General features: G+C 43.3%; 1 protein-coding gene across 6 annotated transcripts; it reads right to left on the minus strand.

The window, feature by feature from the left end:
- Positions 1 to 41192: 41192 nt before the first annotated feature.
- Positions 41193 to 112477, minus strand: pdgfra (platelet-derived growth factor receptor, alpha polypeptide). Of its 6 annotated transcripts, XM_070869993.1 has the most exons (25): positions 111417 to 111694; positions 105322 to 105414; positions 102230 to 102315; positions 92754 to 92829; positions 89717 to 90025; positions 80787 to 81053; positions 76962 to 77092; positions 72626 to 72800; positions 71465 to 71654; positions 68828 to 68943; positions 66600 to 66726; positions 66150 to 66346; positions 64683 to 64777; positions 63151 to 63283; positions 62083 to 62187; positions 61275 to 61385; positions 60883 to 61036; positions 59344 to 59510; positions 51818 to 51936; positions 51560 to 51682; positions 51095 to 51206; positions 47447 to 47546; positions 47219 to 47324; positions 46146 to 46384; positions 41193 to 44174 (listed from the first exon to the last, which is right to left on the minus strand). In XM_070869993.1, exons 4-25 carry the CDS (start codon positions 92812 to 92814, stop codon positions 44027 to 44029), a joined length of 3285 nt encoding a protein of 1094 aa, XP_070726094.1. In that variant the 5' UTR covers positions 92815 to 92829; positions 102230 to 102315; positions 105322 to 105414; positions 111417 to 111694; the 3' UTR covers positions 41193 to 44026. The 6 variants fall into 6 exon arrangements, with proteins under 6 accessions (XP_070726094.1, XP_070726105.1, XP_070726098.1 ...); XM_070870004.1 differs by lacking the exon at positions 105322 to 105414; XM_070869997.1 differs by lacking the exon at positions 102230 to 102315.
- Between the last annotated feature and the right edge of the window lie 31702 nt (positions 112478 to 144179).

The raw sequence follows: 144179 nt of genomic DNA on the forward strand, positions 1-144179 counted from the left end.
CATAGGAACTGATCCAGAGTCGATAGACTGTTGGAAAATGATCACCAATGCATTCAACTATTTCTAGGGCCACTTCCTTAAGTACTCTGGGATGCAGACTATCAGGCCCCGGGATTTATCGGCCTTTAATCCCATCAATTTCCCTAACACAATTTCCCGCCTAATAAGGATTTCCTTCAGTTCCTCCTTCTCACTAGACCCTCAGTCCCCTAGTATTTCCAGAAGGTTATTTGTGTCTTCCTTCTTGAAGACAGAACCAAAGTATTTGTTTAACTGGTTTGCCATTTCTTTGTTCCCCATTATAAATTCACCTGAATCTGATTGTTTGTTTTCACTAATCTTTTTCTCTTCACATATCTATAGAAGCTTTTGCAGTTAGTTTTTATGTTCCCAGCAAGCTTCCTCTCATACTCTATTTTCCTCCTCTTAATTAAACCCTTTGTCCTCCTCTGTTGTATTACAAAATTCTCAGAGTCCTCAGGTTTGTTGCATTTTGTCGCCAATTTATATGCCTCTTCCTTGGATTTAATACTACCCTTAATTTCCCTTGTTAGCCACGGTTGAGCCACCTTCCCCAAGCAGACTCTGATGCATCAGGGAGGGGGAGAGTTACCTGGACACTGTTCCAGCAGAGTTTCACACCCTTCGGTTAAATAATTCAAATTTGTTCCGTGGTCAGGGACAGCAGGGTGTGACTATTAGTGAGGAAGGTATGGGGACTCAGGAGATAGTGATGGAGGAGCCTCAGCCCTTGCTCGTGTCCAACAGGTACAAGGTTCTTACTCCGTGTGTGGGAGGATGAACAAACTGACCACAGCACCATTCAAGTGGGGGGAGTAAAAAGAAATGTGCTAGTGGTAAGGGACAGTACAGTTAGGGGGATAGATACTGTTCTCTGCAGCCGAGAGCGTGATTCCCGAAGGTTGTGTTGCCTGCCCAGTGCCAGGGTTAAGGACATCTCCTCTGGTTTGGAGAGGAACTTGGAGTGGGAGGGGAAAGATCCAGTTGTCGTGATCCACATAAGTATCAACAACATAGGTACTACAAAGAAAGAGGTTCTGCTGAGGAGTATGAGCAGCTAAGGGCTAAATTAAAAAGCAGAACCACAAAGGTAATAATCTCTGGATTACTACCTGAGCCATGAGCAAATTTGCATAGCCTAAATAAGATCAGAGAGATGAATGCGTGGCTTAAAGATTGGTGTGGGAGAAATGGTTTTCCATTCATGGAGCACTGGCACCAGTACTGGGATAAGAGTTCCATCGGAACGGGCTTCACTTGAACCAGGCTGGGACCAGTCTCCTGGCAAATCGAATAACTAGGGCTGTAGATAAGGCTTTAAACAAAAGAGTGAGGGGGAGGGATCAGGTGAACGGAAATTTAAAAAGTCAAAGTGAAAGGAGAAGGCAATAGTGCAGGGTAGCGATAGGGGAAATGATAACCAGAGTGGGACAAGAAGGGACAGAGCGTATAAACATAAGAGTGCATCAGAAAGTAGGGTCAAAGTAGGGAAAATTGGTAAAAAGACAAAATAAGAAGCTCTTCATCTGAATGCATGCAGCATTCGTAACAAGATAGACGAGTTGACGGCATAAAATAGAAATAAATGGGCATGATCTGATAGCCATTGCAGGGAACTGGTTGCAAGGTGACCAAGGCTGGGAACTGAACATTCAGGGGTATCTGCCATTTCGGAAGGATAGGCAGAAACTAGCATCTGTGATTGGGAAAATGTTGGAGTCCATTATTAAAGAAGCAGTAGCAGGACATTTGGAAAAGCAAAATTCAGTCAGGCAGAATCAGCATGGATTATAAGAACATAAGAACATAAGAAATATGAAGGGGACGTCATGTTTGACAAATTTGCTGGAGTTCTTTGAGGATGTAACAAACAGGGTGGATTAAGGGGAACCAGTGGATGTGATGTATTTGGACTTCCAGAAAGCACTTGACAAGGTGCCACATAAAAGGTTACTGCACAAGATAAAAGTTCACAGAATTGGAGGTAATAGATTAGCATGGATAGAGGATTGGCTAACTAACAGAGAACAGAGAGTCGGGATCAATGGTTCATTCTCGGATGGCAACCAGTACCTAGTGGGGTGCCGCAGGGATCAGAGCTGGGATCCCAACTATTTACAATCTATATTAACGACTTGGAAGAAGGGAATGAGTGTAACGTAGCCAAGTTTGCTGATGATACAAAGATGGGAGGAAAAGCAATCTGTGTGGAGGAAACAAAAAATCTTCAAAAGGACATAGACAGGCGAAGTGAGTGGGCAAACATTTGGCAGATGGAGTATAATGTCGGAAAGTGTGAGGTCATGCACTTTGGCAGAAAAAAATCAAAGAGTAAGTTATTATTTAAATGGAGAAAGATTGCAAAGTGCCGCAGTACAGTGGGACCTGGGGGTACTTGTGCATGAAACACAAAAGGATTGATCAGGAAGGCCTATGGTATCTTGTCCTTTATTGCAAAGGGGATGGAGTATAAAAGCAGGGGAGTCTTGCTGCAGCTATATAAGGTATTGGTGAGGCCACACCTGGAATACTGCATGCAGTTTTGGTTTCCATATTTACAAAGTATATACTTGCTTTGGAGGCAGTTCAGAGAAGGTTCACTAGGTTGATTCCGGGGATGAGGGGGTTGACTTATGAGGAAAGGTTGAGTAGGTTGGGCCTATACTCATTGTAATTCAGAAGAATTAGAGGTGATCTTATCGAAACGTATAAGATTATGAGGGGGCTTGACAAGGTGGATGCAGAGAGGATGTTTCCACTGATGGGGGAGACTAGAACTAGAGGACATGATCTTAGAATAAGGTGCCGCCCATTTAAAACAGAGATGAGGAGGAATTTCTTCTCTCTGAGGGTTGTAAATCTGTGGAATTCGCTGCCTCAGAGAGCTGTGGAAGCTGGGACATTGAATAAATTTAAGACAGAGATAAACAGTTTCTTAAATGATAAGGGGTTATGGGGAGCAGGCAGGGAAGTTGAGCTGAGTCCATGATCAGATCAGCCATGATCTTATTGAATGGCGGAGCAGGCTCGAGAGGCCATATGGCCTACTCCAGCTCCTATTTCTTATGTTCTTGAAGGAAAAGGAGGTGGGGAAGCTCTGTTAATAAAGGATGAGATCAGTGAAGTAGTGAGAAATGATCTTGGCTCAGAAGATCAAGATGTAGAATCAGTTTGGGTGGAGAAAAGAAGTAATAGGTGAAAGACGTCACTGGTGGAAGTAGTCTACAGGCCCACTAACAGTAGCCACACTATAGGACAGAGTATAAATCAAGAAATAATGGGGACTTGTAATAAAGGTATGGCAATAATCATGGGAGATTTTAATCTTCATATTAATTGGACAAATGAAATTGGAAAAGGTAGCCTTGAAGAAGAGTTCAGAGAGTGTATTCGTGATGGTTTCTTATAAATATGCATTGTGGAACCAACCAGGGAGCAGACTATTTTAGATCTGGTAATGTGTAATGAGTTGGGATTAATTAATGATCTCAAAGTAAAGGATCCTCTTAGGAATCGTAATCATAGCATGGTAGAATTTCAAATTCAGTTTGAGAGTGAGAAAGCTCAGTCCCAACCTAGTGTCCTGAACTTAAATAAAGGCAATTACAAAGGCATGAAGGCAGAGTTGGCTAAAGTGGACTGGGAAAAAAGATTAAAGGATAAGATGGTAAATAAGCAGTGGCAAACATTTAAGGAGATATTTCATAACTCTCAGCAAAGATATATTCCAGTGAGAAAGAAAGGCTCTGAGAAGGATGAACCATCCATGCCTAACTAAGGAAGTAAAGGATAGTATCAAATTGAAATCAAAGGCATACAATGTTGCAAAGATTAGTGGAAGGCCAGAGGATTGGGAAATTTTTAGAAACCAGCAAAGGACGACTAAAAAAATAATAGAGAGAGAAGATAGTTTATGAGAGTAAACTAGCAAGAAATATAAAAACAGACAGTAAGAGCTTCTACAAGTATATAAAAAGAGATTAGCTAAGGTAAACGTTGGTCCCTTAGAGAATGAGACTGGGGAATTAATAATGGAAACAGGGAAATGGCAAAGACTTTGAACAAATATTTTGTATTGGTCTTCACGGTAGAATACACTAAATGCATCGCAATAATTGATAACCAAGAGGCTATTGGGAGGGGGGAACGTAAAACAATCACTATCACTAGAAAAAAAGTACAAGGCAAACTACTGGGACTAAAGGTGGACACGTCCGCTGGACCTGATGGCCTGCATCCTATGGTTTTAAAAAAAGTCGCTGGAGAGATAGTGGATGCATTGGTTGTAATTTACCAAAATTCCCTGGATTCTGGAAAGATCCCAGCAGATTGGAAAACTGAAACGCCCCTATTTAGGAAAGGAGGGAGACCGAAAGCAGAAAACTATAGGCCAGTTAGCCTAACATCTGTCATTGGGAAAATGCTGGAGTCTATTATTAAGGAAGTAGTAGCAGGACATTTAAAAAATCATAATACAGTCAAGCAGATTAAGCATGGTTTTATGAAAGGGAAATCATGTTTGACAAATTTGCTAGAGTTCTTTGATAATGTAACGAGCAAAATGGATAAAGGAGAACCAGTAGATGTTGTGTATTTGGATTTCTAGAAGGCATTTGATAAGGTGTCACATAAAAGGTTACTGCACAAGATAAGAGCTCACAGGGTTGGGGTAATATATTAGCATGGATAGAGGATTGGCTAACTAACGGAAAACAGAGTCGGGATAAATGGGTCAATTTCAGGTTGGCAAAGGGATCAATGCTGGGGCCTCAACTATTTATAATTTATATTTCTATTGAGGCCAATTCACTAAATATATTCAAAAAGGAGTTAGATGAGGTCCTTACTGCTAGGGGGATCAAGGGGTATGGCGAGAAAGCAGGAATGGGGTACTGAAGTTGAATGTTCAGCCATGAACTCATTGAATGGCGGTGCAGGCTAGAAGGGCCGAATGGCCTACTCCTGCACCTATTTTCTATGTTTCTATGTTTCTATGTTTCTATGTTTCTATATTAATGATTTGGATTGATATGTCCTTACTATACAATACAAATGCACACGAGGCCCATGCTTGAGAGAAGGTCACTCTGTGACCAGCAACTTTTATTTCAGCACTGAAGTGATGAAGATGGGTGGAGCTTCCCCTTTTATACCTGAAAGACCAGGTTAGGAGTGTCTCCCACAAGTTCACCACCTAGTGGTCAATGTTCTCATGGTGTACAACTAGTCAGTTTATACATGGTTTACAATGACAGTTAATTACATGACATCACCTCCCCCCCAAAGACTCATTGGGATCACAGGTTAAGTCTCCCTGGTGGTTTATGCTCCCTTGTAGAGCGCCTGAGTTGGGGCTCCGGTTGTTGGGCGCTGGCCTGAGTGTCTGCTGTTTGCGGTGCCTCAGGCCTGTCCGAACTGCCCACAGTGACTGGGCTCTCCTCCACTTGGTTCTGGTGTTCGGCCATCTGTGGAGGAGCGAACTCTACATCGTGTTCTTCCTCCGCTTCTTCTATGGAGTTGCTGAACCTCCTTTTTGTTTGATCCACGTGTTTGCGGCAGATTTGTCCACTGGTAAGTTTAACTACCAGAATCCTATTCCCCTCTTTGGCAATCACAGTGCCTGTGAGCCATTTAGGCCCTGCAGCGTAGTTGAGAACAAAGACAGGGTCATTGACATCAATACATCGCGCCCTCGCATTCCCGTCGTGGTAGTCACATTGTGACTGGCACCCGCTCTCAACAATTTCTTTCATGGTGGGGTATATAAGGGATAACCTGGTTTTGAGTGTCCTTTTCATTAGCAGCTCTGCGGGTGGGACCCCTGTGAGCGAGTGTGGTCGGGATCTATTGGCCAACAGGAGGCGTGATAAGCAGCTTTGTAGGGAACCCCCTTGGATTCTGAGCATCCCCTGTTTGATTATCTGCACTGCTCGTTCCGCCTGGCCGTTTGAGGTCGGCTTGAACGGTGCCATTCTGACATGGTTGATGCCATTTCCTGCCATGAAGTCCTGGAATTCAATGCTTGTAAAGCATGGGCCATTGTCACTGACCAAGACGTCAGGTAGGCCATGGGCGGCGAACATTGCCCATAGACTTTCTACCGTGGCCGAGGATGTGCTTGAATTGAGAATGTCACACTCGATCCATTTGGAATAGGCGTCTACTACAAAAACAATTTTCCCATGAATGGACCTGCATAGTCCACATGGATGCATGACCATGGTTTGGCGGGCCAGGACCAGGGGCTAAGGGGGGCTTCCCTGGGCGCATTGCATAGCTGGGCGCACGTGTTGCACCTGCAAACACAAAGTTCCAGGTCTGCATCTATCCCTGGCCACCAAACGTGTGACCTGGCAATTGCCTTCATCATGACAATGTCCGGGTGCCCATTGTGGAGTTCTCTGATGAACATCTCTCTGCCCATCTGGGGCATGACTATTCGGTTTCCCCATAGTAGGCAATCGGCCTGAATCGAGAGTTCAGCCTTGCTCCTGTGAAATGGTTTGAATTCCTCAGGGAATGCCCCGTATGTGGCTGTCCAGTCCCCATTAAGGACACATTTCTTGACTAAAGACAGTAGCGGGTCTCTATTTGTCCAGACTTTGATCTGACGGGCTGTCACGGGTGAGCCTTCGCTTTCGAAAGCTTCCACAGCCATGACCATCTCAGCAGCATGCTCGTTTGCCCCCTCGGTGGTGGCTAGTGGGAGCCTGCTGAGTGCAAAGGGGAAGTTTTCAGTGCCTGGTCTGTGCCGAATTGTATAGTCATTGGCGGCTAACGTGAGTGCCCACCTCTGTATGCGGGCCGATGCATTCGCATTTATGGCCTTGTTGTCGGCCAAAAGGGATGTTAGGGGTTTGTGATCTGTCTCCAGCTCAAATTTCCTACGGTACTGGTGCATTTATTTTACAGCATATACACATGCAAGCATTTCCTTTTCTACCATCCCGTAGCCCCTTTCTGCCCGGGACAGACTTCTGGAGCATAAGCTACCAGCTGTAACTGACCCTTGGCATTAACATGCTGCAACACACACCCGGCCCCATAGGACGATGCATCGCACGTTAAAACAAGTTTCTTACATGGGTTATATAGCGTTAACAGATTGTTGGAGCATAACAAATTTCGTGCTCTATCAAAAGCCCTTTCCTGGCTGTTCCCCCAGACCCATTCACGACCTTTGCATAGGAGCACGTGTAGCGGATCTAACAGTGTGCTCAATTTGGGAAGAAAGTTACCAAAATAGTTCAGGAGCCCGAGGAACGAATGCAGCTCCGTCGTGTTACAGGGTCTGGGTGCTCTCTGGATCACTTCTGTTTTGGATGAAGGGACCAAGTGTAATGTAGCCAAATTTGCAGATGATACAAAGATATGTGGAAAAGCAAGTTGTGAGAAGGATGCAAAGAATCTGCAAAGGGATATAGATAGGTTAAGTGAGTGGGCAAAAATTTGGCAGATGGAGTATAATGTGGGGAAATGTGAGTTTATCCACTTTGGTAGGAATAATAAAAAAGCAAATTATTATTATAGAGGGATCTGGGGGTCGTTGTACATGAAACACAAAAAGTTAGTATGCAGGTACAGCAAGTAATTAGGAAGGCAAATGGAATATTGGCCTTTATTGTAAGGGGGATGGAGTAAAAAAGTAGGGAAGTCCTGCTCCAACTGAACAGGGCATTGGTGAGTCCACACCTGGAGTACTGCGTACAGTTTTGGTCTCCTTATTTAAGGAGGGATATACTTGCATTGGAGTTAGTTCAGAGAAGGTTCACGCGTTGAGATGAAGGGGTTGTCTTATGAAGAAAGATTTAGCAGATTGGGCTTATACTCAGTGGAGTTTAGAAGAATGAGGTGTGATCTTATTGAAACATATAAGATTCTGAGGGGGCTTAACAGGGTAGATTCAGAGAGGATGTTTCCCCTCGTGGGGGAACCTAGAACTAGGGGGCGTAGTTTCAGAATTATGGGTCGTCCATTCAAAACTGAAATGAGGAGGAATTTCTTCTCTCAGAGGGTCGTGAATCTTTGGAATTCTCGACACCAGAGAGCTGTGGAGGCTAGGTCATTGAATATATTTAAGTTGGAGATAGACAGATTTTTGAATGATAGGGGAGTCAAGGGTTATGGGGAGCGGGCAGGGAAGCGGAGTTGAGGCCAAGATCAGATCAGCCATCATCTTATTGAATGGTGGAGCAGGATCAAGGGGCCAGATGGCCTACTCATGCTCCTATTTCTTATGTTCTTATGTTCTAATCCTGGGTGACAGCCAGCGACAAGTGCAATGGCTGAGTGGCAGTGGTAAGCTCAAGAATGCTGTCATCCTGAGAAAGGACAACAGGTTTCAGCTCCACCGACCCACTGCCACTCCCCCGGGGCAGCACCTCAGCATCCCCACCAATCTGCTATAGAACAGATTGCTGGGCTGCTGCGACACCGTGAGATCCCCAGTCAACTATGGTGGACCCAGCGGCGATGGCAGCAGTCAGAGCTTGCATGGCATGCAGCTGAGACTGAATGAGAACAGTCTGAGATTTGAGATTTGATGCCAGCAAACATTGACTCCATTACAGCACTAAGACATTGCGTTGCTTCCACCAGAGCTGTAATGGATGCTGCCACATTGCACATGAAACATGTCATGAGGTCTGGATCTGCACGGTTTCGCTGGGAATCCACCATCATCTGCACACTGGCAATTATGGGCTCCATGATGTGCACAGAGCTCTGCATAATGTGGGAGGCGGACTCCTCCATGCTGCTTACCACTGTCGACAGGCTCTCGGTCACCCTTGCCATTGCACCTATCATGTCGGAGTGCATGGCCGTCACCCTTTGTGTGAACACCTCACTATCGAGGTCCTCATCTGAGTCATGTGCAGGAGAAGTCGTGTGCGAACTCACCCTCCCCTACCGAGCTTCCCTTTCCCCTTGACTGTGCTGCAGCCCGCTAGGCCCCAGTGCATCACCCAGTGCAGACCCCTCTACTAACCGAACCTCTAAGGACCATGTAGTGCCTGTATCTGAGTTGGTGCCTGTGGGTGAGAGAAGTAATGATGCAGTGCTTAGCTCCTCCTCCTCCTCCCCCTCCTCATCTTCACCCCCCTCTTCTCTCTCGTGACTCAGTTAGGGGTACTCAGGAACAGGCTTACCATCTGCTGCATAGTTATCTGAAAGCATAAATGGTGCAAGATCAGGAGGGCAGGAATGGAGGAAGGAAGGCAGACAGTATGAGTAGTTGGAAAGTGATAAGGCCTCTTAGTTTAATGGGGAAGTGAGATGAGAAGAGGGGATAAAGATACCATGGTTGCCCCAGCAGACTCGACCTCTCCGCTGACTACGGCGCCCACCACCTGTGGGCATCACTCACTCCTCCAGGTCAGTCAGCTGGCTCATTTCAGCTTCCACCCCTCCACTCCGTTGCTGCTCCCTCGTATTATGTGCCATCGAGGCCTGCAAAAGAAAGGAACCTGTGTGAGTCCAGTTATGTATGTGGAAGATATGCCTGCCATGGTTGAATAGCTGTGAATGTAGGCAAGGTGTGAAATGAGGCTGTGATTGTGAGTAGGTACAGATGCTTGGTGGTTTCCTGTTGTATTAAGTGCTGGTTTGCAGAGTGTGCACAGACAGAGGCTCAGAGGCTGGTATGTAAGAGTTGTGCAAACATGTACTCACCTTGACCACCTAACTGAGGTCATTGAATTTCTTCCAGCACTTTGTTGGGCTTCTGCCGACCTCGGTGCTCACCGACACCTCTGTGGCCACCTCTGCCCACATGGCCCTAAACACCTGCAGCGGATGGAGGGAGCAGTGCATCACTCCTTCTCTCTACTGTCCCCACCAATGTCTCCAATGCCAGGTCATTGAACCGAGTGGCCCTTCTAAGAGGATTTGGAGCAGCCATCTCAGAACTTCCTTCCTGCTCTCAGTGAAGTCCAGCAATGATGAAAATTACCAGGTGCTGCCTGAAGCGACATCCCCTTTAAGAACTGGAATGTGCAGGAGGCTGATGATTGCTGAATGAAAGTCACCTGAAATTGGGTACAGCTCTGTTACTAGCACTGCAGCATCGCCCAACTGAGGCCATTAGCGCCTCAGATACCACCTCTCTTCATTTCTGAAGCGAAAAATGCCCAATTTTCCACAATTTTGCAGCCCACCTCGCTGGGCGCTATCCTTCCAAAAAGTTAAAAATTAACACCGCAAACAGGGCGCTGCTGAATTTCGCCCCCACAGTTTGTCGATTTAGCAATATGCTTTGAAACTGGGCCACGCTCTATAAACATTTTAATAAGCCAGTATTCCAGTATTTAATGGATACTGTATGGCTTAATGTCATTATTAAAGCTGTACTTTGTGTCCTGTAAATCACCAATAGTGCTATATGAACTTTATGATGTGATGGTACACTTTTTAAAAAAAATTTTCCTAATATAGTTTCCTTCTTTGAATCCCACCAGTACATGCCTATTCAATCATATCCATTTATTTGCAATGTGCTTAATTACAATTCCCACTTTAATCTAACCTTTTTCCCCTGTACTTCCAATTGTGAAAAGTTTATTTTATTGTAATTTGGGCTTAGATGCAAATGTGGCACAAAGAAAACCCACTTTAATGAGACTTGCCACCTTTGAACCTGAGGCTTTCCCTTCTCAATCTGATTGCATTCAGTGGTCAACGTGCCGAAGAACTGATTTGACCAATCTGTTTGTTCGTGTTGTGTGGGTGAAGGAGGAGTTTCCAAATGGCTAAACAGTAAGTAGCACGGTGACTTGTCATTGCAGGAGCAAATGCATATTTTGAACAGTTTGAAGGAACTGAGGATTCAAAAGCTAGTCGCAGAGAAGAGTGGATGTCTTGAAGAACTGGAAGAGAAATGAGAACCGGGATAGGAAACGCAAGTGTGATAGCAAGTTGGCCAATGCTGCTTTGATGGTTTAATCACAAAAGAGTTCAGAAAATTCCACTTGACGACTGCTTGTTGAAAACTGAAGCTAATGAATTTGCTAAAGATCACAGCGTGGAAAGCTTTGAAACATCAAATGGATTCCTGTGCTGCTTGAAAGTGAGACACAATGAGCGCTGAAGAGATGATGGGGAAATGGGTACAGCTGTACTGGGGCCTCGAGCTCAGGGGAGGGTAACATTTATGAATTAAACTAATCAGTGAGAATAAAATATACAGTAAGAAAAACAGAAGAACAAAAAGAAGTTTCCGAATGGAGTCTCTTGTCACAGCTCTGACTGCTTTGTTAGACTCCCTCAATCTGTTCTCATCCAGAGAAGGGGCAATGTGGAGACGCAGCCACATGACGGTGGCATTGGCTCCATGGGAGAGGCTCATCCTTTCCTCTCTCAGGATGACAGGATACCTGCTCTCCTCCCAGCCTCTGACCCAGTGCCCTTGTTGGTTCCACAGTCAGCCTGAACAGCATGAATCAACACTGCAAGAAGCAATTCCTGCATACGGTGGTTTCTGTATTAGATTCCACCGAGGAAGCTGTCTCTTCACAGGTTGTGCATAATTCCAGGCTGTTCACTTATCCAGTAGAGTTTGGAATGCAGAGACTCCTAGCTGCAGCAGTAACTGCTTTAGAAACTGTGGTTTGGTTTCTAGCGAGAAAAGCAATAACCCAGTCCAAGTTGATGAAGAGATTCCCAATGGTTGAGTGAGGTAGAATTCAATCTTCTTGCTTCGATGACGTGCATGGAGAGATGACTGGTGCTGAATCATTTCTTCTCTGAAATATTTGGCAACAGAGGCTGCAGAGGTTTTTAATGAAGATGTGCTCGAGCTCAAAATTCCCAAACGTAGAGGTAGATGCTGCACTGTGCATTGTGTTGATTCATCAAGTCAAAAGATAGTGAAACACTTGATGAATATTATGCACTGGAAAGGAAAGTGCCGAGGTTAATACCTTCTGATCTCCACTACAAAAAAAATCACAGAACTCTTTACAGCATAAAAAAATTCCTGAGACATGAGCATTTTTCTTGATTTTTAAAATGCATTCACTTTTTTAAGATGTTTTCATTTTTAAGATGTTATACTGTATTCGCCCTTGTTGTAAGATGTTGTACAATATTTAGCCAAATAAAGGTTGTTATGCACCAAATCAGTGGTCATTTTCGTTGCTTCTCGCTCAATAGAGTTTCCGTTTACTCACAGTTTGCGAGGTTGCCCCGACCTAAATAAAGCCGAAGCCTGAGAGAGAGCAGGAGTGTTGGAGAAGGAGGTGGTCCAGGCCTGTGCATCCAGGTGAGTTGAAGGGTCAGCTGGACAGAACAGCTGAAAATCAACTGAGTGGAGAAAAATTAACAAAAAAGAGAATAGCAAATTAATAAACTGTTAAAAAAAACTCAGTGCTTATGTGTGAATGAAGGAAACCAAGATGGCTGACAGAGTTCCTTTTCAGAATTTAAAAATTGCTTTACAGCACCAATATGTGGCCAGAATTCAGAACTACACGCGGGCTCAAAGCAGTCATCGACTTTCTTAAACAAAAGCAAAATATTGCGGACGCTGGAAATCGGAAATAAAAACAGAATGCTGCAAATACTCAGCGGGTCAGGCAGCATCTGTGAAGAGAGAAACAGTTAATGTTTCAGGTCAATAACCTTTCATCAAATCTGGAGATGTAACAGGGTTAAAGTAAGTACAGAGGCAGGAACAGATGGGGGGAGAGGAAAAAAGAAGAAAAAGGAAGGTCTGTGATAGAGTGGAAGGCAGGAGAGATTAAATGACAAAGGAATGATGGTGCAAGGAAAAAGGAGATGGTACTAGGACAAGAAAAGAATGGCAGCTTGGAAAGCAACATTAAATGCAGACATCCATGTTCGTCATCCACCCTATGGCCTCTGGTGATAAGGAGCGAATAGAAAGTATTTTACCCAGGAAGCACCTTAATGAGAAATGTTTCACAAAATGCTCCGTGGTTTGGATAGCCTCTCCACAGTCTTACATCAAGCTATCCTCCATTTAGGTAGCAGGTAGTTGCAATGCCCATATGAAGTTCTGATGCAGTTCACAGTGATTCATCTGTTACGTGGCATGGTGAAGCCGGATGGTTAATCCGCGGGATCCATGATCAGGTCCTGATTCTTCACCCCGTTGGTTTCCCACATCCTCCGCCACTTCTCTTTAAGTGAGAGTTTCGAGGTTTGGAGAATTTCAGCCGCTAACCCGAGTGGGTTCCTGGACTTAAGGTGGCATCTCTGGAGCTTCTAGAGATTAGCATTAATAGACAGATCTGAGTTTGTAGGGCCCGGTAGTATTCTCTAATTATTGCTACTTCTCTTCTGAGAGATGGTGACAAGATTTGTGCGAGGACAGGGAGTCAGTGTTGGTTTCAGCAATCCTGTGATGATTCTTAAGATGGCATTCTGTTGAACATCAACAAGATTTGTTTGTGCAGTTCCTGCCCGGGCTGATGTGCAATATGCAGACACTGAGAAAACAAGGGCCATGGTTGCTGTCTGCATGGTGTAAGCATCTGCTCCACAGCTGGTCCCAGATAATTCGTGGATTAAATTGATCCTAGTCTTTATCTTGGCTGCAGTTTTTGTCAGATGTTGGCAGTATGTGAGACTACACATCCAAAATCCAAAACCACACTGAAGTAATTTGAAAAGTCCTCATGCCTGAAGGAAACACTTCTTTGTATGGTGGATGCTCAAATGAATTGCAGAGACAAGCGTCACATGAACACTGGAAAATCCTATCAGGTGCCATGGCTAAAAGTGATACCTAGGACTTTTCAATGGAAATGTGAGAAATGGATATATATATGTGAAGTCTTGCATGTATATGCAGTTCCTGTTAGCATTACAGTTACTTCATGTAATTCTTTCCTGCTATTTCAATCACTCTCAATTTATCACAACTGCCTGTCCCACCTAAACTATACAGGGCTGCATTTTTGGGGCAGGTCTTTTAAGGATGAATTTAGGACAGGACGAAACTTCCATTTGCCCAATGAATATGATGACCCTATGTTAGATCTCTTAATTTCTAATGAAATACGAACACCGGTTGTAGTTTTAATGTAACTTTATTCTGGCAGCAGCAACAAGCTTCTGGCTTTAAGCCAGGCCTTTGTCCTTCTGAGACCACATGGTCAAAATGGCTGTACTTATACCTGGTTCAATTTACAGAAAAGAACTCGCCTTCTTTGACCTTATTGGCTCATTTGATAGTTTTTTAACCTTTAATTGGCTTGCTACCCAAAAGTCCTAAAAAGTCAAGTTGATTGATGACTTAATGTAACATGCTGAGTTTCACGTAGCAGCTTTGACTTGGGGTCTGTGAATTTTCACAGCCTGTCTGAATGCAGCCTGTTTGAATTCTCTATCAAACCCCCTTTGATTCTTTCACAAACTGAATCATAAAACATCAGGTATCACTGGTTAAACATGCTACAAAATAATTTCATACATGTTAATAGAGTTTCCTTCCAAAATTTGTTGATGTGTTTCGCCACATGTCCGGACTAGTAGCTTCCACACAAATTTACACCAACCCGAGTTCCATCGTGGCCACAATGGAAGTCTGGTTTTAGTAGGTTAATTAACCTTATTCCAATTTAATCCAAATCAATATCTTAATTCAACCAGTAAACAACCTTCCCTTAAGCATAACATACCCCTGTGCCTCGTACAGATGATCTGCTGGGACCTGCAAGGTGTCTCACATGCGGGACAGCAGCTACAGCCGCCTGGTTGCAACAACATTTAATCAACAAAAACAAACAATATAAAAGTAAAACAATTACAACAAATAGAATTAAACCTTCCACCAATGAAGTTCTATTGAACCTAGCCATTCAGTGGCTCCGCTCCACAAAGTGAATGATGGGGGTTGCTTTAGTTTTTCTACCTCCTTTTGGATATGCTCCACTAAGTGGGTAATTTCTTCGGAGCTATCTAGGATATATGTGCAACACTCAGTTCCGAGTAGGGCGCAAGTACCTCCCTTTTCAGCCAGGATGTAATCAAGGGCCAGTCTATTCTGTAGGGCTACTGTGCGGATTGCTACCATTTCTGCATTGATTTTAACTAGGGCCTCTGAGGTATCATTGGCTACCTGTTCCACAACGGATGCCATGTTAATGGATTCTCTTGCCAGTCTGGCGGTCCCATACCCGGGGATCAGAATGGCAAAGAACCTCTCTGTTTCTGTGATAGCTCTCTTAGGACGGTGTAAATGTTCCGACAGTGACTTTATATGATACATATAAGGCACAATGTAGGCTAAATAGCAGGATCCCGTCCAATTCTGGGGCAGCCAAGGGTAGACCTTGTGGCCACACACCCAATAGGTGCCATTATAGGCAATGAATGTTAGCTGTTTCTTTGTCAGCAACACTCCAGGGCCTGTCCAGGCTTTTCCATCTGTTTTATTCAGAATCCCCGTTACGTTAAAAATTCCCACATCGGCCCAGTTTGGACGGTTCCGTGGCTTGATTATATTATAATTCCGGGAGCAGTTACTATACCCCATATTTTGGCCTCCTTTGATGTTTCTAATCAGACAGACCGATTCCCCCGGTCTTCCTATTTCCGTTGTATTAGTGATAACAAAAAATGGAGGCCGTTTGGAATTATTGTACCATGGTTGGTATCCCCCTTCAAAGGTAGTCAGATTGTAACCTGCTGACTTCCATTTACGTGCCCAGTTTTCCGTATCCTGAAATGCCTTGCCTGTTTTGTTTTGATTAATTATCCACTCAGCCATTTCCGAGATATTCAAGGGAACTGGCCTCAAGGGAATCCCTCCCTTTAAGTGAATAGGAATATGCGTACACACACCCAACAACTAGAAATATTACCTTGTTTGGCATAAATGTATGACATATATAAAAAGGTATTTACATGTAATTCCCTTGGTACTCTACTATTTCCCTTTGGTGCAGAGGGTCGGCTAGTAAGAAGTAGCCTATGCCTAGAATACCTACAGTCAGTAATATAGTAAATTTATACATTTTGGCAAAAAGTAATTGTCCTTATTAGATTTCAGCTTCAGTTATGGGTGCTCGTTTGGTGTGAAGCGTGGATCCAGGCTTTCTTTCCTTGGACTTTAACAGCTGCCTGGGTGGTCAATAACACTTGATAAAGTCTCTCCCACTTGGCACCCAAAGGTTCTTTATGCAACTTTTTCACATACACCCAGACTCCCGGGATGATGTCATGTCCTCCTTTGGGTGGATTACCCCAAGCTGCCGATACCTGTCGGGAAACAGAACTAATAGCATTGGTTAGGTTCTGACAGTATGATAACAAAGTGTCACTCATTAAGTGAACATCAGCTTTCCTTAAATCAATAGTTCCTGGCAGCGACATGGGTCTTCCTGTTATAATTTCAAATGGGCTTAGACCTGTAGTTCTGTTCGGGGTTGCCCGAATGCTACATAGCACTATTGGTAGTGCCTGGAGCCATGGTGTTCCTTAGTGAGGGTGATGGCTTCTTAAGAGGCACGTTTCCCCTTTAAAATATCATTCAATGGCTGAGCAAGCTGTGTGAAGGAGTCAATCCAATTTCTGTTAAAGTTACACAATCCCAAAAAAGACCTTAGTTCCTGAATAGTGGTGGGTTTTTTAGCAGCCCGAATGGCTGCAGTTCTATCCTGGGTAAGTTCTCTCTTACCTTGTGAAATCTTTTGTCTCAGGCATACAACCTCTTTTTGGGATATTTGTGCTTTGTCGATGCTGGCTTTATGTCCTTTCAGCCAAAGGTGGTCCAGCAAAGCTCGTAAATCTTGTTCATGCTGTTCTTCCGTGTTTGACGCTAGCAGGATATCGTCTACATATTGGATGACTGTGGATGACAGGGGAGGTAATTCTCGCAAATGGCTTTGTAAAACCATGTGAAATACCATCGAGCTATTGTGGAAACCCTGTGGTAACCAGGTCCAAGTATACTGTTGTCCTTGGACCGTGAAAGCAAACCACTGTCGAACCTCCGGTGTCAGAGGCACCGACCAAAATCCGTTGGCCATATCTATATCCGAGAAATATTTATGTTCAGGTTCGAGGGCATTAAAAATGGTGGAGGGATCTGCGAGCAAAGGAGCTTTATGATCAATACACTGGTTAGCTTTCCTATAATCGACAGTCAAACGGCAAGTCTCATTAGATTTCTGTACCGGCCACACGGGTCTATTGGAGGAGCTATGCGTTTTAATAAGCACCCCTTGTTTCTCCAATTGCTGAATAACCGGTAAGATTCCTGCGATGGCAGTTGGACTGATGGGATACTGTTTAGTGCATGGAGGCTTGGTCCCGGTAAATGACGCAGGCTCCATCTGGAGTAGGCCACAATCGTTCTTATCTTTAGCCCATATCGGGTGTTCCTTCAATTCTTCTTTCTTCAAAGTTCTAATTGACCATGTCACCCGACCATCTTCAAAATGCAACAATGAACCTATTTGGATTAGAACGTCCATTCCCAAAAGGGGTTGATCTACTGGGCCTATTCAGACCGACATGGTTAGTTCATGTGGACCCAGCCCTATAAGTACCGGTGTTGTCCTTTTAATTTCCATTTTATGGCCCCCAACTCCATAGGCTGAATGTGCCCTACCATCCAATGGCAAAAAGTCTCCATATTGTAGGGGTAAGCATGTTAATTCCGCCCCTGTGTCTAAAAGACAGTCCACATCCTTATCGCCCACCCTCACAGTTATATATAGCCCATCTCCCCTTTGTTGTATTAGTGCGAGGAGGTGGACCAGGGTGGGCTCTTAATCGTTTTTGCTATCCCAAGTAACTCCTTCTGTTGTTGTATTGTCAGTCGCTTAAATGCTTCTATGAGGTCGTTATCTTGTGACAAGCCTGGTTTGTTGGCTGAATTGTATCCCTGGCTGCGTCCTCTTCCCCAGCCACGACCTTTCTGTTTTGCCCTGCACGTCTTGGCCCAGTGACCTTCTTTCCCACAATAATGACATTTTCCGGGTAATTTTCCTAATAACTGTTTATCGGAATCCTGAGATTTCCATCCCACAGCCTGTACAGCTCGGACTTTAGCTCCCATATCCCGATCTAATTGGTTACATCGATCCACCAATGCTGCAAAGGTAGTTCCTCTACCTTCCCAGTCCGGTAACACTACCTTAAGCATTTTGGACAGTTCTGGCTTTAGACCTGCCACGAAAGCTGCTTTCAGGGGTCCAAACACTTGTTTATCCATTTCCTCATTTGTATTATTCATACCCGAAAGTTCTAGCCACGTGCATCTAAACCACTAGTCATACTCCAGGACCTCCTCTGTTCCTTTCTGTTGGCAGGCTGCAAGTTTTCCCCAGTCTGTCTTAGCTGGACTGAAGGCTTGCAGCCAGTGTTTAATCGCCTCCCACCCTGCGTTTAATTCTTGCTCATCCTGCCCCAAAGCTTCTTCTACCTTGTCGTGCAATTTTCTTCCCTGTGTTTTTGGCACCATTATGGTCAAAATTTGCACTCCGTCCCAGGGGTGAAGTTGATATATATTTCTTAAGCGGTCCAATTGGTCCTACGTTTTCACTCCCCTTTTCTTTGGATTGGGCAATTCCTTGGACCATTTATCAATTTTCTCTGGGTCTGCCGGATCATGAAATAAGTATACACCCTTTTCCTCGTTTTTTTGGTTCTGCCCTCATCCGCATTCTCTTCTGATTTGACTACAACTCGTCTTTTTTTAAACGGGGCAAAGCACACCCCTAATTCATCATCCTCTGACCCTGTATCGTCGGAGGATTCAGAATCCGTATCTATTCCTCGGTCGTGTCCTTGGGTTTGCGCTTTTAATTTATCCAAACATGGGTACCCTGGGAATTGACCGATACATTTTCCTTTTCCTATTACTGTCTCTTGACCTAATGATTTTTTCCATTCTTTAATTTCACCTTTAAGATCTTTAACTTCCGCTTCCGACTTTTCAAGTTCAAGTTTTTTCTGTCAGAGCTGTGCACACACAGCTTGCAATTGGTCTTTTGTACTGGTCAGTTCTCGATCATGTTGGGAATGCATTATAATTTCATTCCGCTTTCGGATCTTTCCCATAACGGCTAGGGACCATCTAGTTCGCTCTGTATTTTTCATACGGGTCGTTTTTCCCCAGACCCTTTTAATCTCGTCCAAGGACCATTGTCCTTTGGAGGTTCCGTACTTTTGTTCGATCTTAATACAGATTTTAGATAAGTCGCATTGTTGCTCTATGTATTCTTTCAACTGTTGGAGGATTTCATCTATTGAAACCTCAGGTGGTGCCTGCCCACCTTTAACAGTTGTAGGCAATTCTTTGCTCTTATCTCCTGCTGCCATAATACTGATTTCTTTACTGGGGTCTCGAGTTGTAGGCTTTCCAGCTGATCAGTGGGTCGGTGATTAATTAACTAACACGCCGCCGAAGTTAGACGTCTATGGGGCCTCGAGCCGACTACCAACGGAGGATTCGCAAATTCGGAATCGCGAGGAGAAGGAGAGGCGAATTTAGACGTTTGACTGAGGACTTTTATAAAGAGGAGTCCTTACCTCAGTATGTAAGTCCGATGTCCAAAATTCAGTTTCTTTCTTCAGTGATCCTGTTCGTGACGCCAAAATTGTTAGATCTCTTAATTTCCAATGAAATACGAACTCCGGTTGTAGTTTTAATGTAACTTTATTCTGGCAGCAGCAACAAGCTTCTGATTTTAAGCCAGGCCTTTGTCCTTCTGAGACCACATGGTCAAAATGGTTGTACTTATACCTGGTTCAATTTACAGAAAAGAACTCGCCTTCTTTGACCTTGTTGGCTCATTTGATACTCTTTTAACCTTTAATTGGCTCGCTACCAAAAGTCCTAAAATGTCAAGTTGATTGATGACTTAATGCAACATGCTGAGTTTCACGTAGCAGCTTTGACTTGGGGTCTGTGAATTTTCACAGCCTGTCTGAATGCAGCCTGTTTGAATTCTCTATCAATCTAACCTCATCCCAAATTGGATGGTCAGAGGTATGCTCACTGGGCAAGTGAGCTATTGGTGCTCGCGAAGCTCCTAATAATAAAAAATACCACATCTTTTAACAGGACCATTTTTATAATGCAACAATTGCTCTGCAATCATTTTGCAGTAGAGAAACTGTGGTTTTTAAATACACTAAAATTCTTTAGCAAACTGGATGCCAGGATCACCCAGGCATGCCCTCCACCCAGAGTTGCTAAGTGAACAAATGTGGGAGTTATACTGTATATGTAATTTCCTCATTAACATGTGTTTGCCCCCAAATGCTGAGGAAACATTGGCAAATCGAAAAAAACTAAGGGACCTAACAAACCCAGGTGCTGCCCCAAATTCAGACCCCACCTGCCCAGAATACTGCATTTTTATACCAATGGTTATGAGGAAATTTGGGTCTACCTATCTATATACACTTACCTTTTGAGGCATGTGGTACTGTGCGTACTGGTGGATGCCTATTTGGCCTCTTGATTTTTCCAGTTCACTCTAGTGCCTAGTACTCATTAACACCCTGAGTCTCCACTGGACGGCTGATGACCCCACCCAACCAGCAAGCCCTGGTTCTGCTAATAATGCAGGTTCTTCAGGCAGCATTGGTCCCAAATTTGTCTTTCACATCATTCAAACCGCTATGGGTTAAACATGAGGTGGGACATAACAAGCCAACAGCCAACATTTGCATTGTGCACAAACACCTCTATTAGATTTCAATAACATGGATTTGCATGGCTGGTTAATGACTTCAAACCTCAGGATATTTCTGTGCAAATCTGGCATTTTTCCACCACAATTTAGATTTTTAGAATCATGGGGTAAACTTAGTAAATTCTTAAATAAAGTGTAATTAAAGACAATGGATAACTGCATTACATAGTAGATTAACTCTTGGCAAAAGCAAAATACTGCAGATGCCGCAAATCTGAAATAATACAAAAACTGCTGGAAATATTCAGAAAGTCAGGCAGCTTCTGTGAAGAGAGAAACAAAATTAACGTTTCCGATTGATGATCTTCAATCAGAACTGGTTAACTCTTGGACCTGATCGAAATCTAGTTCATTCTGATAGGATGAAAGTCAAGAATCGCAGCTTCATCTTACACTTATATAATACCTTTCACAGAATAAGTTATCCGAAGGGTGGAAGGAGTGAAGACACCAAACAGAAAGTTGGTTATAAATTAAGGGCAATAACGCACGCCATGGTGAAAGAGATTTGTGTTGAAGTGATTTTTGATGGTAAGAAGAGAGGTAAGAAAAGCAAAGTGGTTCAGGATAAGAAGATGGCTGAAGGTTCTACACTGCCCGGGGAGCAGAGGGAAGGGGGGTCGCTCAGTAGTCCAGAGTTGGAAAAGTATTCCCTTCCCTGCAATTCCAAGAGAGATCGCCCCCTCTCACCCCACCACCCAGCTCACTCCCAATTCAGCAAGGCACTCTACTCCCTTCAACATTTTCCAGTTCGCAGATACACTCTCTCTTCTTGTGGCTCCTCTTACTGCCGGTTGCACTTCTATCACCTGCATGCAGGAATTTCTGATTCATCCCGAGATCAGGAATTCCCACACCACTCTCAGAATAAAGCAACAGAGCCAGACCAACAATGAGTAAAGCTTCAAGGAAAAATGCAGCAATAATTTCCCAGCTAGATCCCTCATGACAGCGAGTTCACCAATTTATCTTCTCGGGGATGGTAAATTTCCAGATTTACATTCAATGTGTACACCAGGCTGCGACGCAACTGTACAGACCGGAGGGTGCCAGGCTCCATCACTGATCTATACTCAGATAGCTGATCTGAGCAGGGGCAGCAGTAGACAGCTACAATTAACCTCATTACCTCTGGGTGAGGGAAGGGGAAATCACTCATGTTTCCTGCTCCTGATCTCTGTGTCTGTGTGCGTGCATGTGCATGTGTGTTTGTGGACACTGGCTAAGGGCAGAATTGGCTTGCTTTTGATGCTTTTGTGCTTGAGTAGTCTGCTGACATTCACTGTCTATACTTATACCTGAAGAATGACCAGTTGGTCTAGCTACCCGAGGATGGCTGGAACCCATAATCCATAACCTAAAGGCCTTCAGTAACCTCGGGAGAGGTTTGACGAAACAATAAATAGGAGGGTTGCAGATAAGTAAGTTGATTTGCCCAAAATACTGTTGCTTTTAAATAAATCAGTAGCATTAAGAACGTTTTCTAAACTATATGTAAACATACCCAAAACTTACAAACCGAAATTGAATTTGAGTTTGAGTAAACAGATATACAGTAATCAGGAACTCAACCCCAGACCATATCTTTGCCTGAGACGTGACTACTTTTCAATCCTGAGAAAATACAACAATAACATTTTATATAAATATGTTTCTATGTTTGTAAGAATTAATTTTATTTTTTACAAATCAGTTATAAAAAGCAGGGTAAAATGTCCCCAAAACGAAGCATAAATGAACAGAATACATGCTGGTACAACTTTGACGAGTTAGAGGTCATTTATATTAACGACTTGGAAGAAGGGACTGAGTGTAACGTAGCCAAGTTTGCTGACGATACAAAGATGGGAGGAAAAGCAATGCGTGAGCAGGACACAAAAAATCTGCAAAAGGACATAGACAGGCTAAGTGAGTGAGCAAAAATTTGGCAGATAGAGTATAATGTTGGAAAGTGTGAGGTTATGCACTTTGACAGAAAAAATCAAAGAGCAAGTTATTATTTAAATGGAGAAAGATTGCAAAATGTCGCAGTACAGCAGGACCTGGGGGTACTTGTGCATGAAACACAAAAGCTTAGTATGCAGGTACAGCAAGTGATCAGGAAGGCCAATGGTATCTTGGCCTTTATTGCAAAGGGAATGGAGTATAAAAGCAGAGAAGTTTTGCTACAGCTATATAAGGTATTAGTGAGGCTACACCTGAAATACTGCATGCAATTTTGGTTTCCATATTTACGAAAGGATATACTTGCTTTGGAGGCAGTTCAGAGAAGGTTCATTAGGTTGATTCCAGGGATGAGGGGGTTGACTTATGAGCAAAGATTGAGTAGGTTGGGTCTCTACTCATTAGAATTCAGAAGAATGAGAGGTGATCTTCTCGAAACATATAAGATTATGAGGGGACTTGACAAGGTGGATGCAGAGAGGATGTTTCCACTGATGGGAGAGACTCGAACTAGAGGGCATGATCTTAGACTAAGGGGCCGCCCATTTAAAACAGAGATGAGGAGAAATTTCTTCTCTCAGAGAGTTGTAAATCTGTGGAATTTGCTGCCTCAGAGAGCTGTGGAAGCTGGGACATTGAATAAATTTAAGACAGAAATAGACAGTTTCTTAAACAATAAGGAGATAAGGGGTTATGGGGATTGGGCGGGAAGTCCATGATCAGATCAGCCATGATCTTATTGAATGGTGGAGTAGGCTCGAGGGGCCATATGGCCTATTCCTGTTACTATTTCTTATGTTCTTATGTTCTTATGTTAATTTGATGGAAGTCCATCTTTTCACCATCGTGGGCTGTATTTCTCTTGCTGGAATTTTATTCAAAATGATTTGTTGCCATCTGCTTCCTCGCCTCTAGGTGGCACTGTTGTACCATGAAAATATCCTGCCTCCAAAAACACAATAAACTCAAAGTAATTATCGAACTATTTGGTGTAACCCAACCACCCACATATTTTAAACCAAACTTTTCCATACTCTCCTTACTGAGATTCAGCACTCTGTTGCCTGTTCGAAGTTTTAGCAGCACCACAAAATCCACAGCTCAAATTTTAGATGGGTTTAAACACATTTAAACTTAATTATGTTGGAATAGAATCTAGAGCAAAATTATATTTTCTTTTTAGCCCATGTTTTCTCACAGCTTTGGAACTGCAGCAGTTCAAGAAGGCATCTCACCACCACCTTCTCAAGGGCAACTAGGGTTGAGCAATATATGGTGGTCTTGTCAGTGATGACAATATCCCGAGAATGAGTTTTTAAAAACTTATGCGGCATATGATCTTTGACAATAAATATTGCCAAAAACTATCTAAATGACTGTTCCAACAAAATTCAATGTAGCATCCTTTTACTCTCAGATCGTGTGATTCTCTACCCAACCGTGATCTTTTAAAAGATTGACACTTTTGAACATTTGTCACAGAGTCTTAAATATTTCACTCAGTCAGTAGCATTGGTACAACATGCTGTGTTAGCAGTTCTCATTCTGCTTGTTAGCCATTGATGAAGATGTGGCAAGCCCTCAGAATTAGCTATTTTTACAGAACGGAATACAGCAGCTCACTGTTGGTCCTCCTCAGCAGGACAGTGTACCAGCACTTCAACTCTACAACTGCTCATGAATAATGGAACTTGTTTTAAAGGAGTCAGTCACAATTCCAATTAACGTGTTTTGTTCTCAGTGGGCCCTCGCAAGGCATCAGTTAAAGTTGCAACAGTATTTTATAAGCCAACATTACCACCCCTAATTTGGCATTAATAGGTAATGTGATTACATAAGAAATAGGAGCAGGAGTAGACCATACGGCCCCACGAGCCTGCTCCGCCATTTAATACCATCATGGCTGATCCGATCATGGACTCAGGTCCACTTCCCATAACCCCTTATTCCCTTATCGGTTAAGAAACTGTCTATCTCTAGCTTAAATTTATTCAATGACCCAGCTTCCACAGCTCTCTGAGGCAGCGAATTCCACAGATTCACAACCCTCTGAGAGAAGAAATTCCTCCTCATAGTTTTAAATGGGCGGCCCCTTAGTCTAAGATTATGCCCTCTAGTTCTAGTCTCTCTTTTCAGTGGAAACGTCTTCTCTGCATCCACCTTGTCAAGCCACCTCAAAATCTTATACCTTTTGATAAGATCACCTCTCATTCTTCTGAATTCCAATGATTAGAGGCCCAACTACTCAACCTTTCCTCATGGATGAATGTTCCTGATGTTGGGGAAGTCCAGAACCAGTCTAAGGATAAGGGGTAAGCCATTTAGGACCGAGAGGAGGAGAAACTTCTTCATTCAGAGAGTTATGAACCTGTGGAATTCTCTACCGCAGAGAGTTGTTGATGCCAGTTCGTTAGATATATTCAAGAGGGAGTTAGATATGGCCCTTATGGCTAAAGGGATCAAGGGGTATGAGGAGAAAGCAGGAAAAGGGTACTGAGGTGAATGATCAACCATGATCTTATTGAATGGTGGTGCAGGCTCGAAGAGCCGAATGGCCTACTCCTGCACCTATTTTCTATCTTTCTATGTTTCTATAAGTCAATCCCTTCACCTCCGGAATTAACCTAGTGAACCTTTTCTGAACTGCCTCCAAAGCAAGTATATCCTATCTTAAATATGGAAACCAAAATTGTACAGAATTCTAGCTGTGGCCTCACCAATACCCTGTATAACTGTAGCAGGACTTCCGTGCTTTTATACTCCATCCCCTTTGCAATAAAGGCCAAGATTCCATTGGCCTACCTGATCACTTGCTGCATCTGCATACTATCCTTTTGTGTTTCATGCACCAGGACCCCCAGGTCCCCCTGTACTGCAGCACTTCGCAATTTTTCTCCATTTAAATAATAACTTGCTCTTTGATTTTTTTCTGCCAAAATGCATGAGCTCACACTTTCCAACATTATACTCCATCTGCCAAAATTGTGCCCACTAACTAAGTAGATTTTTTGTGTCCTCCTCACACATTGCTTTTCCTCCCATCTTGTATCGTCAGCAAACTTGGCTATGTTACACTCGATCCCTTCATCCAAGTCGTTAATATAGATTGTAAATAGTTGGGGTCCCAGCACTGATCCCTGCAGCACCCCACTAGTTACTGATTGCCAACATGAAAATGATCCATTTATCCCGACTCTCTGTTTTCTGTTAGTTAGTCAATCCTCTATCCATGCTAATATATTACCTCCAACCCCATGAACTTTTATCTTGTGCAGTAACCTTTTATGTGGCACCTTGTCAAATGTCTTCTAGAAGTTCAAATACACCACATCCACTGGTTCCCCTTTATCCCTGTTCATTACATCCTCAAAGAATTCCAGCAAATTTGACAAACATGATTTCCGCTTCATAAATCCATGCTGACTCTGCCTGACCGAATTTTGCTTTTCCAAATGTCCTGCTACTGTTTCTTTAATAATGGACTCCAACATTTTCCCAACCACAGATATTAGGCTAACTGGTCTATAGTTTCCTGCTTTTTGTCTGCCTCCTTTTTTTAAACAGGGGCGTCACATTTGCACTTTTCCAATCAGCTGGGACCTCCCCAGAATACAGGGAATTTAGTAAATTCCACATCCACTATCCCTGCTACTATTTCTCTTAAAACCACAGGATGCAAGCCATCAGGTCCAAGGGATTTGTCCACATTTTGGCCCATTTTCTTACTACCACCTCCTTAGTGATTGTGATTGTGTTAAGTTCCTCCACCCCTATAGCACCTTGACTATCCATTGTTGGAATATTTTGAGTGTCTACACATGATAGGTGGATGAATTAACTGCGCAGACAGCTGTTAACGGATATGATGTAATTGGGATTACAGAGACAAGGCTCCAGGGTGACCACGGCTGGGAACTCAACATCCAGGGGTATTCAATATTCAGGAAGGATGGACAGAAATGAAAAGGAGATGAGGTAGCGTTGCTAGTTAATGACGAGATTAACGCAATAGTAAGGAAGGACATTAGCTTGGATGATGTGGAATCTGTATGGGTAGAGCTGCGGAATACCAAAGGGCAGAAAATGTTAGTGGGAGTTGTGTACAGACCACCACACAGTAGTAGTGAGGTTGGGGATGGCATAAAACAGGAAATTAGGAATAGAAACATAGAAACATAGGAAATAGGTGCCGGAGTAGGCCATTCGGCCCTTCGAGCCTGCACCATCATTCAATAAGATCATGGCTGATCATTCACCTCAGTACCGCTTTCCTGCTTTCTCTCCATACCCCTTGATCCCTTTAGCCATAAGGGCCATATCTAACTCCCTCTTGAATATATCTAACGAACTGGCATCAACAACTCTCTGCGGTAGAGAATTCCACAAGTTAACAACTCTCTGAGTGAAGAAGTTTCTCCTCATCACAGTCCTAAATAGCTTACCCCTTATCCTTAAATTGTGACCCCGGGTTCCGGAATTCCCCAACATCGGGAACATTCTTCCTGCATCTAACCTGTCCAGTCCCATCAGAATTTTATATGTTTCTATGAGATCCCCTCTCATTCTTCTAAACTCCAGTGAATACAGGCCCAGTCGATCCAGTCTCTGCTCATATATCAGTCCTGCCATCCCGGGAATCAGTCTGGTAAACCTTCGCAGTACTCCCACAATAGCAAGAACGTCCTTCCTCAGATTAGGAGACCAAAACTGAACACAATATTCCAAGTGAGGCCTCACCAAGGCCCTGTACAACTGCAGTAAGACCTCCCTGCTCCTATACTCAAATCCTCTTGCTATGAAGGCCAACATGCCATTTACCATCTTCACCGCCTGCTGTACCTGCATGCCAACGTTCAATGACTGATGTACCATGACACCCAGGTCTCATTGCACCTCCCCTTTTCCTAATCTGCTGCCATTCAGATAATATACTGCCTTCCTGTTTTTGCCATCAAAGTGGATAACCTCACATTTGTCCACATTATACTGCATCTGCCATGCATTTGCCCACTCACCTAACCTGTCCAAGTCACCCTGCAGCCTTTTAGCATCCTCCTCACAGCTCACACCGCCACCCATCTTAGTGTCTTCTGCAAACTTGGAGATATTACACTCAATTCCTTCATCTAAATAATTGATGTATATTGTAAATAGCTGGGGTCCCAACACTAAGCCCTGTGGCACCCCACTAGTCACTGCCTGCCATTCTGAAAAGGACCCGTTTATCCCGACTATCTGCTTCCTTGCTGCCAACCGGTTCTCTATCCATGTCAATGCATTACCCCCAATACCATGTGCTTTAATTTTGCACACCAATCTCTTCTGTAGGACCTTGTCAAAAGCCTTTTGAAAGTCCAAATACACCACATCCACTGGTTCTCCCTTGTCCACTCTACTAGTTACATCCTCAAAAAATTCTAGAAGATTTGTCAAGCATGATTTCCCTTTCACAAATCCATGCTGACTTGGACCGATCCTGTCACTGCTTTCCAAATGCGCTGCTATTTCATCTTTAATAATTGATTCCAACATTTTCCCCACTACTGATGTCAGGCTAAGTGGTGTTACATTAGCTACCCTCCAGTCCATAGGAACTGATCCAGAATCGATAGACTGTTGGAAAATGATCACCAATGCATCCACTATTTCTAGGGCCATTTCTTAAATACTCTGGGATGCAGACTATCAGGCCCTGGGGATTTATCGGTCTTCAATCCCATCAATTTCCCTAACACAATTTCCTGACTAATAAGGATTCCCTTCAGTTCCTCCTTCTCACTAGTCCGCTAGTATTTCCGGAAGGTTATTTGTGTCTTCTTTCGTGAAGACGGAACCAAAGTATTTGTTTAATTGGTTTGCCATTTCTTTGTTCCTCATTATAAATTCACCTGATTCTGACTGTAAGGGTCCTAGGTTTGTCTTCACTAATCTTTTTTACTTCACATATCTATAGAAGCTTTTGCAGTCAGTTTTTATGTTCCCAGCAAGCTTCCTCTCATACTCTATTTTCCCCCTCAGAATTAAACCCTTTGAATTCTAAATTTCTCCCAGTTCACAGGTTTGCTGCTTTTTCTGGCCAATTTATGTGCCTCTTCCTTGGATTTAACACTACTCCTAATTTCCCTTGTTAGCCACAGTTGAGTCACCTTCTCCGTTTTATTTTTACTCCAGACAGAGATGTACAATTGTTGAAGTTTATCCATATGATCTTTAAATGTCTGCCATTGCCTATCCACCGTCAACCCTTTAAGTATCATTCGCCAGTCTGTTCTAGCCAATTCACATCTCATACCAACGAAGTTAACTTTCCTTCAGTTCAAAACCCTCGTCTCTGACTTAACTGTGTCACTCTCCATCTTAACAAAGAATTCTACCATATTATGGTCACACTTCCCAAGGGGCCTCGCACAACAAGATTGCTAATTAGTCCTTTCTCATTACACATCACCCAGTCTAGGATGGCCAGCCCTCTAGTTGGTTCCTCAACATATTGGTCTAGAAAACTATCCCTAATACACTCCAGGAAATCCTCCTCCACCGTATTGCTACCAGTTTGGTTATCCCAATCTATATGTAGATTAAAGTCACCCATGATAACCGCTGTACCTTTATTGCATGCATCACTAATTTTTTGTTTGATGCTGTCCCCAACCTCACTACTACTGTGTGGTGGTCTGTACACAACTCCCACTAACATTTCCTGCCCTTTGGTATTCCACAGCTCTACCCATACAGATTCCACACATTCCAAGCTAATATCCTTCCTTAGTATTGCGTTAATTTCCTCTTTAACCAGCAACACTACTCCACCTCATTTTCCTTTCTGTCTATCCTTCCTGAATGTTGAATACCCCTGGATGTTGAGTTCCCAGCCGTGGTCACCCTGGAGCCATGTCTCCGTAATCCCAATTATATCATATTCGTCAATAGCTGCCTGCGCAGTTAATTCGTCCACCTTATTCCGAATACTCCTCGCATTGAGGCATAGAGCCTTCAGGTTTGTCTTTTTAACACACTTTGTCCCTTTAAAATTTTGCTGTAATGTGGCCCTTTGTGATTTTTGCCTTGGGTTTCTCTGCCCTCCAGTTTTACTTTTCTTCTTTCTATCTTTTGCTACTGCCCCCATTTTACTTCCCTCTGTCTCCCTGCATTGGTTCCCATCCCCCTGCCATATTAGTTTAACCTCTCCCCAACAGCACTAGCAAGCACTCCCCCGAGGACATTGTTTCCAGTCCTACCCAGGTGTAGACCGTCCAGTTCGTACTGGTCCCACCTCCCCCAGAACCGGTTCCAATATCCCAGGAAGTTGAATCCATCCCTCCTGCACAACTCCTCAAGCCACGTATTCATCTTAGCTATCCTGCGATTTCTACTCTGACTAGCATGTGGCACTGGTAGCAATCCTGAGATTACTACCTTTGAGGTCCTGCTTTTTAATTTAACTCCAAGCTCCATAAATTCAGCTTGTAGGACCTCATCCCATTTTTTCCTATATCGTTGGTACCTATATGCACCACAATAACTAGCTGTTCACCCTCCCCCTCCAAAATGTCCTGCAGCTGCTCCGAGACATCATTGACCCTTGCACCAGGGAGGCAACATAACATCCTGGAGTCTCGATTGCGGCCGCAGAAACGTCTATCTATTCCCCTTACAATAGAATCCCCTATCACTATAGCGCTCCCGCTCTTTTTCCTGCCCTCCTGTGCAGCAGAGCCACCCATGGTGCCATGAACTTGGCTGCTGCTGCCCTCCCCTGATGAGTCATCCCCCCCAACAGCACCCAAGGTGCTGTATCTATTTTGGAGGGGGATGACCGCAGGGGACCTCGGAACTACCTTCCTTCCACTGGTCTGCCTGATGGTCACCCATTCCCTATCTGCCTCAGTCAACTTTACCTGTGGTGTGACCAACTCACTAAACTTGCTATTCACGACATGCATGCAATAAACATACAGCAGTTATCATGGGTGACTTTAATCTACATATCGATTGGGCTATACAGTGGAAGAGGATTTCCTGGAGTGTATTAGGGATGGTTTTCTAGACCAATATGACGAGGAACCAATTAGAGAGCTGGCCATCCTAGACTGGGTGTTGTTTAATGAGAGAGGATTAATTAGCAATCTTGTTGTGCGAGACCCCTTGGGGAAGAGTGACCATAATATGGTAGAATTCTTCACTAAGATGGAGTGTGACACAGTTAAGTCAGAGACTAAGGTCCTGAACTTAAAGAAAGGTAACTTCGATGGTATGAGACATGAATTGGCTAGGATAGACTGGCGAATGATACTTAAAGGGTTGACGGTGGATAGGCAATGGTAGACATTTAAAGATCACATGGATGAACTTCAACAATTTTACATCCCTGCCTGGCGTAATAATAAAACGGGGAAGGTGGCTCAACTGTGGCTAACAAGGGAAATTAGGGTAGTGTTAAATCTAAGGAAGAGGCATATAAATTGCCAGAAAAAGCAGCAAACCTGAGGACTTGGAGAAATTTAGAGTTCAGCAGAGGAGGATAAAGGACTGAATTAGGAGGGGGAAAATAGAGTATGAAAGTAAGCTTGCAGGGAACATAAAAACTGACTGCAAAAGCTTCTATTGATATGTGAAGAGAAAAAGATTAGTGAAGACAAACTTAGGTCCCTTGCGGTCAGAATCAGCTGAATTTATAATGGGAAACAAAGAACTGGCAGACCAATTGAACAAATACTTTGGTTCTGTCTTCACGAAAGAAGACACAAATAACCTTCCGGAAACACGAGGGGACTGAGGGTCTAGCGAGAAGGAGGAACTGAAGGAAATCCTCATTAGTCAGGAAATTGTGTTCGGGAACGTGATGCGAGTGAAGGCCGATAAATCCCCAGAGCCTGATAGTCTGCATCCCAGAGTAATTAAGAAGTGGCCCTAGAAATACTGGATGCATTGGTGATCATTTTCCAACAGTCTATCGATTCTGAATCAGTTCCTATGGATTGGAGGATAGCTAATGTAACCCCACTTTTTACAAAAGGAGGGAGAGAGAATGCCGGAACTTATAGACCAGTTAGCCTGACATTGGTAGTGGGGAAAATGTTGGAATCAATTATTAAAGATGTGATAGCAGCGCATTTGGAAAGCAGTGACAGGATCGGTCCAAGTCAGCATGGATGTATGAATGGGAAAATCATGCATGACAAATCTTCTAGAATATTTTGAGAATGTAACTAGTAGAGTGGACAAGGGAGAACCAGTGGATGTGGTGTATTTGGACTTTCAAAAGGCTTTTGACAAGGTCCCACACAAGAGATTGGTGTGCAAAATTAAAGCACATGATATTGGGGCAATATATTGATGTGGATAGAGAACTGGTTGGCAGATAGGAAGCAGAGAGTCGGGATAAACGGGTCCTTTTCAGAATGGCAGGCAGTGATTAGTTGGGGTGCCACAGGGCTTAGTGTTGGGACCCCAGCTATTTACAATATACATCAATTATTTAGATGAAGGAATTGAGTGTAATATCTCCAAGTTTGCAGAAGGCACTAAGCTGGGTGGCGGTGTGAGCTGTGAGGAGGATGCTAAAAGGCTACAGGGTGACTTGGACAGGTTAGGTGAGTGGGCAAATGCATGGCAGATGCAGTATAATGTAGATAAATGTGAGGTTATCCACTTTGGTGGCAAAAACAGGAAGTCAGAATATTATCTGAATGGGACAGATTAGGAAAAGGGGAGGTGCAACGAGACCTGGGTGTCATGGTACATCAGTCATTGAAAGTTGGCATGCAGCTACAGCAGGCGGTGAAGAAGGCAAATGGCATGTTGGCCTTCATAGCAAGAGGATTTGAGTATAGGAGCAGGGAGGTCTTACTGCAATTGTTCAAGGCCTTGGTGAGGCCACACCTGGAATATTGTGTTCAGTTTTGGTCTCCTAATCTGAGGAAGGACATTCTTGCGATTGAGGGAGTACAACGAAGGTTCACCAGACTGATTCCTGGGATGGCAGGACTGACATATGAAGAAAAACTGGATCGACTAGGCTTATATTCACTGGAGTTTAGAAAAATGAGAGGGGATCTCATAGAAACATATAAAATTCTGATGGGTTTGGACAGGTTAGATGCAGGAAGAATGTTCCCGATGTTGGGGAAGTCCAGCACCAGGGGTCACAGCCTAAGGATAAGGGGTAAGCCATTTAGGACCGAGATGAGGAAAAACTTCTTCACTCAGAGAATTGTGAACCTGTGGAATTCTCTATCACAGAAAGTTGTTGAGGCCAGTTCGTTAGGTATATTCAAGAGGGAGTTAGATGTGGCCCTTATGGCTAAAGGGATCAAGGGTTATGGAGAGAAAGCAGGAATGGGGTATTGAAGTAGCTTGATCAGCCATGATCATATTGAATGGTAATGCAGGCTCGAAGGGCCGAATGGCCTACTCCTGCATTATTTTCTATGCTTCTATGTTTCTAGGTGCAGGAAATAGAAAAAGTGTCTCACTGGTGCAGCAAAGAATACCTTTCTCTTGTTGGGGCAGAGTAATGGGAGCTTTACTATATCTAACCTGGGAGTGCTTGACTCGGCAATGAGGGCTTGAAATTGCCCCTCTTTGCGATGCCCGTTCGCGCTTTCAGGGGGGGCGCTAATGGGTGCAAAACACTTTTCACACGGGGGTGGGGGGGCGCTACCATGGTAGCACCACGCCACGTCGGTAGCGCCCTGGGCCGCCACGCAATTGCCGATGACATCATTGGAGTGCGTGCCGACCCCTTTCCGCCTCGCAGCTGATTTTTCTCTGTGCCCCCTAGGCTGCCGCAAGCGGTGTCACTGCCAGCCTTGCACGTTGCAAACTGGGCTGACATCCGCTCATGGGACGGATATTACAGGGGAGGTCACGAGTGCCCCATGCCACCATCTTGGCGGTTTTGCCGACTTATCAGTCGGCCCTACTTCTTCGCCCCTTTTAGTGGTCTGGGTCGCCATCGTTCAGCCTGCCATTCCGTTTTGGGTGCGGGGCTGCACCCTCGGCATCATACTGCCCTGGTGGCCCAGTGGAGGCCATCAGAGGCTGTGCAGAGTGCAAAGCGGCCCTACCCTTTAAGCGAAGGGGAAGGACATTGAACTGACAAACATGTCCAGCATCATCCCGGGACCTGCTCCGAGGAAGTGGAGAGTGCGAGATTGCGTTTCACGCCCTTTGAGGTGCAGTAACTGCAATTTTGAGGCTGGGGCAGGAATTCCGTGCCAGGCGCCGAAGTCCCGCCCCCAATCGGGGCGCTGGGGATTTTCTCCCCGAGTACCTGAAATGGACAGTGTTCTAATTCTCTAGCACTGACCTCCCTGCCTCCCTCCCTTCTCACCATGATGAGCACAGAAACAATTTAAAAAGGAAGTTCGCAAAGTTACTTTTTATGGTTTATTTCAAACAGCTACAGCACAGCCAGTGCAGAGCTGAAGAGATTGGAGATTATTTCATCCAGGTGGACTCATAAGTGCCAATATTGGTGGCCTTACCTCCCACTGCCGCCTGCTGCCAACTGCCGCTGAGTTTTGCTGCCGTTTTCCTCTCCTCAACATTTTCCACTTGCGCTGGAGCGGGCGGGAGGGGAGTACCGCCGGGAACCACCCACTGATGTCCTCTGGCGGCCAAATCGCGTAAGTGGCCTCCCACCCGCCGAGCTGCCAGATTAGTGCACGCGGGATTCGGTGGGAGTCGCGCCAGCAGGGGGAAGGACCGCTGCGAGGAGGCAGGTCTAACCACGATGGTAGGTATGAAGAAATGCAAAAGAGGGTTAGTGAACATCTTAACATTTTTTTTTGCAGCGACCTACCTGGATGGGGTCTCCTGAAGGTGTTCCGGTGAATTTTATTTTGTGATGTTTTTACTTTTCAGGTCTTCCACCCTCCCTGGGCCCGACTCCATCCGCGGCGGTACTTGGGTGGCAAGCTCCTTTACCACTGAGATTGAGAGCTCCCGCCTGCTGCCGCCCGGGTTGATGGCATAAGGCGTTATTTTGCCGCCAGGCAGTACCACCACCTCTTTTAAATGAATCTTTAAGGCAAAGTACCGCCCGGTCTCTTGGCAGCCATCGGCGGTCCTTTGGACAGCAAATGTGCGGGCCTTGCAGCTCATGAAAATCGGTGCCATAGTTCCTGACATCATTTGTTTCAGTGGCTTCATGTCAGTTGGTTTTGTGGCAAAACCAAAATTGCTTTGCATCACCATAAAAAGTGTAGTGGATAGTAGCCTATTAAATTCAGTTACATTTTAAACATGTTTTTTTAAGTTCTAGCAGTAATATTTGTTTGGGCTCCACCATATGTCAATGTGGTGCAAAAGCAATATTCTGTGATGCTGTTCATGCCAGAGCTAAAATGCAGCTGTCCTGCCGGGGCTGAGTTACTGGCAGTAATAGCCCAAATATATTAACTAATAACATGTGAATACAAAGCATAGGTTTCAAGTCAGAGGATTGGTTAACGTGTTTTCAGGAAGTGGGTGACACCAGTTGGGGACATTCCTTGCCCATTCCTGGTTGCCCTGAGAAACATAGAAACATAGACATATAGAAACATAGAAACATAGAAAATAGGTGCAGGAGTAGGCCATTCGGCCCTTCTAGCCTGCACCGCCATTCAATGAGTTCATGGCTGAACATGCAACTTCAGTACCCCCTTCCTGCTTTCTCACCATACCCCTTGATTCCCCTAGTAGTAAGGACTTCATCTAACTCCTTTTTGAATATATTTAGTGAATTGGCCTCAACAACTTTCTGTGGTAGAGAATTCCACAGGTTCACCACTCTCTGGGTGAAGAAATTCCTCCTCATCTCGGTCCTAAATGGCTTCCCCCTTATCATTAGACTGTGTCCCCTGGTTCTGGACTTCCCCAACATTGGGAACATTCTTCCTGCATCTAACCTGTCTAACCCCGTCAGAATTTTAAACGTTTCTATGAGGTCCCCTCTCATTCTTCTGAACTCCAGTGAATACAAGCCCAGTTGATCCAGTCTTTCTTGATAGGTCAGTCCCGCCATCCCGGGAATCAGTCTGGTGAACCTTCGCTGCACTCCCTCAATAGCAAGAATGTCCTTCCTCAGGTTAGGAGACCAAAACTGTACACAATACTCCTGGTGTGGCCTCACCAAGGCCCTGTACAACTGTAGCAACACCTCCCTGCCCCTGTACTCAAATCCCCTCGCTATGAAGGCCAACATGCCATTTGCTTTCTTAACCGCCTGCTGTACCTGCATGCCAACCTTCAATGACTGATGTACCATGACACCCAGGTCTCTTTGCACCTCCCCTTTTCCTAATCTGTCACCATTCAGATAATAGTCTGTCTCTCTGTTTTTACCACCAAAGTGGATAACCTCACATTTATCCACATTATACTTCATCTGCCATGCATTTGCCCACTCACCTAACCTATCCAAGTCACTCTGCAGCCTCATAGCATCCTCCTCACAGCTCACACTGCCACCCAACTTAGTGTCATCCGCAAATTTGGAGATACTACATTTAATTCCCTCGTCTAAATCATTAATGTACAGTGTAAACAGCTGGGGCCCCAGCACAGAACCTTGCGGTACCCACTAGTCACTGCCTGCCATTCTGAAAAGTCCCCATTTACTCCTACTCTTTGCTTCCTGTCTGACAACCAGTTCTCAATCCATGTCAGCACACTACCCCCAATCCCATGTGCTTTAACTTTGCACATTAATCTCTTGTGTGGGACCTTGTCGAAAGCCTTCTGAAAGTCCAAATATACCACATCAACTGGTTCTCCCTTGTCCACTCGACTGGAAACATCCTCAAAAAATTCCAGAAAATTTGTCAGGCATGATTTCCCTTTCACAAATCCATGCTGACTTAGACCTATCATATTACCTCTTTCCAAATGCACTGCTATGACATCCTTAATAATTGATTCCATCATTTTACCCACTACCGATGTCAGGCTGACCGGTCTATAATTCTCTGTTTTCTCTCTCCCTCCTTTTTTAAAAAGTGGGGTTACATTGGCTACCCTCCACTCCATAGGAACTGATCCAGAGTCAATGGAATGTTGGAAAATGACTGTCAATGCATCCACTATTTCCAAGGCCACCTCCTTAAGTACTCTGGGATGCAGTCCATCAGGCCCTGGGGATTTATCGGCCTTCAATCCCATCAATTTCCCCAACACAATTTCCCGACTAATAAGGATTTCCCTCAGTTCCTCCTCCTTACTAGACCCTCCGACCCCTTTTATATCCGGAAGGTTGTTTGTGTCCTCCTCAGTGAATACCGAACCAAAGTACTTGTTCAATTGGTCCGCCATTTCTTTGTTCCCCGTTATGACTTCCCCTGATTCTGACTGCAGGGGACCTACGTTTGTCTTTACTAACCTTTTTCTCTTTACATATCTATGGGGTGGGGGTGGGCTGCCTATTTGCTTCATAGGCCACCTCGGAGGGCATAAAGAGTCAAGCAGGTGGAGTGGGACCGGTGTCACATGTAGGCCCGACCAGACCTGATAGGGATGGCAGCTTCTTCTCCCTGAAAGTCTTTATCGAACCAGTTGGATTTTTACAACAATTCAGCATCTTTCACTGTCATTTTTCTCAAGAGCACAAATTACCACATTTATTGAATTCATGATCTTTGCTTGTCTGGTACGATAACCACTACAAGACCATACCCCATGTCTTTAAAATAAAATGAGCAAGGAGCAGTTCTTGTTCCTCCCAGGCCAGCTCAGTAGTTTGGAAAAACATCAGAAAACTATTGTTGTTTGATCCTATCCTGGAGCGGCAATTCCTATAATGACAGGCTCCCACTACTATCACTTACTGCATCTGACCTCAAAGGGCTGTGTGACTGGTCATTTGAGGATCCACTTCCCCCACAATGTTCAAATGGACAAACTAATGTTGAAATGAGTATTCCAGAATGAGAATTTCTGTGGCCGAATGAGGACAATGCCAACCCTTGAAAGTTGCACTGTCTTCACGTTTCACAAACATTTTATTCTTTCATTCCCAAACCCGCAATCCACTGACATAAATAGTGCCCAGACACTTCATTGCACCACAATTATCACACATGATGATGTGCTCACGCTACAAATGCTGCGTGACTCACTTTTTCCAGACAGTATCTATTTAAAACTCCTGCTTGGAGCTGGAAGTTGGCACTATGTAATCATCAACACGCTCATCCAGTGAGAAGGACTCAGACCAGTTATATGTCTGTGTAAACAACAAATACATTGAAATGAGAAAGCCATAAATGCTGGAAGTCTGAAATAAAAACAGAAAAAATGCTAGAAATGCACAAGCTGGTCAGCACGTGAAAGAGAAATACAGGTTATGCTCCCAAAGGGTTTGTAAGCATTTGTCCTCTTTAGTGTCGTCTCTCCCATAACCCGAATGATTAATAAAGTCCCCCATAAGTTTTCTGGATATGATTTAGTTGTAACTATGCTCACATTGTTTTACACATTCCAAGCACCACCTAATGGTTTCTACAAACATATGAAAGCAAAGTACAGGAAAAGATCAGCTGGTCCCTTGAGTATTCCTGGTCATGGTGTAACTTCTCCACAAAATGACCCCCATCCACCCCTTCCCTACTCCAACCAACAGCCATGCAATCTCCTGGGAGGGGCAAAAAAGAAGTTAACAAGTTCAGGAAAAAACCTGGTGAATTCTTCTCCCATCCCTGAAGGTGGTCAAACAGGTCCAAGAGACCACGGTGAATGGAAGACACATCCCCCAATATCCACCTACCTTCACTTGACCACATCACTGCACGTGCCAGTCATTTTTCCATAGGTCAATGACACTCTGTGAAATGAAGTAACTCCTAACATCTAACTTCGTTCTCTGCTCACGTAACCAATACTCATGTCCCCTGCTGATCCCTAACCTATCTAGCTCAAAAAGTCTACCCACTTAGACCAAATCTAATCCTTGGAGTGAATCTAATCTGGTATAAAAACTGAAAATGCTGAAAATACTCAGCAGGTCAGATAGAATCTGTGAAGAGAGAAACAGAGTTAACTTTTCAGATTGATGATCTTTTATTAGAACTGGAAGATGTTACAGATGTAACAGGTTTTAAGCAAGTACAGAGGTAGGGAAAAAAGGGAGGTGGGAGGGAGAACAAAAGGGAAAGTCTGTGATAGGATCGGATCAGCCATGATCGTATTAAATGGCGGAGCAGGCTCGAGGGGCCGTATGGCCTACTCCTGCTCCTATTTCTTATGTTCTTATGTAGGATAACATTTCTTATTCCTTCATTGTATGTAAGTTGACTTAGGTTTTCACATAGTGTTAGGACAAGACCTGCTACTTTTAAGCAGTCTGCTAACAGTGCCTTCAGATTCTCTTGTAAGCTTAGGAGACGACACAGTTTTGTTCACGCAGACACCATCTGATAAGTACCCAACATTATTTAATCAGTTAGTAGAATCAAAGAACTAGTGGGAGAGCAGGGCCTGTTGGGACATAAGTTAGGGGAACAAGATGAGATAGGACAGGAGCCAGTGGTCAGTGTGAGAATGAACAGATATAAAGGAAGATACTACAACCTGGTCCAACTTGCATCCGCTGTCCTCTGCTGGTGTTTATAGTAAAAGTCTCTAAAGGTAACGTTTATTTGAGGAAAACATCTGCTGAAGGGCCATTTCATTCTTTCTATGTTCTACAATGTTTGTCCAGTTTGAATAGGTGACTATGGATATTTCATGCAGAAAAAAACTGCTCCTACTCAAGGACCTGTGTCACTGCATTAGGAAGTTTTTGCACCATCTTAGTTTCTGGAACAGCCAAGTGGTAATTTAATTGAGCTATTTAGACATCTAAGGCCATGAGAGTGAAGCTTCAACAATTTTTAATTAGAATCATAGAATGAGGCCATTCAGCCCATCATCATCATCATCATCGTGCCTGTGCTGGATCTTTGAAAGAGCTATCCAATTAGTCCCACTCCTCTGCTTTTTCTCCATAGTCCAGCAAATTTCACCTTTTCAAGTATATATCCAATTCTCTTTAGAAAGTTACTATTTAATCTGCTTCCATTGCGCTTTCAGGCAGTGCATTCCAAATCATAACAACACGCTGTGTAAAAAGATTTCTCCTTATCTCCCATCTGGTTCTTTGCCAATTATCTTAAACTATCATTTAAATCCTGACCTAATATTATAGCATTGAAATCACCGTTATCATTTAAATCAACGCTGTAAAATTCACAGGAATGCTGTTATTCCAGTTCCCTGTTGCACACATTGTGGAAGAAGCCAAATGGCAATATGTCATGTGTAGTTGATATTTGAAGGCATCCAGACTGAAAAGTTAGTAATTGTGATATAATGCATAAATATTTATGTATGGATCATCCGCAGATGATTACCCGAAAATGTTGAAATCAATGGGGCCAATTTTGTTAGACTCACTTGCTGTGGTAATGACCTCAAAATGGGACTGGTAATCTTAATGGCCCATTAACACCGGCGATGCGGCCAGCTCTATGTTCAAAGGGGCCTACCACCAGGTGTCCAAAGTGCTCGCCTGTTTCAAGCAATTGGCCCATTTTATTATGGATATTGTGCTCCTGTGAATTAAACAGGACTCCGATTGCTATTTTAGGTAAAAACTGGTCGGAGCCTGCGTAGTGCAGACTGTCCAGTTCCATGTGATAGAACTAAAGAGGCCTCCAGGAACCATAAAAATAATCTGGGCCGCTGCTGTCTGGGAGCCAACTCTCTGTTTGGCCCACCTTACGCTGCTGGCAGCCACCTCTGACCATTCTTGAGGCCTTAATTCAGCAGTTTGCACCAGGACACCTGTTTGGCACCCTGCAGCTCACCTGTCAGATTTAAATGAGACCGGGACTCAATATTGCGAGGGTCTCTTCACATCTGGAATAGGCAGCCGACCAGCCGCTCCATAGTCAGTCGTCCCAAAGTCGAAACAGACCCCAATATATAGTATATTATATTCTTCAGTCTATGTGTGAATGTTTAAATGCTCAACACTATTTGCAAAATAAACTGTAACAATGGGGGAAGTTTTGCTCTGTACTTCACATTATTTCTTTTGTACACGAGGCACACAGAGCTTTGCCTTAACCCACTGTTATTGCACAGTCACAATTAGTTGCCTGTTACAGATTTCAAGCATTGGTTTTACGGAAGAACCTTACTAATGGTGCGATGATCAGAAATGGGTAAGTATAACATCAATTTTACAATAAGAGTGAGGGAAATTTTGACCTCTTGAGCATCCCTGATTATAATGCCTTCTGTTGCCTAGGCCCCAAGCTCCGGAACTCCCAGCCTAAACCTCTCTACCTCTCTTTCCTCCTTCAAGACATTCTTTAAAACATACCTCTTTGACCAAGCTTTTGGTCATCTGCACTAATTTCTACTTATTCCACTCGGTATCAAATTTTTTATCTCATAATACTCCTGTGAAGCGCCTTATGACATTTCACTACGTTAAAGGTGCTATATAAATACAAGTTGTTGTTGTTGGAAAGATGGTACAAACCCAGTGACTAAATTCATCTGAATTTATTGAAATAGAGATTCTGAGTTTAGACAATGTGTATTTGACGTAACATAAAGAATTTTTTTAAAAAAAGGTCTTTAAAACTTTGTGTAATTTCATCATAATAAAATGTTCGAGACTTTAACCGACATACAGTTCAGCCACGCATTCACAATTCGATCCCTTTGAAATCTTTTTACTTTTTTTTAACATTTTAAAATATAATTTTTTTTTAGACATTCAAAAGTGCAACATGTAACGTGTCTGTGGAGTACATCACAGTCAAAAATATAAACATAGGCAGTGATACAGCTAGACATAAATGTATGGCAGTAACTCAGATGACTACACTGAAATACATATATATATATATATATATACAGAAATGATGTATAACATCATCATATATATCCAATATCCTTTGTCACTTAGTAGGACCATTGGATCAATGTTTAACCACATTTTAACATTCAAGCCATTCAAAGATAAGGTCATATTTCCTAGGCAATGCTACATCAATTTGTTCTGCTACATTAACTTGTTCATTAAGGTATTGTCTGAAATCCCTCTTTGAATTGAAACATTGAACAATATAGCCTGCAAAATTATTCTCTTTACATTTTATCTTACATTTTATTTTAGTGTTCCAATTGTCACTTATCATATTTGATTTGTTTTTAAATGCTGAATATGGAGGAAAGTATTTTGTGATTTCTAACATTGGTCAGAGCATTAGGAGATGTGTAATATCACTGAAGTCAGGATATGAGCCTTGACAACTGAAAGCAGTTGGAAAAGTTAGCTGTGGTCAGTTTCCCTTTGTAATTGTTCTATAATGCCACAATTAATACATGAAATATAATGTGCTATGGAATGTATTATTTTACAGGATGTTAATATCTCAGCAGATAAAGTACATCAGTTCCACCTATTGGCTGTTGTGTATTGCAGTAATGGCAGTTTTATCCCGGATGTCAGAATGCATGAAAATACAAAAATAAAAAGCTCAGTAACAATGATGTATTATTGACAGTCAATACACTTTAGAGCTGGGGAGGCTCATTAATGCACTTTGTTCAATCAAAAATAGATGCACTTGTGCAGTGGCTCCCTGAATTAAGAATAAGCCAAATGACTAATGAGCAACACCCAATGTGGAGCTCACTGGTCCTCGAGCCTCTCTCAGTTACAACATTTATACAGTCATTCACATGGGAAAACTTGATAATCAATAGATTAGGAAGTGGTTATATAAATATAGCTATTGTTTGTTAATTGATTTGAGTTGACAGATATTTTCACAAAAGGTTTCAAACTAATGACTAGCTCTGGAAGTTTCCACACTACGTATGTATGCAGAAAATCAGAAAACTTAATCCAGATCCTGGATGGTTTATAAAGGCCTTCGCTTATGGCTCTCAAACAAAACTTAATGATTCTTGTTGTACCTGGAACCTGCTGTTTGTAAATGCCAGCAAATAGCATATAAACCAGTTATCAACATAAATCAACACATACTGTTCTTTAACCAGCTACTACCATCAAATTTCATTCCTCCAGCTCCTGACCCTGGATTGTTTATTGGGCCTTCGCCTACTGGTGGTAGATAAATCCAGTTTGATATCAATCAACAAGTTACAGTGCCTTGAAACCAATCAACTTTCAGTATGTCAGTCGGTAGGACTGAATTTACAGAATTGAATTCTGTGCTTTGTGGCATCCTCCTTCAAATTGCAGAAGTGGTTGTGAACAGGGACTCTCTCCAAGAATTTTGGGCCTTACAGTGTGGGTACCATTTGTTTCCACTTAAAGCAAAGAGTTCATCTGTTGCCAGGTTTATCCATCAGCTCCCAGCTCAAACCAGAGACACTTTGCTTTTTCTTTCAGCTCACTTGAAAGAGAATCTTCTTCGGCAACAATCCTCTTCATTACTCCTGACATACCTTCGTCACAATCCTACCAGGTCATGTACAGCTGGTCGACCACATCAATTTTCCACGCTCGGTAAATCCTTCGATCCTATAGCAGTTGCATTAACAAACAGGTCAATCCGCTGGCTCAATCCACTGGACCAGTAACAATAGTGGATGCCAAAGTCGTAGCTTTTAAATGTAGGTTGCAATAGGTCTACTGCACATTTCTGGTGTTTTGTGCATCAATGGTTTTCCTGAATTTGCACGAACAATTGAAATGTTCACGTGTAGAATCTTGCAATGATGCAGTGTGTTCTTTACATGTAATAACTTCCAAAAATTGTGCTTTGCAAAATAAATGTCGTAATTCATAATGAGTAGGAAGTAAGCACTGAAGAGAACACGTGTTTGATGATGATGTGCACTGGGGTTTCAACACAATGACAAACAACTTATTGTAACCCACCTGGGGAGAGATATAGTCATTGTCTTTCTACTGCTACAGAGATAATGATATGATACAACATCAGGTACAAAGCATACATTCTTAGTAATGGTTATCATTATGTTCATACGAAGCAGTCTGGTAAAGTAATAAATGTAGTCAATTATCTGAATAAAGGAACCATCTTCCATGTAGCAAAGGGCCTTTGAAACACACAACTAACTTTGTATGGCCTTATGTTTAGTCCAAGGGGATGGCATTGTGCACATACATGAAAAAAACACTATAGAGAGTACCATAATAGAAAAATAATGCACTGAAATACGCACATGATATGTACTACAATAGGAATCATATTGTTTTCCCAGGATTTCTCTCCAAGTTGGACTCTGCTTTAAGATATACCATCAAGTTCCCGCTTCAAAGTTCTCTCCTTGGGGATGCCTCAAAAAGTGGTTATAGAGAAGGTCATGTCTGTTTTGGATGCAGTTTATTTTCCCACAATAAATGCAACTGGTTACAGAAAGCTGTCTTCCACGAGGTCTGAGGGTTCGATTGCTACATCATCCATCATTTCCATGTCTTCTATGGTTTCATCCTCGCGCTTTATAAAAGTCGAGCTGCTGGAACCTGTCTCTATCGCACTTTCTTCGGATGTCTGGGAACTGCAACGGAAAAGGAGTGTCAAAATAAAAGGCAAGCAAGAATAATATATGCCAATATCCTGGTGGCGCAATCAGCTGGTGTGCCCTGTCCTGAGCCATAGACTGGCATGACACAGTTAATGTGTCATGATACACTCGATAGTGAGCTCCCAAACCCCCAGGTGCGACAAAAAATAATGAAAGTTTTCCTGGGCTGCTTTTACCTATCGAGTAGCAACAGATAATAAAATGGCATTTGAAGAGGTCAGGAAACAGACTGCTTCCTGCACTTTAAATCAGCATGGCATCCTAAAGGAAGGGGGAAAAGGAAACTTAAACACTCAGGAAAATATAGATTTAAATTCCATAAACATTTTTTGACTTAAGCTAAAAAGTGCTTTCTCTGAACATTTAAACAGAACTAGATGATGAACTGTCCTCCCATTCCTTTGGTGACTAAGATCCTTTCCTATATATTCCAGACTGTTTCCCTATAATTTTTTGTGTGAAAACTGAAAGTGAATACCCATCAGATACAGAAACAATTGCATTGTTATAATATTTTGCTAAATGTTAAAGCAATCCAGTATTAGGGATGGAACTAACCTACAAGTAGCACTTCTACAATGGGTCTTTCATGGATTGAAAGCTGCTAGTTTGGAGATGTGTTCTTACATCTCCACAGAGGATGAATATATCTTGCAACTTCTAGTTGATGCGCCCTACAATGTCTCACCTTTAACAAAACATCATTACAACTAGTTAACAAAAATTATTAAGGTAGCACCAGGATGCACCTCTCTGACTCTCCCCTGAAGGCATATTAGTAGTTTTGCTTATTTTTCTTCCTGCACCTGCTTACAGGAACAGGAGTAGACCATTCAGCCACTCAAGCCTGTTCCACTATTCTATTAGATTGTGGCTGATCTCTATCTCCACTCCATTTAGCTGCCTTTGTTCCATATCCCTTGATACTCTAACCTGACAAAAATCTATTGATCTCAGTCTTGAAAGCTCCTATATATATATTACCAAGATTTTTAAGTTTCCTTCGCCCCCCCCCCCCTTCCTTTAGGATGCCATGCATTATTTCCCTGAGAGGATTCCAGATTTCCACCAATCTTTGTGTGAAAAATGCTTCCTTATTTTCACTCCTAACTGGCCAAGTTCCCATGTTAAGTTTGTGCCCTCTTGTTTTGGATTCCACACCAGAAGACAGTTTTTCTGTATCTGCCATATCAAATCATTTACTATTTTAAAGATCTCGATTAGATCACCCCTCAATTGCCTAAACTCAAGGAAATATAAGCCAAGTTTACACAATCTATCCTCATACTTTAACTCTTTAAGCACAATTATAATTCTGATGCAATCTACGTTGTACCCCCTCCAAGGCCAATGTATCTTTCCTGCGATGTGGTGCCCAAAACTGAATGCAATGCTCCAAATGGGGTCTGTAAAAGGTTCTGTACAACTATAGCATCACTTCCTCACTTTTGTATTCCAACACCTTTGAGATAACGGTAAACATTCCACGAGCCTTTTTGATTGATTTTTGGACCTGTGGACTAGCTTTTAATGATTTGTGTACAAGGACACCTAAATTCCTTTGCTCTATGTTTATTTTTGTTATTAATTTTCAGGTTAAGGGCATCACCAGCAATTAGCAAGGCCAGCATTTATTGCCCATCCCTATACTAATATATATTCCACTATTGCACTATTTCAATTTGGAAAACATTGGCACCGTGCTGAAGGTGTTCCTAATACTACCTGAACATACAGAGATTAATTTCCTGGATGTTCTTCTGCTCCAGTTAGTGAGGCATTATGGGAACTGATGATATGCATGATAATACAGCTGTAATGCATGATAAAATGGTCCAACTGATTGACTTGTCCAATTTACAGAGAAATAACTCAGGTTTTTCAGCCACGCTAGGACATTCTAGAACATTGTTCATCTTAAGGTGCATGGTGCTATACTTGTACCTGTGCCGGTTTCTTGAAGAACCAGGTTCACTGTCTGTGACCGGATCAATGTCAGGCAGCGGGATGATGTATCCACTGTCAGCACTTAGCCTCTGCTCATCAAATCCACTCTCCCGATCTTTCTTTTTATCTTCATTGGTGTAGGTAATTCCAATGTAAGAATCATTGGATTCCGCACGCATGCGAGCAACAGCAGGATGGTCGCTCTTCAGAAAGTCATCATTCATCTGTTTATAGCTCTGTTCATTTAGAAAAAAATAATTAGAGGGCTTGAAAACAAAGTTTATGTTTGTATAATATGAGGTTCTGTACCATGGGAGACATCCTATGTGTCATTCAACAATATGATTGACAACAATGGCAAATAGGGCTACCTGTGTCGAGATTTGTTTTATTTGATGCCAATCAAATGCCTGGTCAAATCATCTATTACTTTCAGGTAGCTTTCCACCTGTTAGGACAATACTACCATTAACAGACCTTTTTTCTATTTAACTGGATGGTCCAAAATGGTAGCAATTGCCTGAATCTTTGAAGCACAAAGTATTATAAAAGTGTCATGGACTATATAACCCAATGAATGGTCGTCATGAGGTCAGTTCACGGATAAAATATTTTCTATGACTCCACTAATCACTAAATTATTCTCTGTGCACTAAATGAAATGTGACACTACCAAATAAACAACATTGCATGCAGTGCAGAAACTGTGAGTAGGGCAAGGAGACATAAGTTCAAACCAGTAAAAGGAAAAATTAGGACAGATATCAGGATGTTCTTCTTTACGCAACATGTGATTGACACACTGAATGGACTTCGACATGGAGCCATGGAGGCAAAAGCCTTGAAAACATTTAAGAAACAGTTCAATATTGTAATGGAGGGAATTTATGATCTTTCTGGATGGATGAGCCAAGATGGGGTGAATGGTTTTCCTCAGTTTTATCTATCTTGTGATCTAGTGAGGACTATTTCATTTTTGGAATAGTAGTAGCCAAGGTTCTTTCCTCACTGATCATTGTGGTTGCTATTAACTAAAACTATGGTGTTGTACAACAAGCAACAGGGCATACCTTCTTGTAGTTCTCTGGTAACAAACTGCCAATAATTTCAGCCAGGTGTGTAAAGGAAGGCCTCTTCTCTGGCTCGCTATTCCAACACTTCACCATCAGGTCATAACTACATGGGGGAGGATTGAAACAGAAAACACAGATTTAACTTAAAATTCAAATGGTTATTTATTCGTGTTAATTGTTTTTTTTAGAAACTAAAAGCCAACAGTATGTCAGCTGGAAACATACACATCTGAAGAAGCATGTTCTGGTTTAGTCATCCTGTAACCACTCTTTATCTTGTTGTAAAAGTTGGAGTCCACCATCATTCCCGGATATGGTGTGCCACCTAGAACAGACAAGATAACCCAGTTATAAACAATGAGGGGTGAGCTTATCTTTCACAGCACTGGCACAGCAATTCATATACAACACTAAAAGCATAAAAATGACCTTTTAACAGTTGCCATGGTTCATTCAGAAAACTGGTCTAAAGCAATTAAAGTAAAGCTGAATGTGCTGTTCCATCAAGGGGTCAGTTATTAACTGAAGATTACAGGATTACTAAAGTTAGAAAAATCTACACTGTAAATAATGAAAATTCATAATTCAATATGGTGGCCATTAATACCCTATTTAATACAGCTAAAGTTCAAATCTGTTTCTAATTTAATCACAAAATCTTTCACAAAGTGTCTTAAAACAAGTTCTTCAAAGTCTTTTGAACTGTGAGCAGTCCACTGGCAATGGTACTGATACAGTTTAGTAGGGTAATAGCCCACAATTCTCCATGCAATGACCTGGCTATATTGGTCAGATCATTGGGAGGTGGTGTAGCGTAATGGCAAGGTGCTTCCTTGACAAAAAGGGAGGCATCAGTTCCTGGGATGGGTCAGCTGCTGAAGGTAGTAATTACTGACCCATATAGACCTGCAAATCCCCTGGGAGAACAGATGCACCAACATGGATTAACTTCAGCAATTGTACATCCCTGTCTAGAGTAAAAATAAAACGGGGAAGGTGGCTCAACCATGGCTAACAAGGGAAATTAAGGATAGTGTTAAAGCCAAGGAAGAGGCATATAATTTATCTAGAAAAAGCAACAAACCTGAGGACTGGGAGAAACTTAGAATTCAACAGAGGAAGACTAAGGGTTTAATTAAGAGGTGGAAAATAGAGTACGAGGGGAAGCTTGCAGGGAACATAAAAACTGACTGCAAAAGCTTCTATAAATATGTGAAGAGAAAAAGGTTAGTGAAGACAAATGTAGGACCCTTGCAGTCGGATTCAGGTGAAGTTATAATGGGGAACAAAGAAATGGCAGACCAATTGAACAAATACTTCGGTTCTGTTTTCACGAAGGAAGACAGAAATAACCTTCCGATTGTACTAGGGGACAGTAGGTCTAGTGAGAAGGAGGAACTGAAGGATATCCTTATTAGGCGGGAAATTGTGTTAGGGAAATTGATAGGATTGAAGGCCGATAAATCCCCGGGGCCTAATAGTCTGCATCCCAGAGTACTTAAGGAAGTGGCCCTAGAAATAGTGGATGCATTGCTGATCATTTTCCAACAGTCTATTGACTCTGGATCAGTCCCTATGGACTGGAGGGTAACTAATGTAACACCACTTTTTTAAAAAGGAGGAAGAGAGAAAACGGGTAATTATAGACTGGTTAGTCTGACATCAGTATTGGGGAAAATGTTGGAATCAATCGTTAAGGATGAAATAGCAGCACATTTGGAAAGCAGTGACAGGATCGGACCAAGTCAGTATGGACTTATGAAAGGGAAATCATGCTTGACAAATCTTCTGGAATTTTTTGAGGATGTAAATAGTAGAGTGGACAAGGGAGAACCAGTGGATGTGGTGTATTTGGACTTTCAAAAGGCTTTTGACAAGGTCGCGCACAAGAGATTGGTGTGCAAAATCAAAGCGCATGGTATTGGGGGTAATGTACTGACATGGATAGAGAACTGGTTAGCAGACACGAAGCAGAGAGTCGGGATAAACGGGTCCTTTTCAGAATGGCAGGCAGTGGAGTGCCGCAGGGCTCGGTGCTGGGACCCCAGCTCTTTACAATATACATTAACGATTTTAGATGAAGGAATTGAGTGTAATATCTCCAAGTTTGTGGATGACACTAAACTGGTTGGCAGTGTGAGTTGTGAGGAGGACGCTAAGAGGCTGCAGGGTGATTGGATAGGTTAGGTGAGTGGGCAAATGCATGGCAAATGCAGTATAATATGGATAAATGTGAGGTTATCCATTTTGGGGGCAAAAACACGAAGGCAGAATATTATCTGGATGGTGGCAGATTAGGAAAAGGGGAGGTGCAACGAGACCTAGGTGTCATGGTTCATCAGTCACTGAAAGTGGGCATGCAGGTACAGCTGGCGGTGAAGGCGGCAAATGGTATGTTGGCCTTCATAGCTAGGGGATTTGAGTATAGGAGCAGGAAGGTCTTACTGCAGTTGTACAGGGCCTTGGTGAGGCCTCACCTGGAATAGTGTGTTCAGTTTTGGTCTCCTAATCTGAGGAAAGACGTTCTTGCTATTGAGGGAGTGCAGTGAAAGTTCACCAGACTGATTCGAGGGATTGCTGGACTGTCATATGAGGAGAGACAGAATCAATTGGGCCTTTATTCACTGGAGTTTAGAAGGATGAGAGGGGATCTCAAAGAAACGTATAAGATTCTGAAGAATGTTCCCGATGTTGGGGAAGTACAGAACCAGGGGATATAGTCTTAGGATAAGGGGTAGGCCATTTAGGACTGAGATGAGGAGAAACTTCGTCACTCAGAGAGTTGTTAACCTGTGGAATTCCCTGCCGCAGAGAGTTGTTGATGCCAGTTCATTGGATATATTCAAGAGGGAGTTAGATATGGCCCTTACGGCTAAAGAGATCAAGGGGTATGGCGAGAAAGCAGGAAAGGGGTACTGAGGGAATGATCAGCCATGATCTTATTGAATGGCGGTGCAGGCTCGATGGGCCAAATGGCCTACTCCTGCACCTATTTTCTATGTTTCTATGTTAGCGTCCTCAATCAAGCAAACATCCCCAGCGGCGAAGCACTGGCTACACTCGACCAGTTCCGTTGGGCAGCCACATTGTTCGCATGCCTGATACAACAATTCCAAAGCAAGAGCTCTACTCGGAACTCCTACGCGGCAAGCGAGCCCCAGTGGGGCAGAGGAAATGTTTCAAGGACACCCTCAAAGCCTCCTTGATAAATGCAACACCCCCACTGACACCTGGGAGTCCCTGGCCAAAGACCACCCTCAGTGGAGGAAGTTCATCCGGGAGGGCGCTGAGCACCTCGAGTCTCATCGCCGAGAGCATGCAGAAAACAAGCACAGGCAGCTGAAAGAGCGTGCGGCAAACCAATCCCACCCACCCTTCCTTCAATGACTGTCTGTCCCACCTGTGACAGAGATAGTAATTCCCGTATTGGACTGTTCAGTCACTTAAGAACTCACTTTTAGAGTGGAAGCAAGTCTTCCTCAATTTCAAGGGACTGCCTATGATGAAGATATAGACCAGATGTGCCAGTTTCAAATCATGGTCTATGTTGAGTTACCTTTTCTCAGACCAGCGATCGGTAGCCACTATAATTGCACTCAGTGGCCATGGGCTAGGAAGCAGAAATGCAGCCTAGGATTCTTGGCCGTGATCACTATACACTGACCCTTGTTGGAAGATGTGGATATTAGGTGAGCAGCAGATCAGGCTCTGCTGTGATCACCCTCCCCAAAGTATTTACCTATCCTTACTCTCAAAAACATGGATAATACATTGAATATGATTTCATCAAACAGCTGTTAATATAAAATGACTCGTTAGGATAAAAGGAAATTTAACATCTCATATTGTATCATTTACATAGTTCACACCTACCCAAGGAGAATATTTCCCACAGAAGAATGCCATAAGACCAGACATCGCTTAACGTAGTGTATAGGTTGTCAAATATGCTTTCAGGTGCCATCCATTTCACTGGTAGGAAAGTCTGAAAATATAAAATGAAAAGCTACAAGTTGACGTTAAAAGTGATATATAATCATTTAAAAGGGATATTGTTAACAAGATACTTTATCATGTTTATAAGAGGGGAGTAAACAATGGTATTGTAAGAATCTATACTGCCGCAGCTACATGGGACTGCTAGTATAGTGGAGCCTTTACACTTGCAGTCACTACAATAGCGCAATAATGGAGTTGATACAATGGCTGATCTAAGACCGAAGCAGGATTGAATATTCCTAAAGCCAGACCAGCCATTGTATATTTTTTTTTCCTTTCTGATTGCAGAATTCTTCAAGGAAGTATTTTCAGATGGAAAGTGACTTGTCTGATACTCACGCTGCCTTTGGAAACGTAGTTGGAGTCATGCATGATGTCTCGTGCTAGACCAAAGTCACAGATCTTGACAATCTTTCCTTGTGCTAAGAGGACATTACGAGCTGCCAGATCACGATGGACACACTATGTAAAAACAAACAAAAATTGCAACTTTACTACACTCTAAAGCCAAATCATATTACATAATGTGCCAAAGTAAAATGAGAGCATTCATGGATCTACTTTAGTCATTCTTCTTGTAAAACAATTCACACGTACATTTTTAGAAGCCAGAAAGTCCATTCCTTGTGCAACTTGGAAGGTGAAGCTGATTAGATCCATGAAAGAGAGGCCCTCTGAGTTGTCATCTAAAAGTGGATTCCAAGTGTCAGTCATCCCTGCGGGATAAATGGTAAATGTCAACTGTACGACGTGATCAATAGCTCGCATTCGCTTACATTATAATGGCCAATGAACAATCTGCAGTGAGAGATTTAATTTAAAAAAGCAAGAAAAGGAAGCTGTGTGGTACAGTGAGTTAAACACTGGAATTTCACTTCTTGGAGCTGGGTTCAAATTCAGTCCCGTCTCCTTTGTCTGCTGGCAGTAAGTGTCCTCTATGAAATGAATTTGGGCAGAATCAGACTCCCTCCAGTTACTAATGGACTTACAACATGAAGCTGCACTTAATTCAGCACTAATTGGCAATCTCACTCGTGGAACCACACTAGGGTAGAAATTCAACACCGCCCAAAACTGGTCACACCTACTGCTGTTGATGTGTTTTCACCGCTGCTGCATTGGAGGGAGCAGCGTGCGGCGGCCCAGCCCAGAAATCGGCTGGTCCCGGCCTGCAAGACCAGCAGCAGACCGGGGCCATTGGAGGGAGCAGTGTGCGGCGGCCCAGCCCAGAAATCGGCGCGGTCCCTGCCTGCAAGACCAGTAGCCGGCCAGGGCCATTGGAGGGAGCAACGTACAGCGGCATACCACTGCAGGGAGCAGCACATGCTGCTGCAGGAGGGTGATGGCTATGAAGCCAGGTCGGTGATTGCAGTGCGGGCAGGCACAGCAGGAGGGGCGAAGGAGCGGCAAGAGTCCATAGAGGGAAGTGACCGGGGCCCAGGAGAGGCATGAATCTGGGGCCTAGAAGAGGCGAGGGCCCAAGGGCAGCATGGGCCAGCCCACACTGCGATATGTGTGAGTGCTCGGTCTGTGCAGCAGAGCTGGTCTCCAGTTAGTTTTGGGTAATCCTTGCCACTGGACCTAGCTCTGTCAAGCCCGTGTGGTGGCTGGTGTGCAACGGCCACCACGTTAAAAAAATCCAAGCACAGGCATCTTCCACCCTTCACGATGCAGTTCAGGATTTGGAATATTAGGTCCTTTATTGAAACACCTGTGAACTCATCCTCGCTTTGAGGGACTGCCTATGATGATGATGGGGATAAGGTGACCTCTTGCACGAAATTCAGCTCTTTGTCTTTTTCTTCGAGCGGACCGGAAGTTGGTCATAATGAGGGCGGTAGTGTGGCGGTGAGCACAGTAGAGGGGCGGAAGTGGAGGTGGGACGGAGTCACTTAAAAGGGAGAGCCGCTGCGAGCTCTGCGATTCTGTTAGGTCCACTGGGCCACCAGTGAGTGTTTCAGCCGGGCCAGCAGCCTGGCACCCAAGAGGGGGTGCCAGGCTGCCTGTTGGCGGGCCGGCCAAACCCAGGGGCATAATAGTCGGGCCGACCTGACAAAAAAAATACAATGGCAGCCACGGCAGTGCACCATCCCCTTGAATGGCAGCCACACAGCCATGTCACACACACTGAAAACAGTGCATCGACAGAAAAAACTGTCGGGGGCACCTCTCGGCGGCCCGAAGACTTTTGACGGTGAATTTCAATTGAGGTGTGGGAGATCGGCGGTGCATACTTTGATGACGCACTTAGGAGGGGTCAGCAGCAGCGGGGCGGAAGTGGGGACCGCTGGAAAAAGCACATAGGAGAATTTCACTAGCGGCGACCATTCGACTCCACCGCATGGCCGCAGCTTTCCGGCAGTAAGAGGCATTTTCGGGAGGCTGAATTTCGTCCCCACTCTGTCTTATGTGGGAAATGGGAAATATCATATTAGTGCAGGATGAGACATGTAGTAGAGAATGCTTTACTCTGCATCTCACCTTGTATTCCATTTCCTAGCACTAACAACCCTTCCCTTGATTAGCACAAAAATTCAGAATTAAAAAATGTCCAGAAATATCGAGACACAGCTACATTTATTTTTAATGGGGCATGTTTCATGAAAACATGTTGACCAGAGCTTTTTGGGGGGGGCGGGGGAAGGAAGGCAAACTGCCTAAAGAACTGTGTGTAAGTTCTATCAAGATGACATCATATGAAAATAATGCAATGAAGTATTTCAAGATGATTTGCTTCATTAGATCCTATACTTGTAAACAAAATAGAAACAAAATGTGAAGCACTTTGCATGCAGCCTATGCCTCTTTAAATTCATAGAAATTACATTATGTTGCATATATTAAAGAACTATTACACAAATAATCAATAGACTGACTCCACCCTTACCTCAGCTCATCTGCTGCTGAAACTCTCATCCATGCATTTGTTACGTCGAGTCTTGCCTATTCCAATGCTCTCCTGGCCGGCCTCCCATCTTCCACCCTCCATAGAAACATAGAAAATAGGTGCAGGAGTAGGCCATTCGGACCTTCGATTCTGCACCACCATTCAATATGATCATGGCTGATCATGCAACTTTAGTACCCCATGCCTGCTTTCTCTCCATACCCCTTGATCCCTTTAGCTGTAAGTGTCACATCTAACTCCCTTTTGAATATATCTAACGAATTGGCCTCATCAACGTTCTGTGGTAGAGAATTCCACAGGTTCACAATTCTCTGAGTGAAAAAGTTTCTCCTCATCTCGGTCCTAAATGGCTTACCCCTTATCCTTAGACTATGTTGGACTTCCCCAACATTGGGAACATTCTTCCTGCATCTAACCTGTCCAATCCCGTCAGAATTTTATACGTTTCTGTGAGATCCCCTCTCATTCTTCTAAATTCCAGTGAATATAAGTCAAGTCGATCCTGTTGTGTATCTGTAAAGCATGCACTTCCATGTTCTGCCACCAGGGAGCTCATCCCCTGAAGTCCCAAGAGATCCCAGCATCCCTTGGGAACACTGTATATAAGCCGGCCCCTAAGGCCTATTCCTCACTCTGGAGTGTCTTATTAAAGACTGAGGTCACTGTTACTTTAACCTCCCTGTGTGCAGCCTCATCTGTGTTAGGAACACAATAACTGGCGACGAGAATACGAATCCAACGCAAAGATGCAGCAAACTGTGAGCATCCTGGAGAAGTTCTCTAAGGGTGAGGACTGGGAAGCCTATGTCGAATGGCTAGACCAGTACTTTGTAACCAACAAGCTGGACGGAGAAGGAAGTGTTGCAAAAAGGTCCTCCTCACAGTCTGCGGGGCACCAACCTACAGCCTCATGAAGAATCTTCTGGCTCCGGTGAAACCCACAGAAAAGTCAAATGAGGCGCTGTGTACACTAGATCGGGAGCATCTTAACCTGAGGGACAGCGTGCTGATGGCAAGGTATCGGTTCTACACGTGCCAACGATCTGAAGGTCAGGAAGTGACGAGCTACGTCGCCAAGCTAAGGCGACTTGCAGGACAATGTGAGTTTGATGGCTACCTGGAGCAAATGCTCAGAGATTTTTTTGTATTGGGCATTGGCCACGAGACCATCCTACGAAAACATTTGACTGTAGAGACACCGACTCTCAGTAAAGCCATTGCGATAGCACAGGCGTTTATGCCCACCAATCATAACACCAAACAAATCTCTCAGCACACAAGTGCTAGCAATGTTCATAAATTAACTGAAACTGTGTTTGCGAGCACAAATGTACAGGGCAGAACCCATGAGTCTGCAACTGCCAGCAGGCCTCAGGTGACCCAGATGACTGAGAGTCCCCAACAAAGGATAAATGCAAGGCAATTCATACCTTGTTGGCATTGTGGAGGCTTCCATTCTGCCTATTCATGCCATTTCAAAGGGTATGTTTGCAAGAGGTGTGGAACAATGGGGCACCTCCAATGAGCTTGCAAACGAGCTGCAAGCTCTGCAAAACCTGCCAACCACCACGTGGCAGAGGAAGATCGGTCCATGGTGGATCAAAGCAATTTCGAGCCTCAGAGAGAAGAGGCAGATGCTGAAGTACACGGGGTGCACACATTTTTGACAAAATGTCCCCTATAATGCTAAATGTAAAATTGAATGGCTTACCTGTAGCCATGGAACTGGACACTGGCACTAGCCAATCCATCATGAGTAAAAAGATGTTTGAAAGACTGTGGTGCAACAAGGCATTCAGACCAGCCCTGAGCCCCATCCACACGAAACTGAGAACATACACCAAAGAGCTTATCACTGTCCTGGGCAGCAACATGGTCAAGGTCACCTACAAGGGCACGGTGCACGAACTGCCACTCTGGATTGTCTCGGGCAATGGCCCCACACTGCCTGGAAGGAGCTGGCTGGGCAAAATCCACTGGAACTGGGATGACATCCGAGCGCTATCACATGTCGTTGAGGCCTCATGTACTCAGGTTCTTAACAAATTTCCTTCCCTTTTTGTGCCAGGCATGGAAACAGTTCCGGAGCGAAGGTGCGGATCCACATGGTTCCAGAGGCACGACCCATTCACCACAAGGCGCGAGGGTATCTCACATGATGGGGGAAGAGAGTGGAAATCGAGCTGAACAGGTTGCAACGCGAGGGCATCATCTCCCCAGTGGAATTCAGCGACTGGGCCAGCCCGATTGTTCCAGTACTCAAAAGTGATGGCACGGTCAGGATTTGCGGTGATTATAAAGTAACTATTAATCGTTACAGGACCAATACCCGCTATCCAAGGCAGACGACATATTTGCGACGCTGGCAGGAGGCAAGACGTTCACCAAGCTCAACCTGACTTCGGCCTACATGACGCAGGAGCTGGAGGAGTCTTCGAAGGGCCTCACCTGCATTAACACGCACAAGGGACTGTTCATCGACAACAGATGCCCGTTTGGAATTCGGTCAGCTGCAGCGATCTACCAGAGAAACATGGAGAGCCTACTCAAGTCGGTACCACACATGGTAGTCTTTCAGGACGACATATTGGTCACATGTCGGGACACCGTCGAGCACCTACAAAACCTGGAGGAGGTCCTACAGCGACTGGATCGCGTAGGGCTGTGGCTGAAGAGGTCAAAATTCATCTTCATGGCAACAGAAGTGGAGTTTTTGGGGAGAAAGATCACGGCGGACGGCATTCGGCCCACAGACACCAAGACAGAGGCTATCAGGAACACGCCCAGGCCACAGAACGTCACGGAGCTGCGGTCGTTCCTGGGACTCCTCAACTATTTTGGTAATTTCCTACCGGGGTTAAGCACCCTTTTAGGATCCCTACATGTGTTACTGCGCAAAGGTGAGAACTGAGTATGGGGAAAAAAAACAAATAATTGCTTTTGAGAAAGCCAGAAACATTTTATGCTCCAACAAGCTGCTTGTATTGTATAACCCATGTAAAAGACTTGTGCTAGCATGTGACGTATCGTCATACGTCGTCATACGGAGTCGGATGTGTATTACAACAAGCTAACGTTGCGGGGAAGTTGCAACCTGTCGCCTATGCTTCCAGGAGCTTATCTAAGACTGAGAGGGCCTACAGTATGATTGAGAAAGAGGCATTAGCGTGTGTGTTCATGATAAAGAAAATGCATGTCGACTATGCGGGCCCGTTTCTCGGTAAAATGTTCCTGGTGGTGGTGGATGCTTTTTCAAAATGGATTGAATGTGAAATAATGTCAGGAAGCACTGCAACCGCCACCATTGAAAGCCTGAGGGCCATGTTTGCCACCCACGGGTCCCTTACAACGGGCCATGTTTCACCAGTGCCGAATTTAAAGAATTCATGACCCACAATGGGATCAAACATGTCACCATGGCCCTGTTTAAACCAGCCTCCAATGGGCAGGCAGAGCGGGCAGTACAAACCATCAAACAGAGCCTTAAACGAGTCACAGAAGGCTCACTCCAAACCCGCCTGTCCTGAGTACTGCTCAGCTAGCGCACGAGACCCCACTCACTCACAGGGGTGCCCCATGAATAGGACACTTAAAACCAGACTCTCGCTGGTTCACCCCAACCTGCATGATCAGGTAGAGAGCAGGCGGCAGCAACAAAATGTAAACGATGGTCGCGCCACTGTGTCACGGGAAATTGATCTGAATGACCCTGTGTATGTGCTAAACTATGGACATGGTCCCAAGTGGATTGCGGGCACGGTGATAGCTAAAGAAGGGAATATGGTGTTTGTAGTCAAACTAGACAATGGACACATTTGCAGAAAGCACCTGGACCAAACGAGGCTGCGGTTCACAGACTGCCCTGAACAACCCACAGCAGACACCACCTTTTTCGAGCCCACAACACACACCCAAAGGATCAACGACACCACGCCGGAGCAGGAAATTGAACCATCATGCCCAACAGCCCAGCAAGGCCAGGCTCACCCAGCAGCCCTGCAGGGCCAACAACACGCCAGCCCAGCGAGGGCACAGCCAACACACCAGAACAGACATTTGTACCGAGGCGGTCCACCAGGGAAAGAAAGGCTCCCGACCGCCTCACCTTGTAAATAGTTTTCACTTTGACTTTGTGCGGGGAGTGATGTTGTGTATCTGTAAAACATGCACTCCCATGTTCCGCCACCAGGGAGCTCATCCCCTGACGTCCCAAGAAATCCCAGCATCTCATGGGAGCACTGTATATAAGCCGGCCCCAAAGGCCTGTTCCTCACTCTGAAGTGTCTTAATAAAGACTGTGGTCACTGTTACTTTAACCTCCCATAGTGCAGCCTCATCTGTGTTAGGAACACAATAGATTCAATCTTTCTTCATAAGTCAGTCCTGCCATCCCGGGAATCAGTCTGGTGAACCTTCGCTGCACTTTCTCAATAGCAAGAATGTCCTTCCTCAGATTAGGAGACCAAAACTGTACACATAAACTTGTGCTCATTCAAAACTTTGCTGCCCGCATCCTAACTCACACCAAGTCCTGTCCACCCATCACCCCTGTGCTCGCTGACCTACATTGGCTTCTGGTTGAGCAATGCCTCGGTTTTAAAATTCTCATCCTTGTTTTTAAATCTCAAATGGTCTCCCCCTCTCTGACCTCCTCCAGCCATCCAACCCTCAGAGATATCTGCACTCCTCCAACTCTGGCCTCTTATACATCCCCGATTTGAATCTCTCCACCATTGGCGGCTGTGCCTTCAGCTGCTGAGGCCCTACGCTCTGGAATTCCCTCCCAAAATCTTTCACCCTCTCCATTTCGCTTTCCTCTTTTAAGAGGCTCTTTAAAACCTATCTCTTTAACCAAGCTTTTGGTCATCTGCCCTAATATCTCTTTATGTGGTTCGGGGTCCAATTTTGTTTATTCCTGTGAAACACCTTGGGACATTTTACAATGTTAAAGGCACTATATAAATGTTGTTGTAGTAGTGAATTTAAGACAATTGCACAAGTGAGATTCAGAAGGTTCAGCTCCAGCAAAATGTCACCTCACTATGTTTTGCGGGGAGCTAATTTGTACAGCAAGATCAGTACTGCTTCAGAAGACATTACCAATCCAATCAGTTATTGGGTTCAGCTCTTCTTTTTCATTCAGATGTGCTCCACAAGTCTACCATGCTTCAAGTGTCATTGAATGAAACAGAACAAGTGAACAGCTGGCTCTTACCTGTCAAGGACTTCTTTTTCTGCGATGGTGGGTGGTCGTACATGTATTGCTGTATGTCAGTGTATTTGGAGCTGCCTTTCCTTTCCAACATTGGCACATACTGGGTGCTTTCAGCTTGTTTCATGTCCATGTAGTCCCCATTATGCTCAAAGGACAAGATCACATAGCTACAAAAAAAATAGCATGGCATTAATCTTCAATATACAAGCAACTTTTCTAATGACAGAGACTTGTTCTAGAAATCACCCTGTCATCTTTAAGAGTTTTGCATTAGTCACTGCAGGATCTTTTCCTCCATATAGTTGGATAGTGGGCCTTGCTATCACAGCTGCAGTATTGGGGTGAAATTTGTCTTTGACGGTAGCGCAAAATGCACTCATAGCAAATCAGCAGCCCATTTTATACTGTGGTCGATTTTCTATTTAGCCGATTCACTATGAGCACATTTCACACTAATGGTGAAGACCAATCTTACCCTCTATATGTCTGCTGTATTCTTTATTCAAGTTTAACAAGACACATTCATGTCGCACTTTATCAGGTCTTTCGGAAACGTCTCACATATGATGTGCAGTAATTGCTATTGCTTAGGTAAATGCAGCAGCCATTTTGTGAAGAGCAAGATTGCAAAATGGCAATGGGATGAATGAACAGTTTAATTTGCTTTTGGGTTGTGTTGTTTGAAAGGGAATGTTAGCCATGACACCAGGAGAACTTCCTGCTCATCTCTGAATAATGCTATGGTATCGAAAACGTCCATCTGAACCACTGGAACAAGCAGATGGTCTTTGGTTAATGTCTTACTGGAAGAAGACCGAGCTCTGTCAAGCCCATGTGGTGGCTGGTGTGCAACGGCCACCACACATTAAAAAAATCTCCACACAGACATCTTCCACCCTTCAACATGTAGTTAGGGACCTGGAATGTCAGGTCCGTCATTGAAACACCTGTGAACTCATCCCGTTTTGGCGTGGAAGCAAGTCATCCTCGATACGAGGGACCGTCTAAGAAAGAAGTATTCGAATAATAGCACATCTGACAGCACAACACTCCTTCAGAACTACACAAGAGTCTCAGCCTAGATTATATGCTCAAGTCCTGAAATAGTGCCTGAGTTCATAACCTTTTGATTCAGAAGTGGGTGTGCTAACTGAGCTAAGCTGTTATTTAAATGTTTTGAAGTTGGTTATAGGACTTGAAAAGGACTACTTATTTTTTGTTCTCTGCATTTTGATATATTCTAATTAACTTAAATTTAATAGCAAATGTTAAATTTACTAATCATTTATTTTTTATGCTTTTTATTTAATATTTTCAAAAAAACCATACAGGATATAATGAAAGCAACACTGTTATGAAGAGATTCCACTAAGTCTCCCACATTGCTCTTTTAATGCATGAAAAGGGACCAAGTGGTATCGTGGTTCTTTTACAGAGAGTACTTTGTTAAGGTGATAAATTCATTTGATTGATCTTATTATAATCTAGCTATAAAGCAAATTATAACTGGTCGCATTCCTAGTTAGCCACTGAACTTACCTTCTTGTGCTTTCATCAGCAGGGTTTATACCAAAAATATCTACTTCCTTGTTTCCTTTTTCAGAGTATCGATTTATAAAGCTGTCCCTGTTCTTATGCAGGTAGTTTACCAGATCTCCATAGAAACAGTATTCAGTAATAATGTAGATGGGACCTATTGGATAGAAAAATAAAATAAATACAGTACATTTCTGAATAAAACAAATGTTCCTCAATGATCTGCTGAGTGGCACAAGTATGAATTGGTTGAAAAAAGGAATTTGAATCTGAACTTCCTCTCCTGCTAATGTTTACAGTTCCTAATCTAAAATTGGATCTATACTGGATTCAGACTGCAATAGATTGGAAAAGGGGAAAAAAATAGGGGAAATAACATGAAAAGCAAAACTCACCTGCTTTGGTACAAGCCCCCAGCAGGTTGACTATGTTTAAATGTGGGCCGAGATGGGTCATTATCTTCAGCTCCGACATCAGGGCCTGCTTCTCACTGGATCGAGCTGTAGCTGTGAAAAAAATAGAAATAGAAGTCAATTATACATTGCTAATTGAAAAATGTCACTGTTAATGACAAAATTAAAAATATGTAAGATATGTGCTATTTTATTAAAACAAAGTTATGAAGTTGTCAAAGTACCTTACCATTTTTAAAGAGCAAATAATATGAAATGGCAGAGTGTATATTTTAGATCACCTTTTAAAGAGTGTTTAATATTATTTTCTTCCCTTCTCCTTCTTCCTTTACCAATCACTATGTGTTAGCTGCTCCTAGGTCTCTAGCAATTCCACGGCAAGGTGCACTAGAACAGTTTAAGGTAGTTCTAGTGTTCTGCCCCTAGTCTTCCTGCCCAACACATGAGAAAGTATGTGTTTTCCACTTGTCTATTCCACTGTGCTGACACAGCACATTACAGTTTTAAGAGTTCTTGTAGAAGAAGATTTAGTGAGCCGTTTTAACAGTGATCATCCACTTTAATAATAAACACCCATTGTAAAGCCTGAGGTACTATCACAACATGTAACAGTCTTCTATGAAATATTTATGCTTGTGCATTGTCTATTCCATAAAACAAAACCAAATTAATTTCACATATACCAAAGAATCCATATAAAAATATATTGCAACAATTTCCAAGATTTCCGCGAAATAAAATGATGTCAGGCCAAGGCCAGCTGTGCAATGTATAATAACGTATAACTTACGCTTCAACATTTTTACAGCAACTTTCATGACAGGCTGTGAGCGACTTAAGCCATATGCAGTTCCTTCAACTACCTTTCCAAAGGCCCCAGACCCAAGAATTCGCCCTTGAAAAAGCACAAGGAATATAATAATTAATGTGACATGAAGAATTTTATCATGAAAACAACATGTTTCTCGACATTATCGAAAACTACCAAAGCTGACAGAACGAAAGAGTCAGGATGGTCAGATGCCATTGCAGATGGGAAATGATTCTTGCATATTTGGTTTTTTTTAAGTATGTGTGATAGCCTACTTTAACTTTCTACGGGCAATAGTGGTTTTTATCCACCTAGACAATAGAAACTAAATTTGTCTGATACCAAGAGTACGATAAAGACCAATTAGGTTAGGGTGCCTGCTGTTGCTTTCTATAGTTCTCATTTATCATTGTCACCGTTAGGTAATTACATGAGGATTATATGTTGTCGATGGCAGAAGCCCTGTATAAAAAGGAAAGAATTGCATTTATATAGTGCCTTTCACGATCTCAAGGTGTCCCAAAGTGCTTTACAGCTAATGAAGTGCTTTTGAAGTGTAGTCACTGTTGTAAAGTGGGAAATGCGGCAGCGAATTTGTGAATAGCAAGCTTCAACAAACAGCAATGAGATAATGACCAGATAATATGTTTCAATGATGTTGATTGAGGGATTGGACAAGACACCAAAGAGAAATCCTCTGCTCGTCTTTGAATAATGCTATGGGATCTTTTATGCCCACCTCAGAGGGTTGACAGGGCTGCAGTTTAATTTCTTATCCTAAAAACAGCCACTTCGACAGTGTCAGCCTAGATTTTGTGCTTAAACCTCTGGAGTGGGACTTGAACCCACAATCTTCTGACTCAGGGGCAGGAGTGCTACCACTGAGCTAAGGCTGAAAGAAGTGAATAGTGTACTTTACTAAAAAGGGTTAAGTGGCATTCTGCATTATAGTTCAACAGTCCTGTTACCTTACATTTCAGCAATTGTAGTTAGAGGATTTGATTTTAAACCAGAATGCCTCTGAGCTTCAACGCAATGAAGACTTACCAAGGACAAGTCCATCCCTAGGAAACTCCCATCTTGTATCATAGGGAAGTTGCATGGGGTCAACATAAATATATTCATGCCCATCTGGACTTATTGATTCAATGACTCTCCATCTTATCTCATATCTTGGTTTCTATACAAAACAATACATCAATATTTTACATTATTGGAATGAGAGAATCTTTTCTTCTGTCTTAAGCAGACTATATTTTAAAGATCTGTTAAAATGTATCTACTTTGCAACATGAAGTTTATTTATATTAACACCATCAATGTCTTGGATTGCCATCAAATTACCTAGGAATAAAACATTTCCAATAAAACACAATTACATCTTTTGTGAATACAAATTGCATGGGATTATATTAGGCTGCTGTAGGAATCATGCAAAAGAGTCCTAAAAATATATATTGTAGGGGAGCAAATTTTGGCATTATTACTAAGATCCGACTACCCCAGACCTCCAATGCTGATGCTACCAAATTTGTGAGGTAAAGAACATCATATAAATGCCTTCAGTGATTTTGGGGCATTCCCTCTGTTGGGAAGTCCACCTGAGCAGGCCAAAAATATGAGAGGGGGGTTGATCCCCTCGAGAAACATTTTGTAGCTGCCTCTGTGGTCCCCTTTGTAATGGGGACCACAGAGACCACATCATGAAATCGTTACATTAAAAAAAATGAATCTTCAGAGTTCCAGGCCATGATGCTAGGCTAGACCCCCAGGTGGGGCACACATCTACCACTTGGTTGGCCAGTACACCTGATCTCACCAGGTGTTCCTGTACTGACCACATGCCGGGTCCCATAGAAGGGCCTGGGTATGGGAACTCCAATGTTCAGAATTTCCACCCTTGGCCCCAACCCCCTTATTTTGATGACCTTGTAAGGGAGGGGCAGTGACTCCAACCCCACAAAGCCATCCTGGAAACTTGAGTGCAAGTCCAGGACCTCGCATATCCAAGTCCCAGCTGAATCCCAAAATGGTTGTGGATTTACAGGTCTTGTATTTCTTCAGAATTCAGACCTGTTCTGCATAGTTGCATTAACTACTTTTATTAAGTTTAAACTCACATTTTTCTTCTCATATTTTTCCTTTTTCTCCTCAAAGATGATAAATACTAAATGCCCTCAGAAGAAGGGCAGGAGAATGTACTACTGGTGCAATCAGCTCCATGATGACTAGCTGGGGAGAGCTAGGTTGGCCCAAAACTATCTATTTACCCTCCCTACAAAATAAATATTTTTTTTTGCAAGGTGCTGCCATCCAATGGTGCAGCAGGAGCTGACCGAACTCCCGTGGGCATGGAAACTTCGAGAGGTAAACAGGTCTCAGTCTCAGTCTTCAGACTGGGGTCATATGCTCAACTTCTTGAGTTAACTTGCTTTTCACATTTTAAAAAAGATTACATGAGTTTTTTTCAAAAAGGTGTATGTTTCTGCCAAAGGATACACTTGGATTTAATTTTTTATCGGTTTCAATTGCATTTTAGGAATGTTAACATTAATGGACTTGCGAAATTTATCTCTTACCTGTTTCCAAACTACGACAAGGACTATCAGAGAAATGATCACGATAACCAGCAGTACCAAGACTGCTGCAGCCACAGTCAATTCAGAATGTAAATCTGTAAATCATTTTTAAAAGACTGTTATTCCAAAAGTAATCATACTGTAGTTTTGCTTTTGATGGAAAATTTTTCAGCTGTAAATTTGTGGGGCCTTGCTTTTAGTGTAATACCTTCTTATGAACTTCAGTGCGCTAGTCCTTAAAAGCAATTGTCAGATGATGGACTCCCCTCGGAGCTCTGGAAATGAACACTTCATTCGAGTAAAATCAGAATGGACCCAATCAAATAATATCAGGGAGAGACTCCCTTTGAATCATGTCTACTAACTGCCATTGAATCCCCTCTACGTTGCTCTAGTCACAGACTAATTGCAATTGACTGTCTATCTATATTTAGCAAAGACTGCCCTGATTTGTTTTGAAGGCAGCAAATTCAACAAGGATTGCACTAAAAAGCCAATGTTATCTGTTGCTTGGATTGTCGAAAGACTGACTATGCAGAAATTGGTGCTGGCCAGTAAGTTCAAGAGTTCCTTGTTCAATAGTGGTGTGTGTTTGAAGGAATTATCCTTCTGTGGGCTTTAGAAAGGCGATCTTCAGCTTGTAAAGTACAGTGGCTGTTGATGGCTAACACTGTGGGACATATTTCACATCGAACGTATTTGTTAAATTATCTTATTTTACGATGATGGGACTTATCTTCCAGTTATCAATAAATTCACAGACAGATAGAAAATTGTATGTTGGGCAGGATCTGAGTTGTGGTTGATTTTCCAACAGCCAAAACTCAAATACGGCCCATGTTTATTTGGACAGAATGGCTTTCCAAATCCATTCATTTGGCCTGTTACTTGGAAGAGAATTTAATGAACTTTGAGTCAATGAGCCATGACTTTATCCTACTAGTGGAATTTAGCCTATCCAATTCATGTTTAAGAACAGTGCAATTTGTCATATTGCTGATTTTCAAACTGTTTTTGATGAGACCATACAGATTATTTTGAGGAAGAGTATAAGATGCAAGAGATTCTATGATGCGGACAGGTGTTTACAGGTAGATAATTATCCAGCTTCAAGGATTTATAGGCCAACAAAATTGAGGCATTGCCAGACTGCGAGCTCAGGGATAACGTATGAATAGAACTTGGTGTGATATATGGATGAGTTCAAGTTTAGTAACTTGTCCAGTGGACAGAATGTAATCTCTTTATTATTTTAAGGATCTCAAATAAATCCCCTCAAAGTCAATGCTTTGCCAGAGTAAAGAAAAAAGCCCCAGTTCATTAAACCTATTATAACGAACAGCCCTCAAAATAGATATGAATCAATGAAACATGCTGCAATAATCTTCATTGAAAGGCCACACATGGGTCCATTCCCCCAGTGAATCTAGATTCTCTGTATGGGATGGAATAGAAACCATTACTTACTGTGAGCCACCAGTTTGACTTCACGTGCAACGGCTGCAAGCTCATTCTTTGCAATGCATCTCACAGCCACTGTGTTATCGACTTTCTGAAAGGTCAGTTTGCTTTCCACAGTGTTTTTCTTTGTCTGGTGGGTCTCAATACTGATATCACTCGAATTGTTGTGGAGGACATTCCAGAGCATTGAGTCATTTGCACACCTATGGAAAGGTATAAAGGTTAAGGCTTGTTTTCAGTTCATTACCCTTCAACAATATATTGTATCCTAAAAAAATAGGTCCAACCAAACAATTTACTGGCTACTTGGAGGCAATAAGGGAAATATTTTAATCAGCTGCAGCTTTTTATTTGGATTTTGACAGAAGCGAAAATTAATAGAACTATAAATTTTTATTCAAAGTAAGTAGTTTCCTCACTTAAGTATGCTGCATGATTGAATGATTAAGTCCTCACTTTTTTAGGTCCGTACAAATCAGCCATTCGACCTCTGGACTGGGCGTCCCGTCTGCAGAACAGGAAACTATCTGGCCACTCGCCGAACCATGGTGAAGGTCAACAAGATTGATGATTTTTGCTGGCACTGTAAAAGAAAATAGAAAAAGACATAAAAACTTGAACTGTACTTGTCTACCAAAAACCAACAGGAGAGACAGCAATTTTCAAAATATTCTGCACAGGCAGTACTAAAGACATACACGACACAATGTATAGCCCAATTGCACTCAGTTAAAAGGCCTATACAGAGACTTAAAACATCAGGGGGCCGAAATTGTCCCTTTCCTTAAGGCCTGTTACCATCGCAAATTGAGTGGCCACCGACTTTTGGTGGCATGGCCACTGCCAGCCCAATTGCCCTCCCGAGTTTTGACAGCGGTGGCTCGATTCCCCCCCCTTTCCACTCCTCTGCTGCCGATCGGTGTTAAGCAAGTCATCACCGTACACACTGCCGATCTAACCCCCCGACGGCGACATTCCCCTCGGAAAATCTTCGACCCACTCAGCGGTGCCAAAATTTGTTATTCCCCGGTGGTCCAGTGAGGCTGAGGCCTTTTGCAGCAGCCGTGTGGCTTCCCTTAAAGGGGAGGGCACACTGCCGCTGCAGCCATTTTTTTTTTTGTTGGCCGACTGTCATGTCGGCCTGACATTTATGCCCCCGGGTTCGGCCGGGCCGCCAACAGGCAGCCTGGCAACCTCTCTTGGGTTTCAGGCTGCTGGCCCAGCCGAAATCCTCTCTGGTGGTTCAGTGGACTGAAGTTTAAAAAGTGTGGAAGTTCTCCCCTTTAAGTGAAGGGGAGAGCCGTGGTGATGTCATCATGGCGGTGACGCCGCACCGCCCACAACTACCGCCCCTCAGTTGTTGTCACCGCTGTGTTTTTGCCCCTCAGGAGTAGTCACCGCCCCATTATGACCGACTTCCAGATGAAAACCAAAAAAAACAAAGAACGCAATTTCCCAAAAGAGTCAACCTGAAATGCAGCTGCAGTAAAAATGATCGAAATGGCGTGGGAGCACCCCGTTTCAGACAGGGGGAAATTTGTATCCCCCGGTATCTCGCACAAGGATTAAGTAAGTCAGAATGTCTAAAGTCCCAGATCATAGAATCATAGAATGGTTACAGCACGGAAGAAGGCCATTCGGCCCATCGAGCCCGTGCTATTAAATTAAATAAAACCCGTCACATTTTATTCTTTACTTGAAAGAGATTACTTCGACATGAAAGACAATCTGTTTAAATGGCTACAGAAAGTGAAAAGATAGATTAACATGAGATCAATTGTCAGAACTAACCAGTGGACTCACCGAGGTCGATCTTAACCCTACCTGCCTGGCAGAAACCAGGCCAGTGGGCAGTTAAAACTGAGCAGGTCAGTTACCTGCTCGGCCCTCGCCCCATTCCTGCCACCTGTGATCTTAACCTACAGGATTAAGCAGGTGGGGCCTCATGAATTTATATTAATTAGGGATAGGACCTTGATTGTATTTTAACCTGGATCCGAGCGGGGAAGCTGCCATGGTTTGCCCTCCAGCTGAAAGCAGGTCAGGAGCTGTCAGGAAGGACAAAAGGAAAGGTCCAAGGCTATTGAAAAACTTTTTTTTGTGTGGCCCGGAGAAACAGGAGTGCTCCTCCAGGCCCCACAACGATAGTCGCAGCCTCCGCTGCCCCGTATGCACACCCCACCAGCCCCCCCTCCCAAACCTTCCCGTGGGTCTCTCTGAAACCCATTCCCCTCAGCTTACCTGCTTGCCGCAAACCTTCCTTTGGTGCTGGCAGTTTCAGGCAGGCAGCTGACCAGTGGCATGTAGATGAGGCCTGGTGGTTGAAATTCCCTGGGCTTCAAACTTAGACTAGCAAAAGCTTTTTGCACTTGCCCCGCCTCCAATTGACTGAAATCTGCTGGGAAATCGATCCCGCCATTTCTGAAGAGTGGTCTATAACCGAAACATTAACCTGCTCCTTCTCTTTTGAGGCGCTGCTGGACCAACTGTATATTTCCAACATTTGAGTATTTATTTAAGATTTTCAGCATTATGCAATTGTGCTTTTAATCTTTTGAATTTGGAAGTAGCAGTACCTCAAATATTCACTGTAACGTAATATTACAAAGAAGTGCTAAAGCAGAAAGGTACAGATACTACACATATTGGCTAGTTAAAGAACACAATGGAGCATGTGGACTTACCTTTAACTTGTAAGTAGAATGTATAAGTGGTACTATTATCCTCATTTTCAACAACAATAGTGTAAGCCCCACTGTCTTGTTTCTTTGCACGAATCAGGGTCAGATTACTTTGATACCTGGACAAAGTCAACAGACAAATAGCAAGTAGAGAGTCAGTAAATGGAGGTGGCATTAAATGTTTCACTTTCTTAAACCTTTGTAAATTGAAAGACTTTTAGTTTAGAGAGACCTCAGGACATAGTCACTGTTTCAATGTAGGAAAATGGGGCAGCTGATTTGTGCACATGAACCCACAAAGAGCAATGACCAGATAATCTGTGTTTCGGTGTTGTTGGTTCAGGGATAAATGTTGACCAGGAGAATTTCCTGCCTCACTTCAAAATAATGCTAGTGGATCTTTCCCATCCACCCTGAGAGGGCAGAGACCGCCCACAGTACAGCACTCCTTTAGTGTTGCACTGAACTGTCCACCTAGATTATGCATTGAAGTATCTGCACCGGAGCTTGAACCCATGACCTTGTCAGAGTCAAGAGTGCTACCACTGAGCCAAGGCTGATGTCTGAGGTACTGCACAGCATGCCTGCTTCCTCCAAACATATGTAGCATTAACTATAAAAGGAATGCCCAAGGACACATTCACAAACTGACAGAGGGACAGAGGAGGCACAGCAGAAGAAGCGACCATTCTTCCTCCATTGCAATTTGCTGTGGCTGCTTCCAGGGTTGCAGAAACTCAGCAGAGACGGGATCTGTCCCAATTTCCTGTCCCCTCCCACTGCCTAAAGTTTGACCTGCCCCAAGATGGAGTAGAAGTTCTAGGCTGTATTTTTTTCCAACATTGCAGAAAAACAAAATACCGAAAAATTACACAGTAGTGAATGATAGAAATCTTTAAAATCATGAAAGATTTTGATAAAGTAGATACTACGGGCTGGAATTTCCAATGGCTTACCGCCTGGTTTCTGGGCGGTATTGGCCATTGTGGGCGGTAATCAGGTGAGCGAAAATGTCCTTACCTGAGTTACGCCGGCAGTTTCGAGGTACCGCTGGAGAGCAGACCGCCGGCGTGCACCATCCTCAGATCACCCTGGTGTGATATTTGAGTCAACGGTGACCCGTAGGTAAGTTTTAAAAATCCACCACGAGGATCAGCGGAGCTGGGCAGTAGGTGAGTAGCTCTTCGAGAAAAAGGTTTGTAAATAGTTTTTTGCTAATTATTTAAAAAATGTGTTGTGGAGATTTAGTTTTGAAGTATCTTGGAAATGTTTTTTTAATTTGTTAGTTGATGTTTTTTGAAAAATTATTTTTATTGTTTTTCTGGTGTTGGGCCCAACCCGCAGTCTCGGGGTAAATTTTTATTGATTTTTTAAATTTTCGCCCATTTTGTTTACGAGCCACTCAATCGACCCTAAATTGCACTTTTTCACTCAGAATGGGGGTGCAAGGTCCATGTTTTTCACTCAGCGGATTTTTTTTATTTTTGGGGGGGAAGTTTTTGCCAGCGATAATCTTCCCAGTTTTAGCAGCCTTTTGGGCGGTGATGGTGCGCTGGTGGGCTGATAGCCCAGAGAGTGTTTGCACTTGTGGGGAAGAGCATAACTCAGGGCCATCAATATAAGATAGCCACCAAGAAATCCAATAGAGAATTCAGAAGAAACTTCTTTACCCAGAGAGTGGTGAGAATGTGGAACTCGCTACCACAGGGGTGATTGAAGCAAATAATATAGATGGATTTAAGGAGCAGTTAGACAAGCATCTGAGGGAGAATGGAATAGAGGGTTATGCTGATAAGAGTTAGATGAGGAAAGCCAAGAGGAGGATTGAGTGGAGCATAAACACCGGCATAGACTGGTTGGGTCAAATGGTCTGTTTCTGTGCTGTATATCCTATGTAATCCTATGTAAAAGATGGTGATAGCTGTTTAATGACACAATTCTTTGTACTGATGAGTATTGATCTTATCAGAGATGTAGAAGATTTCAGGCTAGATTTTCGGTTTTCAGCCAGTAGTTTTACGCCAAAATTACCATTTTTTCTGCGCTACCGTTTTTAGGCCTAACTTTCGGCCTTTACGTCTGCGCCATGTGCGTCGGTAAAGTTGGCGTTGTACGAGGATTCACGGCGCAAACTGTAAGTTTCAGCAACTTTAGCCCAGGGCTGATAGCACTGCAACAGAGGCCTTGGAAGGGGGGAAAAAAATTGCAAAAAAAATTCACAAAACATTCAAAAAACCCTTACCTACTAAATCACTGAGAAATAATTTAAAAAATAAAAACTTTAACTTACCTTTTTGCAGGTCTTCATACCTAACATTGTTGGCAGGACTGCACCAACAGGTTTGACCCTGTCGGTATTCTGGGCATGACGTACGGGTCCCAAGAGAGCCGAAAGCACGAGGGTAACGCAATCTGCGGCGCTCCTCTCCCCAGCGGTATGTGAAAGCGTCGCCTCAAAGAGGTCACCGAGGATCCTGCCGACCAGGTTTTCACCGCAGAGGGTCAAATCACAGCGAAAACCAGGTCGCAAAGCCGGCGAAAATCTCGGCCAAATACTTTTGTATGGATTTCTTCCAACAAGTGTGCCATATGTGGTCGACTATATATTGGACTAGTGCTGTGGTGTGCATTCTGCTTTACCTGATTTCCTGGGTTTTTACTGTGTTGATCATCACTTCGTTGTTATCCTCATGCAGGGTGACATTGTTTTTCAGCCACCATACAGTGGGTTCTGGGTAAGCCTCGATGTTGACCACAAACTGTTTGACTTCATGTAGGTCTGCAAACTCTTTTGTTCCATAGTTGGGATCCAAATTGATAAATCCTTTCTCTGGGAATGAGAACAAAAGAATAGCAAGTAAATTGCATCAGCCCTGAAAGACTTATTGTAATTCTCAGCAATATTGTTACCATTTTTAGATTGAGGATCTAGTGTCCTCTATATATCTTTTAGCTTCAAATGCAGAATTACAGTAAGACTCCTCATTAAGAAATAAATGTTGCACCTTTGGTACTCACTACTTCCTTCAGAAATTCCTGAATCCACCACTGCAAAAAATATACGTTTGTTTCTTCCCTCTAACACATCTAATATAACATTAGTTATGAATCTACTTAAGCTCATGCTGCATTGCATTCTCATTGAAATAAAGGAAGACTTGCATTTATATAGTGAATTTCACAACCTCAAGGTGTCCCAAAGATCATTAAAGCCACTTAAGTACTTTTCAAATGTAGTCACTGTTGTAATGAAGGAAACACGGCAGCCAATTTGCATACAACAACCTGTATTTATATAGCACCTTTAACGTAGTAAACCAGTCCAAGGTGTTTCACAGGAATGTTATAAGACACAATTTGACACCGAGCCACATAAGAAGAAATTAGGGCAGACAAGAGGTAGGTTTTAAGGAGCATCTTAAAGGAGGAAAAAGAGTTAGAGAGGTGGAGAGGGTTAGGCAGGGAATTCCAGAGCTTAGGGCTTTGGCAGCTAAAAGCACGGCCACCGATGATTGAATGATTATAATCAGGGATGCTCAAGAGTCCAGAATTAGAGGTGCTCAGGAGTTCACTGCAGTTCATTCCCATTGTATTTGGTGGAATTTAAATCTGAATCCAACGTCTTTTGGAACATTAAGTGAAACATTTGGTAATCATATAATAAAGTGCCTATGTGACAGGTGACAAGATATGAGAAAATGTTTTAAAGGGAACCTATTGTATGTGTGTCTGTGTTTGTGCACATGCACCAGGATTAAAAATGAAAGAAGAATAGGCAAATGCATATTAATTTATACATACCACTAACATGGATGTGAACCTGCTTTAATCTGTTGGTATCTTGAGTTGCATGTAACACAGAACACTCATAGACTCCAGCATCTTCCAGAGTGGCTTCCTCAATTTGCAGGGTCTTCATTATTTTTAAGCTTGGTTGTTTCACTTCCTTAAGAACTTGCTTGGCCTCAGATCCCTTCTGTAGTGAAACAAGGAATTGGTGTGAAGAACTGATTTCTCCTAGTTTTGTCCTTTAGTCTTGCAACAACACAAAACATTCTGTTTTCAACAACAGGGAAGATTTGAGATGTCTTAGGATGCACTTAAACACCAACATTAGTGTTACAGCAAAAAGGTTTCCACTTCAGGGCAATACTAAAGTTGGTGTGTAAGCAGAGATTTTCCCAAGTGATCTCATTATGGATCGTACTTGAGCATAAGAACATAAGAATTCTGGAACTCCCTGCCGAACAGCATGGTGGGAGTACCTTCACCCCACAGACTGCAGCAGTTCAAGAAGGCGATTCACCAGCACCTTATCAAAGGCAATTAGGGATGGGCAATAAGTGCTGGTCTTGCCAGTGAAGCACACATGCGTTGATTGAATAAAAAAGAGCAAAACTCCTGGCATTAACCTCCGCTGCTATTTGTTCCCACTGCCCCTGAAACTATGTCTGGAGGTCCCCTTGCCCCCTTGTGGATACAGGATAAGAATATAGGAACATAAGAAATAGGAGCAGGAGTAGGCCATTTGGCCCCTCTAGCCTGCTCCGCCATTCAATAAGATCATGGCTGATCTGATTATGGATTCAGCTCCACTTCCCTGCCCGTTCCACATAACCCTTTACTCCCTTATTGCTCAAAAATGTGTCTATCTCCGCCTTAAATATATTCAATGACCCAGCCTCCACAGCTCTCTGGGGCAGAATAATTCTACAGATTTACAACCCGCTGAGAGAGGAAAGTTTTCCTCATCTCAGTTTTAAATGGGCGGATCCATATTCTGAGACTATTTCCCCTAGTTTTAGTTTCCCCTGAGTGGAAATATCCTCTCTGCATCCACCTTGTCGAGCTCCCTCATTATCTTATAAGTTTCAATAAGATCACCTCTCATTCTTCTGAACTCCAATATGTATAGGCCCAACCTACTCAACCTATCCTCATAAGTCAACCCCCTCATAGAAACATAGAAACATAGAAATTTACAGCGCAGAAGGAGGCCATTTCGGCCCATCGTGTCCACACCAGCCGAAAAAGAGCCGCACGATCCCTGGTCAGCAGCCCTAAAGGTTACATATAAACCTATGAACAATGACGGAAAGGCAAAGAGCATCCAGCTCAAACCAGTCCGCCTGACATAACTGCAACATCCCTTATACTGAAACATTCTACACTCCACCCTAACCGGAGCCATGTGATCTCCTGGGAGAGGCAAAAAACAGATAAAAACCCAGGCCAATTTAGGGAGAAAAAATCTGGGAAAATTCCTCTCCGGAATCAACCTAGTGAACCTTCTCTGAACAGTCTCCAATGCAAGTATATCCTTCCTTAAATACGGAGACCAAAACTGTACGCAGTACTCTAGGTGTGGCCTCACCAATACCCTGTACATTTGTAGCAGGACTTCTCTGCTTTTATACTCTATCCCCCTTGCAATAAAGGCCAACCTTCCATTTGCCTTCCTGATTACTTGCTGTACCTGCATACTAACTTTTTGTGTTTCATGCACAAGGACCCCAGGGTCCCTCTGTACTGCAGCACTTTCCAATTTTTATACATTTAATTATAATTTGCTTTTCTATTTTTTCTGCCAAAGTAGATAACCTCGCATTTGACCACATTATACTCCATCTGCCAAATTCTTGTTCACTCACTTAGCCTGTCTATAGCCCTTTGCAGATTTTTTGTGTCCTCCTCACAATGTGCTTTCCCACCCATCTTTGTATCATCAGCAAACTTGGCTACATTACACTCAGTACCTTCATCCAAGTCATTAATATAGATTGTAAATAGTTGAGGCCACAGCACCGATCCCTGCGGCACCCCATTAGTTACTGTTTGCCAATTGGAAAATGATCCATTTATCCCGTCTCTCTGTTTTCTGTTAGTTAGCCAATCCTCTATCCATGCTAATATATTACCCCCAAGCCTGTGAACTTTTATCTTGTCCAGTAACCTTTTATGTGGCACCTGATCGAATGCCTGCTGGAAATCCAATACACCACATCCACTGGTTCCCCCTTATCCACTCTGCTCTTTACATCCTCAAAGAACTCCAGCAAATTTGTCAAATATGATTTCCCTTTCATAAAACCATGCTGACTGCTTGATTGAATTATGCTTTACCAAAGTAAAATTGAAACCACAAGTAGCCAAGGGTTTCACATCCAAACGTCAGATCCAAGACCACAGTTTGAACAAGGTCTTTTGCAGTCAAAAGACAGGGTTGTATGTAGAGTTTGCATTTCCTATTATAGAAATGGTAGAAAAGTTCAAATTTATTTTTTAAAAATTGTTCACGGGATACAGGAGACTCTGACATGGCTTTATTTATTGTCCATTCCTAAATGCCCCAAAGTGGTGTTGGGCCTTCTCCTTGAACCATTGCAATCCTTGTGGTGTTAGGTAAGGAATTCCAGGACATTGACCCAATGACGAAGGTACGATGATATATGTCGAAGTCAAGATGGTGTGTGACTTGGAGGGGATGATATTCCCACAGCATTGCTGCTCTTGTTCTTCTCGGTGACAGAGCTCACAGGGAGGGAGGTGCTGTCAAGGTATCTCTCCTCAAACCACATTATCAATTTGGATTGGCAAATTAACTTTTTTTAATAATAAAAGTGTTTTGCTGTACTTCAGTGGTCAGTTACAAGAAATATGATGGTGTCATGTCAGTAAACAGTACCAATTAAAACCATTGTGAACACCAGGCAATAAAGATCAGGTTTGGAAGAGCCAATGTAATTTAGCTCTCAAAACCCAAAGTAAACTCAGGAATGATGCACTCTCAGTTCACATTGCAAATATAAATACATCCTTAGAAATGTTTGAACAGATCCAAGCTTCAGTCCGTGCAGTTGAAAAATGCATACAATTTGTTTTCTAATTCAGGGGCAGCCTTCCTGATACATCCTTCTACATCCTGATACAACATTCAACTGTGCATAATACAGTTTTGACAGATTATTTTGATTTTAGACATTCCTCATATGGAGTCTCATTATGTATTTTGTCTGCAATGGTTTTGGAGTTCTGAATGGTGGACTAATAACAAAGGATATCACTTTATCGTGAGGCTACTTTCAATCATTGTGAGCTGCAACTCATGGCCAGAAATAATCCTTCTCTATTCAAATTTCAATTAAGTGACAAAAAGGTATTTAAAATCAGAAACCTACCAGTGCAGAAACATACACAAACATAATTAAGATGGAGATATTTTGTTAAAGCTCAGAAACATTACTGCTTCACAGCTTCTACACCATCCATATGAATGAACATCTGACCATAAGTTTTTTGTATTGCCTTGTTCATATCCTTTCGTGAGGCCATATGTTAATAGAGCAGGCTCTCTGCTTCTTTTATTTTACACCAGTCTTCATGAAATTTTAATAATTCGCATTAGTTCACCGTTGTTTAAGATAATTGGCAAAAGAATAAGAGGGGAAATGAGGAGAATTAATACTTTTACACAATGAGCTGTTATGATCTGGAATGCATTGCCTGAAAGGGTGTTGGAAGCAAATTCAATAGTAATTTTCAAAAGGAAAATACATATATACTTGAAAAGGAAAAGAATTGCAGGGTTATGGGAAAAGAGCAGGGAGTGGGATAAAGTGGATAACTCTTTCAAAGAGCTGGCACTGGAAAGATGGGCCGAATGGCCTCCTACTATGCTGTATGATTCTATGATTCTATAATAGTACGAACAAAACACCAACTCAATCTCAATCTGGTGACATTTAAACAACTTATGAACGGCATGCTGTTGAAATATCTCGGTGCACTATTTCTAGTGCACTGGTTATTGTGACATTAAAGTAAGGTACAGAAGCATTTGACAAGATTGCATTAGTCTGTGTACTGAAAATAGTGCATAAAGAAATTGCAACCCACAATACACCTTACATTTTATCACTCCTCTATCATGTCGTCATATCCACAAATTGCTTAAATCTGATAATACACGAAAAGCTATGCAATAACTTATCTTCGGGTCTACATCGTCATGTTCTGCCAAAATATTAGTTACACCATGAAAATATTACACTTCCATTTTATTCAACAGATAAAGATTGTTCTTCCAAATGTTGATTCCACATGAGGAAACAAAGTAAGCCAAGTCAGTTTTACTTACATTTTTTCCAGGATAATTCCAGTCGATCTTCACCACTTCATTATCCATTACTAGGCAAGTCACAAAGATGGGTTCACCCACTTTCACTACCGTTTTAAGAGCTTCTATTTCAACTTTAAGGTCCTTAGCCACTAAAACATAAGGTACAAGAAGATAATGTTAAAATCCATCTCAGTGGGAACAGATGTATTAACACTTTTAATTTATCAATACTGTCAATAATATCAGGCTGTTCAGAAGTGAAAAAGATATAATTTAATTTCTTTAGAAAATGATTCTGTTTGTTATTTATAACAACATTTTAGAATACATTTATGGTTTTACTACAAATGGCAAAATGAGAACACCTTCCCCCTTAAAACCGTCAGAAAGAGTAGACATTCTCAATATTACAATGAAAAGAATTTGAAAAGTAGAATGTCATTTTATAGCCAGATAGTATTGCTAATTAAATTACATTATCCAGTTGGAAATAATATCAAATCATGTATTTGGTGTTTTATGCTGGTTGATCATTATCCAATTATACTGTACAAATTAGGTTATTTACCATTTAATATCAAGATGTCACAATCACCATAAATGGTCTTCTAATTTAAACTACCTTGATCTTTCAGAGGTTATAAAGTTAAGTATTAATCATCAAAAGGTAACATGGTACTAACTACCTTTAATTGCCTTGACATGAGGGAGAGAAATTCAGGAGTGCCCCATTTGGGGTGCTAACTATTGCAAGCTGGGAAAATTATTGCCAGGTGCTAATGATTCTCAACTTTCTGTAAATTCGGTGTTAGCGCTCCAGGCAGGAAGTGGGGCACTAAACAAGCCTCCACTTCCTTCCTGGAGCTCTAAAGGATGCAGGTGGGGTGGTAGTGGTGCAGTGCTGCAGTGTTCCGAGGCTCCTTCCCTCCCTTAAAGAGAAGGGCCATCGTTGCAGGCTCTGCATCGAGACCAATTAGCTGGTCCCCAATGGCAGCCACGATCTGGCCCGATCAACACCATGCACTCCAGCAGAGTGCTGGCCTGATCAATCGTGGCCGAGGAAAAATGGAAAAAATTGAAAATAAGCATTTTTACAATTTTCCTATTTACCTCGCCAACATCCCCTTTAACTTTCATCCTCGAATAGCCCAGCCTCTGGAACAATGCCTCCTGCAGCTGTCGGTGTTGTTGCCCGGCGATGCTGCAGGGTGCGGAACCGAAGTTCGGGTTGGTGCGCTACCAGGGCGATGCGCAGGACAATCTCTGGGCGCAGGGGATCGTGGCGCAATGTGTAACCGCCGCAAACCTCTTGACTAAGTTCATCTCGCCGCATCCGGTCGGTAAGTCGTTAGCCCCCATTATCGCCCCCCCGGAGGTGATAACATAAGGCACTAAGGAGGACAATTTCTAGGCCTTAGTTGTCAGAGGAACAGTTTACTGCCTCATTAAGTTATCAAGTAATTATACATAGGGTTGTGATGGGGACTAAATGGCACAATGTACTTGCACCCCCATGCAACCTAGGTTTGAAATAAGTCCAGTCCAATAGAATGAAAATCTCTTCTATTTTTTCACTAAGGGGCTAATGTGAAATTGGTCTAGGCAATCTCCACTCAGTTCATAACCAGTCTGGGTATCATTTCCCACAATTTGGCAATCTCACTCAGAGAGGCTAAAAGGAAAAGATGGGTGGTGTGGGAGAAAATTGACACCAATACAGCAGACAGCACTCTCCTGAGGCTTTGGTTAGCGCACATTGTTGGACAGAGTACAGGGAGCCCATGTTATATCTGTCGGTACTATGTGTGGCCTAGGTGGGCTCAATACTTCCATTCATCAACTCTGATATCACTTACATTCAAAGGAAAAGATGTTTGAAAGAAATAACAAAAGGTTTAATTTTTTTTTAAAGAAAGAAACATTTGTTTTCAATACCAAAAACCTTTCATGCTAACTAATAAAATATTATCCAAATAGAAACATAGAAACATAGACATCTACAGCGCAGAAGGAGGCCATTCCGGCTCACCGTGCCTGCGCCGGCCGACAAAGAGCCGCACGGCCCTTCGTCAGCAGCCCTAAAGGTTACATACAAACCCATGAACAATGAAGGAAAGGCAAAGAGCACCCAGCCCAACCAGTCCATCCCACACCACTGCAACACCCCAACTGGAGCCATGTGATCTCCTGGGAGAGGCAAAAACCAGACAAAAACCCAGGCCCATTTAGGGAGAAAAAATCTGGGAAAATTCCTCTCTGACCCATCCAGGCGATCATCCTGGCCATATTCTATTCCCTGCAGTACTTACCATATATCTGCGCTGAACAACAAAAGGTCATCTAGTCTAATCCCAATTACCAGCACCAGGTCCGTAACCCTGCAGGTTATGGCACTTTAAGTGCCCATCCAACCATCTCTTAAAAGTGTTGAGGGTTTCTGCATCCACCACTCTTCCAGGCAGTGAGTTCCAGATCCCCACAACCCTCTGCGTAAAGAAGCCCCACCTCAAATCCTCTCTAAACCTTCCACCAACCACCTTAAAACTATGCCCCCTCGTAATAACCCCCTCCACCTTACTATCCACTATGTCCAGGCCCCTCAATATTTTGTACACCTCAATGAGATCTCCTCTCAACCTCCTCTATTCCAATGAGAACAAACCCAGCCTATCCAATCTGTCCTCATAACTAAGATTCTCCATTCCAGGCAGAATCCTAGTAAATCTCCTCTGCACCCTCTAGTGCAATCACGTCCCTCCTATAATACGGCGATCAGAACTGCACGCAGTACTACAGCTGTGGCCAAACCAAAGTATTATACAATTTAACCTCCCTGCTCTTATATTTTATACCTTGGCCAATAAAGGCAAGCATTCCGTATGCCTTCTTAACCACCTTATCCACCTGGTCTGCTACTTTCAGGGATCTGTGGACAAGCACTCCAGGTCCCTTTGTTCATCTGCACTATTAAGTGGCCTACCGTTTAATGTGTATACCCTTTCCTTATTAGCCCTCCCAATGTGCATCACCTCACACTTCTCTGAATTAAATTCCATTTGCCACTGCTCTGCCCACCTGACCAGTAGATTGATATCCTCCTGCAGCACATGACTTTCCTCTTCATTATCAACCACACAGCCAACTTTAGTGTAGTCTGCAAACTTCTTAATCATACTTCCTATATTCAAGTCTAAAGTCATTGATATATACCACAAAAAGCAAGGGACCCAGTACTGAGCCCTATGGAACCCCACTGGAAACATCCTTCCAGTCACAAAAACATACATCAATCATTATCCTTTGCTTTCTACCTCCAAGCCAATTTTGGATCCAATTTGTCACTTTGCCCTGGATCCCATCGGCTTTAACCTTCATGACCAGTCTACCATGCGGGATCTTATCAAAAGCCTTGCTAAAGTCTATATATACTACATCGTACGCACTATCCTCATCTGCCCTCTTGGTTTACCTCCTCAAAAAATTCAATCAGGTTAGTCAAACACGATCTTCCCTTAACAAATCCATGCTGACTGTCCCTAATTAATCCTTGCCTATCCAAATGCAGATTTATCCTGTCTTTCAAGATTTTTTCCAATAATTTTCCCACCACTGACGTTAGGCGGACAGGCCATTAATTACTCGGCCTATCCCTTTTTCCCTTCTTAAACAAGGGTACTACATTAGCATAAACAATATTTCTCTAACTATGACATGGAGGTTGTTGACTATAGAATTGCTTTATTTTGAATCAATGACAAATCAACTTAATCCCAGAAAGTAGAATTCTGTATATCACGGCTAGCATTGATCTAATGAAAGACATAACTTCAAGAGTTGCTTCACCTTTAAATGTATTAACAATGTACTCTTCTGAGCTGTGCTCCACATCATTGATTGTTGTGATGCAGATGTATGTCCCCTCTTTGAAGAGGCCATTGAATCCTTCTTTATTATTATAGGTGGCAGAGATCATGCTCTTAGTATCCACATTACGCAGGGTGACATGGACATCTGGATCGGACACACGACATGGGATTTCTGCAACCTCACCCTCTGCCGCCATTATTATATTTTCAAAATTTGTTGGCGGGATGAAAGGATAGTCGGGATCTGAAAAAAGACCAATGCATTTAACAATTAACTCTGCTTTGACAGTGCTTAAAAATGCAAATTTAAAATGAATGTAGTATAAAGCCTAAATGTATATGTGACATAATTTTCAGGATATCACAAAGCATCTCCAATAACCTACATCAAAAAAATCTTTAAATGGAATCAGTTTATGCCAGAAAGAATTTTTATTTCACATTAGCATCTTACACTGTTTACACTCTACGTCTGTCACTGTTCTATTACACTTGTGTTAGAACAAGAACTTGGACCCAATGTCCAGCATGTTTTCAATAAGAGCTATTATGCTGTGCCTTGTTTCCACCACAGAGCTTTTCCTGAAGTAAGTCCAGCATTATTCAACTCCAGAATGAACTTTGAATGATAAAACTTTGTCACACTAGAACAAGACACCCCAGTGACTTTAGTTAGAGCTATGATTACAGAAAGCCAACTAATTCAAACTGCTGAGTGCTTGGCAACCAAAAGGTTGTCACTCTTGGTTTGAATGACTTTCAGCTGCTCTCAGCCAATTTGCAGAAGGGCGGTGCAGCTTAGAGCAAAGGAAAAAGTGATGTCATCCAACTTGTCACTCATATTTTGATTCCTACCAGCCAACCACAGTGCATCATGGAAAGCCTCCAATTCAAACTGTCCTCGCCTTCCAGATGGAGGGGTCACAGCTATTATATAAACTAGCTGTGGAGAATGCAACCATCTAATTAGAAGAATGTTGTGCTTTTATAAATAAATCTTTGGAATATGTGAGAACGCCTCTGACCCTTCTGTCCTTCTGAAGCTACTGTTGGATTTTTGAACTGAAGCCTAGATTTCTTAAATAACAATGTGATCCTACAATATATAACCACTCAATCAGAATGTGAAATTTTTAAAAAGCTTAAATATATTGATCTAACCCGCTTGGTGGAAAACCGACAGGATCAGATCGTCTATTCTTATTTTTTAAAACTGCTGAGTTTTTTGCAGTTGTCAGTGGAGATTCTCAAGCAGCTTTTTGTAGCATTTATGTAGCGCCTTTCACGACCACCGGACATCCCAAAGCACTTTACAGTTAATGAAGTATTTTTAAGTATAGTCACTCTTGTAATGGAAACAGGGCAGCCAATTTGCACACAGCAAGTTCCCATAATGTGATACTGACCAGATAATCTGTTATTGTGATGTTGATTGAGGGATAAATATAGGCCCGGACACCAGGGATAACTCCCCTGCTCGTCTTCAAAATAGTGCCACGGGTTCTTTAACATCTGCCTGAGAGAGCAGACGGGGTCTTGTTTTAACATCTAATTCGAAAGACAGGATCTCCAACAGTGCAGCACTCCCTTAGTACTGCACTGGAGTGTCAGCCTAGATTTTGTGCTCAAGTCCGAGCGGCCCAAACCTCGGTGAGTTCGGGAGGTCAGGAGTCCAAGGAGCAGGAGGGCCACAGGTAGGCGAGGAGTTCACTTCTGGCAAGGAGCTCACAGCCCTTGTCCGGGCAGGTAAGTGGTTGGCTGTTTGATTGATAAGTATCTCTCTCTCGTTTTCTTTTTAATTAGATCTTAATTAGATAAGTCTAATTAGAGGGATGGCAGGGACTCCTGTGGAGTGCATGTCCTGCGGCATGTGGGAAGTCCTGGATGCTTCCAGCAGCCTAGACAACCATGTGTGACGAGATGTCTCCAGCTTCAACTACTCGAGCTCGCGTTTCAAAGCTTGAGCGGTGGCTGGAGTCAATACGGTGCGTCTGCGAGGCTGAGAGCTACGTGGCTAGCATGTTTCAAGAGGTGGTCACCCCGCAGATTAAAAGCATGAGGTAGAAGGGAAGTGGGTGACCACCAGATGGCGCAAGAACACTAGGCAGGTAATGCAAGAGTCCCCCCACTCCCCCACTCCCCCCATGAGTCCATCTGGTTCTCCAACCGATATTCTCTTCTGAGCACCGGTGAGGGTGATGTGCCTCTGGGAAGTGCAGCCAGAGCCAAGCCCAAGGCACCACTGGTGGCTCAGCTGCACAGGGGGAGATAACGAAGAATAAGAGAGCTGTAGTGGTAGGAGATTCAATAGTTAGGGGAACAGAGAGGAATTTCTGCGGCCATAGACATGATTCCAGGATGGTATGATGCCTCCATGGTGCCAGGGTCAAGGGTGTCACAAAGCGGACGCACGGCATTCTGTGGGGAGAGGGTAAACAGCTAGAGGTCGTGGTCCATATTGGGACCAACCATATAGGTAGAAAGAGGGATGAGGTACTACAGGCAGAATTTAGAGAGCTAGCAGAAAAATTAAAGGCTAGGACCTCAAAGGTAGTAATCTCCAGGTTACTACAAGTGCCACGTGTTAATGAGTATAAGAATAGAAGGATAGAGAGGATGAACGCGTGCTTGGAGAGTTGGTGCAGGAGGGAGGGCTTTAAATTCTTGAGGCATTGGGACCGCTTCTGGGGGAGATGGGACCTGTACAAACCGGACAGGTTGCACCTCAACAGCGAGGGGACCACTATCCTCGTGGGGAGTTTTGCTAGTGCTGTTGGGGAGAGTTTAAACTAGCTTGGCAGGGGGGTGGGAACCTGAGAACAAATTCAATAGGGAAGGAAGTAAAGCAGAAATTGGATAGCAAGAATTTAGAAAATGAATCTGTAAGACAGAGGTAACAAGGGTTAGTAAGTAGAAATCAAGGAGGTCCTTCTGTGCTGAATGGTATATACTTTAATGCAAGGAGTATAGCGAATAAGACGGATGAGCTAATAGCACAGGTAAACACTTGGGAGTATGACAACATAGCCATTACAGAGACATGGCTGAAAGCGTGGCAGGTTTGGAAGCTCAATATTCAAGGTTACAGGACTATCAGACAAGCCAGAGAGTGGGGTAAAAAGGTGGGGGGGGATGGGGGGCGTCACAGTATTGATTAAAGAAACTATTGCAGCGATGAGGAGGGATGATATAGAAACATAGAAACATAGAAAAATAGGTGCAGGAGTAGGCCTTTCGAGCCTGCACCACCATTCAATAAGATCATGGCTGATCATTCACCTCAGTACCCCTTGCCTGCTTTCTCTACATACCCCTTGATCCCCTTAACCGTAAGAGCCATATCTAACTCCCTCTTCAATATATCCAGTGGACTGGCATCAACAACTCTCTGCGGAAGGGAATTCCACAGGTTAACAACTCTCTGAGTGAAGAAGTTTCTCCTCATCTCAGTCCTATATGGCCTACCCCTTATCCTAAGATTATGTCCCCTGGTTCTGGACTTCCCCAACATCGGGAACATTCTTCCCGCATCTAACCTGTCCAGACCCGTCAGAATCTTATATGTTTCTATAAGATCCCCTCTCATCCTTCTAAACTCCAGTGAATAAAGGCCCAGGTGATCCAGTCCATCCTCATATGACAGCCCAGCCATCCCTGGAATCAGTCTGGTGAACCTTCGCTGCACTCCCTCAATAGCAAGAACGTCCTTCCTCAGACTAGGAGACCAAAACCGAACACAATATTCCAGGTGAGGCCTCACTAAGGCCCTGTACAACTGCAGTAAGACCTCCCTGCTTCTATATTCAAATCCCCTAGCTATGAAGGCCAACATACCATTTGCCTTCTTCACCGCCTGCTGTACCTGAGTGCCCACTTTCAGTGACTGATGAACCATGACACCCAGGTCTCGTTGCACCTCCCCTTTTCCAAGTCTGCCGCCATTCAGATAATATTCTGTCTTTGTGTTTTTGCCCCCAAAATGGATAACCTCACATTTATCCACATTATACTGCATCTGCCATGCATTTGCCCACTCACCTAACCTGTCCAAGCCACCCTGCAGCCTCTTAGCATCCTCCTCACAGCTCACACTGCCACCCAGTTTAGTGTCATCTGCAAACTTGGAGATATTACACTCAATTCCTTCATCCAAATCGTTAATGTATATTGTAAAGAGCTGGGGTCCCAGCACTGAGCCCTGCGGCACTCCACTAGTCACTGCCTGCCATTCTGAAAAGGACCCGTTTATCCCGACTCTCTGCTTCCTGTCTGCCAACCAGTTCCCTATCCACGTCAGTATATTACCCCCAATACCATGTGCTTTGACTTTGCACAACAATCTCTTGTACGGTATCTTGTCAAAAGCCTTCTGAAAGTCCAAATACACCACATCCACTGGTTCTCCCTTGTCCACTCTGCTAGTTACATCCTCAAAAAATTCCAAAAGATTCATCAAGCATGATTTCCCTATGTTACAGGGATCATCAAATGAGATCATATGGATCAAATTGAAAATTTAAAAAGGGGCGATTCTACTGCTGGGATTGTATTATAGACCCCCAAACAGTGGGAGGGAGATAGAGGAGCAAATATGCAGGCAAATTTATGTGAAGTCTAAAAACCATCGGGCAGTAATAGTCGGGGATTTTAACTATCCTAATATTGATTTGGACAAATACAGTGTGAAGAGTATAGAGGGTGCGGAATTCTTAAAATGCATTCAAGAGAACTTTTTTCGTCAGTAAGTAGCAAGCCCAACAGAAGAGGGGGCAGTTTTGGATTTAGTTTTGGGGAATGAAGCTGGGTGGAAGGGGTATTAGTGGGAGAGCACTTGGGTGCCAATGACCATAATTCAGTCAGATTCAAGTAAGTTATGGATAAGGGCAAGGATAGACCAGGAATAAAAGTTCCAAATTGTGGAAAAGATAACTTTGCTAAAGTGAGGAGTGATTTGGCCAGAGTGGACTGCAATCAGCTACTTGTAGGTAAATCAGTGTCGGAACAGTGGGAGGCATTGAAGGAGGAGATCCGGAGGGCTCAGGCCAAACATGTGCCCTTAAAGAAAAAGGGTGGGAATAACAATTCTAGAGCCCCCTGGATGTCTAGGGACTTACAGCAGAGGATAAAGAAAAAAAGGGAAGCTTATGTCATATACCGATGGCTAAATACTGTAGAATCTTTGGAGGAATATAGAAAGTTCAGAGGTAAAATTAAAAAGTATATTAGGAATGCTAAGAGAGAGCATGTAAAATTCTTGGCAAGTAAAATTAAGGAAAACCCAAAGATGTTCTATAAATATATTAAGAGCAAGAGGATAACTAAAGAAAGGGTAAGGCATATTAGATGGGCCTCCCATCTTTGTGTGGAGGAGGAAGATGTTGGTATAGTTCTTAATGACTACTTTGCGTCTGTTTTCACAAAGGATAAGGGCAATGCAGATACTGCTATCGAGGAGGAGTTCTGGATGAAATAAACATAGTGAGAGAGGAGGTATTAAGGGGTTTAGCAGCTTTAAAAGTAGATATGTCCCCAGGCCCAGGCGATTAAATGATCCCAGGCTGTTGAGCGAAGAGGAAATAGCACAGGCCTTCATTTTCCAGTCCTCTTTGGATTTGGGCATGGTGACGGAGGACTGGAGGACTGCTAATGTGGTGCCCTTGTTTAAGAAGGGAGAAAGGGATAGGCTTGTCAGCCTAACCTCAGTGGTGGGAAAATTATTGGAAAAAATCCTGAAAGACAGGATAAATCTACATTTAGAAAGGCAAGGATTAATTAAGGACAGTCAGCACGGATTTGTTAAGGGAAGATTGTGTTTGACTAACCTGATTGAATTTTTTGAGGAGGTAATCAGGAGGGTCAATGAGGGTAGTGCTTTTGATAAGAGCCCACATGGTAGGGTGGTCACAAAGGTTAAAGCCCATGGGATCCAGGACAAAGTGGCAAGTTGGATCCAAAAATGGCTTAGAGGTAGAAAGCAAAGGGTAATGGTTGATGAATGTTTTTGTGACTGGAAGGATGTTTCCAGTGGGGTTCCACAGGGCTCAGTACTGGGTCCCTTGCTTTTCTGTGGTATGCATCAATGATCTAGATTTGAATATAGGGAGTATGATTAAGAAGTTTGCAGATGACACTAAAATTGGCTGTGTGGTTGATAATGAAGAGGAAAGTCATGGGCTGCAGGAGGATATCAATCTACTGATCAGGTGGGCAGAACAGTGGCAAATGGAATTTAATTCGGAGAAGTGTGAGGTAATGCACTTGGGGAGGACTAATAAGGAAAGGGTATACACATTAAACGATAGGCCACTTAAAAGTGTAAATGAACAAAGGGATCTTGCAGGGCTGGTCCACAGATCCCTGAAAGTAGCAGGCCAGGTGGATAAGAAGGCATATGGAATGCTTGCCTTTATTGGCCGAGGCATAGAATACAAGAGCAGGGAGGTTATGCTTAAATTGTATAATATACTGGTTAGGCTACAGCTGGAGTACTGCGTGCAATTCTGGACGCCATATTATAGGAAGGGCGTGATTGCACTAGAGAGGATGCACAGGAGATTTACGAGGATGCTGCCTGGAATGGAGAATCTTAGCTATGTGAACAGATTGGATAGGCTGGGTTTGTTCTCATGGAACAGAGGAGGCTGAGAGGAGACCTCATTGAAGTGTATAAAATTTTGAGGGGCCTGGATATAGTAGATAGCAAGGGCCTATTTCACTTGGTGGAGGGATCAATTATAAGGGGGCATAGTTTTAAGGTGGTTGGTGGAAGGTTTAAAGGGGATTTGAGGGGAGGCTTTTTCATGCAGAGGGTTTTGGGGATCTGGAACTCACTGCCTGGAAGGATTGTGGGTGCAGAAACTCTCACCACATTTAAAAGGTGCTTGTATGGGCACTTGAAGTGCTGTAACCTGCACGGTTACGGACCTAGAGCTGATAAGTGGGATTAGACGGGACAACCTCTTGTTGGCTGGCGCAGATATGATGGTAAGTACTGCAGGGAATCGAAAACAGCCAGGGTGATCGCCTGGACTAGTTTTGATCGCCTGGATGGGTCAGAGAGGAATTTTCCCATATTTTTTTCCCCAATTGGCCTGGGTTTTTTATCTGTTTTTTTGCCTCTCCCAGGAGATCACATGGCTCCAGTTGGGGTGCAGTGTAGAATGTTGTGGTGCAGGGGGTGTCGCAATTGTGTGGGGCAGACTGGTTGGGCCGGATGCTCTTTACCTTTCTGCCATTGTTCATTGTTCATAGGTTTATATCTAACCTTCAGGGCTGCTGACCGAGGGCTGTGTGGCTCTTTGTTGGCCAGCGCGGACACAACGGACTGAAATGGCCTCCTTCTGCGCTGTAGATTTCTATGTTTCTATGAACTCACAACCTTCTGCCCCAGAGGCAAGAGTGCTACTGAGCCATAGCTAACTCTAGTAAACATAGGATGGTGTGGGCAGGGGTATGTTGTAACCAGGGGGCATATTGGCAGAACAGGGCAGCTGTGGGAAACATTGATGGCACGGTAGGAACTAGCCATTGCTGCTAGTTATGGCTTGTGGGGGAGCGGGAGGGGGGGAGCGCGTGGAGTGGAGTGAGGGCATGCCTACCGAGATATAGATGGTAAAGGTTGAGGATGACTGCTGGTAAATAATTTAATACACCACTGCATGTTATTACTGGAAATATATATATGACATTCCAGGTGCAACCAGCCCATCCAATATGTTTATCTTAACTTTACGTTGATATTAGAGGCAGTGGAAGCAGGAAATCCATGTGATGATAATGCCACCAATCATGATGTCCCATCACCCTCTCCCCACTTCCCCCTCTCCCAACCTCCCCCCCACCTAACCTCCCCCCCCCCCCCCCAGTAAAATCATATTCTCATTTCAGTCCGCACTGCAAAATCTTGGAAGATTCAAACATCATGCAATTTGTACTAAATCATGACTTTCCCGATTGATTTTGATGGCATCCTTCCTGGAGTATCCTTGGCATATCTTTATGTTGCCTTTGCCTTTATCTGCTCCTGATCAAATTGGCTGATGCGTTCCCTGCATTACAACAGTGACTACACTTCAAAAAGTACGTCATTGGCTGTAAACACTTTGGGATGTCCGGTGGTCAAAAAAGGCACTATATAAATACAAGTCTTTCTTTCTATCTTTCTTTATGGTCCCCTCCAGTTGAATAGTCTGCCAATACTCATCAGCAAGGCTCACACATAAGTTAGATAACAGCATCTGTCAATCTACCCCAGAAAAGAGTCAAGACCTTCAAGAGAGGAAGGGGGGAGAAATTTGCTGAGAATAATATATATTTATTATATCAGAGTCAGAACAGCTAACACAAATTTCTGCGATAAACTTTTATGGCTTCTAAACCTAAATCTGGAAAAGGTAGTCAGGAACCCAGCACATCCAAGGTAATAGATAGACAGCAGTAGCTCGCCTGACAGCGCAGTACTTGGTAGTGCCAGGTTCAATCTTCAGTCTGCGCATGTGTTAGCTGATTGTAGCCATGTTGTTACAATTGGTGTCTGTCCCCAGGCTAGAGAGGGTGAAAAGAAAATCAGCCAAAGTTCTCTTTTCCTGATTGCTATCCAATGAATCCTGCTGGAAAGCGTGTGCTTATGAGGTCATGAGGTGCGGTCATGATTGAGCTCAGCTGCAATCCTCGCAAGGGCTGATAGGCTGCCAACACTCACTGTATTGTCTCACACTTAGAGTGACCATGTGGCTGAGGTACCAAAGAATGGTAAGTCTACCACAGCAGCATGGAGCTTTCAGAAGAGATGGGGAAAAAAACAGTATGGGAGGGGTGTGAGCAAAAGTAGTTAATGAAGCCACTGGCAGTTAAACCTGCTCATTTCTTGTGTACAGAGTTGAACTGCTCCCTTACATATACACGCACCTGGAATGAAAACATAGATATCCCGGCCCTCAATCTCATCATTGTCATCGAGCCAGAGTGCTGGATAGTAGCAGGTATACATGCCAGTATAGATTCCTGTTGCATCATGGATCTCAAGTGTTTGCACAAAGTTTCCGCTGTTGTTGTTTTCATCTTTTCTACTGATATTTCCATCATAAAATGGCAACTCCCAATCCACTTCATTCTCCCCAGAGCACTTCAGGCTGAATGATGTATGGAGAGCAACTCTTATTTCAACTTTGTTGGGGTAAACATCTGGTAATTTTTGGCACTCAGCCAGTTGGGGCCCTAAAAGCAAGTAAAAGAAGCAAGATCATTATTCATAGAACTAAAAGGATACTCTGCTATGCTGAATTATCTTCTGTCAGGGTTGATAACTTCAATGTCACCACAAGCAGAATGAAATGCAGTGTAAATACTGGAATGTTCAAACAAGGAGTAATTATTTACAGTGCTCCCAAATTCATTTTTCATCCCATCCATTGGTATTGGGTCCTCCCATAAACTATACGCCAGCTGAGGGAATGGGCAAGTGCCCTGGAACCAGGCCTCCGCCAATCAAATTCTGTAATACTCTACTAGGTGGTTCAGGAGAGCACTTCCAAGAATTCTTCCCACCATGGGCAAGTGCCTCACATCCACTTGGCTATTCCTCTGATGGCCTGGCTGAAATTGGAAGATCACTAAGGCACACATTGAACATCTTACCACACCACAACGTATGGAAACATGAATACTTTATGTCATGAGGTCACAAAAATAATGTTATTTTAATTTAATTCTGAATTTTAAAAAGCTCAAACACATTCCCATCAATATAAAGTGAATAATAAAAATGGGATGTTGGAACTAATACAGGTTATAAAAACATATGATGAACGGATTTCCATATGAATGTTTCTGGTGCAAAACCTCACCCACCAGGAGCACAAATCTGTAATTTTTTAGGCACGTTCCCCCTGACATTCTGTCCAAATAGATGAAAAATTATAGGGTGCATGCCTACTATTTCCTGGCAGGTGAAGCTCCAGGCCCGAAGTATGCATTTGGAAAATAGGATCAATTGTTCTTATTGTTGTATATATTATTCTGATAAGAGCTGAGTGCCAAATAAGGACCAATGTCTAGAGCCTTCTGAAACATACAGCTACTCGATGGACAAAGGTACTTCCATTATTCTCATTGCTCCATACAACTTCCTCTTTGCTCTTTGCATTGGCAGCCTCACCTAGGCAACTTGCTTCAGTTGACCCATAAAATTAAATAAGGGCATCTGCTGTTTCAGCCATTTATGAATACAAAGGAATGTCTGTCTTTAAGTAAATAAACCTATGTGGTAGATCTGGCAGAAAAACCTAGGCTACTCCCCGAGACAAGTGCTAGTTATAGCTTTTGTAAAAGGGTTAGTTTGACATTGTAATTGTCCTCGATATATGAGGACAGGGGATGTAACTAAAGGGGAACCCAGTGGATATTTGGATTTCCAAAAGGCATTCGATAAGATGCCACATAAAAGGTTACTGCACAAGATAAAGGCTCATGGGGTTTAGGGTAATATATTAGCATGGATAGAGGATTGGTTAACGGACAGAAAACAGAGTAGGAATAAATGGGTCATTTTCTGGTTGGCAGGCTGTAACCAGTGAAGTGATGCAAGGATCAGTGCTGGGGCCTCAGCTATTTACAATCTATATCAATGACTTAGATGAAGGGACCAAGTGCAATGTATCCAAGTTTGCTGGCGATACAAAGCTAGGTGGGAAAGTAAGGTGTGAGGAAGAAACAAAGAGTCTGCAAAGGGATATAGACAGGTTAAGTGAGTGGGCAACAAGGTGGCAGATAGAGTATAATATGGGGTAACGTGAGGTTATTCACTTTGGTAGGAAGAATAGAAAAACAGAATATTTTTTAAATGGTAAGAAACTATTAAATGTTGGTGTTCAGAGAGATTTGGGTGTCCTAATGCAAGAAACACAGAAAGTTAGTATGCAGGTACAGCAAGCAATTAGGAAGGCAAATGGCATGTTAGCCTTTTTTGCAAGGGGGTTGGAGTACAAGAGTAAGGAATTCTTACTACAATTGTACAGGGCTTTAGTGAGACCACACCTGGAGTACTGTGCACCATTTTGGTCTCCTTATCTGAGAAAGGACATATATGCCTTAGAGATGGTGCAATGTAGTTTTACTAGATTGGTCCCTGGGATGAGAGGTTGTCCTATGGGGAGAGATTAAGTAGATTGGGCTTATATTCTCTGTAGTTTGGAAGAATGAGAGGTGATCTCATTGAAACATATAAGATTCTGAGGGGGATTGACAGGGTAGATGCTGAGAGGATGTTTCCCGGGCTGGAGAGTCTAGAACTAGAGAGCATAGTTTCAGAATATGGGGTTGGCCATTTAAGACTGAGATGAGGAGGAATTTCTTCACTCAGAGGGTTGTGAATCTTTGGAATTCTCTGCCCCAAAGGGCTGCTGATGTTAAGTTGTTGATTATATGTAAGGCTGAGATCGATAGACTTTTGAACTCTAGGGGAATCAAGGGTATGGGGCGGGAAAGTGGAGTTGAGGGCAAAGATTGGCCATGATCTTTTTGAATGGCAGAGCAGACTCAAAGGGGCATGTGGCCTACTCCTGCTCCTAATTCTTATGTTCTTATGTTCATGACCAGATGCGAAAGCCTTCCCAAGGAGATCAATCACTGACTCATGGGAATGGTCTCATGACTCCTAAAATCTGATCCTGCAATCTTTAATGCCTACACATGTACCAACCAAGCAATGACAAGAAGGAGAAATACTATGAAAATCTGCATCAGACCATCTCCTTTTCTCCAAAGGAGGACAAGCTCCTTGGAGATTTTAATTCCCGACTCAGCCTGGACCACAACAAACGGAATGGGGAACATTTCTTCTGTTTCACATTAAGATTTTATGTCAGTTTAATATTTTCAATGATATTGCACTACCAGAGATGCATTTATTGAATTTTCGCTTATAACAACATACTGAGATGGTTACCTTTGAAGACTCCCAGGAAGAAGCAATCCACTATCAGGAATATCTTCCAGAATATGCCCATGTTTGCAGAAAATTACTGAATAAAAAGAGAAAAGGGACAGTCTGTACATTATTCCAGAAACATTGGTAGATTTTCTATAGTTTATTATGTACAAGGTATGTTATTTCCCTGCTACATTCAGCCAGTAAGAACCTGTATCACTCACCTGATACCATGTCATTACCCTTTGTGTCAGTCATTTGCTTGACTTTGCTACTGATTTACAGAAATGGTAGGTATATATAATTACATATGCAGTGGTGTAATTTGGGCAATAGGATCAATTCAAGTTTAAATAACACTTTAATTTGTAGATCAGCATATTCACAGTATACCATTAATGAAAAAGCTTCTATAGTTCAGTCGCTTCCCCTTACCACCCTTTAGAATTTATAATGCAGCATCTTTTCAGCTGGCACTTTATGATAGAAACCTACAGGGATACCTCAGCCCTCTGTTCACTAGCAAGGGCCCTGACCGCAATCTGGTTGACCAGAACTAAGTTCCAGTTTGCCAGAAAAAGCTGGGAGATTTTCTCCACTCCGCTATGAGCCTCACCAAAACCAAAAAAATGTCCATTTCAACGTGAGCCTCCTCATTGCATGTCATAAAATTGTTGGATTTCCGTCGTTATCTCGCCACAGCCATTTAGGGCTGGTAATTCATTTCGTAAGGACTCTGTTAATGACATGATTCATGGTCCTGACATGCCACTCCAGCTTGGAGACACAGAAACTATGGAATCTCACTAATTGTTCCCAGAGATTTTTTAAATTTTAACATTTTTTGATCCTTTTCCTTCCTGTCTCTTTTCTCTCTCTTTCTCTTAATCCACTCACTTTCTTTCTCTCTCTTTACTTCTCTTTCTGTATCTAATTTGACTCTAATTCACCCTATTTCCTTCTCTGCTCCATTCCTTTCTCTATCCTTCAATGTCATTGGTTAAGGAAATAGACCAATAGGACATGATATTCCCGAGGTCACAGATGCTCCGTTGACATTCCTGCACCATTATCAACTCGCACTTCTAGCAATTAGTGGTACCAAAGTAATGAAACCTGAAGGTTGAGGTAAAAAATGCAATTCACGGTGCTCGCCACGAGATGCACCATTCCAACAATTTCAGGGCCAATCATTCCCAGGCACTGTAAATTTACTATTATAACAACTAGACTTGAAAGATATGTGAATCTTCAACTATCGAAACTTAAACTGCCTCCCAGTGGGGATTAGAGAATTACTTGGATCGCACTTGGCCATTTGAAAACAGTGTCCTTTGATGCCTTTATTTTTTGGTTGCTGCCTTGTCTTCCCATCATTAGGCACTGCTTAGTCTTATCTGAACTGGGCTTTTCCTTCACCGAATGATCTGATCGGACTGGTACGCAGCAGCCTGGTGTTGATGCTGTTAGCATTACAGCCAAGAAAATCAGAGGGAAATCTGCCCATTCCAAGCAATCCTTCTCATGGGATATGTGCTGTGTGGATTTTGAATATTGCAGCTGGCGATGGATGTATATCTTATGCGGCCACAGTTTGAAAATTAAATAAACTCAGATTTGTCCATTGATCGGTTTCACAAGGTGTCTCGTTCTTTTTCTCACACCCACACCCCCCACCTACATTGCCAAGAACACCCACATTCCTACTGGACGCCAGTGCAGTATTTCAGACCTGGACTGTTATTCTTCAGCATTCCATCGGGAATCACCCGCTTGGTCGGATTACATTTTACTCTACCAGGTAATTTATACATTTTCTCGCTGTACTCTTTCTCTCTATTTCTGTGTGTGTGTGTGTGTGTGTGTGTGTGTGTCCTGGGCAGCATAAGATCAGTTCAATTCTGCTAATGGGAACTGCTGAAGAGAAAATTTATCAGAGTGCAGCGCATAAAAACAGATGACAATACAAAGTTGTTTTTGCAGTACGTCTTTCTACTCTTTAGGCTTTTTACTTATTCCTGCAACCACAAGTCTCCAACCATTTGCAGACTGTGATGTCAATGCTGGCTGGAATCAGTTGGTTGAAAGCCTACTGCAAGGATGAGGAAGGGCACGGTCAGTTTTTCCATTGGTGTAACTCTACCCGGTTGAGATTTGATTTGTGCAGCATTACACATTGTGCAAGCTGAACCTGAGCATTGGTGTAGACAAAGGCCCAACACTCCAGAGGAAAGTGAAGCTATATGGGTAGAGTATTGCAAGACGGTTATTGATGTTAAAAAAAATCCAAAGCAAATGTAAATAGTCAGTGAGTGGACTTGTCAGGGCGCCATTCAGGAAAAGAGGTAAACTGTACAGCATTGGTCCGCTCATTCTGATCCTGGTGGTTGTGGACATGCCTTTCTAGGCTTTAGTTCTTACCAGCGATGATCTTAGAGTGCTCTTATCACTGAGCTGTTTGATAATCATGGCAGAATTAAAAGTCCTCATTCCATATTTATGTTTGGTTAAGGGTTTTCCTTTCTTTCCCCCTAATATTTATCAGCTGCATATTAGATAATAGTCAGTTCCTGGTGTCAAACCCCCATAGCGGATTCAAACAAAATATTCAGTTTGGTAAAACTAAATAATTGTTTATATTAGAATAAGAGGAAGTGAAATGTAAATAATTGGCTGAGGATTACCTAATGTAGAATCTGGACCTCTGACCTAATAGGCACAATACAAACTTAAATGTGGAGTCGCATTTAAATTCATCTGACCTCTATGGGCTAGTATGTATTGGAGTTCTTGATTTTGGAGATGGAATATGACCTTCAGCAGTAGGAGGAAGAAGCTAAGGGAGCATCTTGTTATATATAAATGACGTGGACTTGAGAAGAGGGAGTACAATTTTGAATTTTGCAGATGATATAAAACTTTGCAACACAGGAAATAGTGAGGAGGATGACAGCAGGCATCAGGAGGACTTAGGCTGGTGAAATGGGCAGATGGAATCTAATTTGGATAAATGTGGAGTGATGCACTTTTGGAGGAACAACCTGGAGAGGCAGTATAATCTACTATTTTGAGGGGGGTGCAAATGTAGAGGGACCTGGGGGTGCATATTCATAAATCTTTGAAGGTGGCAGGGCAACTTAATAAAACAGCTAAGAAAGCGTATGAGATACTGTAAATAGGGACATTGAATACAAAAACAAGGAAGCCATGCTAACCTTTTAGAAATCACTGGTTAGGCCTCAGCTAAGGTATTGTGTACAATTTTCGGTACCACACTTTAGGAAAGATGCCAAGGCCTTTGAGAGGCTGCAGAGGAGGTTTATCAGGATGATACCAAGGATGAGGGACTTCAGTTATGTGGAGATATTGGAGAAGCTGGGATTGTTCTCCTTAGAGCAGAGAAGGTTAAGGGGAGATTTAATAGAGGTATTCAAAATTATGAGGAGTTTTGATAGAGCAAGTAGGATGAAACTATTTCCTCTGGCAAGTGGGTAAGCAGAGGTCATAGATTTAAAATAATGGGCAAAAGAACTAGAAGGGAAAACAAGATACTTTTTTTCACACAGAGGGTTGTTAAGATTTGGAATGCAGATTCCGTCGGAACTTTTAAAAGGCAATTGGACATATACTTGAAGAGGACTAATTTGCGGTGTTACGGGGAAAAGGCTGGGGTGTAAGACTAAATTGGATAGTTCTTTCAAAGAGCTGGCACGGACATGATGGGCCGAATGGCCTCCTTCTGTGCGGTAAGAGTCTATGATCATGAATCAGCTTTAATGTTGTGGAAAGCTGCTCCTGATTCTCCGCAACTAAAGATGGGGTTTAAATGGGTGAGATGGCAGAGATCAGAACCAACTAACATTAGCACCCCATGTTTTCAGAGAGCAGTGCAAAAGTGGTTTTCTACTGTTGGCGTCCCAAAGGGCAAAGTTTATCAGTGCCAAGATGACATTAATAATAATTTAAATTTTTTTAAATAATTCCCTAATTTGTTGTCCCACCTGAGTATAAAGTTTCAAATATATATAAATGGTTAAAAATAGTTTTGTGTAATGTGCATCATGACATCACCACTGAACTCATTGCCATCAGCATGTACCGTGTTTTGGACATTCCCATATGAATGAGGCTTTCAAACTTCAAGTGGACCTGGGAGTGATTCACTTTGAATTCAGTCCATGGCATAACAATGGATCCTGAGGAGCTACAATTCCTGCTGGCTGTTGATGGGCCTGTACCAATGGCAGCAGTGGCAGAGATTCCAGCCTAGATTTCTCCAGTGGCCATATTAATTGCAGCATCCTGGACTCCATGGAGCCATATGAAATATTGTAGTACTAAAGCAATAGATGGTAAACACCAGCCAAAGCAGCACAAGACAAATGAGTTTCCACTCATCTTGACTGCCAGCCAATACTGGTTGGCAAGTACTATCAGGGTGCTTTGTGGTGCATTTACACACCAGTGTCTGAGCATTCGCAAAACTTTTAAATTAACCCCAAGTAGATTTGATGTTGCACTAGAGTTATACTTCATGTGGTCTCAAACCCAAGCGATGTGAGACTTTGGTCTCTCCAGGAATTTGAGCACATAAATCTAGGCTGACACTCTAGTGCAGTGCTGAGGGAGTGCTGCTCTGTTGTAGGTGCCATCTTTCGGATGAGATATTAAACCGAGGCCCGAATGTCCTCTCAAGTGGATGTAAAAGATCCCGTGGTACTATTTCGAGGATGAGCAGGGGAGTTATCCCCGGTGTCCTGGCCAATATTTATCCCTCAATCAACATAACAAAACAGATTATCTGGTTATTATCACATTGCTGTTTGTGGGAGTTTGTTGTGTGCAAATTGGCTGCGGCATTTCCCACATTACAACAGTGACTACACTCCAGAATTGGCTATAAAGCACTTTGAGATGTCTGATGGTCAGGAAAGGCGCTATATAAATGCAAGTCTTTCTTTCTTTCTCAAGGCTTACTCTGCTTTTACTTGCTTTGCACCAACATTGCATGGCTCAAACTGTAACTGTCAGTAATCAACTCTCCACATGCAGAGCTCATCTTCCAACGGTTAGAAATTTAAATGTTTAGAGAGGGGAGGGGAGGAGAAAATCTCTCATCTCTAAAGATTTCAAATTAAGGATACGTAGGTTTATAAATCGTCCATAAGGTCTACCGGTCCCCCCTGAACACTTTGCAAACCTGGTTTGACACTACTGGACTCACTCCATGCGGTGTCAAACTGTCACAGTGTGAGACTACCATCTCCAGGGACCTTTATAGCACTTCAGTCCAGGTCAGGCTCTGACTCCAGATTTTAATCGGAAGTTTAGTGTCAGTGTGAAGTGGAATTGGCTAAATTGGCAGAGTAAGTGCACTTAACTGCACACTTAACAACCCTGGGTTGCCCTCCAACCCAAACTGAATGCAGGAAGAACAGATATTACGAGGGAGCTTGAAGATGAAAAAAGAACATAAGAACATAAGAACATAAGAATTAGGAACAGGAGTAGGCCATCGAGCCACTCGAGCCTGCTCCGCCATTCAACAAGATCATGGCTGATCTGGCCGTGGACTCAGCTCCACTTATCCGCCCGCTCCCCATAACCCTTAATTCCCTTATTGGTTAAAAATCTATCTATCTGTGATTTGAATACATTCAATGAGCTAGCCTCAAATGCTTCCTTGGGCAGAGAATTCCACAGATTCACAACCCTCTGGGAGAAGAAATCCCTTCTCAACTCGGTTTTAAATTGGCTACCCAGTATTTTGAGGCTGTGCCCCCTAGTTCTAGTCTCCCCGACCAGTGGAAACAACCTCTCTGCCTCTGTCTCATCTATCCCTTTCATTATTTTAAATATTTCGATAAGATCACCCCTCATCCTTCTGAACTCCAACGGGTAAAGACCCAGTCTACTCAATCTATCATCATAAGGTAACCCCCTCATCTCCGGAATCAGCCGAGTGAATCGTCTCTGTACCCCCTCCAAAACTAGTATATCCTTCCTTAAGTAAGGTGACCAAAACTGCACGCAGTACTCCAGGTGCGGCCTCACCAATACCCTGTACAGTTGCAGCAGGACCTCCCTGCTTTTGTACTCCATCCCTCTCGTAATGAAGGCCAACATTCCATTCGCCTTCCTGATTACCTGCTGCACCTGCAAACTAACGTTTTGGGATTCATGCACAAGGACCCCCAGGTCCCTCTGCACCGCAGCATGTTGTAATTTCTCCCCATTCAAATAATATTCCCTTTTACTGTTGTTTTTTCCAAGGTGGATGACCTCACATTTTCCGACATTGTATTCCATCTGCCAAACCTTAGCCCATTCACTTAACCTATCCAAATCTCTTTGCAGCCTCTCTGTGTCCTCTACACAACCCGCTTTCCCACTAATCTTTGTGTCATCTGCAAATTTTGTTACACTACACTCTGTCCCCTCTTCCATTTCATCTATGTATATTGTAAACAGTTGTGGTCCCAGCACCGATCCCTGTGGCACACCACTAACCACCGATTTCCAACCCGAAAAAGACCCATTTATCCCAACTCTCTGCTTTCTGTTAGCCAGCCAATTCTCGATCCATGCTAATACATTTCCTCTGACTCCGCGTACCTTTATCTTCTGCAGTAACCTTTTGTGTGGCACATTATCGAATGCCTTTTGAAAATCTAAATACACCACATCCATCGGTACATCTCTATCCACCATGCTATTGTATCCTCAAAGAATTCCAGTAAATTAGTTAAACATGATTTCCCCTTCATGAATCCATGTTGCGTCTGCTTGATTGCACTATTCCTATCTAGATGTCCCGCTATTTCTTCCTTAATGATAGCTTCAAGCATTTTCCCCACTACAGATGTTAAACTAACCGGCCTATAGTTACCTGCCTTTTGTCTGCCCCCTTTTTTAAACTGAGGCGTTACCTTAGCTGCTTTCCAATCTGCTGGTACCTCCCCAGAGTCCAGAGAATTTTGGTAGATTATAACGAATGCATCTGCTATAACTTCTGCCATCTCCTTTAATACCCTGGGATGCATTTCATCAGGACCAGGGGACTTGTCTTCCTTGATTCCCATTAGCCTCTCCAGCACTACCCCCCTAATGATAGTGATTGTTTCAAGGTCCTCCCTTCCCACATTCCCGTGACCAGCAATTTTTGACATGGTTTTTGTGTACTTCCACTGTGAAGACCGAAGCAAAATAATTGTTTAAGGTCTCAGCCATTTCCACATTTCCCATTATTAAATCCCCCTTCTCATCTTCTAAGGGACCAACATTTACTTTAGTCACTCTTTTCCATTTTACATATCGGTAAAAGCTTTTACTATCTGTTTTTATGTTTTGCGCAATTTTACTTTCGTAATCTATCTTTCCTTTCTTTATCGCTTTCTTAGTCATTCTTTGCTGTCGTTTAAAATTTTCCCAATCTTCTAGTTTCCCACTAATCTTGGCCACCTTATACGCATTGGTTTTTAATTTGATACTCTCCTTTATTTCCTTGGTTATCCACGGCTGGTTATCCCTTCTCTTACCGCCCTTCTTTTTCACTGGAATATATTTTGTTGAGCACTATGAAAGAGCTCCTTAAAAGTCCTCCACTGTTCCTCAATTGTGCCACTGTTTAGTCTGTGTTCCCAGTCTACTTTAGCCAACTCTGCCCTCATCCCACTGTAGTTCCCTTTGTTTAAGCATAGTACGCTCGTTTGAGACACTACTTCCTCACCCTCAATCTGTATTACAAATTCAACCATACTGTGATCACTCATTCCGAGCTGCTGTTACATTGCATTTGTTGTGGTAGTAGAGCTTTCTGACTTGCAAGTTTCACACAACTGGAAGGAAGCCCAAAATAAACTTTCTAGATTCAGCAGCACTAGCCACTTTTTGCTCCAGTCTTTCTGGCATCTCGCCTCAGCAAACCGAACAATTTATTCTAAAATTGTCACTGATTATTGCTGCATTAGACCTCCTTGTATCAGGAACCAACAGTCCTAGCACTCCACTAATTTGTAATATATAAACATCTTTATGTTGTGTGCATGCGCAGATATGGAGAAATGTGTGTGCGTACAGGGATGAAAAGATGTGTGAAGGAGTGCCAGAGGTGAAAGGGCATATATGTGCGCAAGGAGGGAAATGTTTGTGCGCGTGCAGAGTTGTGAATAAACGCATATATTTTAGGATCATCCCATGAACTTATTAGTCACAGAAATTCAAATGTAAACATTTACGAAAAAATAATCCTGTATTGGAATATTTGGCAAAGTTGGGGCTAGAATTTCCCCAGTCTGTCGTTATTTAATAAATAACGTCATTTTTATGAAGAAATAAGAATAAAAATGTCACCATTTTTTAACAGGGTAAATTTGGCTCAAAATACACGTCGTTAAAAAACGGCATTGCACGAGGATTCGCAGCAGAAACCGCGATCTTGCCAACATTAGTCCAAGGCCTATCAACGTCAAAAATGGGAGGGGTGAAAACACACAAAAAAAATGGCAAAAAACAAAATATCAAAAATCACAAAAATTTACAAGACCTTAACTAAGTAATCGCTGCAAAAGAATTAAAAAATAAAAACTTTAACATACCTTTTTTGCAAGTCTTCATACTTACTGACGTTTCTGAGGCTGCAACGTCTGCTTTTCTCATGCGTTTTTTTGTCACCTGAGTACGGGTAACAGCCAAATTTAGGCGGTGCAATATTTTTTGCGTTGCACCTTGGCGATCTGCTTTTCGGCGATACTTTGAAAATGCCATTCGTAAATTTTGGGGAATTTTGTGCACTTCATGTTAAGAACAAAAATGCAGTTTTAACAAAAAATTGCCTTAAAACGTGCATTTGGCTGGGTAATTTTGTGTTTAAACTTACACGGTTCTTATTACCTTTACACAGTGCTCCTCAATATGTCGCACAATAGGTTTTTTTATTTGATTATTTTAAGAATGGTGTCCCCATAATTATCTGTTAGTGGAAAGGGAAAATAAGGCCTGAAATGGAGCTGTGTTTGATAAGAAGGGCGAGGATAGGAAACTGCAAATCATTGCAGCCTTTAAAAAAACAAGGCAACTTTAGGAAGTATTTCACTTTATTGCACTGGAAATTGCTTAAGACATTTAGTTAAAGCCTTAAGAGTTTATAAATCCAATCCATACTCCCTTTTAAAAAATGCATCACATTACTCAATAGCAACATTAAGAAAGTTGCCTAAAGCCATTTTACCAATCAGTATTTCAGCCTTCATATTGCTACAGTAATGTCCATAGATTAAATTAAATATATTATTGAGTTTGTTTGTTTTTACTTGTTTTGATTGACTGAAAGCCTAGATGTGAAAGTTCCAGTAAGGAAATAGCTCTTGAATATACTATGATCAGGAAATCTCAATCTCCTCTATTCTTAATTGTGACGCGTTACAGCACCCTACTATGAAAGCATAGCAAAAAGAGCGAGAGACTCAAAAGGAAGAGGAAAGGATAGGACTTGCATTTATAAAGTTCAGATTCCAGACTTGACCTCCATTCACAGCGGCTTCCTGTAGAGGGCGAGTTTCCCCGGGCTCGGGCAGGTGATCTTTGAGAGGGGAAAGACCTTAGGTGAGAAGGATGCTACCCACCCAATCTCCAAACCCTTCCACCCCCACATCCAACCACCCTCCCCACAAAACTCCCTCTCCTGCTGGATTGAGAAAGCTGTGTTAGTGATTCTATCAGCGGAAATTAATGCAGACTGAAGCAACTCAGGGAATAAACGCAGCAAAATCAGTTGCGCAATCCAATAACCCTCGGGTCCTTGCAGCTTTTTCTCTTCTCCCGTCAGTTGTCAGCAGTCAGTGTCTCTAATGAACAATTAAACATTGTATAGACACTGCGAACAGTGAATTAACCAGCCTCATTTGAAAAAAATGTAATTCAAATGGAGAGTAACTTTGCTGAAAACTATAAAAGGTTTATCCACAACTTGTATCAGCTTTCAATCAGGGGCATTAGTCAGCCCAGTCTCTGTACTCCTACACTGTTTCACCCAGTGCTTCAGTACACTGTCATTGAAAATCTGTTCATGCTGGCCATCTACATTAACGCTTACAACATCTACATTAACGCTTACAAGTTGGCAGTTGCATTTTTGCAACATAATTATAGCAATATACAGCAGCAGCTCAGGGCGTGGGTTAGTGCCCTTCAACCTACTCAAGTGGCGGGGAGGGTGCTGCATGTGTTATGAGAAACGAAATCATAGACTCATTTATAAAGAATCTGTGTATGTTTCCGCTACACACAGAGCACGCAAGAAATGTCCTTCCATGGTGAGATTCCAATGACAACCATGCTTGCTATGGAGAGGTATGTAGCCTTTACCACTCCATGCCCAATTCCCTGAGCGACAGTAAGGGGCATCTCATAAGAACATAAGAAATAGGAGCAGGAGTAGGCCATTTGGCCCCTCGAGCCTGCCCCGCCATTCAATAAGATCATGGCTGATCTGATCATGGTCGCAGCTCCACTTCCCTACCTGCTCCCCATAATCCTTTATTCCCTTATCGCTCAAAGATCTGTCTATCTCCGCCTTAAATATATTCAATGACACAGCCTCCACAGCTCTCTGCGGTAGAGAATGCCACAGATTTACAACCCTCTGAGAGAAGAAATTCCTCCTCATCTCAGTTTTAAATGGGCGTCCCCTTATTCTGAGACTATGTCCCCTAGTTTTAGTTTCCCCTATGAGTCGAAATATCCTCTCTGCATCCAACTTGTCAAGCCCCCTTATTATCTTATATGTTTCGATAAGATCACCTCTCATTCTTCTGAACTCCAATGAGTAGAGGCCCAACATAATCAACCTATCTTCATAAGTCAACCCCCTCATCTCTGGAGTTAACCTAGTGAACCTTCTCTGAACAGCCTCCAATGCAAGTATATCCTTCCTTAAATACGGAGACCAATCTTTAGGTGTTGCCTCACCAATAACCTATATATTTGTAGCAGGACTTCACTGCTTTTATACTCTATCCCCCTTGCAATAAAAGCCAACATTCCATTTGCCTTCCTGATTACTTGCTGTACCAGCATACTAACTTTTTGTGTTTCATGCACAAGGGCCCGAAGGTCCCTCTGTACTGCAGCACTGTGAAATTTTTCTCCATTTAAATTATAATTTGCTTTTCTATTTTTTTGCCAAAGTGGATAACCTCACATTTTCCCACATTATACTCCATCTGCCAAATTTTTGCCCACTCACTTAGCCTGTCTATATCCCTTTGCAGATTTTTTGTGTCCTCCTCACAATTTGCTTTTCTACGCATCTTTGTATCATCAGCAAATTTGGCTACATTACACTCAGTCCCTTCATCCAAGTCATTAATATAGATTGTAAGTAGTTGAAGCCCCAGCAATGATCCCTGCGGCACTCCACTAGTTACTGTTTGCCAACTGGAAAATTACCCATTTATCCCGACTCTCTGTTTTCTGTTAGTTAGCCAATCCTCTATCCATGCTAATATATTACCCCCAACTCGGTGAACTTTTATCTTGTCCAGTAACCTTTTATGTGTCACCTTATCAAATGCCTTCTGGAAATCCAAATACACTACATCCACTGGTTCCCCCTTATCCACCCTGCTTGGTACATCCTCAAAGAACTCCAGCAAATTTGTCAAACATGATTTCCCTTTCATAAAACCATGCTGACTCTGATTGATTGAATTATGCTTTTCCAAATGTCCTGCTACTGCTTCCTTAATAATGGACTCCAGTATTTTCCCAATGACAGATGTTAGCCTAACTGGTCTATAGTTTCCTGCTTTTTGTCTGCCTACAACATTCTCACATATATCATAGAAACTATGTAGAATGGAGAGAGACTAGATTAGGTGGACCATTTCCCATACCTCGGGAGCCTCTTGTCAACAAAGGCAGACATTGATGCAGAGATTCAACATCGCCTCCAGTGCACCAGTGCAACCTTTGGCTGTCTGAGGAAAAGAGTTTTCAAAGACCAAGCCCTCAAACCTATCACCAAGCTCATGGTCTACAGGGCTGTAGTAATACCCACCCTCCTGTATGGATCGGAGGCATGGACGATGTACAGAAGACACATCAAGTCACTGGAGATATATCACCAACGATGTCTCCGCAAGATCCTGCAAATTCCCTGGGAGGATAGACGCACCAACATCAGTGTCCTTGCCCAGGCTAACATTCCCAGCATTGAAGCACTAACCACACTTGATCAGCTTCGCTGGGCAGGCCACATTGTCCACATGCCAGACACGAGACTCCCTAAGTAATTGCTCTATGCGGAGCTCCTTCATGGCAAACGAGCCAAGGGTGGACAGCGGAAACGTTACAAGGACACCCTCAAAGCCTCCCTGGTGAAGTGCGACATCACCACTGAGACCTGGGAGACCCTAGCCGAAGACCGCCCTCGGTGGAGAAAATGCATCCGGGAGGGCATTGAGCTCTTCGAAACTCAACGTTGCCAGCGTGAAGAGGTCAGGCGCAGGCAGCGGAAGGAGCATGCGTCAAATCAGTCCCAACCACCCACCCCCCCACCCCCTCCCCCGACGAATATCTGTCCCACCTGTGACAGGGTCTGTGGCTCCGGTGTTGGATGGTTCAGCCACCAAAGAACTCACTTTAGGAGTGGAAGCAAGTCTTCCTCGATTCCAAGGGACTGCTGATGATGATGATGAAGGATAGAAATTAGAATACGTTATAAATATTAGATTGTGTGCACGTTAGGTTACTCGGTCAGTATACTATGAAGCAACAACAATAAGTTGCCTTTATATGGCGCCTTTAACGCAGCAAAACGTCCCACGGCACTTCACGAGAGCGTCGTCAAAAAACATTTGTCACCGGGACACATAAGGAGATATTGGACAGATGAGGAGAAGCTTGGTCAAAGAGGTAGGTTTTAAGAGGGTCATAAGGAGGGAAGAGGTGGAAAGGCGGAAAGAGAGGTAGAGAGGCGGAGAGGTTTTTTAGCGGGAATTCCAGAGCGTACTTCTGTCATTTTGGTGGATCTAAATAACACGAGTTCGCAGTGTCCACACAGTGTTTCATTGTTCATCAGAGACACTGAGTGCTCACAATGTTATCTAAATAACATTGAGAAAACTGCATCCTATTGAGTTGCGGGGGTGAAATGTTCTTGTCTTTTCCTGTAGTGAAATCTAAATAGCTCCATTGAGATTTCCTCTGGTCGGAATTTCTAGTAAAATCGTAACCTTTTAAAAGGCGTTTCCATTTCACTAGAAACATTAACAAACCAGCCCCTCCCCTGCTGTCAAAGGGGGGCTGGGGGGTGGGGGGGATTTCATCGCATTCTCTTCTGATTACCTCTTTAGATGACATGAAGAATAGGAATTTCTCCCCAAAAGTACGATTCGGTACATTTCCGTATATCTCAGACTTGGCAAATTAGAATTATAACCTCATTCGGCAGATGATCCCTGAATGGAAGAAATTCTCTGTTCATTGGAAACCTGCTACAACTGGCAATATACTGACCCTCAGCAAAACAGAACACAATGACTGTCCGCAGGGCCCGAGTGTGCATCTTCCACAACACCACATCCTCTCTCACTCTGATCTTAAAGCACGGGTGCAAATAAAAATGACATTTGACATATGCGCACGATCCTGAGTACTGATAGTGAGGAATGTTTAGATTCGCCAATTTAATTACATCAAACCTCACCCCAGAATCCACTTCACTGCAGATTTTTTAACTTTTTCTCCCAAACAAGATTTATTGACTATGTATAGGAACAGACGCTTTTTCTCGTGCAACAAATTGTTCTATCTTCAGTTCAATTCCCACTCTGGTCCCTTTTTGGATTATGATGCCATTTACGCCAGTAGCCTGGCTCTCGGAATGCCACTCCCAACACCCCATTCTTCGCTGTTCAAATGGACAACCAATGTTCGATGGTTATTCACACTTGGGGAAGGCGGGGTATCACAGCCGGGTCCAAGCAGCAAGGAACCCGCTTTGAATCCCTCGGCGAGTTTACCGAGTGCGTCCCCCGACCATCCGTCTAACTCAGCTACTGTGACATAGACCAGGGTCTGAGGTTGGGATCCTCATCTATGCAGTTCAGTATCACCGCGGACAGTGCGGTTACATCACTGAAGCACCGGGGTTCCAACCTCACCTGTGTATTCGGGTATTTAAACACAGTTTTATTAGCTCGCAGTTAAACGCGGGTAAATAATCCACCCGGGCGATCGTCTCTTGTTTTGATCTTTTATGCTGCGTTTTTGTGTTTTAGAAATAAATCCGAATTCAGAATTGTGGACTTTTCGTGGGGATTGCGATGGGGGGGGGGGGGGTCGGTTTCATCCAATCGGCTCCATGCAAATATCTTAAAGCATATTCGTTACAAAAACAAAAGTCTCTCGTGTTGTTGCAGTTGCGGGAGTTCTATAGTTCAAAACAGGTCTGGACTGAATGCACCCGCTGTAATGTTAGACAGAAAAAAAGTCTTGAACTATATGCTTAACCAAATCGCATGTTCTTTACTACGCGTTCAGTAAATATGCCAGCCAGAACTCGACCGCAAGTGAGGGTTTGGGACTAAGGCTAGATATCGATTTCTTAACACTTTTCACAGCTGGATTGTTCAGTCACATTATTCTAAATTTAGAACTAACTCGGTTACTTACGAATTGATTAACTTAAACAATATTATTAATTCAAAAATAATGATAGTATTACTATTTACATAGATTTCTTTGTGTATGAGCTTATAAATTGTGTTCCGCCAGAATGCAGTAAGCAGTCTCTTTGAGAACTTTGCTGGAAAAGCATGCAAAAGGAAGGGTTAACAATGTAACTTGTCATAGTACAGGAGATTGTCCACAAGGAGGAGCTGTGTCTCCACTGAACAGCAGCCTGCAGTAGGGTGTTGCCTGGACAGTTTGTGTACAAACCCACCCCCCACCCTATCATTTGGACTGGCAGTAGACGCACAAAACTCCGTTGCACAGACACAACATCCTACTCTGACTTTATATTTTGCAGTATATATTTACTTTCAACACTGTAATTTTGTACTTTTCCCAAACTTGGATATACTTCTGTATTTGCAGCCTGTAGCCTCTAAAAGTGGAAACAACTCGTCCACGTTTTACATTGTCAATTAAATAATTCCGATCCAGAAGAAAAATAGGTCCAAAAGCAAAATCGCTACATTTGACATATTTATGTTAACGCTAGCACATTAAAGAGCATCTCTAGAAGTAAAATGTATCTACCTTAAAATAATTTCGAATATTCGAATCAGTCTGTTCAATCGCTTCGTGGAGTATTTAACCAATCAGATTAACCTGTTTTTTACTTTTTCCCCAGATAAAATAAACACAGAAAAAAAGCTATTTCTCATTCGCATCCTCTGCAACAGATGATTTGCAGCAGGAACCCATTGCACGGAAGAGTAAAACAACAAACCTTTCTTGGAAGTTCGATTGTATAGAAAAGGGGTTTTCCTGACACAGGAGTGATTTGCCAGTAAACGTGACGGCAACGCAACCCAACAAGTAGAAACTTTAAACACGTATTTCTGAGAAACTGAGTAATCTTACTTACTGCGAACACAACTGCTAGATTTCTGAACTGAATTTACATCAGGCGCTGGTGTATAAACTTTCCCAGGATTTTAATCCTGCAATTTAGTTTGAGATATTTCCTACTTTAAAACACAGGTTCGGAGAGGAAAATAGCAATTTAGTTTAAAGATATACTGTGTTCGTTAAATGAAGGCTATGATAGATTATAAGCATGTAATAAGCATGCTAGTTAACAAACACTGACCCCTTTCGGAGACTATGGCGCTATGGGATTACCATAGAGATACCTGCATTACTTCGTCAAACGTCTGGTTCTCTGATACATATAAGAACATATAATTCTCCAACATCATTCAAGGAAAGTCCAGTGAAGCACACCAGATTTTAAAATATAATTTAATAATAATAAATTATATTATTCGTGTTTCCCATATTTTGCGTGGAGTAAACGGATGTACCTGGGGATATGTATAGAAAGCCTACAAACTGGCTATTACTGCACTGGCGATGTCATTTCAGTAATCCGTTTGCCAATAGTGTGGCATCAATTGTTATAACATTGCAGTCGGTGCTTGTTTTGTTTTACTTCTCTGGCTGGTCTGTTGTACCTCGCCAGTGCAGTGAGCGCAGCCAATCCGAATAGCTGGATAGTGTCTGCGTATTCATATGTGAACACAAGTTGGGTGGATCACTTCCCCGATACAGGCAAGAACAACAATGGCATTGTGAACTTCACACAGACAACGACTGGGAGCAATCCTCGGCAATTCGATTGCCCCTGGAAATGCCACTTCCTGAAAACTAGCTATTGCCATTTATTCCCAGTCAGTAGGAAACGAGAGGGGCGTTGCAACAACATAAAGTGATTTACCTTTTGTTAAATCCAGCCTGCAATTCTACTCTAAGTATATAGGGGGAGTGATAGATGCACACATGGGGCTTCTATTTACATATATGTAAACTTATATACTATATATCTGTGCAGGCATAGGTGCGCTGTTGAGCGAAGTACTAGGATGTGCACGTTAGTTTCTCTCTATATACATTATGTTCTCTAAATACATTGAAAAATAGGAAAAATAAATACAAGGCTTCCTCATTTCAGTTTGCTCACCACACATATATCATGGGGGAGGCCGCCATTTGTCTTACTGTTGTGACACTTTAAACCTATTTTTTAATGGTTGCAAGATGAGAGATGAACAGAAAATGATATATTCAGGATTTCAATTATTATTTATCCAATATGCCCCATTTCAAATGACCTTTTGGAGGAAGACAAAGAACGACGTTGTAAGCACCTCACTTATCCATGCTACACAGAAATACAACACCAAACACCCACAAGCATTCACCTTGCAGGGCTCCAGGGTCGATGCCACTCAATTGTACCTTTTGTCAGTTCAAACTTGAACAGGTTGGAGTTTCTGATTTGGAACCCAATAATTGATGATTTGTATGAAAAGATAGCCCCCCCCCCCCCACCCCACACACACACACACACAAACCATTCTCCTCTAGTCAGCCAAAGGTTGTTCGAGGTAAAATTAGTTTACCTGAGCACTGTGCATAGTGTAAACCCAAGTGCTTTTGAAGACTACTTGGGTTCTGTGTAAAACATTACAGTGCCTGCTGTTGTAAAAGACAGACACTGTTCCTACAGAGTATGTATTTATCAGACTCTGCGAAGCCCCTTTAATGTTTAACTTCTGGAGTCCATCAAAAAGGGGAGCAGACAGGAACAGAACCTCACCACCGCCAGGATTCGCGACCCTTGTTGCAAAATCCTACATTCAATCAGAAACTGAGAGGAGCGATTGAGCAAAGCGCGCCTGTCTCTTGTTACAAATGAAAGAAGGACCTGTTTAATGAAAGCCCCCCTGTGCTTATTTGAGCTGGCAACTTGGATACGTCGAGGAGAAACTCTCCTCTCTGCTATTAACATCTGCGCATCTGAGAAAATTGACCAACGTCACTGGCCGCTTTGAGTCCGTGTTAAAAATATTTCTGAATACAGCCAGGAGTTAATAAAAGATGGAATTCTTCGCGCAAAATTAACCTACATGACCCACGATCACTACAATAAAAAGACCAGGTTATAATAGTTTAAAACAGTCGCCTCAAGTTTGTCAAATCAAGGGATTAAACGGAGACAAACAGAAGGGATTTCCCTGTGACAGAAATTGCTTTATCAAAAGATAGTCTGACAAGAGCACCATTGTTTCAGACTTTACATATCTAAACAAAGCAGCACGGTGCTGTTCCTTCAAGTGCCAGATACCGACAGAGCACGGATGCCCGTTCTCTGTGCGGTTTCTTTAATCGCTTTGGTTCACGTTAACCGTTACAGTGCCACCGAGCACAGCCCCGGCTGCTCCCATCTTCCCGCTGGGGTTTGGCACTTGGATAAAGAGCTGTGACAGCTTCGAGCCAAATGGTTGCTCGATCGGCCGTCTGCTGATTTTCAATCACCGGTGTGAAAATCTGGGGGGGGCGGGGGGGGGGGGGGAATGACAGGAAAGGGGGAGATTGTACCGAGACTATCACAGAAAGCGAAAGGGGACCGGTGTGGCTGGCTAAGTGCAGCTGGGGAACTGCGGGGTCAAATGCTGTTTAGAAAAAAACAGTACTAGAAAAGCAGGAAAACTTATAATAGACTACAGATGTACTACAGAGAGGGCGAGAGAGAAGGGGAGGGAGAGAGAAAGAGCGCGGAGAGAGGGAGACACAGAGAAAAGAGAGAACATGTGTCAGAGAGAAAGAGGAGAGAGAGCAAGAGGAGAAAAGAGGACAGAGAGAAAGAGAGAGGAGAGAGAGAGAAAGAGGAGAGAGAAAGAGGAGAGAGAGGCAAGAGTGATGGAAGCGAGTGGGAAAAGACGGTAACTCGGAGATTGGAGGGAACAGCGGAACTGGAGAAAAGTTTAACGTTTTACTGATCAGACACATCGATATGGAAAATGGGTTTTATGAAGGAGATGGTTAAAGATACCGAGAGTGGGATGTGAGAGTGAACAGAGCGAAGGGCTGAGCAGAGAAGCAGATAGAAAACTGAAGACAAAGCAAGAGTCAGGCAGCTGAAAGAAAGAATTGTTTCTCTCCTACCTCGATAGCCTCTCTGCTACTTTTCCTTTTCGCCCCAGCGCAAGTTTCGCAGAAGCCTCTCCTTATTGCCTACTTCACAGACTGTCCAACTCTCCTGGCACACTTCGCCTTTCCTTCCTGTTTACGTGATTCATTCGCATGGCAGAGCTCCTGAACAATTCCAAAATCTCTCCCTCCGCCACCCTCGATCCCAGGACAGCGGAGTATTCCCAGAAAAAAAGCCTGTATCCCGTTCGAAATTCCTTAAATCCCTGACGCAGGCACCCGATGGCTTCCACATCCACCGCCAATGTGTTTGTCATTACAGAATTTGCGCAATGTAGCCATCATCGGAAGGGCTGTCCAAGTGAAATGCAGCGGGCGGGCTGACGTGACACAACACGGTCCAGAGAGCCGCTTACTTTCCTCACTCAATAGCAATATAACACAAACATACTGCAATCCCAGACAAGCATTTAACGGCAAACCTCAAACCCCCATCCAAGTCAAAGAAAGGCACAATTTTCACGCACCATTTTTTTGCCAAAGACAACAATTTTCTGAAAATAGTCGACGTTATTAATACAACGAGCTAAAACTCTCAAAGGATGAAGTCGAAACAATTCTACAAGTGTTTGGATGTGTATATGCATCCAGACTGGCAGAAAGCAGCAGCGAAATAAGTGCATGGGCGGCAAGGCAGCTTCGCTTACAATCTGGATTCACCGTTGCTCCTCTGGAACCCGACGTTTCTTTACTAAATCGGTTACACAAGGCGAAAAAACAAACTAACTCCGCCTTTAATAAATCTAGATCTGGTTTCCCCTTACCTTGCGTAAAGTGGTAAATCCACAAACTCCTATTACAACGAGGGGCAGCATAGAGGTTTAAGGCTGGAGCCAGGCTCAGATTGTTAATGGGCGCAACGAACGGCGGCTTGTAATTGATTCAATGTTGCAGTCCATCCTTCCAAAAAAACTAATCATCTGCTCTAAGTAAATAACTGTCAGGAAATGAAGCCCCTGTGGTCGCTTCAGAATAAGAGTCGGCAGCTCTCAGTCAGCGCCTGGAGTCCTGCTGGCTTCAGGCTGTGGAGGTTGGGCCTCCTCAACTCTTATCCACGCAGGGCACAGTCACATTCAGGGTTGTCCTGCTCAGAAAATTGCCATATGTGTTTTTTGAAGAAAGTTTATGTGGAGGGAAATATTTTTTTCTCTCCCTTGTGCCCCCTCTTCTGAGAATGCGCTGGCGGAATGCTGTTCTTTATGAATGGATTTCCATCCCAAGCTGAACCCTGCTGAATTTATCGGGACAACTTCTCAGGACAAACCTATCCGTAAAGAAATAATTTGCACTTGCGGCAAAGTTTAACTAAAATGAAAACTCTTTGGAGTTGAGGGGAAATTGGGCGGGGTTTTGTTGGGGGGGGGAGGGGCGGGGACTGTCGAAATGCTTTTATTTTTCTCAACGTTGTCAACCACAATAAATCTGCCGAGAAAAAGAGTTTTTAAAGGTTATCGAGAAGCAGAACGCATTCCTGAACTCTGGGTATAATTGTTTTACTATGTTGTAAATTGATCGTTTTGAGTAATGACATGCAGCAACTGCCATCAGTGAGGCAGGAGGCGCCCTTGTTCTGTTCTCGTGGGTTCTTGCCCAGCTTTGAGGCGACGCTGCCGACTGCCTCGTCCCTCTGCGTACAAAATCCCAACAGGATGCATAATAAGGTCGTTTTGAAATGTTTGTTTGTGTCACAGGCTCAGTCCCTGTCCCTCTTCATTAGGGACAGACCATCGCTGGAGCAGAACAGAGCCCAGGGATTGGGGGCGGGGGGAATTGAAATAAGTGCGGGGATTGTAAACGGGTATGTAAAGGCCGTGCCAGCTCGGGGTCTCTGCTGAAAGTGTCATGGCACTCTGGTGTTTTTTGTTGTTGCTCTGTGCTGTTTCTCATCTTGCCTCCAGCCGCTAGCTGCAGTAATATATCTTCAGTGCTGTGAATGTACAGGCGGACTATTACTTCCACATGTGCTTCAGGAAATCATTGGAGGCAACAGCGAGGCCAATCTGGGCAGCCTCTTGTTTTTGGATGCTCGCAGATACCGTATTACCCCGAAAGAACCAGTCCAGGGCACCGTCATTATCGAGGATAATATTTGAGTGTTTTTGATGTAAACAAGGACATGTTATAAACGGGAGAAGTGCTCGTCCTTTGCACCTGTATCTTTGGTTCTCGCTCTCCTCTTCTCTTTCTGTCTACCTTTTCTTATCCCTTGTACTTCTCTCGGATTTTCTCGCATTCTTTGCCCCGGGCTTGTCTAGTTTGCATTTACACTCTTGTTTCAGTTTTGGTTAACTATCTTCATACTAGGAAATTCACTTTAAGATAAGATTAGTTTAGCTGCCTTTGAAACGAGCAATTCCATTAACTTATAGGCAATTGATAAATGATCCAGTCTGGTTAGAGTGCAGTTACATGACATTTACAAGCCTGAGACCGATATGGTACTTGTTTGAGTGTACATCATTGGATAGACGGAGTTATAACTGTGCTCCCAAATGACTGAGCTTGTTGTACTCTGAAAGTCATTGCTGGCTCTATGAAACATACCGATCATCGACTTTGTCAGGATGATGTATACATGGATGAACGTCAAGCGCAGAGCAAACATGGTGCAAAGTGGTGGGTGGGGGGGGGGGGGGTCTGCTGCCGAACTGCTAAAACCATGACATTTACTGCACTTGGTTACCCGTTGCGCCTTGATCCGGATCCATCTCCTTCCGTGCATTGACCTACAGGGTGTCGAGAATAGATTGGAAGACCAGCCTACCTCTCGACCTCTCCTGGATTCGACAATGAGCCTGGCTCGATGGTCAATCACCACCAGTGCCCTGGATACTGCAGACCTGCCTGGCTCCGGTATCAGGTTACTTTTCTGCCATGGAGATTCAACTTCTCATCACTAAACATGTGAATCTTGAAGCCAATGCAACACTCGAAGGACATCATTGATCCCCTCCCCACCCCCAGGAGGATACTCACAGTCTGTTGGAGTGGATGAAGGCAAGAGTTGGCACGATTGGTTGGGGGAACTATTTTTCCCATAATGAGCTTAACTGAGGTTCCTCTTGTCCTGATGCTGAGGAGCCCTCCTCACCTGCCGCTGTGCATCTGAACTCAAGTAGCCATGAACACAGCAGGATGGTGTGAAACCACCACTGAACAGTTCTAATGTTGCCATCTAACTCCAGAGTTACTGAAATAGAGTGAACATTTGTGTTACTGGGGAAAGGACATTTTATACCACTGCACAAACGTGTTAGCCCAGATTGGATGGGATTGTTTTCTTCATAGATAAAAGGAAAATAAAAATTGAATCCCAGCGTTATTGTATACACGATCAATCCAGATGTGTATAGATACATTGTAGATAAAGGACCCAGATGTGCAATGATATATCTCTTTACACAAACACACGACAGCATAACCCCGTAAATATTTGAAGATGATAGTCCACTCATATACACATAACCCGAATGCAAGCATAATCTTGGTCAAGGTTTATTCTCAATGTTATAAGTACAGCCATTGCTGTTATATACAAGGCTAGGTGGATGCGACCCCGTAGATTTCACTATTTCATGTAATAAGATCCAATTTGCTGCAGCAATCCTCACTCTAGCAATTAGGTTTTATTTACCATTTGTATTGTGACCTTATTCAAAATGAATGTTTTGATGTGTATCTTTTTAAACAAGCAAAAATGTCCCGAACAGCAGCGTTACAGAGCGGAAATCAAAGGATCGTCCTGTTTATGATCATCCAGTCGATGAAGCTTCAGTACATCCGCGGGACAGCGGCCAGAGAGCGGAGCCTGTCACTCACTGGAGAATGTGGAATGACCCCGGCTTCTTTTAGCCATCTAGCTGTAATTACCAGTCTCATTCCAATAATCTCTGTTTTGCGCTCGTTAACAAACATTTACCAAAAAAAAAGTTCCCTTGTGTGAGAAGTCATTTGCAGATCTCAGAGTTTGGCGGGGGGAGGGGATTGGATCTGCAAAGCCAGCTCTGTGCCTCAACCGCAGTTACCTTTCACTCTGGACCTAATCTGCCTAATTTAATTTAATGAGAGAAGACAAGCTCCTCATTTGATTGCCTGGACTTTATTAGGGCAGCATTGAAGTAAATATCACTGAAGCCAAGACAAGCATTTCACCAAGTGGGACACTATTTGAGAATCCCATTATTTAAAGCTCCCCTAACTCTTCCGTCCTCTCTGTGCCTTTAGCCTAACGCGGGTTGTTAAGTCAATCGGGCCAGCTGGACGCTCTTCCTTATAGTGGAGTGAATAAATCTGCCGGGAAAGGCAATTAAAGAAACTGCCCAGCACGCAGGGTGGCTCTGTGTGGTCCTAATGGATAAAAGGAGGGTAACAAAAATGTCTCCCAAATTGACAGGTCTGTTTGTTTATTTGTTTCTTATCAGGCTATGCGTCTGATAGAAAGCGTTAAAATGCGCACCATATGTGTCCCTCAATGGCTTGCTGAGGGACCCAGTCACCTCAATGCCAGCCCCCCTGACCATATGTCACACACTGCTGGTAGACAAAATGACCTCTCAAAATGATAACAGGCTGTTATCATTCCCAATGTGTCTGTCGAATATTTAGTAAAACATTAGCCTCCTGCACACAGCTTGGATTTGTTCAAAGTGAGCACGAACAGAGCTTGGGCTCTGTGACATGCCCACAGCTCCTGCAGTGAGTGTGATTCGTCTTTTCAGGACAAATCATTTGCTCCATATGAGTAAGGTTAAGGTTTTTTGGTGTGTGTGTGTGGGGGTGGTTATTATTTTTCCGTAAAGTTTTAAGTTGTAAACTATTTGGGCCGAGTCTCTGAGTGGATCTGAGTACAGTACTGGTGTGTTCAGTGTAGCCCGTGACTCCACTGTAAACGGAGACTTTCTCTGGCTTTTGATCCCATCTTTAAAACTACGGTTTTACGAGCCGATGTTCGTCCATGCTTAAAATTTGAAACAAATAACGCAATTGTTTCCAATGTGCGAGCTTTGTTTTATGATCATAAACCATCGGGGTTGTTTTGGAGATCGGATGGTTTGTTCGGTGGCGGGTGTCTGTATGTAATTAAATGTTGTGCAGTATTGTTGTGTCTTTACCAGTCTAAGACTCTCGCCTGGAGAAAAAAAAGGTTTGATTGATTTCCAGTGGCATCGGACCAATTTATTGCTCTCCTGGTGGTGAATTCCCCAACTTGAACTGTTGAGCTCCGTGTCCATTTTGTCTGTTGTTACACTTTTGTCCTTACAGGAATCCAGCAGTTATTGAATAATTTGGGGTTAGATTGACAATGTAATCAGATACAAGGACTTTTAGGAACAGGATGCATTTTGATGGACTAACTAAACCAACTGGCCTTCTCACTGCATCCTTCAACCGCTTCTTTCTCCAGAAACGCATCCAATTGGCTGGAAATCCATTCGTACTGTCTGTTTCAATCACAAATATACTTAAATCAGCCAGTAACAGCTCTGTTCGAGCTATCAGCTCAGTTTTTTTTAAAAGAGGGGCCTTTGAATGTTAGAGGACATCAAATTAGACCACAAATTATATCATTTTATGTAGGGATTGGGGAATGAGGAAAGGCCACATCCCACTCGACCTATCAAACTGATTCTACTATGATCCTGATCACTGGTTAACTCTTCAATATAAACTAGTGTATACTTAGTCAACTCTATTCTCTCTTCAAACAGTCGTGTTTTTTATTCAATATTCAGACTATTTCTAGACTAAATGTATATATCCTTTATACTGTTGGTATTTTTGTGGGCTGCAAATTGATTTGGGCTGTGCATTGCGACTAATCGATAGTATAATTCAAAGAATCAGATCCCAAGTTATCTCTCCACTAAAGCCAGGCAGTATGAGACCTCCCCCACAGTCCCACCCCCCCGCCACCTCGCTCAATCCCCTAGCAGGAGGCTATCTCGCTTCGGTTGAGTTTGGCAGAGGTAAATGTAACTCCAGTCTCGTATAAATCCAGGTTTTTTAAAGTGCTGACATAGTCTGTGTACGCTCTTGGGCGCTTTATAAACATTTTGGGCCTTTTACGAATTTGCTCAGAAAGCTGGGCCTCATCTTTTAACCAAGCGGAGTGCAGCCTTGTGCATGAATGTGTAGAGCTCTCTCTGAGCCGACGGCGTGCGAGTGACAGTATGACTCAATACTTCACACTCTCCATATATCAGTCTCACACCAGTACCGGGATGTAATGACAGTTTTAGTTGTATCCGGACTGGAAGAGCTGCCGCTATTCTCAGGTGCAGACTGAGTCCTAGCCCTGCACATCATTGGTGCGTACCTTGGAGCCAGCAGTGATTCACTGATTTCAACCATTTCTGGTGGATAGAACAAGCTCGAAGCCTGTCCACAAATGGTACAGAAGCAAACATTACACAAAAGAGGTCTGAGATAAATAGGAATGTAAACAAACAGAAGGCACCAAAATGGGTGTGATAGATATATGTAGGTAGATAGATTAATACGTGATAGCCAGAGATAAATAAGCAGCGGTATACAACAGAAAGACTGACAAACAGGTACAGATGGTTTGAATAAAAGATACTTAACGTAGCAGTGGCGATCAGACCGCACATATCGACGGCTCACAGAATATTTACCAAAAATGTTGTGCAAACCGAAAACAGCGTTAATTCATTTCATATCGGAGTCAGCAGACAAATGTGGTTTCGTTACAACCTGTAAGAATACAACGATCTTTTAACTTGAGTTTAAAATATATGTTGTATATATATATATATAGAGAGAGAGAGAAATAGGTGCAAAGCGAATGAGTGAGGAGAGCTATAAACCCGTGTTCGCAAAAGCGGGGCCTGTGTAATAGAGCAGCAACTGTAAAGCCGCGAGTCTGAATAAGCTGACAAGACAATGGCATCGCTGAGCAGGGCACATTTCTGGATGATAAAGAGGATGTGTCTGCCTCCCGGATCAGTGACATTCTGACCTTCGCACACTAGGTTTGTTTCATCTGCTATTTTCAAATGAAAGAATTCCGGGTGGAGACTGACTCTTTTACTAAAGTGCCTGCGCAATAACCATCGCAAATTCGAGGAACGTTAGGCTAATTACATAAACTTGGCAATGGCCTATTGTCCATCCACAATGATTTTTACACGAATTGATGTAATTAATCGAGTTCTACAATGGGTGAATCCATTTAGAAATACTGTTTACTCTAGAGCTTTGCAAAGTCAAATCCAACAAAAGAATTAGTTGAGGCACCCAGACAGTTGATAAGGAACCCAAGTGGACACATGGATTTTGGGTCCTTTCTATTGTGTGCACTGTGTATATATGTATAGTGTAAAATAGATATTGCTCACCTAGCCAGTTAATGAGGATGCGATTTGGATTTTAAGTCCTTTTAGCAGGCACAGCAACATATTCTTGTGTAATAAGGAATGTATTTGCATTGAAATATTAAAATATCGAGGGCGACAAACCCACAAATTGTATATCACGTACTGAAAGTGACTGACTTTATACCAATGGAATTAGATGCATCAACTAGACATAAGATGGATAGGTGTATCATAAAATATATATTGTATATACTTTATACTTTCGTGTTTGTACTTAATTCGATTCCACTTTATTTCTCTTTATTCCACTCTATCATTTTTTGTCAACCCTAAAATGCATGACTTTCGCTGTGCTGTAATAAATAAATCTCCACGGCGACCGCCTCACTGCTTGTTAAATAGAAGGGAAAATGACGAAACGAACAGCCGCAGTTGTGTTTAGTAAACTTCGGGTGAAATCTCCCCAGGTCCAATAGCTGTAGATTATCAATGAAGGAATCCCCAGCCCCTTTACGTAGGGTTGAGTTTTACCAGACTGACCCACCGCTGGCGGCTGCTGCAGACGCTGCTCAATGTGGCCAGATTATGGCCAGCAGAGGGCGCAAGAGTCCAGCAGAGACAGAGGTGCCCCGCGAGGGCGTAGCGCAGTGCTGTGAAGTCGTGGCACTCGGGTCCTTTCCACACTCGATTGCACATCAGGGGTTCGTTTTAAATTACACAAGGGATCTTTAAAAAATTGAATGGATATTTGAGCAGTAAGCTTCGACTGTAATACTGAAGAAGTACACGTCACTGTAACTATTCTGTATATTATAAGGGTCAATGATGTGGTGACTAAATATTTAACTTAATGGTTTAGAATCAAATAAGTTGCCCTGTAATTAGTTTAATCCATATTTTCATCAAACACAGATTAAAGAAGTGCTTAATGTTCTACATGCCTGTTTAAACTGCATACATTTGTTCATCATTCGACACACAACAACAACTTGTATTTATAAAGCGCCTTTAAAGGAATAAAACGCCCCAAGGCTCTTCACTGGAGTGTAAAAAGACAACAATTTGAAACTGAACCACATAAGAAGAAATTTCGGCAGATGAGGTAGGTTTTAAGGAGTGTCTTAAGGGAGGAAATAGCGGTAGAGAGGCAGAGAGATTTAGGGAAGGAGTTCCAGAGCTTTGGGCCCAGGCAGCTGAAGGCACGGCCACCAATGCTTGAGCCATTATAAACGAACACAAACAGAAATAACTTTCTATCTTCTATGGTCATTATATTATATTCACAGTTGTTAGCTACGGTGTATGTGCTGTAGTTATGTTAAGCATATTGTGTCTACTTATTTTCAATTAATTCTCGGGATGTGGCTATTGCTGACAAGGCCAGCATTTATTGCCCATCCCTCGGGACCTTGAGAAGGTGGTGGTGGGCATTCCCCTTGAACCACCACAGTCCAGGAATCTCCTGGTGGATCTTGCTCACAGTTAGTTGGAGAAAATACTGATGCTGACTTTCTGTAAGGGTTGCTCTTGATCGCTTGCCAGAATTTCAGTGGGGTATCGGTGGAATCCCCAGAGAAACAACCTTAACAGCCATCGCCAAGAGCTCCTTATGAATGCTTATAGTTGTGAGAAGTTCAAGAGCAGTATGTCATTCAGCTGTGCTTGATCTAACAGGCCGAGATTGAGAATTTAGATGGTTAGAGATCAAGCAAGAGTAACAGCACAATGGGAGTACCTTCACCACCGATTCAAGAAGGTGGCTCACAGGTAATTCCTTCTCATGGGTAATTAGGGATGGGCAATAAATGCTGGCCTTGCCAGTGATGCCCACATCCCATGGATTAAACAAAAGGATTCTCAGAGGTATTAATACTATCTCTGGAAGAAGTAAAAATAGCAGGCATTACGTATACAGTATAATCCATTGATTTTATTGTACCAAATGTCACAATCGTGAGGAACTAAGGAAATTTCAAGGATATTAATATATTATAACTAGTCGATCTCCAGTGGTGTTGCGCACAGGGAGTCAAGACCAAGTGCAGTCTTCAGGTCAACTGGATTTAGTCGGCAAGAGGGGTAAATGGACAAAGGTAAAAGGAGGGCTGCAATGGTGGGGTCATAGGAGAAAGTATTTTGGTTTGGGGATAAGACGGTAGAGCAGGATTAGTGGCGGGGCATGGCAAGATGAACAAATTACAGTGTCAGACGAAAGCAGCAGTAGGCCCAAAGGAAGTGGTCTAAAGCTGGCAACAGCCACAGGAGGTATTGGAAGTGGGCCAATCAGAAAGAGTGAGTGCCTAGAGAAGAAAGAATCTCAGTGATGGATGATGCCTGTTTTCTCTTGTGTGAGTGGGCAGGCGATGGGAAAATACCATAATTCTATCTCCAGGCAGTCATTTTCCACAAATATATGCAAGCAGAGGAGCTAGGAAGTCACAAGGACTAAAGGATTCAGCAAAAAAGTCAGGACAATTGGGTCTGGTCCGCTATGGCCATTCAACAGTACAGTCAGCAAACAATCAAAGGCAAAATTATTACTAAAACACAATCAAATTTAAAATAAAACCTAACAAGTGCTTAAGTACAGAGCAAGCAAACAGTCATCTGTAAATTGATAGATCAACCTATGCAGTGACCCAAGTTTGTGCTGGAGCTGGGAACTCTATAGTGCCACTACTATCTGGTGTGTGCGAATATATAGTGACAAAAATAAATATGGACACAGGACTTTATAATGGAAATTAATACAAAAGTGTAGCTAAAAAATGTTGACATCAGAAAGTAATGTTTATAAGCAGAAAATGCATGCAGATGTAAGAATAAAAAGAAATATATATGTATATATATATAAATAATTAGATAGATATGTCTGTTCTTTAAAGCAGAGATTTTGTCAGTTAAGATTTCCAGCAATAAAGATGGAAAGCACATTTAATATCACTACTTTATGAAAATGATAGAAAATGTGATTCACAGAGATGTATATGACAGATGATGAAAATGATAAAATGGCTTCTCCAACAGTCTCCACCAATATATATGCCAATGTCCAGCCAATTCAGTTCACACCATGCATGCAGCATTAAGAAGCACTGAATGCATTGGCCACAGTGAAGACAATAGGCCCTGACAACATCCTGGCTGTAGTGCTGCAGACCTGTGCATCAGAACTAGCTGCTCCCCTAGCAAAGAGATTCCAGTGCAGCACCAACACCAGCATCTGTCCAACAATGTGAGAAATTGGCTATATATGTCCTTGTCAGAAGAAAGCAGGGTGGTAATTTGCCAGCTTTGATTTATTCAAGCAGTCTCTTCCCAAGGTGTTGGCAGGAGTCATCAGTAATATCTCATCGCCCCAACCCTTTTCTCAATCTTTCTTGCCCCATAGTCAACAAGTTCCCCGCTGGAGTGGAACTAAACTACAGAACCAGTGGGAACCTGTTCAACCTGCGCCTTCTCCAGGCCAGGTCCAAGACCACCCTAACCTCCATTGTCGAGCTACAATACGCAGATGACGCCTGCATCTGCGCACATACAGAGGCTGAACTCCAGGATATAGTCGACGTATTTACTGAGACGAAAGCATGGGCCTTACGCTAAACATCTGTAAGACAAAGGTCCTCCACCAGCCTGTCCTCACTGCACAGCACTGCCCCCAAGTCATCAAGATACACGGGGCGACCCTGGACACCGTGGACCACTTCCCATATCTCGGGAGCCTCCTATCAACAAGAGCAGGCATCGACGACAAGCTCCAACACCGCCTCCAATGCACCAGTGCAGCCTTTGGTCGCCTGAAGAAAAGAGTATTTGAAGACCAGGACCTCAAAACTGCCACCAAGATCATGGTCTACAGGGCTGTAGTAATACCCGCCCTCCTGTATGGCTCAGAGACATGGATCATGTACAGCAGACATCTCAAATTGCTGGAGAAATATCACCAACGATATCTCCGCAAGATCCTACAAATCCCCTGGGAGGACAGGCGCACCAACATCAGCATCCTCATCCAGGCTAACATCCACAGCATTGAAGCACTGACCACACTTGATCAGCTCCGCTGGGCAGGCCACATTGTTCGCATGCCAGACATGAGACTCCAAAGCAAGTGCTCCACTCGGAGCTTCTTCACGGCAAACGAACCAAAGGTGGGCAGCAGAAATGCTACAAGAACACCCTCAAAGCCTCCCTGATAAAGTGCAATATCCCCACTGACACCTGGGAGTCCCTGGCCTAAGTCCGCCCTAAGTGGAGGAAGTGCATCCGAGAGGGCGCTGAGCACCTCGAGTCTCAATGCTGAGAGCATGCAGAAATCAAGCGCAGGCAGCGGAAAGAGCGTGCGGAAAACCAGTCCCACCCACCCCTTCCCTCAACGACTATCTGTCCCACCTGTGACAGAGTCTGTGACTTTCGTATTGGATTGTTTAGCCACCAAAGAACTCACTTCAGGAGTGGAAGCAAGTCTTCCTCAATTCCGAGGGACTGCCTATGATGATGATCAACCAAGGCCTACTCAGCAACAACCTGCTCACCGATTTTCAGTTTGGTTTCTTCCACAACCATTTAGTTCGAACCTCATCAAAACCTTGATCCAGATGTGGATGTAAGATCTGAAGCCCAGAGGAGTGGTGAGAGGAACAGTCCTCAAAATCAAGGCTGTGTATGGCATCAAAGAGGGGATCATGAGCAAAGCCCTCCAATGGCTGACATAAAGATAGTTGTGGTTATCAAAGGATAATCATCACAGCTTCAGGACATCACTGCAGGAATTCCTCAGGCAACCATCCAAAGCCTAACTATCTTCAGCTACTTTATCAATGACCTTCCCTCCATCATAAGAAGGAGTGGTGCTGTTCACAGACAATTTTGTAGTGCCCAGCTTCATGCACAATAAAGAAGCAGGCTATTCCAGCCTACAGCAGGATATGAATAAGCTCCAAACTTGAGCGGTGAAGTGACGGGTAACAGTTGTGCCACATAAATGGCTGGTAACGACTATTTCAAACAGGAGAAAGCTCAACCATCCTCACCCCACCCATATTTTCACTAAGACCACCATTTGACGAGTTCTCAACTATCAACAGCTTGAGGGGGAGGGGAGCAGAAGCTGGACATTCTGTAACGAGTGGCTCATCTCTTGACCCAACTAATCCTTTCTACCATCTATAACGCACAAGTAGGGAGTTCGATGGAATACTGACCACTTGTTTAGATGGATGTAGCTGCACCAACACTCAAGAAGCTCATCACTATACGAGACAGAGCAGTTTACTTGTTTGGAGATCCTATCACTGGATTCAACATCCACCCCATCCATTATTGTAAAATTCACAGGATGCACTGCTGCAATTTCCCAAGGTTACTTTGAAAGCATATCCCTCCCCTGCAACCTCTACCACTGAGAAGCAAAAGGCAAAACTGTCATCTCTAAGTCGCCCTCAAAATCACACACATCCTTACTTGGACATATATCGCGGTTCCTTTGTTGTCACTGGGTCAATATCCAGGAATTCCCTAACTAACACCATCATGGGAGCATCATTACCACAAGGCCTGTAGCAGTTTAATGAGAAGGCCCGTCAGCACCTTCTCAGCGCAACAATGGATGGACAATCAATGTGGCCTTGCCAGTGTCACCCACATGCAAATAATAAAAAAAGTAATAATTTCTGGGGGCTAGATTTTCCATTATTTTTGAATGCATACTGCCCACAACATCCATTTTAACACTGAAATGAGGTATAATGCCCATATATCGCCCATTTAGGCACAAAATGGAAACTGACGCCCATTTCTCAGTCATTTATCGCCGAGCATTACTTTCGGCATGTACATGACGCTGAGAAAAAATAATACCGCCCACTCAGTTTTTTAGGGCGGAATCATCATAATGGGCGAGCCCGACGTCCATAATATCGCCCAACGTTACTTTCGACACGTAATTAATGCTGAAATTCAATAATACCGACCGCCCACTTATTTTTTGTCGTAAAGATCACATTTGCCAAAACTAACGCCCAGTATATCGACCATCATCACTTTCATCACTTCGCACACATATCGCCCACAATTTCACTCAGCGAAAAAATCGCTCCGAAAATGTTGAACTGATCTGAACTAATCACAGCGGTGTGGACGCCATTTTGTAAATCGCACATCGCTTCATTGAAAAGGATGCTTCAACTTCGGGGGAGTTTGGAGTTATTCTTAGCTGATGTGACCATCTGAACAGACATCTTTTCATACTGTGGATGATGGGCTTTTGCTGTAGGTCTTAGTAGGTAAATTTATTGCTTGTGAACAATCGGCATTATACTTTTATTCAAATGGGGCCAGCCATTTCTCAGCCTGCATCGATTACTACGCAGATGCTGCAGAGTGCAAATGGCACAACGTCTAATCCACAGCATTATGTGCCCAATCTAAGACGTGCCAGACTGATGAGGAGGACCAGATGATACACAACCCGCACTTACAGGGAGAAGCGGTCTTACCTCGACGTATCCGAGAACACCTGCCTTCGGAGACTGTGCTTCCACAAAGTGGTTATCAGTGAGATATGCCAACTCATCAAGGCAGATCTGCAGCCTGCCAGCACCTTCAGGACATCACTGTCCATCAAGGTCAAGGTCACTGCAGCACTGTCGTGCTACGCGTCCGGTTCCTTTCAGGCCTTCGCGGTCGACATTTGCACTATATCTCAGCATGCCACACATTGCTGCATTAGATAGGTCACTGAAGCCCTGTATGCTCGTAGGATGGACTTTATCAGCTTCCCTATGACCACGGAGGCTCAGACTGACAGGGCTCGAACATTCTACCGAATTGCTAACTTCCCCAAGGTGCAGGGAGCAATACACTGTACGCACATTGCCGTGCGGGCACCTTCTCAGGACGCAGAGGTTTTTCGCAACCGAAAAGGATTTCACTCTCTGAAGGTCCAACTAGTTGTCGACCACATCCCAATAATTATGGCAGTGAATGCCAAATTTCCGGGCCGCTTCGATGAGGCTCACATCCTGCGTAAGAGCGCTGTATCTGACATGTTTAGCAGTCAGCCACAAGGTCAATGCTAGATGCTTGGTGACAAACGATATGACCTAGCCACCTGGCTGATGACCCCCCCTGCGTGACACCCACACCGACACCCACACGAGAAGCGATACAATGAGAGCCACAGAGCCACACGCAATGTGGTCCAGAAAACCATCAGTGTGCTTAAGCAGCGCTTTAGATGCCTGGAGCACTCAAGAGGAGAGCTACAATACAACCCTGATCAGGTAGCTCAATTTGTGGTTGTGAGCTCCATGCTGCACACCCTGGCTATCAGGAGGGGACAAGAATTGTCAAAAGGGACTGATGGTCCAGCTCAGGAGAGAGAGGAAGAGGAGAACGAGGGGTTGGACATTGAGCTAGGGCAGACAATCAGTCTGACTATGCAACCATGCCCCCCTCCAGACCACAGAAAGGGCCCGTGGTGGCTACATAGCTGCAAGACTCTTATGTCAGCAGCTCTTAAATGAGCGCTTTGCCTGAAAGAACGTTGCTGTTACTGACAAAGCTGACACACTGCTGTGAGTGCAGCTTAGACATCAATGGTGGGCATCACCTTGGTGCCAGTTAAAGTTTAAGTTGATTGAAGTCAAGTTTAATTATACACTTTCATTTTAAGGAATCACCAGTGTGTAACGGTCCAGCTATCTGAGACAATGCGCAACAAGGTTATGTTAAATAAAAAACATTTAATAAAACCATTGGTCTGAAATCATAAGTATCATGGGCAAAAACACCCCACCCCCATCCCACCCCATAACATTGACATCAATCAAATGGCCAACATGTCCAGCTACACATAACACAAATGCAAATCAGCAGGGTGGCCCCCTCCCCCCATATCTTACAACAAATTGCATACATTGAGATGGAGATATAACAAAGTACCTCACTTTCCTTCCTCCCTCCCCTTCTTCTCCCAACCTCTACCCCTTCTCCTCCTCTCTCCACGCTGCCTGGCCGAGGAGCTCCTCAGGTGGTGCCTCATTGGGGGGGATGAAGGCAGAGCCGGTGGTTGCACGGATACGGGGATGGGGGGTCCCGAGGTGGGAATATTCTCGGATCCAGAAGGAGGATCTTGCTCCTGCCTCTCATGTGTCATTGGGACTGGGGATGCAGAACCTAGGGGTGGAGTGCCGCGCTCCGGGATCACTGGGAGGCCTGTGCCACCAGTGGTTCTGGCTGTCGCCTCCAGGGCCTCCGCCATCGGCGAAATGTACTCCGTCATGGTGCCGGAGATACTGGCCAGCTGTCGGGATATGCCCCTCAATGCCTGTAGGATCTGGTCACCTATTTCTACAGTCCTCCTGGACAACTGTACCATGTCGCCCCTCTCATCTGGCGCTCGTGGAGCAGACCTGCCGTGTCTATGAAACCTCCGCGGGGTCGGCGCCATCCTGAGGACACCTGGGGTGCCCTGTGGCGAGGTGCTTGGGGCCAGTACCGCCAGAGTGGAGGTGGGAATGGCCGAAGGAGCACTAGATGGCCTTGGGGTGGAATGCCTTCTGGAGTCTAGTGATGCAGGCTCCTCAAATTCTATGCTCTCACCCATAGAGGACAGACCCAGCGGATTGACGGGCGAGAATCGGAGCTCCTCAGCACCAGTTGTAGGATCGTACGGCAAGTCCGGCCCGGGCCCTAACCTGGGCTCGGTGGTCTTGCCTTGGGACGTGCTGCTGGCTGAGCTGCAAAACACAAATGAGGTTATTAGAGGAGAAGTGGGTGCTAGGGTCACAAGGTGAGTCCAGTGCTACACACAGCATATGTACGTCAAAAGCACACCATTATCAAAATCATCATAGACATCACATTTCATGCCCATCGACACATTCTGCATTGCAATGATTCTCATGAGACCAGCATTATTTAGAGGACACTTTTAGCAATCATCTATCATATATTATTGGTCGGATATAAGTGGGTGTGGCATCTATTGACTTTACATCATACAATGGTGTATACTTTACTCACATGGCATCACTTCAGTGTCTGCAACTGTCTGCGTGGCCATCCGGGGGTGGGTCCCCATGAGTGCGAGCACCCGCTCCTCCATCTCAGTGAGGTCGCTGATGACTGGTGGCTCCCCACCTGTTCGCCGCTGCTCAGCCCTATTCATTGATAGCTTCTTCTGTAAAAGGTAACAGGACGACATGGCATGAGATAATTGCGTGCTATCGTTGCTAGGTACTGTCAGAGTCACTAATACAACACATAACCAACAGATGTAATCATGATTATTATGATAATTATCATTCTTTACCTAAAGACATACACCGTGACCGCAGGCTTTGAGTACAACATTCCCGGTAAAAGTGAAAGACCCCATATCTGATTATAGTCACTCATGACTCTTATAAATAAAATTATTTAAATATATAAGTACATGTAAATAAATGTAATAATTACTCTTGCGGATCCGACAAGGTCGTTCCATCGTTTGCGGCATTGGTTGCCCTCATGCACCTCATTGGTCGCTGACAAGACCACCTCAGCTATTTTGGCCCATATCTTCTGGTCGGCCTTTGGGCTGGGCTCCCACACCCTCCCTGGGTCAAATCATCCCAGCATGACTCGACCTCCTGCATGAGGGAGGCATTTGCCTCGTCTGAGAATCTCCTCGCACTATTTTGTCCTCCCAATTGATCCTCTCCCAGTTCACTGCTCTCGCCAGCATCAGTCTCCACAGGGTGCTGTGTCACCTCCTCCATTCCCTCCATTATAGGCACCAAATTCGTGGAAATATCTGGCTGCTAACAGCTAACTTTTGTCGTACAATTTGCTATACAGTGCGAAACTCTCCCTCCTACCTCCCAAAGCAGCCAAACAAGCACCCACACCACACCCACACACGCCTTCACTCCCTCTCTGCTCCCTCACTCTCTGTCTCCTCTTATGCGCATGTAATGATGACCCCTGACCTCCTGAATCATGGGAAACGACTGTTGCCATGCCGTTGCTAAGGATGGCGACACTTTACGGCAGCAGATCAGCGAGATTTAACGCCCATTTCAGATCATTCGCGGTAACGGCCAATTTTTAAAATGGAGACTAGGGGCTTTGAAAATGTGCGACAAGCCGGCAATCTGAAAACCCATATTTACCGTTCACACCACAAATACGGCCCATTGTTGGGCGATCTACACAAAACTGCAAAATCTGCCCTGGGACTTAATCTTAAACAATTCATTCTGTGTTTCTACAGATCTAATAGAAGCTTAGAAACCAATACTGCCAGTCCCCAAAACCATTCTATGCTCTTCTCCTGCCCCTCACAATTCCCACTGCTAATAGATCCCAGGAGGCCACCATTGAGCTGAACTCCATATCTCACTGCTCAGTTGCCAGAACCACCCACATTCCAACGACAAATTTCAAATAACACAAACCCCAGTTCAAAGATGAAGTTTTGAAGTTCTATTTAGTTCAGTATTGGAGAGAAACTGGAACAGTTTTAGTGAGGGAAAACAGCCACTACCATGCAAAGAAGGTAGCAACAGTTACATATTTTTGGCAGAGTGTATTGAGCACTTGGCTGCAGGTCTAAAAGAAGTTGCATGGCTTCTGTTGTATTCACACTACAAGTTTTGCTTCAGTGTGAAGCAGATTTTCTGCATTTACATTATAATTGAAGTGTCAGTGTGACAGAAACCTGCTTTGTAATGATGCAATGTGAATGAGTCCTTAAGAGCAAATGTATGACAAAGGAATCTGATAGCCAATCCAGGCTGGTCTGCAGTACTTCAGGCTGCTGTCATTAATTACTCAGCCTGTCTTATTACTGGTATCTGGAGGGGTAAACTTCTATGATTCTATGATTGTATTCTACAGGGGGCAAACTGAAATTTGACTTTTGTGGATTTCTCAGTAGCTTGATTTAGAGACTCTTAAGATGAGTAGTGACAAGCCAAAACCTGTCCAAACCCTGGACCTATGATTGTGCCCAGCCCCCGGGCAGCACCATCCAGCAACTGTTGTGACAAGGGACGTGTTTCAGGCACATGCCCTGGGCGCCTATGGAAGAGCCTTAACCAATATGGTGAGCAGTGCACTTCTGGCACGGAATGTCCATGCACATGCCGCCTGCCATATTGGACCCTTTGGTCACCATTTTACGCCTGCAAAACACAGACCAATCTAGTTTCTAGGCCCTTATGTCAACACACACTTCGTGTCAATTATTCTCATTATAAATTCTTATGTCCCCCTTTCAGGGGAGTCAGTCTGCCCCTGCTCCAACTAGCTTTATTTCTCTACTTCCGAAAACATTGTAACTTGTAAGATTTAAGTATAAGTGGCCATATAAAATCAAAGTATTATACGAAATAAGGACAGGATGTATAACTTTAAAATGGGCAGTGAATTACATCAATGGAGCCTGGTCTAATTAGTCTCTCTCCTCTAAGCACGCTTTACCTGAAGCGAACCTTGGACTTGACTCCCTGTGTGCAAAGTCAGGAGAAATTCTACATAAAATAAAGGCTACACATTTATGCTTTTCACAAAATAATGGATAGAGTCAAGGAGGCAGACTTTGACTTTGTGCGATAGTACAAAATGGGTGAAAGTGAATCGCCTGTTTTACATCTCTCCTGATTGACTTCAATGGAAATAAACATTGGGAGAGATGCAAAGCGAGCTGCCGATTCGCTAGTACCCATTTTACACTATACACAAAGTCAGAATCTACCCCATGGAATTTAACTTCCAAAGCTCTAACAAAAATCCCAGCATGACATTTAAGACAAATGGAAATGACTTCTTCAATCATTGCGACACATCTGATGTTATGCTCTATTTGGCATAAACCCCTAAATTCTGATAAGACAGCACATCCTGAAACTTAACATGACCAAAGGAAATATATTGGTATGTAAGGAAAGATATATTGAGGCAAAATTTCCTGTGGTTTGAGCCCGAGGAACGATTATTTCATGGGTGCGATCCACAGGAATTAGAGGAGAACTGTTTCCAGGAGTAGCCAGAAGATCCAGCGGCCATTAGATAGATCCACATCATCATCATAGGCAGTCCCTCGAAACAAGGATGACTTGCTTCCATGCCAAAAAATGATGAGTTCACAGGTGTTTCAATGAAGGACCTAATATTCCAGGTCCTGAACTACATCCTGAAAGGTGGAAGATGCCTCTGCATCTTTGGTGTTTTAACGTGTATTTTTTTAACGTGTAGTGGTCGTTGCACACCAGCCACCACACAGGCTTGTCAGAGCTAGGTCTTGGTCCAGTGGCAAGGGTTATCCAAGACGACTTGAAATCTGCTCTGCTGCACGAAACTAGTGCGCACATATATCGCACAGTAGATATCTCAAGCTACCAACTGTATCTGTATTCCAGCCACCATTTATAGGCTTCAGACCTCATTACATATTTCATCCAAACATGGACAGAAAAGCTGAATTCCAGAGGTGAGGTGAGAGTGACTGCCCTTGCCATCAAGGAAGCATTTAACCGAGTGTGGCATCAATGAGCCCTAGTAAAATTGAAGTCAATGGGAATCAAGGAGAAAACTCTCAACTGGTTGGAGTCTGACCTCATTACAGATTTGGTCCAAACATGGACAAAAGAGTTAAATTCCAGAGGTGAGGTGAGGGTGACTGCCCTTGACATCAAGGCAGCACAAAGGAAGATGGTTGTGGTTATTGTCAGCCACAGGAAATCGCTGCAGGAGTTCCTCAGGGCAGTGTTCTGGGCGCAACCATCTTCAGCTGCTTCATCAATGACCTTCCCTCCATCATAAGGTCAGAAGTAGGGATGTTCGCTGATGATTGCAGTGTTCATCTCCATTTGCAACTCCTCAGATAATGAAGCAGTCTGTGCCTGCATGAAGCAAGACCTGGAAAACATTCAGATTTGAGCTGGTAAGTGGCACATAACAAACATGCCATACCAATGCCAGGCAATGATCATCTCCAACAACCCCACCATCAACATCCTGGGATGTCACCATTGACCAGAAACTTAACTGGACTAGCCACATAAATACTGTGACTAAAAGAGCAGGTCAGAGGCTGGGTATTCTGTGGTGAGTGACTCACCTCCTGACCATGTTCCTGTTAAGCTGTGACACCACAGCGGTCTGGAGGTTCCACACAGGCCGCTAACCAGTTTTATATGGGGGAAACCGTACATGCACGAAAATTAGAATGGGCCGCGCGCGCTCCAAAATAAAAGAGGGAACATTGTTCCTGACTCCCCAAAGCCAGGAGTGGAATGGAATACTCTCCACTTGCCTGGATGAGTGCAGCTCCAACAACACTCAAGAAGTTCAACATCATCCGAGACAAAGCAGCCTGCTTTTTTGGCACTGCATCCACCACCGTAAACAGTTACTCCCTCCATCACCGGTGGTTGCACTGTGCCTGCAGCATCAACAAGATGCACTGCAGCAACTCGCCAAAGCTTCTTTGGCAGCACCTCCCAAACCCCCGACCTCTAACACCTGAAAGGACAAGGGCAGCATAATGTAGGCAAATATAGCAGCCAACTTGCACACAGCAAGGTCCCACAAACAGCAACTGTTGGTTGAGGGATAACAGTCTGCCAAAACACTGAGAGACTACCCTGCTGTTCTACAAATAGCTCCATGGGATATTTATGTCTACGTGAGCAGGCAGACAGGCGACAGTTTAACATCTTGGGTTAATTTTAACCTAACTCGCTCGGCGAGAAACTGACGGAACTGGAACAGCCGCCAGATTTTACTTTTACTAACCAGGTGGGTTTGTTTCGAATAATCCCCTTCATCTTAAAGGTAACAGCCCTCACAGTGCAGCACTTCTTCAGTAAGGCACTGTAATGCCAGCCTAGGTTATGTGCCCAAGGCTCTGTCCTTCTGAGTAGAGGTAAGAGCTGTACCATCGATCCAAGGCTGATACCTACCCTTTGTCCTTTATCAATGAATGAAGGGTGTGTGCTTGTCCCCTCCATATAAAAAGATAATGGGGGGAAAATTGCGGTGAGAGGCTGGCCATCCTAGACTGGGTGATGTGTAATGAGAAAGAACTAATTAGCAATCTTGTTGTGCAAGGCCCCTTGAGGAAGAGTGAGCATAATATGGTAGAATTCTTTATTAAGATGGAGAGTGACACAGTTAATTCAGAGACTAGGGTCCTGAACTTAAGGAAAGGTAATTTCGATGGTATGAGATGTGAATTGGCTGGAATAGACTGGCGAATGATACTTAAAGGGTTGATGGCAGATAGGCAATGGCAAACATTTAAAGATCACATGGATGAACTTCAACAATTGTACATCCCTGTCTGGAGTGAAAATCAAATGGGGAAGGTGGCTCAACGGTAGCTAACAAGGGAAATTAAGGATGTTAAATCCAAGGAAGAGGCATATAAATTAGCCAGAAAAAGCAGCAAACCTGAGGGCTGAGAGAAATTTAGAATTCAGCAGAGGACAAAGGGTTTAATTAGGAGGGGGAAAATAGAGTATCAGAGGAAGCTCGCTGGGAACATAAAAACTGACTGCAAAAGCTTCTATAGAAATGTGAAGAGAAAAAGATTATTGAAGACAAACATAGGTCCCTTGCAGTCAGATTCAGGTGAATTTATAATGGGGAACAAAGAAATGGTGGACCAGTTGAACAAATACTTTGGTTCTGTCTTCACGAAGGAAGACACAAATAGCCTTCCGGAAATACTAGGGGACCGAGGGTCTAGCGAGAAGGAGGCTGAAGGAAATCCTTATTGGTGGGAAATTGTGATAGGGAAATTGATGAGATTGAAGGCCATAAATTCACAGGGCCTGATAGTCTGCATCCCAGAGTACTTAAGGAAGTGGCCCTAGAAATAGTGGATGCATTGGTGATCATTTCCCAACAGTCTATCGACTCTGGATCAGTTCCTGTGGACTGGAGAATAGCTAATGTAGGAGGGAGGGAGAAAACGGGTAATTATACACTGGTTAGCCTGACATCAGTAGTGAGGAAAATGTTGGAATCAATTATTAAAGATGAAATAGCAGCTCATTTGGAAAGCAGTGACAGGATCAGTACAAGTCAGCATGCATTTATGAAAGGGAAATCATGCTTGACAAATCTTCTGGAATTTTTTGAGGATGTAACTAGTAGAGTGGACAAGGGAGAATCAGTGGATGTGGTGTATTTGGACTTTTAAAAGGCTTTTGACAAGGTCCCACACAAGAGATTGGCATGCAAAATTAAACCACATGGTATTGGGGGTAATGTACTGATGTGGATAGAGAACTGGTTGGCAGACAGGAAGCAGAGAATCGGGATAAACGGGTCCTTTTCAGAATGGCAGCCAGTGATTAGTGGGGTGCCGTAGGGCTCAGTACTGGGACCCCAGCTATTTACAATATACATTTGATTTAGATGAATGAATTGAGTGTAATATCTCCAAGTTTGCAGATGACACTAAGCTGGGTGGCGGTGTGAGCTGTGAGGAGGACGCTAAGAGGCTGCAGGGTGATTGGATAGATTAGGTGAGTGGGAAAATGCATGGCAAATGCAGTATAATGTGGATAAATGTGAGGATATCCATTTTGGGGGCAAAAACACGAAGGCAGGATATTAACTGGATGGCGGCAGATTAGGAAAAGGGGTGGTGCAACGAGACCTAGGTGTCATGTTTCATCAGTCACTGAAAGTCGGCATGCAGGTACAGCAGGCGGTGAAGAAGGCAAATGGTATGTTGGCCTTCATAGCTAGGAGAATTGAGTATAGGAGCAGAGAGGTCTTACTGCCATTGTACAGGGCCTTGGTGAAGCCTCATCTGGAATATTGTCTTCAGTTTTGGTCTCCTAATCTGAGGAAGGACGTTCTTGCTCTTGCGGGAGTGCAGCAAAGGTTCGCCAGACTGATTCCCGGGATGGCAGGACTGACATATGAGGAGAGACTGGGTCGACTGGGCCTGTATTCACTGGAGTTTAGAAGGATGAGAGGGAATCTCATAGAAACATAAAATTCTGACAGGACTGGACAGGTTAGATGCAGAAAGAATATTCCCGATGTTGGGGAAGTCCAGAACCAGGGGATACAGTCTAAGGATAAGGGGTAAGCCATTTGGGACTGAGATGAGGAGAAACTTCTTCACTCAGAGAGTTGTTAACCTGTGGAATTCCCTACCGCAGAGAGTTATTGATGCCAGTTCATTGGATATATTCAAGAGGGAGTTAGATATGGCCCTTACGGCCAAAGGGATCAAGGGGTATGGAGAGAAAGCAGGAAATGAGTACTGAGGTGAATGATCAGCCATGATCTTATTGAATGGTGGTGCAGGCTCCAAGGGCCGAATGGCCTACTCCAGCACCTATTTTCTATGTTTCTATGTCTCTATGAACTCCTCCGACCCAAAAAAATGATGTGAAAATACCTAGTGGTCACAGAGGCACCTACGATTCCGGTCGGAGGCCTTCATTCGATGCGCAGCATACAAAGAAATGACTTCCCCGTACATAGGGAATTGCTGGAGTCACGTGGCCTGGACCACCAATCACTAGTTCATAATAAAAATTTGATCTCCATTTGTGGAAGATCCCAATACTATCAATGAGAAAACCCTCCTAAAATAATAAACACAGCGTAATAAATTTAAAAAAACACCTCACATATTTAAAATGAATTGAAAGTAAATAATTAAATGTAATTAAAAGCTTTAGAAAAAAATATATATTCTTTAATTTTTTTAATGTGTTTTAATAGAGTTAAAAATAAACTTACCTTAATGGACAGGGCTTTTAATTTTTATATGTTTTAAAACTCTTATGCTGGCAAAAGTAAGTTAGGCACCTGCTTTTACCAGGTGTAAAAGTTTGTAGGACATTTGCTGGGCATGAGTTGAGCAAATCATCCAATCTCTCCGGCACGAATGTCCTTCTCACAGGGATGCGGATGATCTGTCGAGAGAAATCTTGACAGATCGGAAATGCCGGTTTTCAGCACATGCACATCTCGCCCCGAAAACCGGCTTTTGCGAGGCCTCGCCGGGTCCGTGCACACTTCGTACATCATGATGAGGCTGGAATTTTCGGCACAATGTATAATAGGGCCTGAAATCCCAGTTCTGGGCTTCCCCTGGGTGCTTGCCTGAAAATAAGAAAAAAGATCGGCATATACCTTTTGCTCCTGCACCCTCCAGCGATTCTGTTCTGAGGCCTTCTCTTCCTGCGCATCGGAGCACGTCCATGTCTTGGAGATGCGGAGGGAGAAGCTAGAGTCACGTGGCACTGGACAGCCAATAAGAACATAAGAAATAAGAGCAGGAGTACGCCATACGGCCCCTCGAGCGTGCTCCGCCATTTAATGCGATCATGGCTGATCCGATCATGGACTCAGGTCCACTTCCCTGCCCACTCCCCATAACCCCTTATTCACTTATTGGTTAAGAAACTGTCTATCTCTGTCTTAAATTTATTCAATGGCCCAGCTTCTACAGCTCTCTGAGGCAGCAAATTCCACAGATTTACAACCCTCTGAGAGAAGAAATTCCTCCTCATCTCAGTTTTAAATGGGCGGCCCTTATTCTAAAATCATGCCCTCTAGTTCGAGTCTCCCCTATCAGTGGAAACATCCTCGCTGCATCCACCTTGTCAAGTTCCCTCATAATCTTATACGTTTCGATAAGATCGCCTCTCAATCTTCTGAATTCCAATGAGTAGAGGCCCAACCTACTCAACCTTTCCTCATAAGGCTCATCTCCAGAATCAACCTAGTGAATCTTCTCTGAACTGCCTCCAAAGCAAGTATATCCTTTCGTAAATATGAAAACCAAAACTGCACGCAGTATTCCAGGTGTGGCCTCACCATTACCCTGGATAACTGTAGCAAGACTTCCCTGCTTTTATACTCCATCCCCTTTGCAATAAAGGCCAAGATTTCATTGGCCTTCCTGATCACTTGCTGTACCTGCATACTATCCTTTTGTGTTTCTTGCACAAGTACCCCCAGGTCCCGCTGTACTGCAGCACTTTGCAATGTTTCTCATTTAAATAATAACTAGCTCTTTGATTTTTTTTCTGCCAAAGTGCATGACCTCACACTTTCCAACATTATATTCCATCTGCCAAATTTTGCCCACTCACTGAGCCTGTCTATGTCCTTTTGCAGATCTTGTGTGTCCTCCTCACACATTGCTTTTCCTCCCATCTTTGTATCGTCAGCAAACGTGGCTACGTTACACTCGGTCCTTTCTTCCAAGTCGTTAATATAGATTGTAAATAGTTACGGTCCCAGTACTGATTCCTGCGGCACCCCACTAGTTACTGATTGCCAACCCAAGAATGAACCATTTATCCCACCTCTCTGTTTTCTGTTAGTTAGCCAATGCATGCTAATATATTATCTCCAACCCTGTGAATTTTTATCTTCTGTAGTAACCTTTTATGTGGCACCTTGTCAAATGCCTTCTGGAAGTCCAAATACAACACATCCACTGGTTCCTCTTTATCCACCCTGTTTGTTATATCCTCAAAGAATTCCAGAAAATTTGTCAAATATGACTTCCCCTTCATAAATCCATGCTGACTCTGCCTGACTGAATTATGCTTTTCCAAATATCCTGCAACTGCTTCTTTAATAATGGGCTCCAACATTTTCCCAACTACAGATGTTAGGCTAACTGGTCTATAGTTTCCTACTTTTTGTCTGCCTCCTTTTTTAAAAGGTACAGTATTCTCATTCATAATAATGGAAACTCCGTAAGTAGGAGTTCTCATTATTATGAATGAGAACCCCCGCCAACACCCAAACAATTATTAAAAATAAAAAAAACACCGCACACATTTAACATTAATTTACATTAAAGTTAATGAAATGTGTTAGACAAAAAAATTGGGGGATTTTTTTTTAAGTGTTGTAATTAGGATTTAAAATAAACTTACCTTAGTAGATAGGGTTTTTAACATAAAAATGTGTTTTAAAATTTTATCTTTATATGTTTTTTTATGTTTTAAAATTCTTATGCTGGTAAAAGTAAGCTATACACCAGCTTTTACCAGGCACAAGAGTTTGAAGGACATTCACTGGGCAAGAGATGGGCAAATGGCGCAATCTCGTTCATGCGAATGTACTTCTCCCGAAGATGCAGAGGATCTGTCAAGTTAAACTTTGACAGATTGGAAAAAACGTTTTTTGGCGCATGCGCATTGCTCACCAAAAAACGTTTTTTGCGATGCCTCCCTGGGTCCATACGAACCTGGTGAGGCCACAATTTCGTAAATTAATGATATACAGTATACAGTTGCTTCTGGTATGTGAGCCACATGCAATTATCCCTTATATGTGGATGAAGGGTGAACAATATAATTGCATGACAAATTAAATGCCAAATTTCAAAGTGGAATCCGTCGCCAGGAATTTCTTCATGATTTTCCTCCTTCGGTTGCCATAACTTTGGTGGAAGTGCCACCTAGTTCTCATTTATATTGTGTAAATGTAATTATGCTATCATCTGTTTTGCACGACTGGCCAAGATGTATTTAGATCTCAACCATAAGAACATAAGAAATAGGAGCAGGAGTAGGCCATACGGCCCTTCGAGCCTGCTCTGCCATTCAATAAGATCATGGCTGATCTGATCTTGGCCTCAACTCCACTTTCCTTCCTGTTCTCCATAACCCTTGACTCCCCTATAGTTCAAGAATCTGTCTTCTCAGCCTTGAATATATTCAATGACTCAGTATCCACAGCTCTCTGGGGTAGAGAATTCCAAAGAGTCACGATCCTCTGAGAGAAGAAATTCCTTCTCATATCTTTCTTAAATGGGCGACCTCTTATTCTGAAGCTATGCTTCTAGATTCCCCCATGAGGGGAAACATCCTCTCAGCATCTACCCTGTCAAGCCCTCTCAGAATCATATGTTTCAATAAGATCATCTCTAATTATTTTAACCTCCAATGACTACCCCTTCGTCCCAGGAATCAACCTAGTGAAGCTATTCTGAACTGCCTCCAATGCAAGTATATCCCTCCGTAAATAAGGAGCACAAAACTATGTTTTGGAGCACCAAAACTCTAGGTGTGGTCTCATTAGTACCCTGTACTGTTGCAGCAAGAATTTCCTACTTTTATACTCCAGCTCCCTTGCAATAAAAGCCAACATTCCATTTGCCTTCCTAATTACTTGCTGTACCTTCATGCTAACTTTTTGTGTTTCATGTATGAGGACACCCAGATCCCTCTATACTTCTATTCTTCCGACCAACCTCACATTTTCCGACATTATATTCATCTGCCAAATTTTTGCCCTCTAACTTAACTTATCAATATCCCTTTGCAGACCCTTTGTGTCCTCACAACTTGGTTACCCACCTATCTTTTTATCGTCAACAAATTTGGCTACGATACACTCGGTCCCTTCATCCAAGTCAGGACTGATCCCTGTGGCACCCCACTAATTACATGGAAACATAGAAACATAGAAAATAGGTGCAGGAGTAGGCCATTCGGCCCTTCGAGCCTGCACCACCATTCAATAAGATCATGGCTGATCATTCACCTCAGTACCCCTTTCCTGCTTTCTCTCCATACCCCTTGATCCCTTTGGCCATAAGGGCCATATCTAACTCCCTCTTGAATATATCCAATGAACTGGCATCAACAACTATCTGCGGTAGGGAATTCCACAGGCTAACAACTCTCTGAGTGAAGACGTTTCTCCTCATCTCAGTCCTAAATAGTTTACCCCTTATCCTTAGACTGTGTCCCCTGGTTCTGGACTTCCCCAACATCGGAAACATTCTTCCTGCATCTAACCTGTCCAGTCCCGTCAGAAATGTATATGTGTCTATGAGATCCCCTCTCATCCTCCTAAACTCCAGTGAATACAGGCCCAGTCGATCCAGTCTCTCCTCATATGTCAGTCCTGTCATCCCGGGAATCAGTCTGGTGAACCTTCGCTACACTCCCTCAATAGCAAGAACGTCCTCCCTCAGGTTAAAGACCAAAACTGAACACAATATTCCAGATGAGGCCTCACCAAGGCTGTGTACAACTGCAGTAAGACATCCCTGCTCCTATATTCAAATCCCCTAGCTATGAAGGCAAACATACCATTTGCCTTCTTCACCACCTGCTGTACCTGCATGCCAACTTTCAATGATTGATGTACCATGACACCCAGGTCTCGTTGCACCCCCCCTTTTCCTAATCTGCTGCCATTCAGATAATATTCTGCCTTCGTGTTTTTACCACCAAAGTGGATAACCTCACATTTATCCACATTATACTGCATCTGCCATGCTTTTGCTCATTCACCTAACCTGTCCAAGTCACCCTGCAGCCTCTTAGCATCCTCCTAACAGCTCACACCACCACCCAGCCTAGTGTCATCTGTAAACTTGGAGATATTACAATCAATTCCTTCATCTAAATCATTAATGCATATTGTAAATAGCTGGGGTCCCAGCACTGAGCCCTGCGGCACTCCACTAGTCACTGGCTGCCATTCTGAAAAGGACCCATTTATCCCGACTCTCTGCTTCCTGTCTGCCAACCAGTTCTCTATCCACGTCAGTACATTACCCCCAATACCATGTGCTTTAATTTTGCACACCAATCTCTTGTGTGGAACCTTGTCAAAAGTCTTTTGAAAGTCCAAATGCACCACATCCACTGGTTCTCCCTTGTCCACTCTACCAGTTATATCCTCAAAAAATTCTAGAAGATTTCTCAAGCACGATTTCCCTTTCATAAATCCATGCTGACTTGGACTGATCCTGTCACTGCTTTCCAAATGCGCTGCTATTTCATCTTTAATAATTGATTCCAACATTTTCCTCACTACTGATGTCAGGCTAACCAGTCTATAATTACCCGTTTTCTCTCTCGCTCCTTTCTTAAAAAGTGCTGTTACATTAGCTACCCTCCAGTCCATAGGAACTGATCCAGAGTCGATAGACTGTTGGAAAATTATCACCAATGCATCCACTATTTCAAGGGCCACTTCCTTAAGTACTCTGGGATGCAGACTATCAGGCCCCAGGGATTTATCGGCCTTTAATCCCATCAATTTCCCTAACACAATTTCCCACTTTATAAGGATTTCCTTCAGATCCTCCTCCTCACTCGACCCTCGGTCCCCTAGTATTTCCGGAAGGCTATTTGTGTCTTCCTTCGTGAAGGCAGAACCGAAGTATTTGTTCAATTGTTCTGCCATTTCTTTGTTCCCCATTATAAATTCACCTGAATCTGACTGCAAGGGACCTTTGTTTGTCTTTCCTAATCTATTTCTCTTCACATATCTATAGAAGCTTTTGCAGTCAGTTTTTATGTTCCCAGCAAGCTTCCACTCATACTCTATTTTCCCCCTCCTAATTAAACCCTTTGTCCTCCTCTGCTGAATTATAAAATTCTCTCAGTCCTCAGGTTTGCTGCTTTTTTGGCCAATTTTTATGCCTCTTCCTTGGGTTTAACACTATCCTTAATTTCCCTTGTTAGCCACAGTTGAGCCACCTTCCCCGTTTTATTTTTACTCCAGACAGGGATGTACAATTGTTGAAGTTCATCCATGTGATCTTTAAATGTTTGCCATCAACCCTTTAAGTGTCACTCGCCAGTTTATTCTAGCCAATTCACGTCTCATTCCATCGAAGTTACCTTTCCTTAAATTCAGGACTCGAGTCTCTGAATTAACTGTGTCACTCTCCATCTTAATAAAGAATTATACCATATTATGGTCACTCTTCCCCAAGGGGCCTCACACAACAAGATTGCTTATTAGTCCTTTCTCATTACACATTACCCAGTCTAGGATGGCCAGCTCTCTAGTTGGTTCCTTGACATATTGGTCGAGAAAACCATCCCTAATACACTCCAGGAAATCCTCCTCCACCGTATTGCTACCAGTTTGGTTAGCCCAATCAATATGTAGATTAAAGTCGCCCATGATAACTGCTGTACCTTTATTGCACGCATCCCTAATTTCTTGTTTGGTGCTGTCCCCAACCTCACTACTACTGTTTGGTCATCTGTACACAACTCCCACTAGCATTTTCTGCCCTTTGGTATTCCGTAGCTCTACCCATATCGATTCCACATCATCCACATCATCCTTCCTTACTATTGTGTTAACTTCCTCTTTAACCAGCAACACCACTCCACCTCCTTTTCCTTTCTATCTATCCTTCCTGAATGTTGAATACCCCTGGATGTTGAGTTCTCAGCCTTGGTCACCCTGGAGCCATGTCTCCGTGATGCCAATTACATTATATCCTTTAACAGCTATCTGCGCAGTTAATTCATCCATCTTATTACGAATACTCCTTGCATTGAGGCACAAGCTTGTCTTTTTAACACACTTTGCCCCTTTAGAATTTTGCTGTAATGTAGCCCTTTTTGCTTTTTGCCTTGGGTTTCTCTGCCCCCCACTTTTACTTTTCTTCTTTCTATCTTTTGCTTCTGCCCCCATTCTACTTCCCTCTGTCTCCCTGCATAGGTTCCCATCCCCCTGCCATATTAGTTTGCCAACCTGAAAATGGCCAATTTATCCTGACTCTCTCTTTTCTATTAGTTAGCCAATCCTCTATCCATGCTAAAATATTAATGCCAACACCATGAGCTCTTATCTTTTATGTCGAATGCCTTTGGGAAATCCAAATACACTACCCCTTTATCCACCCTACTCATTACATCCTCAAAGAACTCTAATAAATTTGTCAAACACGATTTCCCTTTCATAAAAATGTTGACTCTGCTTGATTGTATTATGATTTTTGAAATGTCCTACTACTGCATCCTTCATAATAGATTCCAGCATTTTCCCAATGACAGATGTTAGGCTAACTGGTCTATAATTTCCTGTTTTCTGTCTCCTTTCTTGAATAGGGCGTTACATATGTGGTTTTCCAATCCGCTAGGACTTTTCCAGAGTCTAGGGAATTTGAAAGATTACAACCAATACATCCACTATCTCTGCAGCTACTTCCCTTAAGATCCTAGGATGCAGGCCATCAGGTCCAGGAGACTTATAAGCCTTTGGTCCCATTAGTTTGCCTAGTACATTTTCTCTAGTGATAATGATTGTTTTAATTTCCTGCCTCCCTTTAGCCCCCTGATTTGCTACTATTAGGGATGGTTTCAGTGTTTTCTACCATGAAGACAGATACAAAATATTTGTTTAAAGTCTCTGCCATTTCCTTGTTTCCCATTATTAATTCCCCAGTTTCATCCTCTAAGGGCCAACATTTACTTTAGCTACTCTCTTCCTTTTTATATACGTGTGGAAGCTTTTACTCTCTGTTTTTATATTTCTTACTAATTTACTCTCATAATCTATTTTCTCCCTCTTCATTATTTTTTAGTCATCCTTTGTGTCGTGTATGTAGACACCTTTAGTAATGACTCCATGAGGCAGGGTATGATATTGAAACTGTGTAGCCCCTTAGTCCTTTATTTGCAACTCCTCGAGTGAGGACACCAAGCTGTGAGCTCTTTTTTATACTGGGATACCTGCAATGTGCAGGTAACCCTTAGGTCTCCAGCAACAGCACCCTCTGGTGTACAGGTAAGGTGTGTACAGTCTACGGGTACATTCAGTGTTGCATAACTATGTTACAGACATCACACAGTAAACAGGCATGCATATACAACAACACTCCCCCCTAAGCATTTTTCATATCCTTATGTCATGACCAGGTGAGGTGATCCGTGGTAGGCTATGGGAGGTTGTGGTGAGGATTGTGTGGTTGCCAGGTGTGACCCCTGTACTTGAGGCTGGCCTCATACGTTTCCCCTCCCATACACACAGACCAAGTGGGTGTCACTGCTGTGGAATCCCTCAGTGGGGTAGCCATGGCAACAGTGGGTGGTGTTTATACACTGTGATGTGGGTAGTTGTGGGATGATAGGCAGGGCTACAGGACTGGGTGGGCTCCTTGTCCACCAATTGGGATGAGGGTCAGGTTATCCCAGTGTTTGCCAGGGAAGCTGGAGGGTATTGGCCTAACGCTCCTGGTGTTGGCCCTGCTGGCCAGAGGTGTAGGGCTGGTCTGGTGCAGGTTGCCATTGGTGATGGCTGGGCTGCCCATTGACCACTGTCCCTGAAGTGGGTCTGCTCCCACTGGGTGTGTGTGTGTCCTGCAAGGGGCATCACATTCGTTCCAAAGGTCCAGGCTACATAGTCAGGTAGCCTGCTGGACCTGTGGGTCTCCCACAGAGGGATTCCATTGGCAACAGCATGGTCCCTGTAGGACCCAATGTCCTTTGGCAGTATCGCACCAGTATACATGACACCGTGGCTCTGATCACACATAGTTGAGCCTGCATTGCACATTCTCGCACTTGCATCACTTTTGGGTGTCCTGGTTTCAACAGACATGATTACCTTAGGCATTTCACATTCTCTA

Source organism: Pristiophorus japonicus, chromosome 2 (assembly GCF_044704955.1).
Source record: "Pristiophorus japonicus isolate sPriJap1 chromosome 2, sPriJap1.hap1, whole genome shotgun sequence".
NCBI classification, from domain to species: Eukaryota; Metazoa; Chordata; class Chondrichthyes; family Pristiophoridae; genus Pristiophorus; species Pristiophorus japonicus.

Excerpts from the sequence above, each read along its gene's own strand:
- pdgfra (XM_070869980.1), bottom strand. The coding sequence starts at position 92,814 with ATGGGCATATTCTGGAAGATATTCCTGATAGTGGATTGCTTCTTCCTG. Across the intron at positions 66,347-66,599 it reads ATTTGTACGGACCTAAAAAA|GTGTGCAAATGACTCAATGC; the intron begins GTGAGGACTTAA and ends ACCTTTCCATAG. Across the intron at positions 59,511-60,882 it reads GCTGATGAAAGCACAAGAAG|CTATGTGATCTTGTCCTTTG; the intron begins GTAAGTTCAGTG and ends TTTTTTTTGTAG.